The sequence below is a fragment of the Malaclemys terrapin genome, chromosome 8 (genome assembly GCF_027887155.1).
Source record: "Malaclemys terrapin pileata isolate rMalTer1 chromosome 8, rMalTer1.hap1, whole genome shotgun sequence".
Classification (NCBI taxonomy): Eukaryota; Metazoa; Chordata; order Testudines; family Emydidae; genus Malaclemys; species Malaclemys terrapin.
The window spans coordinates 37,944,667-38,067,584 of NC_071512.1; the positions used below are offsets into that span (position 1 = coordinate 37,944,667).

The 122,918-nt window shown below is 43.6% G+C and overlaps 3 protein-coding genes and 3 pseudogenes across 8 annotated transcripts; all 6 read left to right on the forward strand.

Annotated features, from left to right (window-relative positions):
• The first annotated feature begins 12,929 nt into the window (after positions 1 to 12,929).
• LOC128841903 (protocadherin beta-16-like) lies at positions 12,930 to 19,638 on the forward strand (annotated as a pseudogene).
• Positions 19,639 to 28,943: 9,305 nt separating this feature from the next.
• LOC128841803 (protocadherin beta-16-like) lies at positions 28,944 to 83,777 on the forward strand. 6 transcript variants are annotated; one of them, XR_008445920.1, is made up of 3 exons: positions 28,944 to 31,658; positions 33,100 to 33,206; positions 33,482 to 33,783. XR_008445920.1 is itself a non-coding variant. In XM_054037236.1 (2 exons), the coding sequence occupies exons 1-2, from the start codon at positions 29,181 to 29,183 to the stop codon at positions 82,845 to 82,847; spliced, it is 2,598 nt and encodes an 865-aa protein (XP_053893211.1). In that variant the 5' UTR covers positions 28,954 to 29,180; the 3' UTR covers positions 82,848 to 83,777. The 6 variants fall into 6 exon arrangements, 5 of the variants coding, with proteins under 5 accessions (XP_053893211.1, XP_053893213.1, XP_053893214.1 ...); XM_054037236.1 differs by lacking the exons at positions 33,100 to 33,206; positions 33,482 to 33,783 and adding an exon at positions 82,728 to 83,777 and having other exon boundaries at positions 28,954 to 31,658; XM_054037238.1 differs by lacking the exons at positions 28,944 to 31,658; positions 33,100 to 33,206; positions 33,482 to 33,783 and adding exons at positions 34,557 to 37,120; positions 82,728 to 83,777.
• Positions 60,327 to 82,800, forward strand: LOC128841813 (protocadherin beta-1-like; annotated as a pseudogene).
• Positions 83,778 to 89,966: 6,189 nt separating the features above from the next.
• Positions 89,967 to 92,345, forward strand: LOC128841904 (protocadherin beta-1-like; annotated as a pseudogene).
• Positions 92,346 to 94,572: 2,227 nt separating this feature from the next.
• LOC128841804 (protocadherin beta-1-like) lies at positions 94,573 to 98,595 on the forward strand. The gene is given in 2 exon segments (XM_054037242.1): positions 94,573 to 96,078; positions 96,080 to 98,595. Coding segments are annotated over 2 exon segments (2,445 nt in total). The 5' UTR covers positions 94,573 to 94,759; the 3' UTR covers positions 97,206 to 98,595.
• Positions 98,596 to 102,487: 3,892 nt separating this feature from the next.
• Positions 102,488 to 104,947, forward strand: LOC128841905 (protocadherin beta-1-like). The gene has a single exon (XM_054037418.1). It carries the CDS (start codon positions 102,488 to 102,490, stop codon positions 104,945 to 104,947), a length of 2,460 nt encoding a protein of 819 aa, XP_053893393.1.
• Positions 104,948 to 122,918: the final 17,971 nt, after the last annotated feature.

Consider the following 122,918-nt stretch of genomic DNA (forward strand, 5'->3'; position numbering starts at 1 on the left):
TTTCTATCCATAGAGATTCTATAGTACAGTTTGGTTCATTTAAGACTTACTATATTTTACTCTATGCTTTCTTTCACATATAGTGCCACTCTCCCACCAGCATGCACTACTGTCACTTCTATATATTTTGTACTCTGGTATTACTGTGTCCCATTGATTATCCTCATTCCACCAAGTTTCTGTGGTGATGTCATTTTTTGCTAGTGACATTGTATTGAACTGAACAGGATATTTATTCATTTAAGCAAAGACCCACCTTTTGGCAGACACAGCAAAACAAGTTGGTTTGCTCATCAACAAGACAAAATATATGGCTATCCATATCCCAAGAGTAATCATTAGAGTATTTGAAGAAATACTGGAAGAAATAAGTAATCTTATATATTTAGGGAGTGAGATGTGACATCATGCTAAATGTCAACCAATGAATATCAAAAGCAGCAAATAACTTGCATAAACTTGAAAAGATTTGGAAAGGTAGTATGACTGAACTGACAAAAATATGAATTTTTAGCACTGGCATCATGTCTGTCCTCCTTTATGGAGGTCTACAACATAAATTGATTAGAAAATCAATTCATTCCAAAGTAAATGCCTGCAGAAGATCTTCAGCATCCATTAGAAAGAGCTTTGTGCAACAAAAGAAATTCTATGTTGACCACACCAACCTAACTCATCAAATATTTAAGACAACAAGTGACATATCTGTGACATGCTTTGGGTGTCACCAACATGACTTCCATGTCAAGTGATAACATGGACACTGCCTGAAAAAGGAAAAAGAAGGTGATCTTAAGAACACTACACAGAACAACAGAGAAAGAAGCCAAATCCATCAACATGACACTCGGAAGCTGTCAAGGTTCCTTCCCCACTCTGAACTTTAGGGTACAAAGGTGGGGGACCTGCATGAGAAGCTCTAAGCTCAATTAACAGCTTAGATCTGGTCTGGCTGCCACCACTCCCAAGCACTAATTCCCTTCCCTGGGTAGCCTTGAGAGACTCTTCACCAATTCCCTGGTGAACACTGATCCAAAACCCCTTGGATCTTAAAACAAGGAGAAATTAACCATCCCCCCTCCTTTCTCCCACCAACTCCTGGTGGATCCAGATCCAACCCCCTTGGATCTAAAAAAACAAGGAAAAATCAATCAGGTATTAAGAAAAAGGCTTTTAATTAAAGAAAAGAAAACCCTCTGGGAGAGATTAGCATATCAGCTACTCTCACAGACAACAGATTCCAAACACAGAGGATGTTCCCCTGGGCAAAAACTTAGTTACACAGAAAAAATACCCAAATACCCAATTTGACTATTCCTCTAATTGCACAAGACAGGTTACAAAGAAATAAACATAAACCTATTTATTTCCTTCACTAATACTCACTACTTGATAAGGGGCTGAATTCTGGAGTTTTCCCACTCCTGTCAAAAGTGAAACTCCACAGACAAAGGGAACTTCCCTTTGAACCATCTTGTCCTCCCATTGGTTCCTCTGGTCAGGTGTCAGCTAGGCTAGGTGAACTTCTTACCTCTTTACAGGTAAAAAAGGCATTAACCCTTAACTATCTCTTCATGACAGAAGCCAATACAGACCAGCAAATGACTGAAATAAATGGTGGATGCCCTAGGCACCTGAGGGTGTGGGAGGATAAATAAAGAAGAAATGCCTGTGAGTAGGCCTCAATCAGTGCAGCCACAGCTTCATATACTGCAAATGCACAACACGCAGTCAACCTGTGGAACTTTTTCCAAGAGGATGTTGTGAAGATCAAGACTATAACAGGGTTCAAAAAAGAACTAGATAAGTTCATGGAGGATAGGTCCATCAATGGCTATTAGCCAAGATGGGCAGGGATAGTGTCCCTAGCCTCTGTTTGCCAGAAGCTGTGTGAGGCAGATGAAATTCAATGTTCATAAATGCACGTGGCAAAATATAATCCCAACTATACGTACAAAATGATGGGGTCTAAATTAGCTGTTACCTGTCAAAAAAGTGATCTTGGCTAATTAGTATTAGCATTGTGGCTAATACTCTGAAAATATCATTCAGTGTGCAGCAGCAGTTAAAAAAAGTGTATATAACGTTGGGAATCATTAAGGATAGATAAGACAGAAAATATATTATTGCCTCTATATAAATCCATGGTACGCCCACATCTTGAATACTGCGTGCAGATATGGTCACCCATCTCAAAAAAAGATATATTGGAAAAGGTACAGAGAAGGACAACAAAACCAATTAGGGATATGGAGCAGCTTCCGTATGAGGAGAGATTAATAAGACTGGGCCTATGTAGCTTGGAAAAGAGACAACTAAGGGGGATATGATTGAGGTCTATAAAATCATGACTGGTGTGGAGAAAGTAAATAAGTATTCTTTACTCCTTCTCATAACACAAGAACTAGGGGTCACCAAATGAAATTAATAGGCAACAGGTTTAAAACAAACAAAAGGAAGTCTTTCTTTACACAACACACAGTCAACCTGTGGAACTCCTTGCCAGTGGATGTTGTGAAGGCTAATACTATAACAGGGTTTAAAAAAAAAAAAAACTAGAGAAGCTAATGGAGGATAGGTCCATCAATGGCTACTATCTAGGATGGGCAGGGATAGTGTCCCTAGCCTCTGCTTGCCAGAAACTGGGAATGGGCGACAGAGGATGGATCACTTGATGATTACCTATTCTGTTCATTCCGTCTGGGGCATCTGGCATTGGCCACTCTTGGGAGACAGGATACAGGGCTAGATGGACCTAGATGCTTATCTGACCCAGTATGGCGGTTCTTATGTCGTGGTGTATGATGGCTTCAGGGCTGAGTACCTCTGTGAGGTCAAAGAAGGTCCTGCAGGGCTCAAGTACATGTTAGCAACGTAGTATCATTTTCTCTTCTAGTCTAATGCCAGCCTGGTCCTCTGCCTTGTCTACCTCACTTGTTTCAGCATACAGAGGAATCATGGCTGGAGGCAGTGCAACAGGTATCTTTCTTTTCCACCTACACTGTATGTGTGTGGTGGTATCTTAATTGGTGTGTGATAAGGATGGGATCTGGGGGTGTAATTCATCTATATGAGCCACTAGGTGCATGTGTGCTATGAGTGGCTTAACGGGTGCCTGCTGAGTTAATCACGGTTGATTAACTGAAGCGGCAGCATCTGTTTGGGTGTGTGAAGAGCCTCAGGGTGCTTCTGAAAATGTGAGGTGAATGGCCATGATCTCAACCACACCCAGTTCTCTTCCCTTTGTTTCTGCTCCCACCTAGGCACTCAGGGCTGTTGTGGCCACCTGCCCTCTCCGCTTTTAGAAAATGCCTTAGGTGGCCTGAGGAGCTGAAAATCCTTTCTAGGTACCACCAATTTTTCTCACCCAACCTTCTGAAAATTCTAGACCAGGTGTATAATGGAGAATTGGGTAAGGTTGCCCCAGGCACACATTTACTTATGACGTGCATGTGATACTCTTCACTGGCAGAAATATTGTATATCTGCATAATTCTGACTAAGAGCACAAATCCTGTTTTCTCTCCTTTTAACATGCCACAGAATAGTTTGCAGAATTTAGCTTATTATACTCCTGCTTAAAAGTTGTGATAATTATTTAAACTGGAGAATTGAAATTATATATTCTTTAAAAAATTGGGATGGCATTATTGTGCCTGCTCTTGTGTAAAAACATCATTGTAAAATTTTTTGCATGTATTTTTGCACAAAATAAAAAATTTTAATAGAGCAAGAAAAGGGAATGAACTTAAATTTTAAAAGGCCTAGGAACTAAGGTCTAAAAGCAACTAGTGATTTTGGCATGCCTCAATTTTTGACTGTCTATCTTGAGACATTGACAAGGAAAATGATTTTCAAGAGTGTTTAGCACTCACCTGCTGAATATCAGCCCCCCCCCCCTTAAGTTGGGCACCCTAATACTGCAGCACTCAAAACCACTAGTCCTCTTTAAAATCTTGGCTAAAACATATTTAGGAATGTTTTCTTTGAAAAGGATATAAATAGGTAGAAAGGCAAAAGTAGGATAATCTAATATAATCAATCTTGAAATTAGGTCTGGCAGGTATTTAGGAAGAGTGCATATTTCAAACTCAGAAAAGTAGCCATTTCTTAAATGAATGGGAGTCTGTATCGTTAACATTTCCTACATATCTAAAATATATGGCAAAATTATGTGCCATTGATTGTGGTGGCCAAGCCCTTGGGATCAGCATAACCTATATTAGATTAGATTAAAATATGGCATTTTCTGTGTTAGACAAACTCCCTCTTCAGGATCCTGACTCTGACTCGACTGGAGGTGATAATCTCTCTATCACCCTCTAAGAGTGAGTCCTGATTCAGATCTCTCCTAGTCCTAGGGTACCCTTTGGTTCCTAGGTGTTAAGATGATTGGTTGGAAACTGTCTCTTTTTGCATTGCCTTCCAAATGTAGGAGAGAGAGGGCACAAATTGCAAAACACTACTGGCTTTATACCTGTGGGTTACAGTTTCAATGAAAGAGACCGAAGCCAGTGCTAAATCCACTGCAGCGCTCCAATCCCCTCCCCACTGGCCTCCAGAGATAAAATGATTAATATGTATGAGCCGCGTGGCCCGCTTTTCCTCCTAAATCCAGCTCAGTTTGGAGCTCTCTGCTCATATTTCGTCTCCACCTACAATCAAAGTGCGTCACGTTGATGACCTCCTAGTCACCATTTATCCACGGTCTCCAGACTCCAGGTTTTTGCGTAAAACTCGGTCGCATCCAGCCTGATTTAGAAACCTCAGAGATTTTATAGTGTTGTGATTTAAGACAGAACAGTTTAGGACTGAGAGTCGGCTCCTGCTGACGCTCAAGTCGATGGCAAAGCTGCCATTTAGTGGGTGCTAGACAGAACCGTCTGCTACCTGAGTCCAGTACAAACAGTCTTCGGTTCTGGGTACGTTCAGCACTCTGCGAGATTCTGCCCTTTTTACTTGTGCGAAACTCCGGCTGAAATCACACAAGGCCGTTCGTATTTTTGAAACGGGTTTGTTTCCGTTGTGTGACTTGCAGAACATAAAGTCAGATTCTCTCTTCTGACAGCGCCAGGCTTCAGATGCCCAGCTGCATCCGCCCTCTGCTGGTTCCCAGCAGGATTTGGAATTTGGCCTATAGGAGAAAGCATTTTCCTCCGAAATAGAATAACCCTGTGAATTAATATGAAATACAGAGGTATAATCCAGCTATTTCTCATTCATTTCCCACCCCAGATCCAGCTAAACACGGTTGGGCCTTTGAGACTCTGCATGCGATTTACAGTATGTTTCAGTCCCTTTAACCCTTTTAAATCCAAGACATCCTCCCTGGTAATTGAAAAGATTAGGAAGAGCTTCTGCCTTCTAGTTAAGCAGTAAGGCAGCTTCACGTTTCAAACCTGTCAGTGAACCCTAAAACAGGGGTTCTCAAACTGGGGGTCGGGAGGTTATTACATGGGGGATCGTGAGCTGTCAGCCTCCACCCCAAACTGCACTTTGCCTCCAGCATTTATAATGGTGTTAAATATGTTAAAAAATGTTTTTAATTTATAAGGGGGGGGGGGTCGTACTCAGAGGCTTGCTATGTGACAGCAGTCACTAGTACAAAAGTTTGAGAACCACTGCCCTAAAAGGAAAATGTATTTAACTATCCTGTTACCTCATGTGTTAATTGTATAGACTTGTTTGTTTGTTTGTTCTCAGGGGGATTAAACAGGGGGGAAAATGCTGTAATTTCAATGGAATATATTATGTCATTCATTTTAAAGCAGAATTTCCCATTCATATGGCCCAGTAGCTTTAACCTTACAAGATAGAACTTCCCAACCTGATAGTAGAGGAATTCTGAAATAAGAGGCAGTCACCATCCACAGGGTGCAGACTCTTTGGGAACTGAATTCTCCTCTACAAAACTTCAAACTGGTTATGTTACTCCTGAGGTCATTCTGCACCAAAAAAATTAAAATTCTGCAAATTTTATTTGTCAAATAAATGTAGAGATTCCAGCATGGCATTGGAGAGCACCACCACCACCTGACACAGACTCAGCGGTGAGGCTGTACCAAGGGCCAGTCAGGAGTGGGGGCAGGAGGGCCATTTGGCCTGGGCCTCAAGCTCAAAGGGGGGCCTAAATTTAGGCACTTGTTAATATTTTGGCATTTGATAAGTTTCACAACTTGTTTTTATGCGCATCCCTATCGGACCAAAATGTAACACACACTCTCAGCTTAAAGCTGCAAATTTAAGCAAAAAAGAGATGTGATAAGACATAATGTTTTTGTTACCTGATATAGATTTTTGTCATATTAAATAATTAAAAATATTTATTAATAAAAATATATTGGTTCTGATGGCACAAGATTAGACCATGTGTCATCATTTTTTATTTTTATTATGGCTAGGGACCTCAAAAGCTGGAAGTGGCCTGGGTGTCTCTGGACCTCTAAGAGGACCTGGTTTCACGCAACCATGACAAAGCACAAGGACCTGGCCTGCCTCAGAAACACCCCAGGTCCTTGCCCCTCTGTGTGGGCAGGCAGGCTCAGCAATGCAGGATCCAAGTGTGGAGGGACTTAATATGGGGGGGATCTAGGTATGGGTTGAGAGGGTTATGTGTGGGGCAATCTGTGTGTGGGCAGCTCAGTGGGGGATTTTGTACAGGGGCTTGTTTGTGGGGAAGGGGTTCTGAGTGCAATGGTAATGGAACTCTTCAGGGGGGTCCAGGTAAAGGTGGTTGGGTCTCAGTTGTGGGGGTCTGAGTGTGGGGAGGATAAAGCTCAGCAGGGGTGTCTGGGTGTGGTGGGCTCTGTGGTGGATCCAGATGCAGGAGAAGTTGGGCTCAGTGGGGTGGGGGTGCAGTTGGTTGGGGTTCAATGGGTTGGGGAGAGCTCATTGGAGTGGTCCAGGTGCAAGGGGAGTGGAACTCATTGGGGGGGTTGAGTACAGGGGGTGAGGCTCTGCAGGAGGGTCTGAGTATGAGGGGGTCTGGATGCACAGGGGTTGGGCAGATGGGGGAGCACTCTCTGTACAAGTATCCCTCCCCCTGCAGCTGAGGAATGGTAGGTGCAAGAAGCGTGTGTGTGTGGGGGGGGGTGAGTTTACAGAGCTTCCTGAAGCTGGGGGAAAAATCTGGGGGTGGGTCTGACCCAGCCCCAGATGCCATGCAGGGGAAGAGGAAGTCCTGTCTTCCCCAGCCCAGCCAGAACTAGCAGCTGAGCCTGGCTCAGGGTAGGAGCCACCAACTGGGTCTTCCCCAGTCCCACCTCCTGCCTGCAGTGATTTACCTCTTTGCTGGCTGCCCTGGGCACTCAAAACATACTGCTGGAAAGGGTCACACGACCGCTCTTGTGGCTTCCCTTTGCTTCTCTGTCAGAAAGTCATTTTTCTGCAGGGAAGCAAAGAAATCTGCAGGGCACATAAATTCTGTGCATGCACAGTGGCACAGAATTCCCCCAGGAGTATTATGTGTAATATGCACTAATAGAAGTACATATTATATATGCACCCATATATGTATGTGTATATTATAAACACATTGGCCAAAACTTGAGGTCCTTATTCAGTTTTCACTCAGTCATTGTTTATGTGAACTCCAATGGGAGTGAAGTTGGTGCTGAAGTCAATGAGAGTTTGCTAGGGTAAGGAATGATTAAAAGGTGAATAAAGATTTGTGTTTTAGGCCCAATAGGGTTAGCTTTTACTATTGTGCTGATCCTCCAACTTTCTCAAAATGGAAATTTCCTACTTCCCGAGTATCTGTGTATACATTAGAGAGATCACAAATGTAGATCATTTTTTCGGGGGTTTTTAAAACAGAATTCTTAATATAACGTAGTTTTCTTGGTATGTCAGGGATACAAACAAAACAAGAAGCAACAAACCACTGTGTCTGAACTTGTTGCTTTGTAGTAAACATAAATGTGTTAAAGTAATACAAGGTCGACGAAAACAGTTAAGAAGCGCTTGGTCTTGCCTTTGCCTTGTCAGCAATAGAAGTGTGAGCTAGGAAGTATTTAACAGGGTGGGACAGTTTCTCGCTTCCTGTCCTTGGTGCTGAAGTGTAACGCGAGATTTCGCTAGTCTGCCTCGATCTGGCTCGCTGTTTACGGCTGTGGCTGGGTTTGCGTCTTCCCTTGGAAGACAGCGAGCATTCACGCCAAGGCGAGGGATGAAACGAGTTCCCTTTTAAAAATAATGCACATGAAAAATAGCCTTTAAGTTAGAGGTAAGGACTCAGATTCACCAACTACTCCCCTCCAGCTTCCTTTTCCCGTTTGTCTCCATAATGCTGTAGGTTGCTGTTTACTCTGACTGCCTTCCCTTCCTCTCCTCCTTTGGTCACTCAGGTCTATTCTACATCCTACCATAACAAACCTCTCCAATGGCATTACTGACCTCCTTCTAGGTAAACCCAAGGTGTACTTCTCTGTCCTCATCCTTCTTGATTCGCGATGTCAAAAACAGTAGGCAGCTCTTGATTTCCTAATTTCTCTTTTTTTTGCTTCACTGGTTTTATAATTTCATGATTCTCCTCCGATGTCACTGACTGCTCCTTTGGCATCTCCTTTATTAGCTCATTTCTTATTTAGTTACACAGGTTTCTGGTCGTGATCCCCTCATTTTTGCACTCAAATACTTTATCTCCTTTCATGTTTTCAACTCAGATTCCGAAATCTACTTATCAACCCAGACTTCTCTCCTCCCTCCCTCCAGTCTCTCGTCTGTAACTGGCAGTCTGACATTTCAAAGTCTTTCGCAAGCGAAACATTGTATTATTCCTTCTAATTCCTTCCCTGTGTTACTTCTCCCTTAATTGAAAACTCAATTTTCCTTCATATCTCCCTGGAATCTCTGAGTCCTTCTACAGTTTCTCACAAAATCCTGTTGTTGCTTTAGCATCATAGACTATCAGGGTTGGAAGGGACCTCAGGAGGTCATCTAGTCCAACCCCCTGCTCAAAGCAGGACCAATTCCCAGATAGATTTTTGCCCCAGATCCCTAAATGGCCCCCTCAAGGATTGAACTCACAAGCCTGGGGTTCTTTTTAATAACGCCAAACCCACCCTTTCCACCTTTATCCCACTCTTGATACTTTTGTTCCTATGTTGGTAATCTCCTGCATTGTTTACTATAATGTTCTGTGTGCTCTCATTGTCTCTCAACTCTCACCACTCAAGTCTGTCCAAAATGTCGATGCTAAAATTGTAAAAGGTAATTACTGCTTTATACCGGCCATCCAGGTGACAATCATTGCTCCACCAAATAAATTCTTTGAGGGCACTAATTTCTCCTATGAATCATGTGCTATTGCTGAGCACCCGTTAATAGGTGAAAAATAAGATGTCAACTAAAATAACATCAGGCTAATTAAGATACTAGTGGGACTCGAGAACAAGAATACAGACCTGTATCATAAGAAAGCAGGGGCAGAAAGACCTCTCTATGCATTATCAACAACATGAAATATTCTGACTTTTTGTGAGAACTTAAAACTTGGATAAAAGTACTAGACCCTTGGTAACAATATTATTTGATCAATCTACTCGATATCATCCATGAAAAAACTGAGAAATTAAAAGCCAAAAAGGCGGTGATACAAAACCAGGGTAGAATTGTTTCACTATCCCAATTAGATAACTCATGCATATTGGTTCTGAGGGTAATGCTGATGGCATTCCCGTCTGTAGTTCGTGTTATGCCATTGAGGTCAATCACAGCAACGACTCGTATTAATTGCTTGAATTGCTAATAAATGTAATGAATTCAAAGAATAAAATGCGGATTCTACCTCAACATAAAATAGATATTGGGTAGATGGAGTTTTCGACGCAGATGTCATGAATTGTTGGAAAAACAAATGTTCTTTTATGGTCTCTCTCTGGACTCTTTAATACCTCAGGAATCCTATTGGAGAGTTGTAGCTGTTCCAGACTCCTGTGACATGTTTGGCATGTGGATTAAACTGAAATACCTTAAAATGAACGTATGTCCATCTGAACACAAATATTAGGAAAATCAGAACATTAATTTGGCTGATTCATATTAATGGCTTTGAAAAATAGACCCTAAAGGCTGAACATTTCTCTGGAGATATGGAGCATGTCACGGATACAAAAGAGAATTAGTGTTATTTCCTTGAAAACGTGGAGACAGGAAAGGGACTGGTTAGAGATCTCATGGAAGGCCAAATCATCCAGCCATTCGCAAACTTTCAGCAGAATGTCACAGACAAGGTAAAGTGGAAATGCAAGTACCAGTAGCTGAAAATGCCGCGAGTAAAAAAAAATAGAGGTAATAATTATCTCACTTGAGGGTAACCTTTGATATGATGTAAAGCATAGAGGTTTCCTTTGTTCTCCAAACCCTGAGACGCTGCTTGGGGGTTTTGGGGGTATGGATTGCCCATAAATTGTGTGATGGCTTCAGTAACAACAGAAGATACCTGGTTTACATTATGAAATTGGCTCTTAGACTCGGATTACTTAAGCAAGCACAAGATATGAAAATGTGGTGGGAGTGCCTCCTTGGAAAAGCAACAAATAACCACGTTTTCAGCCTTCTGTGACCAACGTGTCAGCCGGCATGACTGGTTTCTTGACCTATGTTCTACATAGAGTGTCGTAGCGATGTCTGGTATACTTACTTTTCCTATATGACATTTATTAGCCATATGTGGAAAAATGTTAGTATAAAATGTCTTAGGCTATCGTGAAACAGCTAGATTCTTTGTGCAGTTTTAAGTGTGTTGGACATAACTGAATCCATGTATGCTTGCAAATTATTGAAAATGAGTAACGTATCAATATCTTAATTTGAAAAGAGACAAAACATAGTATAGAAATGTTGTCTGAGCTATTTAAACGCATATTTGCAGTTCTTGGTTTGAACACTCCGTGTCGCTCTTGCTGTATTTTATTGCTGCTGAGACTCAAGGAATTTTCAGGCAGGAAGCAGCCTGCTGAGAAACAGCTACCCTGACGTTATCTGGCTGTTGAATTCCCGGCTGCAATATTGTGCTTATATTTGACTATTACCCTCGCTCAAAACCGTTCAAAGGGATTTAAAAGCGTCGCCGCGTCAAGAAATGAAATGAAACATCTCTTCCGCGGAAGGAGATTATAAATGTGATCACAAACAGTGGTTTTCTTTCTCTTCCTTTTTCTATATGATGTCGCTTATTCGCTGATTCCTGTAGAATGAGGGGGAGGGATTTCTGCCAAAGATCTGGAACGATTCATACACAGACGGTTGAATGGTAAGATCCGAGTTAATTCCGGGAGAAATAAACTGTTACACTTTCCCCTTTTTCACATTGGTAAATATAAGTGAAGATCGAATAGAGTAAACGTAGGTACTCAACACCTTTTTCGTCTGAGTATGGAGGCAGAAACGGAAAATCCACTCTGTGTATTTACAGTGAAGATGGAGATTCTGGAGATAAGGAACAATGATCCGCATTTTCCTGACAATTATTAAGATTTTGAGGTATCGCTGTAGACAGGCAAGGATGAGAGCCCATTCCAGGAACTGATAATAAAAAGGAAATCAACACAATTATACAGACTTCCTGCATTTGATGATGGAAATCCACGAAGATCTGGAAATGGCAGGCAGACAGACGTTTCTAGTTTTGCTCTATACGTAAAGGAAAATGCACGAAACATGAATCAGGCTGCCTGCAGAGTACGGCTGGAAAAGAATGCATCAAAAGTCTTGTTTTCATAATAAATACGACTGATATGAACGAGTGAGGTGGGAAAGGAACAAGTGGCGAAGGGGAGGTACAGGAAGAGAACATATGCTTTCAGCCCTAAGAATTTATCCAAGTAAAATAAGCTTCTTATCTAAATTCCTGAACAAGAGACACCTACATGAAAGAAGTAGATTTTAGAAAGCTGGAAACAATTAACTACTTTTAGGATGCAAAAATTGTGCCGAATCATTGCATTTTACAAAGTTCTCATTGAGGTTCTGAAATTAAAGGATATGGTGTGATAAAAGAAAACTGAACACGAGGTACTGGTGTAGGTCTTTTTAGTGTCAAAGGATTTAGGGAAAAATAGGAGGTTTTCTGTGGAAAATTGAATAATTTTATCACTCTGTGATAAAATTCATAACAAAATAAAAAATACCTCTGATAATCGGAAAGGCCTTCGACTGTGAGAAGCTTGAGTAAATCATCTACAGAGCGAGAAGCTCTGGAAACATTAAAATAGAAAATTACCCGTTTTATCCCGATTCTTGTATATTTACTCAACTCTCATGCACCTTGCACTGGACAAAACAACTCGGCTGTACTGACAATGTAAATTCTACTGCTTTAGATTCGGATCAGAATGCCAATTTGAGATGTTTACTAGTAGGGTAAGTGAAAATTTTTATATTTATATAAACTCTGAAAATGGTGACAACTGTGTTCTAAGAACAATGGATTATATCTATATATATCATTCTATATAAATAAAACAGTGTTGTCCCGTTTTACATACAATAGATATTAAAATGATTGAACTAGGGAAGTTAAGATAATTTGTTATAGTTTCGTTTCCTCTCTATATTCATTTCATATTACCGTCTATTAACATATAACAAACAGCCTTCAGAGCAAATGTATGTATAGCGTATGTGTATATTTGCCCTGAAGATACTTACGGCCCTTGATTTTAACTGTACCTAGATTCCAGTCAGACTGGTTTCTGTAATTGTCAGTTGAACACTTGGTGGCGCTGTTGGCCAAGCTGCTGCAGAAATGGCGACGCAAATATTGTCAGCTCCATTGTTATAAAGGCGTCATTCTGCGAAGAGGAAAAAGGGAGAACTGCTTGGGAAGACATTCAAGGACTAATAAGTAGCCGGGCCTCAATGCACCGGTAAGACCGCCTCCAGCAATGGGAACCACTCCGGGTCCCTGGGATCAGCTGTGCTTTGGAATGGTTCGCAGAGAAGGGAAGCTCGGCAGGAGAAGGCAAGTCCTCTGTGTCTTTCTGCTTGTTTCTGTTTGCGGGGCGGTATCGGACACCCTGCGATACTCGATGCCAGAGGAGAGGGAGAGCAGATCTTTTGTAGACAATATCGCAAATAGGGTGACCAGATGTCCCGATTTTATAGGGACAGTCCCGATTTGGGGGTCTTTTTCTTATATAGGCGCCTATTACCCTCCTCCCCCCACCTCCCGATTTTTCACATTTGCTGTCTGGTCACCCTAATCGCAAAGGATCTGGGGCTGGATGTAAGAAAGCTCTCTATTCGTAAAGCCAGGGTCGTTTCTTCTCAGGGCAACCAAGAGCAGCTGCTGCTCAATGTAAACAGCGGGGATTTATTAGTAGGAGAGCAAATAGACCGAGGATGGCTGTGCGGGCCCCTCGACCCTTGCACTTTATATTTCGAACTAGTGCTGGAAGATCCATTGCAGTTATATCTGGGCGACGTGCAGAAAGAGGCTATCAATGACAATTTACCTACATTCCCCCCAAAAGAGCTGATCTTGAACATTTAACGGAAGTGTCTCAAACCCACACCCGCTTCCCCCTAGGAAGAGCCCAGGATTCAGACGTGGGAACAAACGGTATCCAAAGCTACACGATCAGTTCCAATGAACACTTCCGTCTGGATGTGCAAACCCACCGGGACGGCAGTAAGTATGCGGAGCTGGTGCTAGAGAAACAGCTAGATCGTGAGGAGAAGACAGAATTTAATTTGATCCTCACAGTTGCCGATGGGAGCACTCCGCAGAGGACGGGCACAGCTCAGATAGGCGTCGTTGTTCTAGATATAAATGACAACTCTCCTCAGTTCAGTGAGTCAGTGTATACGGTGAAGTTGGTGGAAAACAGTCTTCGGAGTATTCTGGTCTCTAATGTTGAAGCCAGCGGTTTGGATCATGGTTCAAATGCAGACATCACCTATTAATTCAAGCAGATACCTAACGGTCCTCCGGTTATTCAAGTTAAACCGATTAACAGGCGAAATCGCCGTTTGGAGATTGATTGATTTTGAAGAAGCAGCGATGTATGAACTGAACGTTGAGGCCACCGATTCTGGGGGCCTCTCTGCACACTCTAAGGTCCTTGTGCAGGTTATCGATGTAAATGACAATCCCTCAGAGGTGACAATCACCTCCGTAACCAGCCCAGTATCTGAGGACTCCCCCAACGAGACCGTAGTGGCCCTGTTCAATGTGAGAGACGGGGATTCCGGGGACAATGGGAAAAGAATTTGCTCCATTCAGGATAAACTTCCGTTTGCTCTTAAACCAACATTCCAGAATTATTACGAGCTAGTGACACAAAGTCCCCTGGACAGGGAGGAAGTGCCGGAATATAACATAACCATCACAGCCACAGACCTAGGGCACCCCAGGCTAACCGCTGAGCGGGTCATCAGTGTGCAAATATGGGACATTAAACACCGGCAGGTTATCGTTAATCAGTCATCATACCTCATGTAGTACCTCAAGGAAAACAACAATCCCAACCAGCTGGTTGGAGCCGTACGCGCTGATAACATGGATGCAGAGCAGAATGCCGGAGTGAGGTACTTGCTATTGCCTGGGAAGGTCGGTAACTTCCTGTTGTCTCCTTACATCCCCACAAACTCCGAGAACGGGAACGTGTACGTTCTGCGGTCTTTGGATTATGAGCAAACGAGGGATTTCCAGGTTGCAGTGAGAGTTGCAGATGGCTGGTCCACGCCACTGAGCTCTGAAGTCATTTTCCGAGTTGTGATAATCGATGAAAATGACAACGCCCCCTTCATTTTATACCCTCTGCAGAACAGCAGCTCCCCCGCTAATGACCTGGTTCCCAGATCCGCCAAGGCGGGTTATCTGGTGACGAAGGTGGTGGCTGTGAATGGAGATTCCGGTCAGAATTTTTGGCTTTCCTGACAGCTGCTGAAGGCCACAGACCCAAGTCTCTTCACTGAGGGGCTCCAAAACGGGAAAGTAAAAATCACGAGGCCAGTGACGGAACGAGACAACTTTAAACACAAGCTTGTCATCCTGATTAGGGATAATGGAAAGTCACCTCGCTCCACTACAACGATGGTCCATGTGCTCCTGGTAGACGCGTTCTCAGACGCCTACATGCAGATAGAGGATACTTCAAAGGAAGCAGAAGAAGATGGAACGTTGTTTTTGTATTTAGTAATTTCTTTGGCTTTAATTTCCTTTATTTATCTTGTCTCTGTGGTGATAATTGTCGCCATGAGGAGAAATACAGCAGGAATGTGTAGGGAATTTTTTACGGCGATTCCAACTTTCCCAACAACTTGGTAGACGTAACAGGCACTGGGACTCTCTCTCAATCCTATCGTTATGAGGTCTGTCAGACAAATGGGCCAGGCAATAGTGACTTTAAGTTCTTTCAACCGCTGGGATCGTCTTTGCCTGTGGAAAATGGCAATGTGGAAGTGAATCCCGGGACCAGTTTGGAGACTCAGACTAATTCCAACCTGCTGGATGGAAAGGATCCCGGGAGAGCGGTGAGTGAGCCCTTCCACTTAGCGCTTGCGCTATGGAGACAAGAGTATTATGTTTCCATAATCTATATTTATTTACCTGTGATTGAAACACATTTTGGACTATATACACATATGCCTTTGTATGAATAACTGGCATTTCTCGCTTGAAATAATATAGGCTGCTATTTTCAAAGGATCCTAAAAGATAAAGCACCCAACACTGCACTGATATGGGTGCACAACTCCGGCTTTTGAAAATCCCAGCCTTGGGTTAATTCTTCTTAACGGTCACCTCCTTGATTTCCAAACTCCAAGGCTGTGATATGAGAGTACTGAATACCCTAAAAACCATAACCAAGCGAGAAAGTTACATCCTATTTAGGTTCTGTTAACTGTCCATCAATTATAAGATACAAGTTCGCATACATCAGACCAGGGGTCACTACTTGTGTTGCTATAACTGTTAATTGTAACAAATTTGGAAATCTGTAGGCTTTGTATTGCTGAGATAATGATTGCATTTTTATTTATTTGTTTGTATAGAGTGAGTTGTTTTTGTTTATTTAAGAATTTTTAACAAATTAACCTAGTAATTTAAAAAAGGATTGGGGCAGGTCTTCACTACGGGCGGGGGGGTTGATTTAAGATACGCAAATTCAGCGACGCGAATAGCGTCGCTGAATTCGACCTATCGGAGCCAACTTACCCCGCTGTGAGGACGGTGGCAAAATCGACCTCTGTGGCTCCCCATTGACGGCGCTTACTCCCACCTCTTCGGGGATCGATTGTCGCATCCCAACGAGACGCGATAATTTGATCCCCGAGAGATCGATTTCTACCCGCCGATTCAGGCGGGTAGTGTAGACCTAGCCTTGGAAACTAGGCAACGAAGAGAAGGCTATTGTACTGGCAGAGAAAACTAGTTCTGGAGTACCAGAAGATGAAGGAATGGGCGGGGGGGAAGAGAATCATAGAATATCAGGGTTGGAAGGGACCTCTGGAGGTCATCTAGTTCAATCCCCTGATTAAAGCAGGACCAACACCAACTAAACCATCCCAGCCAGGGCTTTGTCAAGCCGGGCCTTAAAAACGTCTACGAATGAAGATTCCAGTACCTCTCTAGGCAACCCATTCCAGTGCTTCACCGCCCTCCTAGTGAAATAGTGTTTCCTAATATTCAACCTAGACCTCCCCCACTGCAACTTGAGACCATTGCTCCTTGTTCTGTCATCTGCCACCACTGAGAACAGCCAAGCTCCATCCTCTTTGGAACCCCCACTGAAGGCTGCTACCAAATCCCCCCTCACTCTTCTTTTCTCCAGACTAAATAACCCCAGTTCCCTCAGCTTCTCCTCATAAGTTATGTGCCCCAGCTCCCTAATCATTGTTGTTGCTCTCTGCAGGACTCTCTCCAATTTGTCCACATCCTTTCTGTAGTGGGGGGACCAAAACTGGACACAATAGACCAGGTGTGGCCTCACCAGTGCTGAATAGAGGGGAATAATCACTTCCCTTGATCTGCTGGCAATGCTCCTACTCATGCAGCCCAATATGTCGTTGGCCTTCTTGGCAACAAGGGCACACTGCTGACTCATATCCAGCTTCTCATCCACTGTAATCCCCAGGTCCTTTTCTGCAGAACTGCTGCTTAGCCAGTCAGTCTCCAGCCTCTAGCCATGCATGGGATTCTTCCATCCTAAGTGCAGGACTCTGCACTTGTCCTTGTTGAACCTCATCAGATTTCTTTTGGCCCAGTCCTCCAATTTGTATAGTCACTCTGGACCCTATCCCTACCCTCCAGCATATCTACTTCTCCCCCCAGTTTAGTGTCATCTGTGAACTTGCTGAGGGTGCAATTTATCCCATCATCCAGATCATTAATAAAGATGTTGAACAAAACCAGCCCAGGACCATACCCTGGGGCACTCCGCTTGATACTGGCTGCCAACTAGACATCGAGCCATTGATCACTACCCGTTGAGCCAGAGAATATAGCCAGCTTTCTATCCACCTTATAGTCCATTCATCCAATCCATATTTCTTTAACTTACTGGCAAGAATACCATGGGAGACCGTATCAAAAGCTTTGCTACAGTCAAGATATATCACATCCACCACTTTCCCCATATCCACAGAGCCAGTTATCTCATCGTAGAAGACAATCAGGTTGGTCAGGCATGACTTGCCCTTGGTGAATCCATGTTGACTGTTCCTGATCACCTTCCTCGCCTCCAAGTGCTTCAAAATGGATTCCTTGAGTACCTGCTACATGATTTTACCGGGGACTTTTGAAGTGAGGCTGACAGGTTTGTAGTTCCCCAGGTTCTCTTTCTTCCCTTTTTTTAAATCTGGGCACTGTATTTGCCTTTTTCCAATCAACCAGGACCTCCCCTGGTCACCACGAATTTTTACTCTGCAATCACATCAGCCAACTCCCTCAGCACCCTTGGATGCATTGGATGTGGACCCATGGACTTGTGCATGTCCAGCTTTTCTAAATAGTCCTCAACCTGTTCTTTCACCACAGTGGGCTGCTCACCTCCTCTCCATACTGTGTTGCCCAGTGCAGCAGTCTGGGAGCGGACCTTGTCTGTGAAGACTGAGGCAAAAAAAGTATTGAATACTTCAGCTTATTCCACATCATCTGTCACTATGTTGCCTCCCCCATTCAGTAAGGGTCCCACACTTTCCCTGACCTTCTTCTTGTTGCTAACATACCTGTAGAAACCCTTCTTGTTACCTTTCACATCCTTTGCTAGCTACAACTCCAATCGTGCCTTTGCCTTCCTGATTACACCCCTGTATGCTCTAGCAATATTTTTATACGCCTCCCTAGTCATATATGAGCTAGGCAGTGTTAGCCCATGAAGAGTGGGTTTGTTGTTACTGTTATTTAAAAACAGGAATTTAAAAAAAAATTAGTCCTGAAATGAACATGGGACCAGTGGAGTCCTCTAAGGATTGGAATGTCATCCTCATGCTTCTTTCTGTATTTCAGAAAGTGGGCATTAAAATTCTGTGCATCCCATAGTTCAGAAAGTTGGGTCTTGGTAAGGCTCTAGAGAAGAGTCATAGTAGTCAGGGTAGGAGAGATGAAGGCATTAATAGAGATTTTTTTCAAGAAAACTGAGTGAAGCAGCGTGATGTTTGAGGAGGATGGGTGAGGGGAGAATGATGATAGTAAGTTGCCAGCGCCCAGCTCTATGAGATGAAGAAGGAGAAGGAAAGTTCTAAGTCATGGATGGTACCAAAATTTAGGATAGTAAAGGCAAATAATTCTCAGAAGATTGAGTCTGACTGGAGGTTGCTCCTGTGGCCCAGAAAATTGAAAGGAAGCCACTCCCCTGAATTTGTATCTGTATCTATAAAGTATTTCTTTAAATATTTGTAAATTACTATAGGGATCCATTCTTACCATTAATGATTAAATAAAAGGTGAACCATCTTTCTGCTTTAGAGTGATCTCTGTTAGTCTTCTTTGTGCATCCAAGATTAGTGTAAGAAATTAGGTTTATTTTGACTTCCACGAGAGAACGTTATTTTTTTTCCTGATCCTTCTATGCTTTGAGTAGAGATCTGCTCTTTCTACCCACCTCACCAACAATGACCCGGTAGCTTTTCAAAAAGGGGAATGGTCTGGCCAAAAAGGGATGCGCTTACCTCAAAAGTTCTTTAGTCAGAGCTGTTAAAATTCAAACTTGATATTAAGAGTTTGTAAAGTCTAAAGAATAGACATAGTGAGTGAATCACAATGGTCTTGTGAGAAAATACCTTGGAAACTTATGTCTGCGGAAGAGAATATATTTTCAAAGGAAAACCCCAGATCAGGAGCTGAGAGCTATGCTCACAAGATTTGATCGGGTGCAAAGGGAAGAAAATGAGATGGAGTATGACACAGAGGGTGAGAATCTTCCTGTCCCACACCACACAGAGATGACCATGGCAGTGGAACTGGCCTGATTGCAGCCCCTGAGAGTCAAGGAAGAAAGTGATCACCAGAGATGGATGGCAGAATTAGGGATCAGGGAGACTCAAGGAGCCCAGAATGCTGAGGAGAAAGCCCACGAGAGGCACATAGAACAAATAGCAGCAGTCAAGGCCAAAGAAGAAGCCAAGGAAAAAACCACCAAAGATGAAAGGCCAACTAAAAAGATGAGGAAAGGGCACACAGGAGGCTGATGGAAGCTCAAGCAATGCAGCACAGAATACTGAAGCAGCAAAAGGGGCTTTCCCATCCTTTGAGTATGACCCCCTTTCCTCCCCCCCCCCACAACACAAGGGAATGGGAGAAAGTCTGCACAATTTATAAAGAGGATGACTCTTATACAGAATACCTGTCTGCTTTGGAAAGACTATATGGGATGAACAGTATTCCAGAGAGTAAACCAATATATTATCTTAACCAGAATACCTGGGAAGGTGAGCCAAGACTTTAATGATATAGAGGAGAGTGATGCTAAGGTGTACAAGAAATTTAAGGAAAATTACCCCGACACCTATCAATTGAAGAAACTTCAGAATGGCTAAATATCTTGCATGTTTTTGCAAGAACAGGAACCGCTAACAGGGAGTTTCGAGAGGGAGTTCTCCAGGTGAAGGAGGAGCAAATATGGGAACCTTGGGGTAAGTGGCTGTCTGTAGTGTGTGTTTGGGGGTTACTTGCTGTGTGCTGAGCTTGTGTTTATCTGTCTGTCTGTTTGTTTTTGTTTTGTTTGAAGGACCGTGTGCTGTGACTGGCAGTTGGAAGCTGTGAGCTTCTAAACAAGGTTTGAAATCTAGATGCCTCTGTTCATTGGCTGAGCATTAGTCAGGGGATGGGGCTATCAGGAAGGCCAGGGCTTTATAAAGCAGTGAGCAAGCGACCAGGGAGCTTTGCGACCAGGGGCAGCTAACAGGGAGTTTCTAGAGGGAGTTGGGAAGGAGGCAAGGTACACTTGCCATTCTTTAAAACCTTTAAACTAAACTATAATCAAAACTTCTTGATTTAAAGAAAAACCCTATAATTAACCTAGGTAGCTGTAGGAGAGAATGCAGGCAGAAGCCCAGCACCAGAGTGGGGGCTATCCTGTTTATTGCACTCAGTGTAGCATGTATGATTACCTGTCCTGTGGGCAGGTGGCATATGTGTGCATTTGGTGCAAGGAGCTCCTGGCCCTCAGAGACTGCATACGGACTTTGGAGGCCAGAGTGGCAGAATTGGAGGAACTAAGGGAGGCAGAGAGGTCTGTTGATGAGGTTTTCTGGGACACTCTAGATTTGTCCCATCTCTGGTCAGACAGCCCCTGTGCTGTTAAGGAGGATGAAAGGTTCAGGGAAGGAGAGCAGTCAACGGGAGCAGCGGGAAACCTTTCCATAGTTGGGACCCTCCTTCCAGATGATGTTGGGGTATCCTCTCGCACTGAGGTTACCTCTCCAGGGGAGGGAACTCCAGTCATTAGGAAAAGACAGGTGTTAGTAATGGGAGATTCAATCATTAGAAACATAGCTGGATTTGTGATGACCGGGAGAACCGTATGGTGACTTGCCTGCCTGGTGTGAAGGTTGCAGATCTCTCGAGACATCTAGATAGACTTATGTGTAGTGCTGGGGAGGAGCCGGTGCCTGTGGTACATGTAGGTACCAATGACATAGGGAAGGGTAGGAGAGACGTCCTGGAGGCCAAATTTAGGCTGCTAGGAAAGAGACTGAAATCCAGGACCTCTATGGTGGCATTCTCAGAAATGCTTCCAGTTCCGCGTGCAGGGCCAGGTAGGCAGGCAGAGCTTCAGAGTCTCAATGCGTGGATGAGACAATGGTGTAGAGAAGAAGGGTTTAGATTTATTAGGAACTGGGGAAACTTTTGGGATAGGGGGAGCCTATACAGGAAGGATGGGCTCCACCTAGACCAAAGTGAATCCAGACTGCTGGCACTTAACATTAAAAAGGTTGCAGAGCAGTTTTTAAACTAAGAGATGGGGGAAAGCCGATTGCTGCAGAGGAGCACGTGGATCAGACAGAGACTTCTTTTAGAGGAGAGTCTATTGATAGAGATTATCTAGGGGAGGATGGAAGAGGATAAAGTATGGGCCAGATCAGATGATAAACATTCACATAAAAAAGAATCTGGCACATCAGAAAAGGGCAGATAAATAAACAGTGACAAGTTTTTAAAAAGAACAGGAATTTGTTTTTAAAGTGCTTGTACACAAATGCTAGAAATCTAAATAATAAGATGGGTGAACTAGAGTGCCTCATGTTAAAGGAGGGTATTGATATAATAGGCATCACAGAAACCTGATGGAGTGAGGACAATCAATGGGACACAATCATTCCAGGGTACAAAATATATCAGAAGAACAGAACAGGTCCTGTGGGAGTGGGGAGTGGCACTATATGTGAAAGAAAATGTAGAATCAAATGAAGTAAAAATCTTAAATGAATCCACATGGTCTAGAGAATCTCTATGGATAGTAACGCCATGCTCTAATAAGAATATAACAGTAGGGATCTATTATCGACAACCTGACCAGGACAGTGATAGTGATGATGAAATGCTAAGGGAGATTAGAGAGGCTATCAAAATAAAGAACTCAATAATAGTGGGGGATTTCAGTTATCCCCATATTGACTGGGTACATGTCACCTCAGGACGAAATGCAGAGACAAAATTTCTCGATTACTTTAAATGACTGCTTCTTGGAGCAGCTGGTACAGGAACCCACAAGGGGAGAGGCAATTCTTGATTTAGTCCTGAGTGGAACACAGGATCTGGTCCAAGAGGTAACTATAACAGGACCGCTTGGAAATAGTGACCATAATATAACCTTTAACATTCCTGTGGTGGGAAGAACACCTCAACAGCCCAACACTGTGACATTTAATTTCAGAAAGGAGAACTATGCAAAAATGATGAGGTAGTTAAACAGAAATTAAAAGGTACAGTGACTAGAGTGAAATCCCTGCAAGCTGCATGGACACTTTTCAAAGACACCAAATAGAGGCCCAACTTAAATGTATATCCCAAATTAAAAAACACAGTAAAAGAACTAAAAAAGAGCCACCATAGCTTAACCATGTAAAGGAGGCAGTGAGAGATAAAAAGGCATCTTTTAAAAAGTGGAAGTCAAATCCTAGTGAGGCAAATAGAAAGGAGCATAAACACTGCCAAATTAAGTGTAAAAATGTAATAAGAAAAGCCAAAAAGGAGTTTGAAGAACAGCTAGCCAAAAACTCAAAGGTAATAACAAAATGTTTTTTAAGTACATCAGAAGCAGGAAGCCTGTTAAACAGTGGGGCTTCTGGATGATCGAGATACAAAAGGAGCACTTAAAGATAATAAAGTCATTACAAAGAAACTAAATGAATTCTTTGCTTCAGTCTTCACAGCTGAGGATGTTAGGGAGATTCCCAAACCTGAACCATCCTTTGTAGGTGACAAATCTGAGGAATTGTCACAGATTGAAGTGTCACTAGAGGAGGTTTTGGAATTAATTGATAAACTTAACATTAACAAGTCACCGGGATGAGATGGCATTCACCCAAAAGTTCTGAAAGAACTCAAATGTGAAATTGCGGAAATATTAACTATGGTTTGTAACCTGTCCTTTAAATCAGCTTCTGTACCCAATGACTGGAAGATAGCTAATGTAATGCTAATATTTAAAAAGGGCTCTAGAGGTGATCATGGCAATTACAGACCAGTAAGTCTAACGTCCGTACCAGGCAAATTAGGTGAAACAATAGTAAAGAATAAAATTGTCAGACACATAGAAGAACATAAATTGTTGGGCAAAAGGTCAACATGGTTTCTGTAAAGGAAAATCATATCTTACTAATCTATTAGAGTTCTTTGAAGGGGTCAACAAATATGTGGACAAGGGGGATCCAGTGGACATAGTTTACTTAGATTTCCAAAAAGCCTTTGAAAAGGTCCCTCACCAAAGGCTCTTACGTAAATTAAGTTGTCATGGGATAAGAAGGAAGATCCTTTCAGGGAATGAGAACTGGTTAAAAGACAGGGAACAAAGGGTAGGAATAAATGGTAAATTTTCAGAATGGAGAGGGGTAACTAGTGGTGTTACCCAAGGGTCAGTCCTAGGACCAATCCTATTCAACTTATTTATAAATGATCTGGAGAAAGGGGTAAACAGTGAGGTGGCAAAGTTTGCAGATGATTCTAAACTGCTCAAGATAGTTAAGACCAAAGCAGACTGTGAAGAACTTCAAAAAGATCTCTCAAAACTAAGTGATTGGGCAACAAAATGGCAAATGAAATTTAATGTGGATAAATGTAAAGTAATGCACATTGGAAAAAATAACCCCAACTATACATACAATATGATGGGGGCTTATTTAGCAACAACTAATCAGGAAAGAGATCTTGGAGTCATCATGGATAGTTCTCTGAAGACGTCCATGCAGTGTGCAGTGGCAATCAAAAAAGCAAACAGGATGTTAGGAATCATTAAAAAAGTGATAGAGAATAAGATGGAGAATATCTTATTGCCTTTATATAAATCCATGGTACACCCATATCTTGAATACTGCATACAGATATGGTCTCCTCATCTCAAAAAAGATATACTGGCATTAGAAAAGGTTCAGAGAAGGGCAATTAAAATCATTAGGGGTTTGGAATGGGTCCCATATGAGGAGAGATTAAAGAGGCTCGGACTTTTCATCTTGGAAAAGAGGAGCCTAAGGGGGGATATGATAGAGGTATATAAAATCATTAGTGGTGTGGAGAGAGTGAATAAGGAAAAGTTATTTACTTGTTCCCATAATATAAGAACTAGGGGCCACCAAATGAAATTAATGGGCAGCAGGTTTAAAACAAATAAAAGGAAGTTCTTCACACAGCGCACAGTCAACCTGTGGAACTGCTTGCCTGAGGAGGTGGTGAAGGCTAGGACTCTAACAAGATTTAAAAGATAACCTCCATGAATTTATCTAGTTAAGTCCATTAATGGCTATTAGCCAGGATAGGTAAGGAATGGTGTCCCTAGCCTCTGTTTGTCAGAGGGTGGAGATGGATGTCAGGAGAGAGATCACTTGATCATTACCTGTTAGGTTCACTCCCTCTGGGGCACCTAGCATTGGCCACTGTCGGTAGACAGGATACTGGTCTGGATGGATCTTTGGTCTGACCCAGTATGGCCTTTCTTTTATGAGAAAATGGAGAATGGGAGTGCGGGCTGAAGGTGATTATGGAAAACTGATCTGATGGCCCAGGAGCAATTGTTGTGGATAGTTACAGATGAGGTAAAGGCAGCCATCTGTGACAAAAAACAAAATCCTCAACCATTTCTGACGCTGCAGAAATTGCTGATGAATATGTTGAATCGAGGGCCCATCAGAGGCACAAATCCCAGGGGAATTAAAATCCCCATGACATCCTGGTGAAGAGGGGATTGGAAATAAACCTAACCCCAACTTTGATTAAAAAAGCCCTCTAGAGTCAAGGGTTTAAAATCCCCTACCAAAAGGGAAGACAAGTATTCTGTCATCACTAAGGGATTCTGGCCAGATAAAACCAAAATGCCTGAGGCTCAAGGGAACCCCATGATCTGTGCCCAGTGCCCCGGTGAATACCACCCCCATTGCTTCAGAGGTAGTGGTGGAGTAGGAGGAAATCCTAGTGAACTATATTAGGATTGGATCTTGGGAGGGTAGTGAAGAATTTATTAAAAATGCAAAGGTAAATGGCATAGATTGTTAGGGCTGGAGGGACACAGCAGCCCAAGTCATTTTGATCAGGGAAAGTTTGGTGAGGTGGGGTAGACAGAATTCCTGGTAAACACTTAAATGTATTAGCTTTGGCCAAATTCCCCTAGTTTTTCAGCACTTCATTGATTTTAGAAAGGTAAATGCCATCCCCTAACCCTGCTCTTTACCCCACACCCAGGACGGAAGACCTACTGGATCTATTGGGGAGTAAAAAGTACATCAGTAATCTGAAATTAATTTAAGGGTATAGGCCAGAGGTGGGCAAACTACAGCCGGGAGCCTCATCCAGCCCTCCAGACATCTTAATTCAGCCCTCGAGCTCCCAATGGGGATCAGGGTCCAGGGCTTGCCCCGCTCGGGTGCTCCAGCTGGGGATCAGGGTCATGGCCCTGCCCCACTCTGCGCAGCTCCCAGAAGCAGCAGCATGCCCCCCTCCAGCTCCTACATGTAAGAGCAGCTAGGAGGCTCTGCACACTGCCCCTAGTGCTGCCCCCACAGCACCCATTGGCCAGGAACTGCGCCCAATGGGGTGGCGCCTGCAGACAGGGTAGCCCACAGAGCTGCCTGGCCGCGCCTCCATGTAGGAGCCAGAGGAGGGACATGCCACTGCTTCTGGGAGCTGCTTGTGGTAAGCACCACTGCACCCCTGACCCTCTCCTGTGCCCCGACCCCCTGTCCCAGCCCTGATCCCCCCTCCCACCAGCCAAACCCCTCAAACCCTGCCTGGAGCACCCTCCTGCACTCCCAACCCCTTATCCCCAGCCCCATCCCAAAGCCCACACCCCTCTCTGCATCCCAACTCCCTACCTCAGTCTGGAGCCCCTTCCTGCATCCTGAACTCTTCGTTTCTGGCCCCACCCCAGAGCTGGCACCACCAGCCGGAGCCCTCACCCCAACCACCAATTTTGTGAGTATTCATGGACCACCATACAATTTCCATACGCAGATATAGCCCTCGGGCCAAAAAGTTTGCCCACCCCTGGTATAGGCAAATTCCCTTAGATGCTGATGTCCAGGAAAAGTCAGTTTTCATAGTGGAATATGGTCTATATGGATGTGGGGTCTACCTTTCAAAGGCTAATCAAAGAATTGCTGCAAAACAAGGGAAATATTGCTCCCTCCTTTCCCCCACACCATTGCCCCGTATTCAGTACCGAAGCTGACACTTCATGCTCATAATTGAGAAAGTTATTAGAAGCTGTATCTAGAGTAGAATCATATTTTCAAGTATCTGTGCCACATACTCAGAAAGGAAGATATTTTCATAGCATCTCTGTCGCTCTCTCAATCACATTATTGCAAGAAGAACTGAAATAAATGTAGATATAGTTAAGTGGAAAAATCAAAATGATAACGTTATCCAATGAAAACAATTTAATAGAATCAATTATTTTAGTGGCGGCGCTGTTGACATCCTTTAGCCATATGAGTTAGGAAGCGATGTTCACGCTAAGCCGAAGGAAACACCATCTTAGCTGTTCGGGAGGAATAGCTGAAAAATGGTGTAAGGATGTTTTAAATGCATTCAGGGAAAGTAATTAATAGCCGAATTGGACGCCAGGAAAATGGCAGGAAAGCACCGTGATTGCTTTAAAAAGACTGTCTTTTGTTGAAGTAAAATGGCGTGGATCAAGCAGATCCATGAAAAGGCAAGCGGATCCATGAAAAGGCAAGTAGCCTCGTTTATTCTCTAGCTGTGTGTGTGCCGGGCGTAATCCGAAACAATTCCGTGTTCTTTAGCTGTGGACATGGAAAGTGACTCCTTTGTCACCAATATTGCAAAGGACTCAGGGGCTGCTGTTAGCCAGCTGTCCGCTCCTCGGTCTGTCCGCTCTTAAGGTCCGCTTTGTTTCTGAATCTAAACACCCGGGATATGCCAATAAAAGAGAAACTGGACCGAGAGAAAATCTGCCCGGAAAGTGAGATCTGTAAAATATTCTTGGAAACCCCATTGTCTCCACTCCAAGCATAAGTAGTGGAGGTTTCTTACATAAACGATCATTCCCCTCTGTTCCGTTCCCCGAAAATTAAATGGTTGTAGAGATGCCGGAAACCACATCCGTTGGGTCTGGCTTTCCTCTGGACAATGCCCAGGATTTAACTGTGAGAGGCAATAGCCTTCAGATCTACACGCTGAGCTCCGATGAGCTTTTCTCCTTAGCTCTCAGGGTTAACGAGGGTGGCTTTAAATGCTCAGAGCTGGTACTGCAGAAGCACTTAGACCGGGACGAGAAGCAGGAGATTAATTTCACTGCAACCAATGGGGATTCTCCACCCAGGTCTGGCACAGGCCAGGTCTGCGTTATAGTCCTGGATGGCAATGATAACATCCTTGTCTTTACTCGCGCGATTTACTAAACCCGTCTTCCGAAAAACAGCCCCATTGACCAGTAAATCAGAAAGATGTCGTCAGCTATTTCAGCTACACTGTCACCGGAGCAAAACGAATCTGCGGAAGGATGGATTTTGAGAAAGCTAAAAGTTATCTGATGGAGCGTAGCGCCTCAGACGACGAGGGTCTGTCTGCTTACTGCAAAGTCCTCGTGGAGGTTCTGAATGTGAATGAGAACCCGCCGGAGATAGCATTCATATCCTTCACCAGCCCTATCCCCGAGGAGTCCCCCCAAGAACAGTGGTGGCCCTGTCAGTGTCAGAGACGCAGATTCCATGGACAACTTAAAGGAAAGCATCGGCCCAGCTGTACTGATTGGCAATGTAAATGCTGTTGATTTAGGTTCAAAGCAGAAGGCCAAAATGAAATATTCCTTAGTGCAGAGTCAGATAAGTGAGCTGCCTTATATCTCCATACATTTTGAAAATAGCAATATGTATGTTCTCAGAACCCTGGATAAGAGGTAAAAAGGTAAGAGATTGTCAGGTTGCAGGGAGAGTGGCGGGTGGCAGCTCTGAAGTCCATGAGGCGCTGTAGTCGTCATCTGAGTTGTTAAAATTGATAAAAATGACAAATCCCTGTTCATTTTATACCGTCTGCAGAACAGCACCTCCACCCTGGTTCTGAGAGCAACGGAGGCGAGTTACGTTGTGGCTAAGGTGGCGGCATTGATTCTGGTCAGAATTTTTGGTTTTCCTACGGACTGCTGAAGGTCACAGACCCAGATCACTGTCGGACTCCAAAATGGAGAAGTAAAGACCAATTACGGAGAGAGATCACGTTAAGCCAAAATTATTTGTTGTCTAAACAATGGACACCTGCCCTAATCCAGTGCTGCTACGCTAAATATACTGCTAGTGGATGGGTTTTCAAATGTGCATATACATGTGTAAGTACGTAAGAGGAGCAGCATGGCATATTAAATATAAATATATACTTAGATTGAAATTGGCTTCGCCAGAACTACATATCTGATGGTTGATCAACAGTGAGTTCTCGTTTATCAGGCCTCAGTTTCCTAGTTTTCCTATTAAGGACCCAAATAAAGAAGAGCATTATAGGACTTGGGTGGGTACCCAAGATATCTCTAACCTCGCGGAAGAAACAGAAGCAACGGGACACATGAGAGAATTGCAGCGAGGTGGTTTTATGGTATTTACTTGTGGAGAATAAACGTTCTGGGATGTTAGAGAAGAAAGGATGTGGAAATATCAGAATCCATTTTATTTCTCTATTAATTTATATTTCTCTCTCGTATAATGGGAAATAACCTGGGTTAAGACTTTTCTTACTATGAAATATTATAATCACAAATTGTACTTAAAAGAGAAATCTTTGCCATGCAGAGAGTAACTACACGCAATAAGTTTACACTGTAAAACCATGCATGTCTTATTTTAGCTGAGCCACGAGGTGGCGATATTGCCAAAGACGGTGCTGAAAATGCAGCTTTTACAGACTCCATCAGCCTCAGTGGAAGCTGCATTAAGACATCTGAATCCAGACGACAGCGGCTCTGCGCCCGGAACGAGTGACAAAGGATTACAGGGAAGGGGAGGCTGAATAATTACAAATAAAGTCAATATCGGAGGACAAATCGTTTTCCCACTAGAACAACATATGAATGGCTGCAGCAGCTTTGCAGAGAGGCCTGTGTTTCAGATCTGACCCGGGAATGGCTGGCGGAATGGAGAATCGCTTCAGGAAAAGGCAAGTTCTGTCTTTCTTTTTATGTCTGTGTGTGTCCCTGGGGGCGTGTGAGACGATCCGCTATTCTGTGCCTGAAGAGAAGAAAAGCGGGTCTCTACTTGCTAATATTGCAAAGGATTTGAAATTGGATGTAGGGAAATTGTCTAGTCGCAGTGCTCAGCTAGTTTCTAAAAACACCAAAGAGTATTTTGAGCTGAACACAGGATCCGGGGATGTGATGATAAAGGAGAAAATAGACCGTGAAGAACTGTGCGGACAGAGCGACCCGTGTTTGCTCCAATTCGAAATTGTGTTGGAAAATCCACTGCAGCTGTACCGAATAGAGGTGCAGATCGAAGATGTGAATGACAATTCCCCTAAATTCTCTAAAAATGAATTCGTTTTTAAAATGCCGGAACAGATCCCCATAAACACCCGCTTCCCCTTGGAAGGAGCCCAAGATTCAGACATAGGAACAAATGGCATCCAGAGCTACGCAATAAACCCCAATAAGTATTTTCGTCTGGATGTACAAACCCTGGACACAGACGGCAGTAAATACGCGGAACTGATATTAGAGAAACAATTAGATCGTGAGGCGCAGGCGCAGTTGATGCTGATTCTCACAGCTGCCGATGGGGGCCTGCCACAGAGAACCGGCACAGCGCTAATACGCGTTAATGTGCTGGACAACAACGATAACTTCCCACAGTTTAGTCAGTCGGTGTACAAGGTGCAGTTAATGGAAAATAGTCCCAGAGGTACTTTGGTCACTAAGGTGGAAGCCAGTGATTTGGATCAAGGTTCAAATGCAGAAATCACCTATTCATTCAGGCAGGTGCCTGACAGATTCCTCAAGTTATTCAAATTAAATCAATCATCTGGAGAAATCGCTGTTATGGGGTTAATTGACTATGAAGAAAGAAGCAGTTATGAGATGAACATCCAAGCCACAGATGGCGGCGGTTTTTCTTCACACTGCAAAGTCCTAGTGCAGATCGAGGACGTGAATGACAACGCCCCGGAAGTGACGCTGACATCCCTCACCAGTACCATACCCGAGGACTCCTCCCCTGACACAGTGGTGGCCCTGTTCAGTGTGAGAGACCGAGACTCCGGGGACAATGGCAGAACGCTTTGCTCCATTCAGGACAATGTCCCTTTTGCTTTGAAATCGACTGTGAAGAATTATTACGAGCTTGTTACACAAAAGCCCCTGGACCGGGAGAAAGTGCCTGAGTATAACATAACCATCACAGCCACAGACCGGGGGACTCCGAGGCTCACCTCAGTGAAGATCATCCGAGTTCAGCTATCGGATATTAATGACAACCCTCCGGTATTTAATGAAAGTTCATACGTCATGTACCTGAAGGAGAACAACCACCCAGGCCTGCTGATTGGAACTGTGCATGCTGCTGACCTAGACACAGAGCAGAATGCCAAAGTGACGTATTCGGCATTGCCTGGCAACATCGGTGACCTCCCCTTCTCCTTCTCCATCTCCATAAACTCCGAGAACGGGAACGTGTACGCTCTGCAGTCTCTGGATTATGAGCAAACGAGGGATTTCCAGGTTACAGTGAGAGCTGCAGATGGCGGGTCCCCTCCACTGAGCTCTGAAGTCATCGTCCGAGTTGTGATAATTGATGAAAATGACAACGCCCCCTTCATTTTATACCCTCTGCAGAACAGCAGCGCCCCCGCTAATGACCTGGTTCCCAGATCGGCGGAGGCGGGTTATCTGGTGACGAAGGTGGTGGCTGTGGATGGAGATTCCGGTCAGAATTCTTGGCTTTCCTACCAGCTGCTCAAGGCCACAGACCCAAGTCTCTTCACTGTGGGGCTCCAAACCGGGGAAGTAAAAACCAGCAGGCCTATAACGAGCCCAGACTCTGTTAAACAGAAACTTATCGTCCTGGTTAGAGACAACGGAGAGCCGCCCAGATCCAGCACCTCGACGCTTAATGTGCTTCTGGTGGATGGGTTTTCAGACGCCTACATGCAGTTACTGGATGTACCAGAAGAGGAGGAGCAGCAGGACACGTTAACCCTGTATCTAGTCATTTCCTTGTCTTTCATTTCATTCCTTTTTCTGGTTTCTGTGGTAACCATTATCGCCATCCGGCTGTACAAGACAAGGCAGTGCCGAGAGCTGTATGTTCCATCTTCCAGGAACTTTTATAGTGACCGCAACTTCCCCACAAAACCTGCGGAGACGAGCGGCACTGGGACTCTGCCTCAATCTTATCGTTATGAGGTTTGCTTGACAACTGGGTCTGGTACCAGCGAATTTAATTTTCTCAGGCCGCTAGTACCGTCTCTACCCGCTGACCCCAGCGTTGCAGGAGGGTCCATTCTTGACTGTCAGATTAATTCTCAGCTAAAGGAGGAGAAAGAATCGGTGAGAGAGGTGAGTGCTTATTTCACTCCATTTGCATCAATACCTTGCCTGAATATGTTTGTTTCTACTGCTCTGAAAATTACTTAGATTACTTCCATAAATGTCTAGAGATTTTTTTTCGTATGGAGCTTTTTCTGTAGTTTATTGTTCATATTCTACACTTGCATCATGTTCAAGTTAATATAATTCCACTGAAGTAGTATTCTATGCTGTACCCCTCCCCCCATAAAAAAAGATAATTTATCAAAGTCTTATATTGGTCTCTGTGCAGAGTCTCTGATCTCTGCAAAGGAAGGTTGAAGCTTGTCTAAGGCAATTTTTAAAAGTAATTATTTATGGTAGCACCGGAATTATGTGATCTAGATAGTGTTCTGCCCGGGGCTCTCGGGAATCTGAAATGTTACAGAGAATCTGAGTCTGCCCTTGCTTCTTCACTTGTGTTTTCGGACGGTGAATCTATATGAGGTGCGAGTTGCCGGGCTACTGCGTGAATATGAAATGGCGGAGATCAGGGAAACGTTAAAGTAAAATAGCTCTATCTAAAGAAATGTATATTGCGCTTTCTTTGTCCATCAAACCCTTTGCAATGGGAGTAGCCAGCAGTGTCTGCGGTTTCACAGTGGGAGGAAGAGGCAATGTTTACTTAAATCCTATGAAATCACCATCATTTACAGCTTCTGGAGTTTATGAACCCATAGCAATCAATACTGATATGAAAGACCCCTATTACATGCATACCAGTGATATAGTGGCAGCTGATGGCATCAATATATTTGCAGACAGCAAGTCATTGTCCAAGTTATTATTTGATTACAATGACGACGGCCCCTTCATTTTACACCGTCTTCAGAACAGCCGCTCTCCTTAAAGACCTGGTTCGCACAGCAACGGGGGCAACTTACTTTGTCACTAAGGTACATGGAAATTCTGGTCAGAATTCTTGGCTTTCCTAGGAACTGCTTAAAGCCACATACCTAGGTCTCTTGACTGTCGGACTCCAAAATGGAGAAGGAAAGACAGAGAGATCAATTAGGGAGCGAGACCACATTAAGCCAAAATTAGTTACCATTGTTAAAGACAAGGGACACAGACCCCGCTCCACTGCTGCAACGCCAAATATACTCCTACTGGATGTGTCTTCATATGTGCCTATGTGAGTCAGTGACGTAACTACGGAAGAGGAGCAGGATGGCATGTTAAATATATATTTAGTGATGTGTTTCGCTTCAAATTCATTTCCTTTTCTTGTTTCCGCTGTGGTTTGTATTGCCATAAAATACATAAGACAAGAAAACCAATAGAAAGATACATGTCTGCTTCTTCCAGTTGCCACGGGAGACCCATTTTGTTGTATAACTGTGTAGAAGCCAGAACTGGATCCCTTCACCAGAGCTACATATATGATATTTGCTTAGCCACCGGTCGATTACCCATTAGTTCGTTTCTTAAGTCGCAGGTTCCTTGTTTTCCTGATTAGCACCATATTAGGCGAGAGAATCATGAGACTTCGGTGGGTTTCCAGGTAACCTCGTGGACAAAAGAGAAGCGATGACACAGGTGAGCGAATTGCATTGACTTGTTTTACATATTTAGCTATGGAAAATAAAAGTGCTGGGATATGAGAGAGGGAAACGAATTGTGGAAGTATCACAAGTCGGATTATTTTTCTAATATTTTATAACTATTTCTCGTTTAATGGGAAATAACCTCGGTTAACTACGTCCTTACTTTGAAATATTTGAAACACAACGTGTACGTAACAAAGAGAAATCTTTACTATGCAGGTAATAATTGGACACAGTAAATTAACAATTTGAGATGTATTGTTCTAGCCTCTCCCATTTAATGACCGATTCCCAGATCGGCGAAGGCGGGTTACCTTGTGACCAAGGTGGTGGCTGTAGATGAAGATTCTGGTCAGAATTCTTGTCCTTCCCACCAGCTACTGAAGGCCACGGACCCAGGTCTCTTCACTGTCGGACTCCAAAACGGAGAAGGAAAAACCACGATGCCAATTACGGAGCGAGACTTCTTTAAGCAAAAACTAGATATCATTGTTAAAGACAATATACACCTGCTCCAATTTGCTGCTGCGACGCTAAATATACTGCTAGTGGATGGGGTTTCAGATGTGTATCTGCAATTCAGTGACATAACTACGAAAGAGGAACACGATGAGATATTAAAGATATACTTAATAATCTCTTTGGCGTCAGTTTCTTTCTTTTTTTTTTTTTTTTGGTTTCTGCTATGGCCTGTATTGCCATAAAAAAACATAAGACAAGAAAGTCCGGAAAAAGATACATGTCTGCTTCTAGATGACAAGACCCGATCGCTGACCCAGAATTATATATATCATGCTTGCTTAACCACTAGTTAGTTCTAGATTATTAGGCCTCAGTTTCATAGATTTCCTGTTGAGCGCCATACTAAGCACAGGAATCATAGGATTTAGGGATTCCCAAGATATCGCTAAACTAGTGGACCGAAAGAGAAGCGATGGCACAAGTGAGCGAATTGTAGTAACTTCTTTACTTAGCTAACTGTGAAGAATAGAAGTATTGGGATGTGAGAGAAGAAAATGTGTTGTGGAAAGATAATTCAATAACTATTATATAATTTTGCAACTCTCTACCTCCTTCAATCGGTAACAATCTACCTTAACATCTCACCGTTCTTACAGTGAAATATTATCAGCAGAATTTGTACATTAAAGAGAAATCTTTGCTATGCAGATAATAACTGCACATAAGTTTACAATCTAAATATCATGGAATGTCTTATTTTAGCTGAGCCACGAGGTGGCGGTATTGGCAAAGATGGTGCTGAAAACCAGCAACACTCAGTGAAAGCTGCACTCAGACATCTGAATCCAAACGGCAACGGGTCTGCGCCGGGAACGGAAGACAAAGGATTACAGGGAAGGGGCGGCTGAATAATTACAAATAAAGTCAATATCGGAGGACAAATCGTTTCCCCTCTAGCACAACATATGAATGGCTGCAGCAGCTTTGCAGAGAGGCCTCTGTTTCAGATCTGACCCGGGAATGGCTGGCGGAATGGAGAATCGCTCCAGGAAAAGGCAAGTTCTGTCTTTCTTTCTATGTCTGTGTGTGTCCCTGGGGGCGTGTGAGACGATCCGCTATTCTGTGCCCGAAGAGAAGAAAAGCGGGTCACTAGTTACTAATATTGCAAAGGATTTGAAACTGGATGTAGGGAAATTATCTGGTCGCAATGCTCGGCTAGTTTCAAAAAACACCAAAGAGTATTTTGAGCTGAACACAGGATCCGGGGATGTGATAATAAAGGAGAAAATAGACCGTGAAGATCTGTGCGGACAGAGCGACCCGTGTTTGCTGCAATTCGAAATTGTGTTGGAAAATCCACTGCAGCTGTACCGAATAGAGGTGCAGATCGAAGATGTGAATGACAATTCTCCTAAATTCTCTAAAAATGAATTCCCTTTGGAGCTGCCTGAACAGCTCCCCGTAAATAGCCGCTTCCCCTTGGAAAGGGCCCAAGATTCAGACATAGAAACAAACGGCGTCCAGAGTTACGCAATCAGCTCCAATGAGCACTTCAGTCTGGATGTGCATTCCCGGGGGGACGGCAGTAAATACGCGGAGCTGGTATTAGAGAAACAATTAGATCGGGAGAAGCAGGCGCAGTTGATGCTGATTCTCACAGCTGCCGATGGGGGCCTGCCACAGAGAACCGGCACAGCGCAAATACGCGTTAATGTGCTGGACAACAACGATAACTTCCCGCAGTTTAGTCAGTCGGTGTACAAGGTGCAGTTAATGGAAAATAGTCCGAGGGACACTTTGGTCATTAAGGTTGAAGCCAGTGATTTGGATCAAGGTTCAAATGCAGAAATCACCTATTCATTCAGGCAGGTGCCTGACAGATTCCTCAAGTTATTCAAATTAAATCAATCATCTGGAGAAATCGCTGTTATGGGGTTAATTGACTATGAAGAAAGAAGCAGTTATGAGATGAACATCCAGGCCACAGATGGCGGGGGTCTATATGCGCACTGCAAAGTCCTAGTGCAGATCGAGGACATGAATGACAACGCCCCAGAAGTGAAGCTAACATCCCTCACCGGCACCATACCCGAGGACTCCGCCCCTGAGACAGTGGTGGCCCTGTTCAGTGTGAGAGACCGAGACTCCGGGGACAATGGCAGAACGCTTTGCTCCATTCAGGACAATGTCCCTTTTGCTTTGAAGTCGACTCTGAAGGATTATTACGAGCTTGTTACACAAAAGCCCCTGGACCGAGAGAAAGTGCCTGAGTATAACATAACCATCACAGCCACAGACCGGGGGACTCCGAGGCTCACCTCAGTGAGGATCGTCCGTGTTCAGCTATCGGATATTAATGACAACCCTCCGGTATTTAATGAAAGTTCGTACGTCATGTACCTGAAGGAGAACAACCACCCGGGCCTGTTGATTGGAACTGTCCATGCTGCTGACCTAGACACAGAGCAGAATGCCAAAGTGACGTATTCGGCATTGCCTGGCAACATCGGTGACCTCCCCTTCTCCTCCTCCATCTCCATAAACTCCGAAAACGGGAACGTGTATGCTCTGCAGTCTCTGGATTATGAGCAAACGAGGGATTTCCAGGTTACAGTGAGAGCTGCAGATGGCGGGTCCCCTCCACTGAGCTCTGACGTCATCGTCCGAGTTGTGATAATTGATGAAAATGACAACGCCCCCTTCATTTTATACCCTCTGCAAAACAGCAGCTCCCCAGCTAATGACCTGGTTCCCAGATCGGCGGAGGCGGGTTACCTGGTGACGAAGGTGGTGGCTGTGGATGGAGATTCCGGTCAGAATTCTTGGCTTTCCTACCAGCTGCTCAAGGCCACAGACCCAAGTCTCTTCACTGTGGGGCTCCAAACCGGGGAAGTAAAAACCAGCAGGCCTATAACGAGCCCAGACTCTGTTAAACAGAAACTTATCGTCCTGGTTAGAGACAACGGAGAGCCGCCCAGATCCAGCACCTCGACGCTTAATGTGCTTCTGGTGGATGGGTTTTCGGACGCCTATATGCAGTTACTGGATGTACCAGAAGAGGAGGAGCAGCAGGACACGTTAACCCTGTATCTAGTCATTTCCTTGTCTTTCATTTCATTCCTTTTTCTGGTTTCTGTGGTAACGATTGTCGCCATCCGGCTGTACAAGACAAGGCAGTCCCGAGAGCAATATGTTGCATCCTCCAGGAACTTTTATTGTGACCCCAACTTCCCCACAAAACCTGCGGAGACGAGCGGCACTGGGACTCTGCCTCAATCTTATTGTTATGAGGTTTGCTTGACAACTGGGTCTGGGACCAGCGAATTTAAATTTCTCAGGCCGCTGGTACCGTCTTTACCCGTTGACCACATCGCTGCAGGAGGCGCCCTACTTGACTCTCAGATTAACTCTCAGCTAAAAGGGGAGAAAGAATCGGTCAGACAGGTGAGTGCTTATTTTACTCCATTTGAATTGATACCTTTTTTGAATATGTGTGTTTCTACATCTCTGAAAATTACTTAGAAGGCCATCACAGAACCATTAATGTCGAATCCTGCTCTCTCTGGTAGTAGGAACAGAGCGGCACTCGGGGGAGAGCCGGCTGTTGCTGCCGGGGAAAGAGGGTGAGAAACTGCTGTGCTGTGCAGGGCAGGTGGCTGATGTGGGTGGGGGTTCTCTCTCTCTCCTCTTTCTTCACGGGGTTTGCTCAGGCTGCTGTCTGAACTTTAAGAGACAATATGCCCACACACACTCCCTGTCACACACTCTCCTCCTGCTCCCGCCTCCCATGTACACTTCAGTTGAAAAGAGCTGGCAATCTAATAAAGGATGCCTATAGAAGGATGGGGTTAAAACCTGCATCCTGTAACGCTGTACCTGCTCCATGGGGCAATGCAAACCCTTCACAAAGCACCCTGAGGCCAATTGCACAGTGGGATAGTTGCTACCCACAGTGCACAGCTCCCTGTGTCCATGCAAGAGCTGCTACTGTAGATGTGCTCTGCTAACACAAGGAACATAGTGTGGACATGCAACAACTGTTTAATTAAAGTGGCATAACTTTTTGCACAAAACTCTGTCCTGTAGACAAGATCTAAGATTACTTCCATAAATGTCTAGAGATAGTTTTCAAGGGATCTTTTTCTGTAGTTTATTCATCTTTTCCACTTGTATGATGTTCAAGCTAAGATATTTGTATTTAAGTACTTTCCTTTATGTACTCCTATGCTGTTTTCCTCTCTAAAAACATGTATCTAACTGTGATACTGGTCTCTGTGCAGAGTCTATGATGTTTGCAAAGCAAGGCTGAAGCTTCTCAACGGAAATTTAAAAAGTAATTGTTTATGTATTTGTCAAGAACTCAATAGCAGCGGAACTATGTGACCTAGATAGAGCCCCCTGCAGAACACTATGGAATCTGAAATGTTACAAAGAATGTGCGTCTGCCCTTGCTTCTTCAGTGGTGTTTTCAGACGGTGAATCTCAGAGGTGTGAGTTGCCAGGCTCCTGCGCGAATGTGAAATGACGGAGATCAGGGAAACGTTAAAGTAAAATAGAACTATTTAAGGAAATGTAAACTGCGCTTTATTTTTCCATCACACCCTTTGCAACAAGAGTAGCCAGGAGTGGCTGCAGTTTCACGGTGGAACGTACTTGTAGACGGAAGAAGCAATGTTTACTTAAATCCTATGAAATCGCCATCATTTACATCTTCTGGAGTTTATGAACCCATCAACAGTGATGTGAAAGACCCCTATTACCTGCATAACGGTGATATAGTGGCAGCTGATGGCATCAATAGGATTTTTGCTGGCAGCAAGTCATTATCCAGGTTGTTAGTATTTAATTAAAATGTGAACGGCCCCTTTATTTTATGCCGTCTTCAGAACAGCACTTCTCCATTTAATCACCTGGTTCGCAGTGCAACGAAAGCTGGTTACCTTGTGACCAAGGTGGTGACTGTGAATGGAGATTCTGGTCAGAATTCTTGTCTTTCCTACCAATTGCTAAAGGCCACTGATATAGGTCTCTTCACTATCGGACTGAAAACGCTGAAGAAAAATCACAATACCAATTATGGAGCGAGACTCCTTTAAGCAAAAACTAGATGTCATTCTTAAAGACAATGGACCCTTGCCCCAATCCACTTCTGCGATGCTAAATTTACTGCTGTTGGATGGGTTTTCAGATGCGCATATGCAATTCAGTGACATAACTACGGAAGAGGAATATGATGGGATATTGAGTATATACTTAAGTTATCTCTTTGGCTTCAATTTCGTTGTTCTACTTTCAGAGTAACAGCCGTGTTAGTCTGTATGCATCCGAAGAAGTGGGCTGTAGTCCACGAAAGCTTATGCTCTAATAAATTTGTTAGTCTCTAAGGTGCCACAAGTACTCCTGTTCTTCTTTTTGTTGTTCTACTTGTTTCTGTTGTGGCCTGTAATGCCATAAAATATATAAGACAAGAGAATCAGGAGAAATACACTGATCTGCTTCTTCCAATTGCAATGGGAGACACTTTTTTTTCGAATGATTGTGTAGAAGCCATCCCTTCCCCACACTTACCTATATGATGTTTGCTTAACAAGTAGGTCCATCACTAGTTAGTTAGTTCTAGTTTATTAGGCTGTAGTTTCCTAGTTTTCCTCTTGGCCACCCTAATAAGCCAAGGATTTAGAGATTTCCAGATATCGCTAACCTCGTGACGAAAGAGAAGCGATGGGAAAGGAGATCCACTTGTAGTAACTTCTTTACTTACAACCTATCCTTGTAACAAACCCCGATGCCAACTCTGTCCACATATCTATTCAAGTGACATCATCATAGGACCTAATCACATCAGCCATACCATCAGGGGCTCATTCACCTGCACATCTACCAATGTGATATATGCCATCATGTGCCAGCAATGCCCCTCTGCCATGTACATTGGCCAAACCGGACAGTCTCTACGCAAAAGAATTAATGGACACAAATCTGACATCAGGAATCAAAATACTCAAAAACCAGTGGGAGAACACTTTAACCTGTCTGGTCATTCAGTGACAGACCTGCAGGTGGCTATATTACAACAGAAAAACTTCAAAAACAGACTCCAAAGAGAGACTGCAGAGCTAGAATTGATATGCAAACTAGACACAATCAGCTCCGGTTTGAATAAGGACTGGGAATGGCTGAGCCATTACAAACATTGACTCTATCTCCCCTTGTAAGTACTCTCACACCTATTATCAAACTGTCTGTACTGGCCTAGCTTGATTATCACTTCAAAAGTTTTTTTTTTCTCTTAATTAATTGGCCTCTCAGAGTTGGTAAGACAACTCCCACCTGTTTATGCTCTCTGTATGTGTGTATATATATCTCCTCAATATATGTTCCATTCTATATGCATCCGAAGAAGTGGGCTGTAGTCCACGAAAGCTTATGCTCTAATAAATTTGTTAGTCTCTAAGGTGCCACAAGTACTCCTGTTCTTCTTTACTTAGCTAGCTGTGAAAAATAAAAGTATTGGGGTGTGAGAGAAGAAACTGTGGTGTGAAAGGATCACAATTCAATTGGCTATTAGAGAGTTGCGAAATTATATATCTCCTCCAATCGGTAATAATCTACCTTAATATTGCACACTGTTTACTGTGAAATGTTATAACCACATTTTGTACTTAATAGAGAAAACTTTGCTGTGCAGTTAATAGCTGCACATAGTAAGTTTAAAATGTAAACATCATAGCATGTCCTATTTTAGCTGAGCCACAAGGTGGCGATATTAGCAAAGACCGTGCTGAAAATGCAGCCTTTCGGACTCCGTCAGCACTCAGTGGATGCGAGTACTCGGACATCTGGATCCTGACGGCAACGGCTCTGTGCCCTTGACAAAGGATTACAGGGAAGGGGCGTCTGAATAATTACAAAAAAAGTCAATATTGGAGGACAAATCGTTTCCCCTCTAGCACAACATATGAATGGCTGCAGCAGCTTTGCAGAGAGGCTCGTGTTTCAGATCTGACCCGGGAATGGCTGGCGGAATGGAGAATCGCTTCAGGAAAAGGCAAGTTCTGCCTTTCTTTCTATGTCTGTGTGTGTCACTGGGGGCCTGTGAGACGATCCGCTATTCTGTGCCTGAAGAGAAGAAAAGCGGGTCCCTACTTGCTAATATTGCAAAGGATTTGAAATTGGATATAGGGAAATTGTCTGGTCGCAGTGCCCGGCTGATTTCTAAAAGCACCAAGCAATATTTTGAGCTGAACACAGGCTCCGGGGATGTGATAATAAAGGAGAAAATAGACCGTGAGGATCTGTGCGGACAAAGAGATCCGTGTTTGCTGCAATTCGAAATTGTGTTGGAAAATCCACTACTGCTGTACAGAATGGAGGTGCAGATAGATGATGTGAATGACAATAACCCTAAATTCTCTAAAAATGAATTTCTTTTAAAAATGCCGGAACAGATCCCCATAAACACCCGCTTCCCCTTGGAAAGGGCCCAAGATTCAGACATAGGAACAAACGGCGTCCAGAGTTATGCAATCAGCTCCAATGAGCACTTCAGTCTGGATGTGCATTCCCGGGGGGACGGCAGTAAATACGCGGAGCTGGTATTAGAGAAACAATTAGATCGGGAGAAGCAGGCGCAGTTGATGCTGATTCTCACAGCTGCCGATGGGGGTCTGCCACAGAGAACCGGCACAGCGCAAATACGCGTTAACGTGCTGGACAACAACGATAACTTCCCGCAGTTTAGTCAGTCGGTGTACAAGGTGCAGTTAATGGAAAATAGTCCGAGGGACACTTTGGTCATTAAGGTTGAAGCCAGTGATTTGGATCAAGGTTCAAATGCAGAAATCACCTATTCATTCGGGCAGGTGCCTGACAAAGTCCTCGAGTTATTTCAGCTAAATCAGTTCACTGGCGAAATCACTGTTTTGGGAATAATTGATTTTGAAGACGCAGCAATGTATGAAATAGAAATTCAGACCACCGATGGCGGCGGTTTATCTGCGCACTGCAAAGTCCTGGTGCAGATCGAGGACATGAATGATAACACCCCGGAAGTGACGGTGACATCCCTCACCGGCACCATACCCGAGGACTCCTCCGCTGAGACAGTGGTGGCCCTGTTCAGTGTGAGAGACCGAGACTCCGGGGACAATGGCAGAACGCTTTGCTCCATTCAGGCCAATGTCCCTTTTGCTTTGAAATCGACTCTGAAGGATTATTACGAGCTTGTTACACAAAAGCCCCTGGACCGAGAGAAAGTGCCTGAGTATAACATAACCATCACAGCCACAGACCGGGGGACTCCGAGGCTCACCTCAGTGAGGATCATCCGAGTTCAGCTATCGGATATTAATGACAACCCTCCGGTATTTAATGAAAGTTCGTACGTCATGTACCTGAAGGAGAACAACCACCCGGGCCTGTTGATTGGAACTGTCCATGCTGCTGACCTAGACACACAGCAGAATGCCAAAGTGACGTATTCGGCATTGCCTGGCAACATCGGTGACCTCCCCTTCTCCTCCTCCATCTCCATAAACTCCGAGAACGGGAACGTGTATGCTCTGCAGTCTCTGGATCATGAGCAAACGAGGGATTTCCAGGTTACAGTGAGAGCTGCAGATGGCGGGTCCCCTCCACTGAGCTCTGAAGTCATTGTCCGAGTTGTGATAATTGATGAAAATGACAACGCCCCTTTCATTTTATACCCTCTGCAGAACAGCAGCTCCCCAGCTAATGACCTGGTTCCCAGGTCGGCGGAGGCGGGTTACCTGGTGACGAAGGTGGTGGCTGTGGATGGAGATTCCGGTCAGAATTCTTGGCTTTCCTACCAGCTGCTCAAGGCCACAGACCCTAGTCTCTTCACTGTGGGGCTCCAAACCGGGGAAGTAAAAACCAGCAGGCCTATAACGAGCCCAGACTCTGTTAAACAGAAACTTATCGTCCTGGTTAGAGACAACGGAGAGCCGCCCAGATCCAGCACCTCGACGCTTAATGTGCTTCTGGTGGATGGGTTTTCAGACGCCTATATGCAGTTACTGGATGTACCAGAAGAGGAGGAGCAGCAGGACACGTTAACCCTGTATCTAGTCATTTCCTTGTCTTTCATTTCATTCCTTTTTCTGGTTTCTGTAGTAACGATTGTCGCCATCCGGCTGTACAAGACAAGGCAGTCCCGAGAGCAATATGTTGCATCCTCCAGGAACTTTTATTGTGACCCCAACTTCCCCACAAATCCTGCGGAGACGAGCGGCACTGGGACTCTGCCTCAATCTTATCGTTATGAGGTTTGCTTGACAACTGGGTCTGGGACCAGCGAATTTAAATTTCTCAGGCCGCTGGTACCGTCCCTACTCGCTGACCCCAGTGATGCAGGAGGGTCCATTTTTGAATCTCAGATTAACTCTCAGCTAAAGGAGGAGAAAGAATCGGTGAGAGAGGTGAGTGCTTATTTCACTCCATTTGCATCAATTCTTTGCTTGAATATATTTTTTTCTACTGCTATGAAAATTACTTATATTATTTCCATAAATGTCTAGAGATGTTTTTTCTTAGGGAGCTTTTTCTGTAGTTGATTCATTTATTTACACTTGTATGATGTTCAGGTTAATATATTTGTACTTAATTCCTTTTTATATGTTATATTCTTTTCCTCTGTAAAAGGCCATTCATGAAAATGTGATATTTGTCTCTGTGCAGACTCTCTGAGCTCTGCAAAGAAAGATTGAAGGTTAACAAAGGAAAATTACAAAAAAGTAATTGTCTATGTATTTATCAAGAACTCAATAATAGCAGAATTATGTGACCTAGGTAGTGGGTTCTGTGAGGGGCTCTATGGAATCTCAAATTTTACAAAGAATCTGAGCTTGACCTTGCTTCTTCAGTAGTATTTTCGGAGGTAATCTATATGAGGTGCGAGTTGTAGGGTTACTGCATGAAGGAGAAATGACAGAGATCAGGGAAACGTTAAAGTAAAATAGAAGTATCTAAGGGAGGGATTTCCCAACCCCTCCCCTGAATTTCCCCATCATGCCCCTCCACAGTGGTCATTATTTACATGTGGTGTTGCCAATTTAGTCCTTGGTTGGAAATTTGAATTGAAACATTAATACACACTTTAAAAGCAGATAAAGCAGATGATAAAATACTTGTACATGAAAAAGCATAAAAGGTTTGAAAAGTATGAATAAAGACCAACTTCCTCACACAGATATTGTTTTTTATGACAGTTTTGGTACCTTTGTTTCAGTTATGTTGACCAACCTAATAATTTGAAATTATGATTTGTAAGCAAGGTCTGAATGAGGTCTCCTCTGACAGCTAGTGATGAGCCAGGCTGTGGAGGGGGGAAGGCAGCAGGGCCAGACCATATTTACATGAACACACCTAATCTGCCTCGGTATCCAGGAGACAAGCTGTGTTGCCAAAGTGATCAGATTTGGCTGGTGTTGGGTTAGACATCACTTTTAATGAATGTGGGGGTAATGAAATGTTACCTTTATTGAATGAGTAAAGGGCAGCACAAGTGTACTTGACCTGTCCTGAGGAGGGTGACCTAAGTGCTTAATTTGTGCCAGGGCTGAGCCCTGGCACATGTAGTCTTGGCAGTTCATAGCTCTGGGACCTATGGACTTGCCACATCAGTTATGGAAGTAAAAAACTTGCTTGAGCCCTGACACATCTTTCATTACAAATTAAGCACTGGTCATACCCTCAACTGAACTGCACTCGCTAAGAGAGAGTGTGGATGCAAGATCTCGATGGAGAGAGAAAGGGATGGGGTCAGGCATTTTGCCTGATGGTGTGGGATCTGCCTAAGAGTCATAGCACTATTTGACCCGCCCCTTCCCCTGTTTAAAGATAGAGCTTTTTAGGCTACATGGAGAGTCTTTGGTGTGTGTGTGTGTGTGTGTGTGTGTGTGTGTTTTAAGTGACCACTAGAGCTGAAATCACTGATAATCTGGTCTAAGTGCTCAAACCTCCTGTGGGAGAGCGTTTCCGTGGAAGAGATAGCTCAGCCTGTACTAGCAGTGAGGTTCCCTTACTGAGAGATGAAATCACTGAGAGCTGGGTGGAATCTCAGGAGACTGATTTGCAGAGGTCACAGTGCCAGGTGGCAGCAGAAGGTGACAGCACAGGGCCATCAGCGATAGAGCAGTGGACTGAATGGTGGCACGATGCACAACAGTTGCCATACTGAGTGACCTGAGTGAGTGGTGAGTGGCTGAAGGAATGAGTAGGGTGACCAGATGTCCCGAGTTTATAGGGACAGCCTGATATTTGGGGCTTTGTCTTATATAGGCTCCTATTAGCCCCCACCCCCTGTCCTGATTTTTCATACTTGCTGTCTGGCAACCCTAGGAATGAGCAAGGTGCCTTCTCTCCCCTACCACCCAGAGTGGGAGGTGAACTCATGCAAAAGCACCTCTGAATTCTGGGTCTCCACTGACCAAGGACAACAACTATGAGTGGGGTTCAGTGGAGGGAGAAAGGAGGGGCACATTAAAGGAACATTTGTTTGTTTTAGTAACTTTGCTCCAGAATGCTAGGCTTGTGACTGGGAAACTTACACATTTCATACTAGGCCAAGATTTTTAAAATGTATTATTTTCCAAAGTTGTTATCTTACATTGTTGTTATTTCGAGAGGTCCTTATCTTGGGGAGTTTCTGTACTAAACATTTTTATAATTATACATTATTTTTTACATAAGAACATACTGTGTTGGACCAATGGTCCATCTAGCCCAGTATCCTGTCTTCCAACTGTGGTCAATGCCAGGTGCTTCAGAGCGAATGAACAAAACAGGAAATCATCGAGTGATTCGTCCCCTGTCGTCCACTCCCAGCTTCTGGCAAACAGAGGCTAGGGACACTTAGAACATTGCATCCCTGCCCATCCTGGCTAATAGCTATTGGTGGACCTATCCTCCATGAACTTATCTAGTTTTTTTTTTTTAACCCTGTTCTAATTTTGGCCTTCACAACATCCCCTGGTAAAAGTTCCACAGGTTGACACCGCATTGTGTGAAGTACTTCCTTTTGTTTTAAACCTGCTGCCTATTCATTTCATTGCATGACCCCTAGTTCTTGTATTATGTGAAAGAGTAAATAACATTTCCTTATTCGCTTTCTCCACACCAGTCAAGATTGTATAGACCTCTATCATATCCCCTCTTAGTCATCTCTTTTCCAACATTAAAAATCCCAGTCTTTTTAATCTCTCCTCATATAGAATCTGTTCCTTACCCCTAATCATTTTGGTTGCCCTTCTCTGTACCTTTTCCAATTCCTATATCTCTTTTTTGAGATGGGGGCAGTTTTCAAGATGTGGATGTACCATGGATTTATGTAGTAAAATTGTAGCAGCTTGGTTTGCGAGACCAATCAGTAAAGCCAATGCTGACAAAACTATGTGAAAAGGCTGCAAAACACCAAGCCTCTTGTCAAGGTTCCTTCCCCACTCTGAACTTTAGGGTACAAATGTGGGGACCCCATGAAAACTTCTAAGCTTAACTACCAGCTTAGATCTGGTTTTGCTGCCACCACTCCCAAGTGCTAACTCCCTTCTCTGGGTAGCCTTGAGAAACTTCTTCACCAATTGCCCGGTGAACACCAATCCAAACCCTTGGATCTTAAAACAAGGAGAAATTAACTATTCCTCCTCTTTCCCCCCCCCACCAATTCCTGGTGAGTCCAGATCCAACCCCCTTGGATCTTAAAACGAGTAAAAATCAATCAGGTTCTTTAAAAGAAGGTTTTTTATTAAAGAAAGAAAGGTAAAAATCATCTCTGTAAAATCAGGATGGAAAATAACTTTACAGGGTAATCAGATTCAAAGAGCCCAGAGGAACGCCCTCTAGCCTTAGGTTCAAAGTTACAGCAAACAGAGGTAAACCCTGTAGCAAAAGGTACATTTACAAGTTGAGAAAACAAAGATAAACCTAACACGCCTTGCCTGGCTGTTACTTACAAGTTTGAAATATGAGAGACTTGTTCAGAAGATTTGGAGAGCATGGATTGATGTCTGGTCCCTCTTAGTCCCAAGAGCGAACAACCCCTAAAACAAAGAGCACAAACAAAAGCCTTCCCCCCCACCAAGATTTGAAAGTATCTTGTCGCCTTATTGGTCCTTTGGGTCAGGTTTCAGCCAGGTTACCTGAGCTTCTTAACCCTTTATGGGTAAAAGGATTTTGGAGTCTCTGGCCAGGAGGGATTTTATAGTATTGTACACAGGAGGGCTGTTACCTTTCCCTTTATAGTTATGACACCTCTGGACTGCATCGACATGCAGAAAGTCTTATAAGCCAGTCACTGTCAAAGCCAATTTTAGAAGTACTTAATGAGGCTGTTAAGTATGCTGGAGACACAACACAGTTTATATGAACAAACAGAGCTGTCACATCATGCTTTCTATTTAAACAAGAGATACCACACGCTACAAACTGGAGGCCAATGTTAAGTGCATTGTCATTTATTAATCCTGAAGCGGACACTGGATCCAAACAAGACCGGCAAATGCTCACTATCTTTCGCAAGGAACTCAACTGACTAGAAGCATGTGGTGCAACAGCAAAAGACTCAGTCATTGAAAAAGTGAAGAACTCTCACCACATTCAAAAACAGAAAATTAACAGAGCTGCGCAAGATTACAAGAAACCAGGAAGGATGTAGATATGTAGGGCTTCACAGTTGGCTTGAGGAGCCAACTTTAATTTGTATGGTTTTAAAACATGAGTAAAATCTAATAAAATGGTCATGGAACATTTTTCAGTTTTTACTGTGGGTCCATACAGCACACCTTTGCCCTCCTGGTAGGCCTTAACCCCCCTGTAAATTTGATTTCCCCCTCCCGCCCTTCAGTTCCTGGGGAAAACAGGCGTTTTAAAGGAAAATGATCTAAGGAAAATGTAAACTTCATCTTATTTGTCCATCAAACCCTTTGCAATATGAGCAGCCAGCAGTGGCCGCGGTTTTGATGGAAGAGGCAATGTTTACTGATATTCTATAAAATGAACATCATTTACAGCTTCTGGAGTTTACGAATCAATCAATACCTATATGAAAGACCCCTATTATATGCATACATAAGAACGGCCATACTTTGTCAGACCAGAGGTCCATCTAGCTCAGTATCCTGTCTTCCGACAGTGGCCAATGCCTGTGCTCCAGAGGGAATGAACAGAACAGGTAATCATCCAGTGATCCATCCCCTGTCACTCATTCCCAGCTTCTGGCAAACAGAGGTTGGGGACACCATCCATGCTCATCCTAACTAATAGCCATTGATGGACCTATCCTCCATGAACTTATCTAGTTCTTTTTTTTTTTTTTTACACTGTTCTGGTCTTGGCCTTCACAACATCCTCTGGCAAAGAGTTCCACAGGTTGACTGTGTGTTGTGTGAAGAATTTGAAATACTTTTCCTTGTTTTAAACCTGCTGCCTATTAATTTCATTTGGTGCCTGCATTTATTGTGTTATGAAGGGGGAGGGATAGCTCAGTGCTTTGAGCATTGGCCTACTAAACCCAGGGTTGTGAGTTCAACCCTTGAGGGGACCACTTAAACATGGGGCAAAAATCAGTACTTGATCCTGCTAGTGAAGGCAGGGGACTGGACCCAATGACCTTTTGGGGTCCCTTCCAGTTCTATGAGATAGGTATATCTCCATTTATTGTATTATTATGAGAAGTAGTAAATAACACCTCCTTATTTGGTTTCTCCACACCAGTCATGATATATTATAGACCTCAGGCATATCTCCCCCCTTTATTAGTCTCTTTTCCTAGTTGAAAAGTCCCAGTCTTACTATCTCTCCTCTGATATAGTGATATAGTGCCAGCTGATGGCATCAATGGGATTTTTACAGGCAGCAAGCAATTGTCCAAGTTACTTGATTAAAATGACAATGCCCCTTTCATTTTATGCCTTCTTCAGAACAGCACCTCCCCCATTTAATGACATGGTTCGCAGAGCAAGGAAGGCAAATTCGTGGCTGTAGATTGAGATTCTGGTCAGAATTCTTTTCTCTCCTACCAACTGCTGAAGGCCGCTGATGCAGATTTATTCACTGTCGGACTCCAAAATGCAGAAGAGAAACCACGATCCCATTTACGGAGCGTGACTCCTTTACGCAAAAGCTAAATATTATTAAAGACAATGGACATCTCCCCAATCCGCTGCTGCGATACTAAATATACTGCTAGTGGAGGATTTTCAGATGCACATATGCAATCCAGTGACATAACTACGCAAGAGGAATGTGATGATACATTAAATATATACATAGTTGCGCCTTACGAAGTGGGTATTATGCTCCAATACATCTGTTAGTCTTAAAGGTGCCACAGGACTCTCTGTTGCTTTTTACAGATCCAGACTAACACGGCTACCCCTCTGATACTAAATATATAGGGTACTTCTCTATGGCTTCAAGTTCATTTTTTTTTGTTTCTCTTATGGCCTGTATTGCCATAAAATATATAAGATAAAAAAATCAAGAGAAAGATACGTTGCTTCTTCCAATTGTAATGGGAGACCCATTTTGTCAAATAATTGTGTAGCTGCCAAGACCAGATCCCGTCCCCACAATTACCTATTGATGCGTGCTTAATCACTGGGTCGATCCTAGAAAAGAGAATCATAGATTTAGGGATTCCCAAAATGTTGTAACTTAGTAGACGAAAGAGAAGCGATGGAACGTGTGATAGACTTGCAGTAACTTGTTTACTTAGCTGTGAAGAATAAAAGTAGTGTCATGTGAGAGAAGAAACTGTGGTGAGGAAGGATCACAATTCAATATACTATTATATTATTTTGCAACTCTCCATCTTCTCTAATCGGTAATAATCTGCCTTAATATTTCACAGTTTTCACTGTGAAATGTTATAACCACAATTTACACTTAATAGAGAAAACTTTGCTATGCAACTGCACATAGTAAGTTTAAAATGTAAACATCATGGGATGTCTTATTTTAGCTGAGCCACAAGGTGGTGATATTAGCAAAGACGGTGCTGAAAACGCAGTCTTTCGGACTCCGTCGGCATTCAGTGGAAGGTGTACGCAGACATCTGGATCCAGACGGCAACGGCTCTGCGCCGGGAACGGGTGGCAAAGGATTACAGGGAAAGGGCGACTGAATAATTATAAATAAAATCAATATTGGAGGACAAATCATTTCCCCTCTAGCACAACATATGAATGGCTGCAGCAACTTTGCAGAGAGGCCTGTGTTTCAGATCTGACCTGGGAATGGCTGGCGGAATGGAGAATCGCTTCAGGAAAAGGCAAGTTCTGTCTTTCTTTCTATGTTTGTGTGTGTCCCTGGGGGCGTGTGAGACGATCCGCTATTCTGTGCCTGAAGAGAAGAAAAGCGGGTCCCTACTTGCTAATATTGCAAAGGATTTGAAATTGGATATAGGGAAATTGTCTGGTCGCAGTGCCCGGCTGATTTCTAAAAGCACCAAGCAATATTTTGAGTTGAACACACGCTCCGGGGATGTGATAATAAAGGAGAAAATAGACCGTGAGGATCTGTGCGGACAGAGAGATCCGTGTTTGCTGCAATTCGAAATTGTGTTGGAAAATCCACTACAGCTGTACGGAATGGAGGTGCAGATAGATGATGTGAATGACAATAACCCTAAATTCTCTAAAAATGAATTCGTTTTAAAAATACCTGAACTACTCCCCGTAAATAGCCGCTTCCCCTTGGAAAGGGCCCAAGATTCAGACATAGGAACAAACGGCGTCCAGAGTTATGCAATCAGCTCCAATGAGCACTTCAGTCTGGATGTGCATTCCCGAGGGGACGGCAGTAAATACGCGGAGCTGGTATTAGAGAAACAATTAGATCGGGAGAAGCAGGCGCAGTTGATGCTGATTCTCACAGCTGCCGATGGGGGCCTGCCACAGAGAACCGGCACAGCACAAATACGCGTTAACGTGCTGGACAACAACGATAACTTCCCGCAGTTTAGTCAGTCGGTGTACAAGGTGCAGTTAATGGAAAATAGTCCGAGGGACACTTTGGTCATTAAGGTTGAAGCCAGTGATTTGGATCAAGGTTCAAATGCAGAAATCACCTATTCATTCGGGCAGGTGTCTGACAAAGTCCTCGAGTTATTTCAGCTAAATCAGTTCACTGGCGAAATCACTGTTTTGGGAATAATTGATTTTGAAGACGCAGCAATGTATGAAATAGAAGTTCTGGCGACCGATGGCGGGGGTTTATCTGCGCACTGCAAAGTCTTGGTGCAAATTGAGGACATGAATGATAACACCCCGGAAGTGACGGTGACATCCCTCACCGGCACCATACCCGAGGACTCCTCCCCTGAGACAGTGGTGGCCCTGTTCAGTGTGAGAGACCGAGACTCCGGGGACAATGGCAGAACGCTCTGCTCCATTCAGGACAATGTCCCTTTTGCTTTGAAATCGACTCTGAAGAATTATTACGAGCTTGTTACACAAAAGCCCCTGGACCGGGAGAAAGTGCCTGAGTATAACATAACCATCACAGCCACAGACCGGGGGACTCCGAGGCTCACCTCAGTGAGGATCATCCGAGTTCAGCTATCGGATATTAATGACAACCCTCCGGTATTTATTGAAAGTTCGTACGTCATGTACCTAAAGGAGAACAACCATCCGGGCCTGTTGATTGGAACTGTCCATGCTGCTGACCTAGACACAGAGCAGGATGCCAAAGTGACGTATTCGGCATTGCCTGGCAACATCGGTGACCTCTCCTTCTCCTCCTCCATCTCCATAAACTCCGAGAACGGGAACGTGTACGCTCTGCAGTCTCTGGATTATGAGCAAACGAGGGATTTCCAGGTTACAGTGAGAGCTGCAGATGGCGGGTCCCCTCCACTGAGCTCTGAAGTCATAGTCCGGGTTGTGATAATTGATGAAAATGACAACGCCCCCTTCATTTTATACCCTCTGCAGAACAGCAGCTCCCCAGCTAATGACCTGGTTCCCAGATCCGCCAAGGCGGGTTATCTGGTGACGAAGGTGGTGGCTGTGGATGGAGATTCCGGTCAGAATTCTTGGCTTTCCTACCAGCTGCTCAAGGCCACAGACCCAAGTCTCTTCACTGTGGGGCTCCAAACCGGGGAAGTAAAAACCAGCAGGCCTATAATGAGCCCAGACTCTGTTAAACAGAAACTTATCGTCCTGGTTAGAGACAACGGAGAGCCGCCCAGATCCAGCACCTCGACGCTTAATGTGCTTCTGGTGGATGGGTTTTCAGACGCCTATATGCAGTTACTGGATGTACCAGAAGAGGAGGAGCAGCAGGACACGTTAACCCTGTATCTAGTCATTTCCTTGTCTTTCATTTCATTCCTTTTTCTGGTTTCTGTGGTAGCGATTGTCGCCATCCGGCTGTACAAGACAAGGCAGTGCCGAGAGCAGTATATTTCATCGTCCAGGAACTTTTATTGTGACCCCAACTTCCCCACAAATCCTGCGGAGACGAGTGGCTCTGGGTCTCTGCCTCAATCTTATTGTTATGAGGTTTGCTTGACAACTGGGTCTGGTACCAGCGAATTTAAATTTCTCAGGCCGCTGGTACCGTCTTTACCCGTTGACCACATCGCTGCAGGAGGCGCCCTACTTGAATCGCAGATTAACTCTCAGCTAAAAGGGGAGAAAGAATCGGTGAGAGAGGTGAGTGCTTATTTTACTCCATTTGCATTGATACCTTTTTTGAATATGTGTGTTTCTACATCTCTGAAAATTTCTTAGAAGGCCATCACAGAACCATTAATGTCGAATCCTGCTCTCTCTGGTAGTAGGAACAGAGCGGCACTCGGGGGAGAGCCGGCTGTTGCTGCCGGGGAAAGAGGGTGAGAAACTGCTGTGCTGTGCAGGGCAGGTGGCTGATGTGGGTGGGGGTTCTCTCTCTCTCCTCTTTCTTCACGGGGTTTGCTCAGGCTGCTGTCTGAACTTTAAGAGACAATATGCCCACACACACTCCCTGTCACACACTCTCCTCCTGCTCCCGCCTCCCATGTACACTTCAGTTGAAAAGAGCTGGCAATCTAATAAAGGATGCCTATAGAAGGATGGGGTTAAAACCTGCATCCTGTAACGCTGTACCTGCTCCATGGGGCAATGCAAACCCTTCACAAAGCACCCTGAGACCAATTGCACAGTGGGATAGTTGCTACCCACAGTGCACAGCTCCCTGTGTCCATGCAAGAGCTGCTACTGTGGATGTGCTCTGCTAACACAAGGAACATAGTGTGGACATGCAACAACTGTTTAATTAAAGTGGCATAACTTTTTGCACAAAACTCTGTCCTGTAGACAAGATCTAAGATTACTTCCATAAATGTCTAGAGATAGTTTTTAAGGGATCTTTTTCTGTAGTTTATTCATCTTTTCCATTTGTATGATGTTCAAGCTAAGATATTTGTATTTAAGTACTTTCCTTTATGTACTCCTATGCTATTTTCCTCTCTAAAAACATGTGTCTAACTGTGATACTGGTCTCTGTGCAGAGTCTGTGATGTTTGCAAAGCAAGGCTGAAGCTTCTCAACGGAAATTTAAAAAGTAATTGTTTATGTATTTGTCCAGAACTCAATAGCAGCGGAACTATGTGACCTAGATAGAGCCCCCTGCAGAACACTATGGAATCTGAAATGTTACAAAGAATGTGCGTCTGCCCTTGCTTCTTCAGTAGTGTTTTCAGACGGTGAATCTCTGAGGTGTGAGTTGCCAGTATTCTGCGCGAATGTGAAATGACGGAGATCAGGGAAACGTTAAAGTAAAATAGAACTATTTAAGGAAATGTAAACTGCGCTTTATTTTTCCATCAAACCCTTTGCAATGAGAGTAGCCAGCAGTGGCTGCGGTTTCACAATGGGAGGTACTTGTAGAAGGAAGAAGCAATGTTTACTTAAATCCTATGAAATCACCATCATTTACAGCTTCTGGAGTTTATGAACACAAAGCAATCAACGCTGATGTGAAAGGCCCCTATTATATGCTGTAACACATGCGGGGTGGACTGACCTGGGAATGTCCCCTAGTTTTGCTGGGACTGCCTGCATGGGGGATGGGAGAGCAGGGGATGACTTTATTTGTGGAAGGATACGTGAGCCACGAGGGGGATTGGGTCAGGTGATACCTTTGCCCAGGAAAAGGACAAAGGCTGGAGGAGGAGCCGGGGAAGGCTGGGTGAGACTACTGGAGGGGGTTTCAGTTTGGAGTGGACTGGAGAAGAGGAGGGAACCCCCAGGTTTGGGGTTTAATCTCCCTGCCCCCCCGAAGGACCTGGCTGTGGGATCCTGTTTGTGCCGACAAGCTCTGGTTTGGACTGTGTTCCTGTCATCTCTAATAAACCTTCTGGTCTACTGGCTGGCTGAGAGTCACAGTGAATCGCAGGAAGTGGGGGTGCAGGGCCCTGATTCCCCCGCACTCGGCGACACATGCATACCAGTGATATAGAGGCAGCTGATGGCATCAATGGGATTTTTGCTGGCAGCAAGTCATTGTCCAGGTTGTTAGTATTTGATCAAAATGTGAACGGCCCCTTTATTTTATACTGTCTTCAGAACAGCACTTCTCCATTTAATCACCTGGTTTGCAGTGCAATTAAAGCTGGTTACCTTGTGACCAAGGTGGTGACTGTAAAGGGAGACTCTGGTCAGAATTATTCTTTCCTACCAATTGCTAAAGGCCACTGATATAGGTCTCTTCACTGTCAGACTGTAAATGGTGAAGAAAAATCACAATACCAATTATGGAGTGAGACTCTTTTAAAGCAAAAACTAGATGTCATTCTTAAAGACAATGGACACTTGTCCCAATCCATTTCTGGGATGCTAAATGTACTGCTGTTGGATGGGTTTTCAGATGCGCATATGCAATTTAGTGACATAACTAGGAAGAGGAATGTGATGGGATATTGAGTATATAATTAGTTATCTCTTTGGCTTCAATTTCGTTGTTCTACTTGTTCCTGTTGTGGCCTGTATTGCCATAAAATATATAAGATAAGAGAATCAGGAGAAATATACTGATCTGCTTCTTCCAATTGGCATGGGAGACACATTTCTTTCGAATGATTGTGTAGAAGCCAGGACTGGATCCCTTCCCCACACTTACCTTATGTTTGCTTAACAAGTAGGCCCATCACTAGTTAGTTCTAGTTTTATTAGGCCGCAGTTTCCTAGTTTTCATCTTGGGCACCCTAATAAGCAAGGGAACCATAGGACTTATAGAGATTTCCAGGATATCGCTAACCTCGTGGACGAAAGAGAAGCGATGGGACAGGGGATCCACTTGTAGTAACTTCGTTACTTAGTTAGCGGTGAAAAATAAAAGTATTGGGGTGTGAGAGAAGAAACTGTGGTGTGGAAGGATCACTATTCAATTGATTATTATATAATTTTGCAACTCTCTATCTCCTCTCATCGGTAATAATATACCTTAATATTCAACACTGTTTACTGTGAAATTTTAATACCACAATTTGTACTTAATAGAGAAAACCTTGCTATGCAGTTAATAACTGCACATAGTAATGTGAAAGTTACTAGTGACCACCCTTAATAGAGCAGTCGTTATGTCAGCCAGCGGCCATTATGGGGAAGCAGACTCCTTAAGGACACAGTAGCCTGAACTTTTCAACTGTCTTCCCTTCAAGGCCTGAAGGTAGTTGGAGCTGGTCCCAAGCCAGTTTTCACTGACCAGATAGCAAAAGCACAGGTCTGACAACCAAAGTGTTAACACTGCAAGGACCTTTGTCTGAATGTGTATAAAGGATCTGTAAAATGTGTGGAAGACAGAGTTTTTGTACTAAGGTGCAAAGCTCTCCTTTCTTCTTCAGAATAAAGCAACTCTTCCTTATCCCTGTCTGGCTGTTATTGGCTCTCAGCTAGGTGGACCCGATATTTCGGTGACAGTTTCTGGCGACTCCGCCGGGACTCTCCTAGCTCGGACATTGGACTCCGGACAGCTGCGGCAAACTGGGAACGGTGCCAATGGGGTGTTTCGCCCCTTTTCTCTGCTTCACCGCAGCCCCTGGGGTTCGTGCTCCGATAAGGTGAGTCCTAATAGGATAAGGAGACACTATCTATTTCTGGTTCTGGTCTGGTTAACTGGTTAATGAATTTCTGTCTTATACATTTGGGCGTTAGATGTGTGAATGGAACTGAGCCTCCCATTCATAATTCCTCAGAGTGGAAGCCATCACGTGCGATGAAGCTCTGAGGTCGAAATGGGATCCTTCTGTCCCATCCCCTGTAGCGGTCAGTATTAGTAGAAATTCCTGTAATAGGATCCTATTAGGCCATAATTCCCTCTGTTCTCTGTGTAATTCTTTGTTAGAGTGTCAGCAGGCAGATGGGTGGGTCTCTGGTAAAACCCTCAAAGGATAGTCCTTTGGATTATATGTTAAGCAAATGGCCCTTACCTGGTTTTCAAAAAGGGATGTCAAGGAAGTGTTTTTTACAACTTTGTACCCAGGATTGGCCAGCCCTGAGGACTGCATGGCCCGAGTATGGCTCCTTTGATATTCCTACCAATTTAACTCCCTTACGCCTGACATTGGAAAACCAGATGCCGGGGCGAATGGACTATTGGTTTTTGTGGGATAATGAGGCTCATCGTCACATGAAGAAGGTACAGATTCAGGCCCCTCTATTCCCGAAAGCTTCTGCCCCTCACGAGGCTGATTATTTGGAGGATACCCCCCCCCCTGTATTGCTTTAGACCACGCCCACCCCCGGCAGCAGCATTACCAATTGCGGTGGACCCGGTACCCTCCTCAACGGAGCCCAGGACAGCAGGTCTACTGAGACAGATCCTGCCAACAAAGATTGAGGATGCCACAATGCAGATCCCAAGGCCACGGACACAGTCCACGGTCAGGCTTATTTTTATTTCCCAGTCAGCCCCAGACATCAAGAAGCGGTTGCAGCAGCTCGAGGGTGCTGAAGGAAAATCCCTGGAGGAACTGGTAAGCATGGCCACCCGGGTATATCATATAAGGGAAAAAGTTCAAGAGACTGAACAGGTGAGGATGCTAGCAGCCCTTGTAAACATTGGAAATGAAAAACAGGGAGGGCGGCAGGGACCCCCCAAGTGGCAACCAAAATCGGATTATGGGGGGACTCCAAGACATGCCAATGACATATGTAACTACTGTAAGCAGCTTGGCCACTGGAAGAGAGAGTGTCCAAACCAACCTACCGGATGACAACCCCGTCACCCAGACTGACCTCAACAACAGATGGCTGTGACAAGAACAGACGCTGTTGCTAATGAGGAATGATGGCAACCAGGGGGTCCTCTTGTCACCTATTCAAATGATTTTACCACTTATGTTTGTTCCTCCACAGACCCCCAGGTTTGCCTAACATTGGGAGGAACTGCCTATTCTTGTCTTTTGGATTCAGGGGCTGCACTTTCTACTATTACTGCCAAGCTGGAGAGAGGAAGCCTTACAGATAGGAGCATTCCGGTAATGGGTATAGGCAGGAAGCCATTTGACTGTTCTGTATTACAGGAGGCTGCTGTAGAAATCTCTGGTGTCTCCGCCTCCCATGCCCTTCTGCTAGCTCTGGATTCCCCAGTTAACCTCTTAGGCAGAAATCTGTTGTGTAAACTACGTGCTCAGATTTTCTTTTCAGATGACAAAATCATTCTTTGGTTGCCTCAAACCCAACTTCCCCACCTGTGTGCTGTTCTGACTCAAGTTTCAAAGAACCCAATCCTGCCTGCGGACCCGATCCTATCCGAGCGACTCAGACAGGAGGTAAACATCTCCCTGTGGGGCACTTCAAGGGCAGACTTGGGTACTCTCCAGACAGAGCCAGTGCGTATAACCCTGAAGCCAGGCATTGAAATTCCTCGGATTCGTCAGTATCCCATCCCCTGAGAAGCTCTGTTTGGCCTCCAGAGTCTTATCACCACATTCCTGCGGTTGGGAGTGCTGGTTCACACCAAGTCTCCTTTCAATACTCTCATTCTGCCAGTCAAAAAACCTGACATGGACTCAGAGGGAAAACTGGTATACCGATTTGTCCAGGACTTACGTGCAGTAAATAAGGTTGTTCAAGCTAGACACAATGTGGTGCCAAACCCTCACACAATCCTGACTGCCATTCCAGCAGGTACTGCTTGTTATTCAGTAATAGACTTGTGTAATGCTTTTTTTAGTATTCCTCTAGATAAGGACAGCTGGGGCCACGCTTACAAATTCAATTTCAGTCCCTACTCGCTGATGTTCCTGCCCACCGGATTGCTCCAGGAGACTGGGTCTATGTGAAAGAGTGGAAACACGAGCCTCTCCAACCCCAGTGGGCAGGCCCTTTCCAAGTCCTTCTTACCTTTCACACTGCTATTCGAGTGAAAGAGCAAGACACTTGGATACACCACACCCGAGTCAAGCTAGCCCCGAGGATGGGGCCAGAAGCAGATGACTTCAGATCTCGAGGGAGCATCGCCAGCTCTTCCCACCGCGACCCGGAAGAGCCAGAAGCAGATGATACCTGGAAACCTCTTGAGGGACTAACGCTTCTGTTCTGGCAAACAAAATCCTAAGACTTTATAACTATGGGTTCTCAGATGGTGCTGCAGTGACTATTGCTTTTGGGTCTGCCCCTTGTACAAGCTAACCCACACCCAGCCACTAAACCTCTTCAGCGAATAGCCACGTTGGGACACTTATCTGATTGTTGGCTGTGTCACAAAACCTGCTCTGAGGAAGGAATAGGATTATAGGCTGTACCTGCAAATCTCTCTGAAGTACTCTCCTTACAGGTAGTACGGAAAACTGAATGGGCATGGGTTGGGGAATATCAATATGACAAATATGGGAGAAGGTTTGAAGTTTGGCATTATTACTGGGCAGCTAAGGGGGTCCCTCTTTTTGAAGTTCTTGGGATCTGGTATAACCTGCCCCTTTGTTTGGAAAATGCTGAAGGAAGTGGGAGGGAAGTGGGCTACCTTCCCCTGGAGGCCTGTGATCAAACCCTTCGGTTTGAGGTCAGAAATGGAACCCTTTACCCTTTAAATACCCCTGAGAACGCCCAACCCACCCCCCTTGTCTCCTGCACATGGCCTTTTCTGTGAAACCAACAGGCATTCATTATCAAGGGCAGTGGTTTCCCTCATTCCTCCCATTAGGCCCCATAAATAAGACACATATGTATTATATGGATATTTACTCTGGCATTCTGTTGCCCCACACATCCCTTGAAAGGATGTCTGGATGCCCGGAGTCCATGGGATCACTTGCAAGTTTCACAGCTAACATATTTGAGGTTACGTATTGTGGGACCATTTTAAACAATACCCCAAAACGCAAAACGCGCCAACAATCCCCTAGTAGTCAGGCAAACGTGGTTTCACTCCTTTGTTCGTGCGCTCATTCCTGGGTTGCGGGTAGCCGAGCTAGAAAAAGCAGTGGTAAATATTTCTGCAGAACTAAAAAAAAATAGCCAATGCATCAATAGACGCTTTCCAAAAGTTTTTCAAAAGTTGATACAGGAGATTGATAAGGTGGCAGAAATAGCTTTGCAAAATAGACGTGTGTTAGATGCTATGAATGCTGAATTGGGGTGAGGCTTGTGCTCGCATGGGGAAAAATTTTGTTTATATGTTAATCATTCTGGCTTAATTGAGCAGGATTTACAAGCCATTAAGAATGCTGCTGTTGTTTTCCATGCTGCATCTCTTGATCACACCTTTAGTTTTGAGAACCTCCTTCCAGACCTTGGGTCATGGTTTATGGGGCTCTTTTGAAAAATTGTTAAATGGATTCTTTTCTTTCTTTTCTTTCTATGTGTTATTTGGACAATGATACAATGTGCCAAATGCCTATGTAATGCTATGATCAAAAGCTCTGCTGTCCATAAGAAAACCCAGTATCTGTCCCTCCAGCTTGATCGCAAATTGCGGAACGGGCCTGACAATTTCTGAATTTGTCTGGCCCGAAGGGGGGACTGTGAAAGTTATTAGTGACCCCCCTTAATAGAGCAGTCGTTATGTCAGCCAGCGGCCATTATGGGGAAGCAGACACCTTAAGGACACAGTAGCCTGAACTTTTCAACTGTCTTCCCTTCAAGGCCTTAAGGTAGTTGGAGCTGGTCCCAAGCCGGTTTTCACTGACCAGATAGCAAAAGCACGGGTCTGACAACCACCAATCAAGTGTTAAAACTGCAAGGACCTTTGTCTGAATGTGTATAAAGGATCTGTAAAATGTGTGGAAGACAGAGTTTTTGTACTAAGGTGCAAAGCTGTCCTTTCTTCTGCAGAATAAAGCAACTCCTCCTTATCCCTGTCTGGCTGTTGTTGGCTCTCAGCTAGGTGGACCCGATATTTCGGTGACAGTAAGTTTAAAATGTAAACATCATAGCATGTCTTATTTTAGATGAGTGACGAGGTGGCGATATTGGCAAAGATGGTGCTGAAAACCAGCAACGCTCAGTGAAAGCTGCACTCAGACATCTGAATCCAAATGGCAACGGGTCTGCGCCGGGAACAGGTGACAAAGGATTACAGGGAAAGAGCGGCTGAATAATTAGAAATAAAATCAATATTGGAGGACAAATCGTTTCCCCTCTAGCACAACATATGAATGGCTGCAGCAGCAGCTTTGCAGAGAGGCCCGTGTTTCAGATCTGACCCGGGAATGGCTGGCGGAATGGAAAATTGCTCCAGGAAAAGGCAAGTTCTGTCTTTCTTTCTATGTTTGTGTGTATCCCTAGGGGCATGTGAGACGATCCGCTATTCTGTGCCCGAAGAGAAGAAAAGTGGGTCCTTCGTTGCTAATATTGCAAAGGATTTGAAACTGGATGTAGGGAAATTGTCTGGTCACAGTGCTCGGCTGATTTCTAAAAGCACCAAGCAATATTTTGAGTTGAACACACGCTCCGGGGATGTGATAATAAAGGAGAAAATAGACCACGAGGATCTGTGCGAACAGAGAGATCCGTGTTTGCTGCAATTCGATATTGTGTTAGAAAATCCACTGCAGCTGTACAGAATGGAGGTGCAGATAGATGATGTGAATGACAATAACCCTAAATTCTCTAAAAATGAATTTCTTTTAAAAATGCCGGAACAGATCCCCATAAACACCCGCTTCCCCTTGGAAAGGGCCCAAGATTCAGACATAGGAACAAACGGCGTCCAGAGTTACGCAATCAGCTCTAATGAGCACTTCAGTTTGGATATACATTCGCCGGGGCCCAGTAGTAAATACGCGGAGCTGGTATTAGAGAAACAATTAGATCGGGAGGAGCAGGCGCAATTGATGCTGATTCTCAGAGCTGCCGATGGGGGTCTGCCACAGAGAACCGGCACAGCTCAAATACGCGTTAATGTGCTGGACAACAACGATAATTTCCTGCAGTTTAGTCATTCGGTGTACAAGGTGCAGGTAATGTAAAATAGTCCGCGAGACACTTTGGTCACTAAGGTTGAAGCCAGTGATTTGGATCAAGGTTCAAATGCAGAAATCACCTATTCATTCAGGCAGGTGCCTGACAAAGTCCTCAAGTTATTTCAGCTAAATCCGTCCACTGGAGAAATCACTGTTTTGAGGATAATTGATTTTGAAGACGCAGCAATATATGAAATAGAAGTTCAGGCCACGGATGGCGGGGGGTTTTCTTCGCACTGCAAAGTCCTGGTGCAAATCGAGGACATGAATGACAACTCCCCGGAAGTGACGCTGACATCCCTCATCGGCACCATACCCGAGGACTCCTCCCCTGAGACAGTGGTGACCGAGACTCCGGGGACAATGGCAGAACGCTCTGCTCCATTCAGGACAATGTCCCTTTTGCTTTAAAATCGACTCTGAAGGATTATTACGAGCTTGTTACACAAAAGCCCCTGGACCGAGAGAAAGTGCCTGAGTATAACATAACTATCACAGTCACAGACCGGGGGACTCCGAGGCTCACCTCAGTGAGGATGATCCGAGTTCAGCTATCGGATAATAATGTCAACCCCCCTGTATTTAATGAAAGTTCGTACGTCATGTACCTGAATGAGAGCAACCACCCGAGCCTGCTGATTGGAACTGTCCATGCTGCTGACCTAGACACAGAGCAGAATGCCAAAGTGACGTATTCGGCATTGCCTGGCAACATCGGTGACCTCCCCTTCTCCTTCTCCATCTCCATAAACTCCGAAAACGGGAACGTGTACACTCTGCAGTCTCTGGATTATGAGCAAACGAGGGATTTTCAGGTTACAGTGAGAGCTGCAGATGGCGGATCCCCTCCACTGAGCTCTGAAGTCATTGTCCAAGTTGTGATAATTGATGAAAATGACAACGCCCCCTTCATTTTATATCCTCTGCAGAACAGCAGCGCCCCAGCTAATGACCTGGTTCCTAGATCGGCGGGGGCGGGTTACCTGGTGACGAAGGTGGTGGCTGTGGATGGAGATTCCGGTCAGAATTCTTGGCTTTCCTACCAGCTGCTCAAGGCCACAGACCCTAATCTCTTCACTGTGGGGCTCCAAACCAGGGAAGTAAAAACCAGCAGGCCTATAAAGAGCCCAGACTCTGTTAAACAGAAACTTATCGTCCTGGTTAGAGACAACGGAGAGCCGCCCAGATCCAGCACCTCGACGCTTAATGTGCTTCTGGTGGATGGGTTTTCAGACGCCTACATACAGTTACTGGATGTACCAGAAGAGGAGCAGCAGGACACATTAACTCTGTATCTAGTAATTTCTTTGTCTTTCATTTCATTCCTTTTTCTGGTTTCTGTGGTAACGATTGTCGCCATCCGGCTGTACAAGACAAGGCAGTACTGAGAGCAGTATGTTTCATCGTCCAAGAACTTTTATTGTGACCCCAACTTCTCCAAAAATCCTGCGGAGACGAGCGGCACTGGGACTCTGCCTCAATCTTATTGTTCTGAGGTTTCCTTGACAACTGGCACCAGCGAATTTAAATTTCTCATGCCACTGGTACCATCTCTACCCGCTGACCCCAGCATTGCAGGAGGGTCCATACTTGACTCTCAGATTAACTCTCAGCTAAGGAGGAGAAAGAATCGGTGAGAGAGGTGAGTGCTTATTTCACTCCATTTGCATCAATTCCTTGCTTGAATATGTTTGTTTCTACTGCTATGAAAATTACTTATATTATTTCCATAAATGTCTAGAGATGTTTTTTCCTAGGTAGCCTTTTCAGTAGTTGATTAATTTCCCCCCGCTTGTATGATGTTCAGGTTAAAATATTTGTTCTATATTCCTTTTTATATGTTATGTTCTTTTCCTCTCTAAAAGGCCATTCATCAAAATGTGATATTTGTCTCTGTGCAGACTCTCTGAGCTCTGCAAAGAAAGACTGAAGGTTGTCAAAGGAAAATTAAAAAGTAATTCTTTATGTATTTATCAAGAAATCAATAATAGCAGAATTATGTAACCTAGAATTATGTTCTGCAGGGGGCTCTGTGGAAACTGAAATTTTACAGAGAATCTGAGCTTGACCTTGCTTCTTCAGTAGTATTTTCGGAGGTAATCTATATGAGGTGCGAGTTGCAGGGTTACTGCATGGAGGTGAAATGACAGAGATCAGGGAAACGTTAAAGTAAAATAGAAGTATCTAAGGGAGGGATTTCCCAACCCCTCCCCTGAATTTCCCCATCATCCCCCTCCACAGTGGTCATTATTTACATGTGGTGTTGCCAATTTAGTCCTTGGTTGGAAATTTGAATTGAAACATTAATACACACTTTAAAAGCATATAAAGCATATGATAAAATACTTGTACCTGAAAAAGCATCAGAGGTTTGAAAAGTGTGAAGAAAGACCAACTTCCTCATACAGATATTGTTTTTTTTATTGTTTTTTTTGGTGCCTTCGTTTCAGTCATGTTGACCAACCTAATAATTTGAAATTATAATTTGTAAGTAAGGTCTGAATGAGTTCTCCTCTGACAGCTAGTGATGAGCCGGGCTATGGAGGGGGGAAGGCATCAGGGCCAGACTGTATTTACATGAACACACCTATTCTGCCGGTATCCAGCAGACAAGCTGTGTTGCCAAAGTGATCAGATTTGACTGGTGTTGGGTTAGACATCACTTTTAATGAATGTGGGGGGAATGAAATGTTACCTTTATTGAATGAGTAAAGGGCAGCACAAGTGTATTTGACCTGTCCTGAGGAGGGTGACATAAGTGCTTAATTTGTGCGAGGGCTGAGCCCCGGCACATGTAGTCTTGGCAGGTCATAGCTCTGGGACCTATGGATTTGCTACATAAGTTATGAAAGTAAAAAACTTGCTTGAGCCCTGACACATCTTTCATTACAAATTAAGCACTGGTCATACCCTCAACTGAACTGCACTCGCTAAGAGAGAGTGTGGATGCAAGATCTCGGTGGAGAGAGAAAGGGATGGGCACAGGCATTTTGCCTGATGGTGTGGGCTCTGCCTAAAAGTCACAGCACTATTTGACCTGCCCCTTCCCCTGTTTAAAGATAGAGCTTTTTAGGCTACATGGAGAGTCTTTGGTGTCAGAAGTCCAGTCTTTGGTGTGTTTTTTTTAAGTGACCACTAGAGCTGAAATCACTAATAGTCTGGTCTAAGTGCTCAAAACCCCTGTGGGAGAGCGTTTCCGTGGAAGAGATAGCTCAGCCTGTACTAGCAGTGAGGTTCCCTTACTGAGAGATGAAATCACTGAGAGCTGGGTGGAATCTCAGACTGATTTGCAGAGGTCACAGTGCCAGGTGGCAGCAGAAGATGACAGCACAGGGCCATCAGCGACAGAGCAGTTGACTGAATGGTGGCATGAAGCACAACAGTTGCCATACTGAGTGACCTGAGTGAGTGGTGAGTGGCTGAAGGAATGAGTAGGGGGACCAGATATCCCGATTTTATAGGGACAGTCCTGATATTTGGGGCTTTGTCTTATATAGGCCCCTATTACCCCCCACCCCCTGTCCCGATTTTTCACACTTGCTGTCTGGCAACCCTAGGAATGAGCAAGGTGCCTTCTCTCCCCTACCACCCAGAGTGGGAGGTGAACTCATGCAAAAGCACCTCTGAACTCTGGGTCTCCACTGACCAAGGACAACAACTATGAGTGGGGTTCAATGGAGGGAAAAAGGAGGGGCACGTTAAAAGAACATTTGTTTGTTTTAGTAACTTTGCTCCAAAATGCTAGATTTGTGACTGGGAAATTTACACATTTCATACTAGGCCAAGCTTTTTAAAATGTATTATTTTCTAAGGTTGTTATCTCACATTGTTGCTACCTCGAGAGGTCCTTATCCTGGGGAGTTTCTGTACTAAACATTTTATTATTATACATTATTTTTTACATAAGAACATAAAAACAGCCATTCTGTGTTGGACCAATGGTCCATCTAGCCCAGTATCCTCTCTTTCAACTGTGGCCAATGCTAGGTGCTTCAGAGGGAATGAACAGAACAGGAAATCGAGTGATTCTTCCCCTGTCACCCACTCCCAGCTTCTGGCAAACAGAGGGTAGGGACACTCAGAACATGGTATTGCATCCCTGCCCATCCTGGCTAATAGCTATTGGTGGACCTATCCTCCATTAACTTATCTAGTTTTTTTTAACCCTGTTCTAATTTTGGCCTTCACAACATCCCCTGGCAAAAAGTTCCACAGGTTATCACTGTGTTGTGTGAAGTACTTCCTTTTGTTTTAAACCTGCTGCCTATTAATTTCATTGCATGACCCCTAGTTCTTGTATTATGCGAAAGAGTAAATAACATTTCCTTATTCGCTTTCTCCACACCAGTCAAGATTTTATAGACCTCTATTACACTGGTCTACAATTTTTGAGAAGTCGTCTGCTTCAGAGATAAAATGTGCTATTTATTATGTATTTTGATGTGCTGAATTCAAATATGACAATTAAAACAACTGATTGGCTACTGTTTCTAAGATATTTAAGTTTTTACATTTTATGTCTATGTATATTGTGTAGATAGTAGAGTTTTAGTCATAAATTGTAAACCTAGGTCTTTTCATGTGTTTATGGTTGCTTTACATGATAATATTTCACCTGTCCTGTTTATGTAACACTTTAAAAATCAGCAAAAGGGTTATATAAATAAAATTTATTATGAAACAAAAGGCAAAAAACTATTATGTACATAGTTTAGTCCTATTCAGTGTCTACTCGGCGCTTCTTGGCTTGTCTCTTGTATTCATTAAATGGAGCATCTCTTGTCACTGTCCAGCAATAGTCTGCAAGCATTGATGGGCTCCATTTGCCCTGATAGCGTTTCTCCATTGTTGCAATGTCCTGGTGAAATCGCTCGCCGTGCTCGTCGCTCACTGCTCCGCAGTTTGGTGGAAAAAAATCTAGATGAGAGTGCAAAAAATGTATCTTTAGTGACATGTTGCAACCAAGGCTTTTGTCTGCCTTGAGGAGGTTTTCCACCAACAACCTGTAGTTGTCTGCCTTGTTGTTTCCGAGAAAATTTATTGCCACTAACTGGAAGGCTTTCCATGCCGTCTTTTCCTTGCCACGCAGTGCATGGTCAAATGCATCATCTCAAAGAAGTTCACGAATCTGAGGACCAACAAAGACACCTTCCTTTATCTTAGCTTCACTTAACCTTGGAAATTTTCCATGGAGGTACTTGAAAGCTGCTTGTGTTTTGTCAATGGCCTTGACAAAATTCTTCATCAGACCCAGCTTGATGTGTAAGGGTGGTAACAAAATCTTCCTTGATTCAACAAGTGGTGGATGCTGAACACTTTTCCTCCCAAGCTCCAATGACTGTCGGAGTGGCCAATCTTTCTTGATGTAGTGGGAATCTCTTGCACGACTATCCCATTCGCAGAGAAAACAGCAGTACTTTGTGTATCCAGTCTGCAGACCAAGCAAGACAGCAACAACCTTCAAATTGCCACAAAGCTGCCACTGATGTTGGTCATAGTTTATGCACCTCAAAAGTTGTTTCATGTTGTCATAGGTTTCCTTCATATGGACTGCATGACCAACTGGAATTGATGACAAAACATTGCCCTTATGCAGTAAAACAGCTTTAAGACTCGTCTTCGATGAATCAATGAACAGTCTCCACTCATCTGGATCGTGAACGATGTTGAGGGCTGCCATCACACCATCGATGTTGTTGCAGGCTACAAGATCACCTTCCATGAAGAATAATGGGACAAGATCCTTTTGATGGTCAGGGAACATGGAAACCCTAACATCACCTGCCAGGAGATTCCACTGCTGTAGTGTGGAGCCCAAAAGCTCTGCCTTACTCTTAGGTAGTTCCAAATCCCTGACAAGGTCATTCAGTTCACCTTGTGTTATGAGGTGTGGTTCAGAGGAGGAGGATGGGAGAAAATGTGGGTCCTGTGACATTGATGGTTGAGGACCAGAAGTTTCATCCTCTTCCTCTTCCTCGTCTGACTCAAGTGAGAATGATTCTGGTGCATCAGGAACCGGCAGTCCTTCTCTGTGGGGTACTGGGCGTATAGCTGATGGAATGTTTGGATAATGCACAGTCCACTTTTTCTTCTTTGACACACCTTTCCCAATTGGAGGCACCATGCAGAAGTAACAATTGCTGGTATGATCTGTTGGCTCTCTCCAAATCATTGGCACTGCAAAAGGCATAGATTTCCTTTTCCTGTTCAACCACTGGCGAAGATTTGTTGCACAAGTGTTACAGTATATGTGTGGGGCCCACCTCTTGTCCTGATCTCCAATTTTGCAGCCAAAATAAAGGTGATAGGCTTTCTTAACCATAGTGGTTATACTGCGCTTTTGTGATGCAAAAGTCACTTCACCACAAACATAGCAGAAGTTATCTGCACTGTTCACACAAGTACGAGGCATCTCTGCTCACTTTGGCTAAACAGAAATGTGTCCCTTTGCAAAATCAAACACTGACAAATAAGAGAGCACGACACTGTATGATTTCTAGAGCTGATATAGGGCAATTTGTTCAGCAGAGTGATGTAAGCTTCGTTATGATTGCATCATCCATGACTTCTAGGAATAACATGATGCAATTCATATCATGTATGACTCAATACCAGCTTCAGATTGCATCATTCATTGTTTTGCCTAAAAAGCAAGTACTGTCCAAACCCAGTCATAGATTTATTCATAGATCCAGTCAAAGATGTATTTTAGTCATTTCTGGTTTAAATTGAGATACCTTCCCTTTATAACTCACTTATCCTCCGCCATTCCCAAGTCAAGGGTTGTATATACTGACCCAATAGCATATCTTGAAAACTAGAGCCAATCAACAATTTTAAGCATCATTTTCATTCTCAGTGACCCAGAATTAGTAAAGTTTGACTACATTTATTTCAGTAGCATTTTGGCTGTAGAGCAGTGTAATTACAGTTGTAATAATACAAAAGTAAAGGAAAAAATATATCTAGTTTAAGATCATCCATAAGAAGTAAAAGCAAGGCCTATACATGTCTGATATATAGGTAACTGGCACAACCAGTATGTTTCTGTTAGTGTATCCTGTCACAAAGGATTATGACTTTGGGAATAAAACGATGAATATAATACTATAATTACAGGATTTTGATGCTTACATTATATCCCCTCTTAGTCATCTCTTTTCCAACCTTAAAAATCCCAGTCTTTTTAATCTCTCCTCAAATAGAATCTGTTCCTTATCTCTAATCATTTTGGTTGCCCTTCTCTGTACCTTTTCCAATTCCAATATATCTTTTTTGAGATGGGGGCAGCCAGAACTGCATGTAGTATTCAAGATGTGGATGTACTATGGATTTATGTAGTGAAAGTATAGCAGCTTCGTTTGCGAGACCAATCAGCAAAGCCAATGCTGACAAAAATATATGAAAAGGCTGCAAAACACCAAGCCTATGGACTGCATCGACGTGCAGAAAGTCTTATAAGCCAGTCACTGTCAAAGCCAATTTTAGAAGTACTTAATGAGGCTGTTAAGTATGCTGGAGACACAACACGGTTTATATGAACAAACAGAGCTGTCGCATCATGCTTTCTATTTAAACAAGAGATACCACACGCTACAAACTGGAGGCCAATGTTAAGTGCATTGTCATTTATTAATCTTGAAGTGGACACTAGATCCAAACAAGACCGGCAAATGCTCACTATCTTTCACAAGGAACTCAACTGACTGACTAGAAGCATGTGGTGCAACAGCAAAAGACTCAGTCATTGAAAAAGTGAAGAACTCTCACCACATTCAAAAACAGAAAATTAACAGAGCTGCGCAAGATTACAAGAAACCAGGAAGGATGTATGTATGTAGGGCTTCACAGTAGGCTTGAGAAGCCAACTTTAATTTGTATGATTTTAAAACATGAGTAAAATCTAATAAAATGGTCATGAAACATTTTTCAGTTTTTACTGTGGGTCCATACAGCACACCTTTGCCCTCCTGGTAGGCCTTTACCTCCCTGTAAATTTGATTTTCCCCTCCCGCCCTTCAGTTCCTGGGGAAAACACTGATCTAAGGAAAATGTAAACTTCACCTTATTTGTCTATCAAACCCTTTGCAATATGAGCAGCCAGCAGTGGCCGCAGTTTTGATGAGGGGGATACTTATAGAAGGAAGAGGCAATGTTTACTGATATTCTATAAAATGAACATCATTTACAGCTTCTGGAGTCTATGAATCCATAGCAATCAATACAGATATGAAAGACTCCTATTATATGCATACATAACAACGGCCATACTGCATCAGATCAAAGATCCATCTAGCCCAGTATCCTGTCTTCCAACAGTGGCCAATGCCAGTGCTCCAGAGGGAATGAACAGAACAGGTAATCATCCAGTGATCTGTCCCCTGTCACTCATTCCCAGCTTCTGGCAAACAGAGGTTGGGGACACCATCCATGCTCATCCTAGCTAATAGCTATTGATGGACCTATTCTCCATGAACTTATCTAGTTCTTTTTTTTTAATGCTGTTCTGGTATTGGCCTTCACAACATCCTCTGGCAAAGAGTTCCACAGGTTGACTGTGCGTTGTGTTAAGAATTTGAAGAAATACTTCCTTTTGCTTGTTAAAACCGGCTGCCTATTCATTTCATTTGGTGCCCGCATTTCTTGTGTTATGAGCAGTAGTAAATAACACCTCCTTATTGGTTTTTTCACACCATTCATGATATTAAAGACCTCAGTCATATCCCTCCCCCGTTTATTAGTCTCCTTTCCAAGCTGAAAAGTCCCAGTCTTACTATCTCTCCTCTGATCTAGTGATATAGTGCCAGCTGATGGCATCAATAGGATTTTTACAGGCAGCAAGTAATTGTCCAAGTTATTTGATTAAAATGACAATGCCCCTTTCATTTTATGCCTTCTTCAGAACAGCACCTTCCCCATTTAATGACACGGTTCGCAGAGCAAGGAAGGCAAATTGGTGGCTCTTGATTGAGATTCTGGTCAGAATTCTTGTCTTTTCTGCCAACTGCTGAATGCCGCTGATGCAGATTTATTCACTGTCGGACTCCAAAATGCAGAAGAGAAACCACGATCCCATTTACGGAGCGTGACTCCTTTACGCAAAAGCTAAATATTATTAAAGACAATGGACATTTCCCCAATCCGCTGCTGCGATACTAAATATACTGCTAGTGGAGGATTTTCACATGCACATGTGCAATCCAGTGACATAACTACGCAAGAGGAATGTGATGGGACATTAAATATATACATTACTTCTCTATGGCTTAAAGTTCATTTTTCTTGTTTCTCTCATGGCCTGCATTTCCATAAAATATATAAGATAAAAATATAGGTTTGCGTCTTCCAATTGCAATGGGGGACCCATTTTGTCGAATAACTGTGTAGCTGCGAAGACGAGATCCTTTCCCCACAATTACCTATATGATGCGTTTTTAATCACTGGGTGGATCCTAGATTTACTCTAGGACACCGTAATAGAAAAGGGAATAATAGATTTAGGAATTCCCAAAATATTGTAACTTTGTAGACGAAAGAGAAGCGATTGGACGTGTGACAGACTTGCAGTAACTTGTTTACTTAGTTAGCTGTGAAGAATAAAAGTAGTGTCATGTGAGAGAAGAAACTGTGGTGTGGAAGGATCACAATTCAATTTACTAGTATATTATTTTGCAAGCCTCTATCTCCTCTAATCGGTAATAATCTGCCTTAATATTTCAGTTTTCACCGTGAAATGTTATAACCACAATTCGTACTTAATAGAGAAATCTTTGCTATGCAGTTAATAACTGCACAGAGGAAGTTTAAAATGTAAACATCATTGGATGTCTTATTTTAGCTGAGCCACAAGGTGGCGATATTAGCAAAGACGGTGCTGAAAAAGCAGCCTTTCAGACTCAGGGTATGTCTACACTACGAAATTAGTTCGAATTTATAGAAGCCGGTTTTATTGAAATCGGTTGTATACAGCCGATTGTGTATGTCCACACAATAAAATGCTCTAGGTGCTCTAGTCGGCAGACCGCGTCCACAGTACGAGGCTAGCGTCGACTTCCGGAGCATTGCACTATGGGTAGCTATCCCACAGCTATCCCACAGTTCCCGCAGTCTCCGCCGCCCCTTGGAATTCTGGGTTGAGATCCCAATGCCCGGATGATGCAAAACAGTGTCGCGGGCGGTTCTGGGTACATGTCGTCAGGCCCCTCCCTCCCCCGTCACAGCAACGGCAGACAATAGATTCGCGCCCTTTTATCTGGGTTAGTTACCTGGGTTACCTGTGCAGACAACATGGAGCCCGCTCAGCACAGCTGAGCTCACCGTCACCATATATCCTCTTGGTGCCGGCAGACGTGGGACTGCATTGCTACACAGCAGCAGCTGCTAACTGCCTTTTGGCGGTAGACGGTGCAGTAGACTGGTAGCCTTCATCGGCGATCTGGGTGCTGGCAGCCGTGGGGCTTGCCTTTTGGCAGTAAATGGTGTATTATGACTGTTAGCCGGCCTATTACAAGTCGGGTCATCGCACATTAGCAGAGTCTTCCCTGAGCAGCAGCTCGTGCAATAGGCCTGAAGACCATCGTCATACACCGCCCCGTATTTGCTGCCAAGCACCCAGAAAGATGCCGAGGGCTATCAGTCACGCTGCACCGTCGTCTTAAGATGTAAAAAATAGATTTTCTCTGTATTCATTTGCTTCCCCCTCCCTCCGTCAAATCAACGGCCTGCTAAACCCAGGGTTTTCAGTTTAATCTTTGGGGGGGACCAGTCTGTGACAGTTGTTTGTGTCTCTCCCTGATGCACAGCCACCGTTCTTTATTTTAATTCCCTGTGCCTGTACGCCATGTCGTCACTCGGCCCCCCTCCCTCCTTCCCCTAGGCCGTCAGATACTACGTTTGCGCCACAGCTCGAGCCGCGAAGCGGTTCACGCCTTTTCTTTGAATTCTGGGTTGAGATCCCAATGCCCGGATGATGCAAAACAGTGTCGCGGGCGGTTCTGGGTACATGTCGTCAGGCCCCTCCCTCCCCCGTCACAGCAACGGCAGACAATAGATTCGCGCCTTTTTACCTGGGTTACCTGGGTTACCTGTGCAGACAACATGGAGCCCGCTCAGCACAGCTGAGCTCACCGTCACCATATGTCCTCTGGGTGCCGGCAGACGTGGGACTGCATTGCTACACAGCAGCAGCTGCTAACTGCCTTTTGGCAGTAGACGGTGTAGCATGAGTGATAGCCGTGGGGCTGGCAGCCGTAGGGCTGCATTGCACCAGCCCCTTCCAGGCGATGGTATATTATGACTGGTACCCGTCGTCGTCGTACTGGAGTGGCTGTCAATCATGGCCACCTGGGCAGACATGCTACTGTCTCGATGATGACGGTTACCAGTCATAATGTACTATTTTCTGCCAATTGCCCAATATTGTCTGCTAAGCACCCAGAAGAGGCCGAGGGCGATGCTGGGTGCTGGCGGACGTGGGGCTGGCAGACATGGGGCTGCATTGCTACACAGCAGCAGCCCCTTGCCTTTTGGCAGATGATGGTATATTATGATTGGTACCCATCATCATCATACTGGTATGGCTGTCACTCATGCTGCAGCGTCGGCTGCCACCTTAAGATGTAAAAAATAGATTTATTCTGTGTTCATTTGCTTCCCCTTCCTCCGTGAAATCAACGGCCTGCTAAGCCCAGGGTTTCCAGTTTAATCTTTGGGGGGACCATTCTGTGTGACAGTTGTTTGTGTTTCTCCCTGTTCCTGTACCTGTACGCCATGTCGTCACTTGGCCCTCCCTCCCTCCCTCCCTCCCTCCCGCCCTCCTTCTCCTGGTCCATCAGATACTACTTTCGCGCCTTTTTTCTGACCAGGCGCCATAGCTAGCACTGGGATCATGGAGCCCGCTCAGATCACCGCGGCAATTATGAGCACTATGAACACCACGCGCATTGTCCTGGAGTATATGCAGAGCCAGAACATGCCAAGGCGAAACCCGGACCAGGCGAGGAGGCGATTGCAGCACGGCGACGAGAGTGATGAGGAAATTGACATGGCCATAGACCTCTCACAAGGCACAGGCCCCAGCAATGTGGAAATCATGGTGTCACTGGGGCAGGTTGATACCGTGGAACGCCGATTCTGGGCCCGGGAAACAAGCACAGACTGGTGGGATCGCATCGTGCTGCAGGTATGGGACGATTCCCAGTGGCTGCGAAACTTTCGCATGCGTAAGGCCACTTTCATGGAACTTTGTGACTTGCTTTCCCCTGCCCTGAAGCGCCAGAATACCAAGATCAGAGCAGCCCTCACAGTTGAGAAGCGAGTGGCGATAGCCCTGTGGAAGCTTGCAACGCCAGACAGCTACCGGTCAGTCGGGAATCAATTTGGAGTGGGCAAATCTACGGTGGGGGCTGCTGTGATCCAATTTGCCAGGGCAATGAAAGACCTGGTGATAGCAAGGGTAGTGACTCTGGGCAACGTGCAGTCAATAGTGGATGGTTTTGCTGAAATGGGATTCCCAAACTGTGGCGGGGCCATAGACGGAACCCATATCCCTATCTTGTCACCGGAGCACCAAGCCACCGACTACGTAAACCGCAAGGGGTACTTTTCAATGCTGCTGCAAGCCCTGGTGGATCACAAGGGACGTTTCACCAACATCAACGTGGGATGGCCGGGAAAGGTACATGATGCTCGCGTCTTCAGGAACTCTGCTCTGTTTCGAAAGCTGGAGGAAGGGACTTTCTTCCCGGACCAGAAAGTGACCATTGGGGATGTTGAAATGCCTATCGTGATCCTTGGGGACCCAGCCTACCCCTTAATGCCATGGCTCATGAAGCCGTACACAGGCAGCCTGGACAGGAGTCAGGACCTGTTCAACTACAGGCTGAGCAAGTGCCGAATGGTGGTGGAATGTGCATTTGGACGTTTAAAAGCGCGCTGGCGCAGCTTACTGACTCGCTCAGACCTCAGCGAAAAGAATATCCCTATTGTTATTGCTGCTTGCTGTGCGCTCCACAATATCTGTGAGAGTAAGGGGGAGACCTTTATGGCGGGGTGGGAGGTTGAGGCAACTCGCCTGGCCGCTGATTACGCGCAGCCAGACACCAGGGCGGTTAGAGGAGCACAGCAGGGCGCGGTGCGCATCAGAGAAGCTTTGAAAACGAGTTTTGTGACTGGCCAGGCTACTGTGTGAAACTTCTGTTTGTTTCTCCTTGATGAACCCTCCAACCCCCCCCCCCCGACCCGGTTCACTCTACTTCCCTGTAAACCAACCACCCCACCCCACCCTCCCCTCCCCCTTGCAGAGGCAATAAAGTCATTGTTTTTTCACATTCATGCATTCTTTATTAGTTCCTTACAGAGGTAGGGGGATAATTGCCAAGGTAGCCTGGGATGGGTGGGGGAGGAGGGATGGAAAAGGACACACTGCATTTTAAAACTTTAACTCTTATTGAAGGCCAGCCTTCTGATGCTTTGGCGATCATCTGGGGTGGAGTGACTGGGTGGACGGAGGCCCCCCCACCGTGTTCTTGGGCGTCTGGGTGAGGAGGCTATGGAACTTGGGGAGGAGGGCTGTTGGTTACACAGGGGCTGTAGCGGCGGTCTCTGCTCCTGCTGCCTTTCCTGCAACTCAACCATACGCTCGAGCATATCACTTTGATGCTCCAGCAGACGGAGCATTGCCTCTTGCCGTCTGTCTGCAAGCTGACGCCACCTATCGTCTTCAGCCCGCCACTTGCTCTGTTCTTCCCGCGATTCAGCCCGCCACCTCTCCTCTCGTTCATATTGGGCTTTTCTCATCTCCGTCATTGACTGCCTCCACGCATTCTGCTGTGCTCTATCAGCCTGGGCGGACATCTGCAGCTCCGTGAACATCTCGTCCCTCGTCTTACGTTTTCTCTTTCTAATGTTCACGAGCCTCTGCGAAGGAGAAACATTTGCAGCTGGTGGAGGAGAAGGGAGAGGTGGTTAAAAAGGACACATTTTAGGGAACAATGGGTACACTCTTTCATTACAAGGTCGCATATTTCGGCTTGCAGGCAGCCATCGTAGGCCACAGTGTTTTGGCTTTTTTAACCTTCTTAACATGCGGGAAAGGTTGCAAACAGCAGCGCATTTCCCATATCAAGGATGAATTGGGTTGTCCATTTAAAATGGGGTTTCAATGTAAAAGGAGGGGGCTGCGGTTTCCCGGTTAACATGCGGCACAAACACAAGTAAACCACCCCCCCACACACACACACACACGATTCTCTGGGATGATCACTTCACCCCTCCCCCCCACCGCGTGGTTAACAGCGGGGAACATTTCTGGTCAGAAGAGCAGGAACGGGCGCCTCTGAATGTCCCCCTTAATAAAATCACCCCATTTCAACCAGGAGAGCTTTCTGGAGATGTCCCTGGAGGATTTCCGCCCCATCCCCATACACGTTAACAGACTTGCTTGCTTTTTTTTTGTAATGTTTACAAATATTTACAAAGTTACACTCACCAGAGGTCTCCTGTGTGCCCTGAGGGTCTTGGGTGAGTTCGGGGGTTACTGGTTCCAGGTCCAGGGTCACAAACATATCCTGGCTGTTGGGGAAACCGGTTTCTCCGCTTCCTTGCTGCTGTGAGCTACCTACAGTACCTCCATCGTCATCTTCCTCGTTCCCCGAACCGTCTTCCCTGTGTGTTTCTCCAGTGAGAGAGTCATAGCACACGGTTGGGGTAGTGGTGGCTGCACCCCCTAGGATCGCATGCAGCTCCGCGTAGTAGCGGCAAGTTTGCGGCTCTGCCCCGGACCTTCCGTTTGCTTCTCTGGCTTTGTGGTAGGCTTGCCTTAGCTCCTTAATTTTCACGCGGCACTGCTGTGTGTCCCTGTTATGGCCTCGGTCCTTCATGGCCTTGGAGATCTTTTCTAATACTTTTCCATTTCTTTTACTGCTACGGAGTTCAGCTATCACTGCTTCATCTCCCCATATGGCGAGCAGATCTCGTACCTCCCGTTCGGTCCATGCTGGAGCTCTTTTGCGATCCTGGGAGGACTCCATGACGGTTACCTGTGCTGATGAGCTCTGCGTGGTCACCTGTGCTCTCCACGCTGGGCAAACAGGAAATGAAATTCAAACCTTCGCGGGTCTTTTCCTGTCTACCTGGTCAGTGCATCTGAGTTGAGAGCGCTGTCCAGAGCGGTCACAATGAAGCACTGTGGGATAGCTCCCGGAGGCCAATAACATCGAATTCCGTCCACACTACCCCAATTCCGACCCGCAAAGGCCGGTTTTATCGCTAATCCCCTCGTCGGAGGTGGTGTAAAGAAACCGGTTTAAAGGGCCCTTTAATTCGAAAGAAAGGGCCTCGTTGTGTGGACGTGTCCAGGCTTAATTCGGTTTAACGCTGCTAAAGTCGACCTAAACCCGTAGTGTAGACCAGGCCTCAGTCGGCATTCAGTGGAAGCTGTACTCGGACATCTGGATCCAGACGGCAACGGCTCTGCGCCGGGAACGGGTGGCAAAGGATTACAGGGAAGGGGCGACTGAATAATTATAAATAAAGTCAATATTGGAGGACAAATCGTTTCCCCTCTAGCACAACATATGAATGGCTGCAGCAGCTTTGCAGAGAGGCCTGTGTTTCAGATCTGACCCGGGAATGGCTGGCGGAATGGAGAATCGCTCCAGGAAAAGGCAAGTTCTGTCTTTCTTTCTGTGTTTGTGTGTGTCCCTGGGGGCGTGTGAGACGATCCGCTATTCTGTGCCCGAAGAGAAGAAAAGTGGGTCTCTACTTGCTAATATTGCAAAGGATTTGAAACTGGATGTAGGGAAATTGTCTGGTCGCAGTGCCCGGCTGATTTCTAAAAGCACCAAGCAATATTTTGATCTGAACACACGCTCCGGGGATGTGATAATAAAGGAGAAAATAGACCGTGAAGATCTGTGCGGACAGAGAGATCCGTGTTTGCTGCAATTCGAAATTGTGTTGGAAAATCCACTGCAGCTATACAGAATGGAGGTGCAGATATTTGATGTGAATGACAATGACCCTAAATTCTCCAAAAATGAATTCGTTTTAAAAATACCTGAACAGATCCCCATAAACACCCGCTTCCCCCTGGAGAGAGCCCAAGATTCAGACATAGGAACAAACGGCGTCCAGAGTTATGCAATCAGCTCCAATGAGCACTTCAGTCTGGATGTGCATTCCCGGGGGGACGGCAGTAAATACGCGGAGCTGGTATTAGAGAAACAATTAGATCGGGAGAAGCAGGCGCAGCTGATGCTGATTCTCACAGCTGCCGATGGGGGTCTGCCACAGAGAACCGGCACAGCTCAAATACGCGTTAATGTGCTGGACAACAACGATAATTTCCCCCAGTTTAGTCATTCGGTGTACAAGGTGCAGTTAATGGAAAATAGTCCGCGAGACACTTTGGTTACTAAGGTTGAAGCCAGTGATTTGGATCAAGGTTCAAATGCAGAAATCACCTATTCATTCGGGCAGGTACCTGACAGAGTTCTCCAGTTATTTCAGCTAAATCCGTCCACTGGCGAAATCACTGTTTTGAGGATAATTGATTTTGAAGACGCAGCAATGTATGAAATAGAAGTTCAGGCCACGGATGGCGGGGGGTTTTCTTCGAACTGCAAAGTCCTGGTGCAAATCGAGGACATGAATGACAACGCTCCGGAAGTGACGCTGACATCCCTCACCGGCACCATACCCGAGGATTCCTCCCCTGAGACAGTGGTGGCCTTGTTCAGTGTGAGAGACCGAGACTCCGGGGACAATGGCAGAACGCTTTGCTCCATTCAGGACAATGTCCCTTTTGCTTTGAAATCGACTCTGAAGGATTATTACGAGCTTGTTACACAAAAGCCCCTGGACCGGGAGAAAGTGCCTGAATATAACATAACCATCACAGCCACAGACCGGGGGACTCCGAGGCTCACCTCAATGAGGATCATCCGAGTTCAGCTATCGGATATTAATGACAACCCCCCTCTATTTAATGAAAGTTCATACGTCATGTACCTGAAGGAGAACAACCACCCGGGCCTGTTGATTGGAACTGTCCATGCTGCTGACCTAGACACAGAGCAGAATGCCAAAGTGACGTATTCGGCATTGCCTGGCAACATCGGTGACCTCCCCTTCTCCTCCTCCATCTCCATAAACTCCGAAAACGGGAACGTGTATGCTCTGCAGTCTCTGGATTATGAGCAAACGAGGGATTTCCAGGTTACAGTGAGAGCTGCAGATGGCGGATCCCCTCCACTGAGCTCTGAAGTCATTGTCCGAGTTGTGATAATTGATGAAAATGACAACGCCCCCTTCATTTTATACCCTCTGCAGAACAGCAGCTCACCAGCTAATGACCTGGTTCCCAGATCGGCGAAGGCGGGTTACCTGGTGACGAAGGTGGTGGCTGTGGATGGAGATTCCGGTCAGAATTCTTGGCTTTCCTACCAGCTGCTCAAGGCCACAGACCCTAGTCTCTTCACTGTGGGGCTTCAAACCGGGCAAGTAAAAACCAGCAGGCCTATAACGAGCCCAGATGCTGTTAAACAGAAACTTATCGTCCTGGTTAGAGACAACGGAGAGCCGCCCAGATCCAGCACCTCGACGCTTAATGTGCTTCTGGTGGATGGGTTTTCAGACGCCTACATGCAGTTACTGGATGTACCAGAAGAGGAGCAGCAGGACACATTAACTCTGTATCTAGTAATTTCCTTGTCTTTCATTTCATTCCTTTTTCTGGTTTCTGTGGTAACAATTGTCGCCATCCGGCTATACAAGAGAAGGCAGTGCCGAGAGCAGTATATTGCATCGTCCAGGAACTTTTATTGTGACCCCAACTTCCCCACAAATCCTGCGGAGACGAGCAGCACTGGGACTCTGTCTCAACCTTATTGTTATGAGGTTTGCTTGACAACTGGGTCTGGCACCAGTGAATTTAAATTTCTCAGGCCGCTGGTACCGTCTCTACCCGCTGACCCCAGAGTTGCAGGAGGGTCCATTTTTGACTCTCAGATTAACTCTCAGCTAAAGGAGGAGAAAGAATCGGTGAGAGAGGTGAGTGCTTATTTCACTCCATTTGCATCAATTCCTTGCTTGAATATCCTGTGGCACCTTTAAGACTAACAGAAGTATTGGGAACGTAAGCTTTCGTGGATAAGAACCTCACTTCTTCAAATGCAAGGCATCTGAAGAAGTGAGGTTCTTACCCACGAAAGGTTATGCTCCCAATACTTCTGTTAGTCTTAAAGGTGCCACAGGACCCTCTGTTGCTTTTTACAGATTCAGACTAACACGGCTACCCCTCTGATACTTGCTTGAATATGTTTGTTTCTACTGGTATGAAAATTAGTTGGATGGAACATTTAGAAATGTTCAGAAATATTTCATTGTCTAGGGAGCTTTTCTCTTTATTGTCCAACGTATTGTTCAAATTTTATTATTTGCGGGCTAATATAATTGCACAGTAACGCTCTAAAAGAGAGTTTGCCAAACTGATTCTGATCTTCTTATGTTATGTGTGTTCTCTACCAAGAAAGGTTGAAACTTGTAAGAGTAATCATCTGGATGTTATTTATCAAGGGCTCATTAACATCAGAATTATCTGTCCTTTGTACAATATTCCTAAGGAGTCTCGATGAAGTCTAAAATTTTAGAAGGAAAATGAGGCTGAACTTTCTTCTTCAGCAGTGTTTTTGCTGAGATGCAGATTTTAGGACTAATGCATCAATATGTAATGAAGGAGATCGGGGAAACAAAGTAAAACAGAAGTATTGAAGGAAAATGTATTCCCCCTTCCCATACGTAAGCTACATCTTAGTTGTCCAACAATCCCTTTTCTATGTGAGCAGCAAGCAATGGCAGAGGTTTCAGTGAGGGGGATATTTATTGAAATAATGGGCAATGATTGCTTAAATCCTGTAAAATCACCATCAGTTCGAGCTTCACGAGCTTTTGTACCCATGACAATCAACGTGGATGTTATAGGCCAGTATTATATGCACACTGCTGATATAGTGGTATTAACAGGATTTTTATAGGCAGGCAGCAAGTGTGGGAAATGGGTGAAGAATGGAATAGAGTCCAGAGTCCAAGGAGAGGCAATAATCTAGAGCAACTAAGGAAACTCACTGTGTACAAGTAATTTCCGATTGTTATGGATGTTTATGTGTAGAAACACCGGTGGCTAGTACCTTGTCCAACAGTGCTGAAAATACAGGGTCAGGTCCTCAGCTGTGGAAAAACTCCGATAGGCGCAACTGATGGCAGGGGAGGCGTAATTCAATATAAAGCAGTCGGGCTTGGTACCACTCAGCTCTCTGTTTTTGTTTTGAATGGACGGAAGTTTATAGCCCGTGGGAAGTAATAATAGTGACTGTTTTGCATTATAAGATTGAATGTGTTTAATGATTGTAGGATAACACACAGGAGGCCGTATCCAAACGCATTCTCCTGACGTTACACTTGGTGGTGGATAATATTTATGTCCTCTCTGCGGGGAACTATGGCATTGACTCATATTGTACTGTCCCTGAAGCAAACCCCGCAGGAAGAGAGGGCCCAGGAGATTCCACTTCATGGAGTTTGCTACCGATCTTATCCTCAGGTGGAGGGATGTATTAAGGGAGAAAAGGAAGGTGCACAAAGAATACAAGGAGTTTGGATCGATGGGAGAAATAAATCTGACTCCTCAGAGGGGATGTTCCCCGTGTTCTTCTCTGGCTTCCCACACTCTGTAGCAGCCCCCTCCTCCCCTTTCTCTGTTTTCTCCACGGACAGAGGAAATCCAGAAGCCAAATATGATGGAATCGTCACCTCCCACTGGTCTTGCTTGAAGAATTTCTGCTGGTTTGGGAGGGGAGCAGGCATTAGAATTAACTGTAAAACTGGGGGGAACGTGATGCGAAACTTAATACCCCCTATTCTACACACAGTGGCCAAATTCCATCATTTTCTGCTCCCTTCCACCAGAACAAAGGTGAAGGAGCATCTAGCCTTTAGTAAATACAGAGAAAGCAGCTCAAGAATAAATGCTACCTTAATTCTGGCTCTTCGTTTTCTAGATAATGGATACAACTAAAATGAGGTTTTATGGGCCCGGTGTTTGCAAAGAGTTTACAGATTTTTTCCCCTCCAAAGAGAGAGAGAGAGTTACAATAATCAAGCAGTATTTCAGATAGAGTTGGTCATTCAAGAATAATTTTGTGACACCAGTCCTAACAAATACCTTGAATCTAGGAACTTGAGGTTGTTGTGACTATTAGTAATGGCTAACTGGTGAATTATTCTTACTATACATGAATATGTGTATAGCTTTTTTTTTAAACCTATAGATTACAGTCTTTTTTTCTCTGTAAAAATGAAATGAAGGTTTTAGATATCTTAATCTACTGCCAAGAATCCTGGATTAATTAAAACAGAGATCTCTATTTGTGAAAGTAAAATGTACTCCCAAAGACATTTTAATATAAATGGTCATTTCTAATTATTACCTAAAGATAACCTGGAATTCAACATAATTAATGAATTCTTTGGTTATAGTAATTTCTTTGGGGAGAACAGTCTGGATTTGGATACCTAAGATAGAATGGCAAAATGCTCCAAAAGAAAACCCGCACTTCCCCTTCAGAAGTAAACAGCAAATAGAAAACTGATATTAAAGACATCAGTATGCCAGCTGGTGTAAATCGACATAGTGCCGCTGAAGTAAATGGTGGTTGGGGTGGGAGCCAGTTTACAGCATAAGAGCATCTGAGCATTTGGCACTTTGACAGCCCTGATCATGAAAAAAATCAGAGTTTATGCTGGCACTTTATAGGGGTTACACAGCATTCCTACAGAAAGTATTAACCAACAGTTAATCAGTTGCTATCAAAAGAAGTTATTCTTAACTCTTACAAATCTATTTTTAAAAAATTAAGACCGATCCAGTTGGTTATTGTTACTGCTAATGATCCTGGCCACACATTTTTAAATTGGCTCATGATTTTTGAAGCTTACCTTTTTGATGCCCAGTATTAGACACTCAAGCCCTGATTTTTCAGAGTCATTGAGTACCCATCACTCCCATTGAGTTCTGTGGGAGTTCTGGGTACTGAACAGTTCTGAAAACTAGGCCCAAGATGTCTGGACTTGGACACACACAACCAATGACCACATTTGAACATTTTGGCTTAAACAAACAGCAAGATAATGATCTTTTTGAATCAGCCACCTAAATTACCATAAAGCTTTTCCAGATTTCTAATTGTAAACACCTCACAGGGGATGTAAGATGTTCCAGACAGTTTTTGAAAGTCAGAAATACAAATAGAAATACAACAAAGTGGATATGGCTGTATTTGGCTTATCAAATTACATTTACTTCTGAATTTTCACATTGTAAAATTTCCCTTCGAATTATATAGATACACAGTGCCATCTTTTAGGATATAATTAAACATGAGCATTTATATTATACAATGTAGGTACAGGCCAGATCCTGCTCCCGTTGAAATCAATGACAAAACTTCTGTTGACTTCAAATAGAACGGTATCCCAGCCACAGTTCTGTAAGATGAAGCCCTGATTGCATGTCCCCCAGTGCATACTAATGCCTGCATTCTTCATAACAGCCGATAATGACACCACATCATTCTATATTGTTTGCAGGGCAGAGCTTCTGTCTCTGAAGACTCCATACCCAGATCTTCAGGGACAGGCTGTATTGTTAACAAGGTGATAGGGATAAATGAGAACTGTGGTCAAAACGGTTGGCTTTCCTACCAATAGATGAGAACAACCAACTCTGCTCTGTTCAACTGTCAGACACCATAAAGGAGAAATGAGAATCAAGAGGCTTATCGCCCTTCAAGAAACTTTCAAGAAGGTACAGGCCCTTTCTGTAAGAGAGCAAGGATATGTATTTCTACATTGTGTAATTCTTTATTCCTGGTTTTTCACTTAGACCTTTGCATTTGTGGTATGGCTATTGAAGAAGAGCAGGAGCTCCTATAGCATGCTTTCTTTGTAGATTCCACCTAGCCCTTAGTGTATTATTATTAGAGCTTAACAACTTCTACTTTATCTAGATATAAAGGAAACATAATAAGTCAAACCTAAGCTTTAACAGTAAGTTATCATAAACCATCTTCCCTATGATTCTCCCTTACAGAGATGATTATGTAATAGTGTGTTGATTTTCTGAAATCTCTTTTCAATGTACAAGTTTAATGTCCAATGAAAATTAAGAATAAATTTCACTTGCAAAGTAATTATGTATTAACAAATAGAAGCTGGTTAAATTAAAGCTGCTTAGCCGCAATGTACATTGCGTATTTGGTTGGGAGGTTGAGCTTTGTATATATTGTAAAATGTGTATTTTCAAAATTGTAGTCTTTTTTTCTAACCATATGAAACTGAAACTAATAGTTATAAAGCATTTTGAGATCCTTGCTTAAAAGATACCATAGAAGTGAAGAGTAATATTGCATTAGTAGAATGTTAGTAAAATAGGTTAAAAGTGATACAATCAACTTTAAACACTTTGTAGTGAGTAATGAGTTAAGATAAATCTCTTTCCTTCTGTCTTCATTTAATTTCATTACCAAATATAATATTTAAGATAAAGGGAACATGGTGTAATTTTCCATGTTGTTTACGAGGTTTTAAAAATCGTGTTATGGTTACCAGAAACGCTAATAAAAACAATTTTTAAAAGGGCGTTAGATTGACTTTTTTATCCGTTGATTCTGAGGATTGGTAGCTGTGCTGCCAGATCAGGTTCTGTGAAAGTCATCAGGGGACATGTTCTTAAAGCACTGATTTCTAATGACCTGTTCTGGGGTCTGGTGGATGGGCTGTCCCTCCAGAATGTGAGGACTTGTGGCCTGTGTATGCAGGAAGGATGGCTATGAAATCTGATTCCATTGCTGGCAGGTGGAGAGGAAGAGAGTGTGGGAAACTACAGACCTGTAAATATGTCCTCTTTTACATTAATGAGTCACTCCCAGGCAGCAAAGGAAATGCAGCTCCCATTGAAGTCAGGCAAACATTGGTTCCGTCTACAAATCTTCATTAGATGGGAGAAGTCGGGGAAATTTCTTCTAACATTTAACTAAAACATAAAAGGAATGAAAAATGTATCAGACAAAAGTATACCTGGAACAATGTTTTTAAAAACTAGAGTTAAAGGTAGGTTCTTAAATCCCCAAACTGACAACCTAATTTTCCAAAGTGCTGAGCATCCAGCACCTTCCATCGAAGCCAGTGTAATTGCGCCTGTTCAGCACTTTCAAACACTAGACCAATCCTTTGTAGGTGCATAAATATGGTTTAAGAACCTAACTTCAGGCCATCACATCTGAAAAGCTTGAACCCCTGTACAAAACTGGACTGCAGGAGCCCCTCCCCTTTTCCAATGCCGACCTTCAAATGTGAGGGGAGGAGAATTTTTTTTTTTTTTTTTTTTTGCGTCTGCACTCAATAGATCTGTCATATTTTAGGGGGAATTCAGTACCTATAAACTATTAGCTGGGTATTCCCAGGGTCCAAGGGCATTTAACCTATTTGGCACTATTTTTACTATTGTGGGGGGCCTCTGGTGCTGTTTTAGTGCAGAATTCCTTTTTGGGCATATAGCAGAAGTTTGTCATCTTAAAATTATTAATTATTATAACAACCGCTTCTAACTGTTAGAGCAGTCAGCAACTTCTCCCAATAACTTGCCAAAGCTCTAGACATAGGATTCCTTCCTTATTGTGCTCCTCCATTCAAACCTAGATGTAATTTTCACCTTGACATCATCTACGGTGTTTGCACTCTTTCTGCTTTCCCATTTCTTTCTTGGAACTTGTGCTGCTCAGATGGTTTTAGATTCCTGGTGCCCCTAGTAGTAAATTTCCCAACCTTGTATCTTCGCTGAGCTTAGGTTCTACCTGTCTCATTCAGGGATCCCACTTCTAACTGACATTCTTCCATATTTTTCTGGATTCTTATTATACTTTCCTGTCCTTTATTTAGGAACGTTCAGTCTTTGGGAAATAGTCATAGCAATTTCCCCATACTTCCTGCTATGACTACGGAATTAGGGTCCGATGTCCCTCCATCGAAGTGAAAGAAATTTCTGACTTCAGTGGGAACAGGAATGTATTTACTCAGAACGCTGGAAAATGCTATCAGGTTAGGGTTTAACATGAGATACACACATGTAAATAACCGTGTATTTTCAACATGCTATCACTGATTAAATAGAGCCTAGAAACACAGGAAATGATCCATCCGAAGACGGTGAAGTCATTGTTAGAGTCTGTCATGACAGAAATATTCTGAAAAGCTGAGCAACTGCAATTGTGACTATCCCAGTATTGAATCATTCTCTGCCTGAGTTCATGGCTGCTTTTTTCCACCATCAGACACTACATATTGGAAGATGGGAGAGAGGATTTTCTCCATTCATTAGCACTTTCCTTTTAAGACAGTTGTTAAATGATTGACATCTGATGGAACAGAAAAAACTATCAAAATATTACGTTTCCAACATATTTCGAAATTCTGTTAATTTTCCTAAAGGTAATGGAAGCTCCTTACTCAGGGGCGCCATTTCAGATTTTGGTTGGCGGGGGAGGGAACTTTAACCGCAATTTTGGCAGATAGGAGCACTGTATCTAATTCCTATATAAAAGAAAGACAATTAAATAAATATTAGACCCATTCAGCTCTAATACGAACATGTTCTTACATCTTGTGGCAAGTCACTTAAGGGACCTGGTTAGGTTTAAAATGTTAATGTATATTTTTATTTTGTTACTAACTTTGTGGAGAGAGAGAGAGGCCTGGTCTACATTATGGGGCTAGGTCGAATTTAGCCATGTTAGGTCAATTTAAAAATGACTGCGTCCACACAGCCAACCCCATTCCATCGACCTAAAGGGCTCTGAAAATCAATTTCCGTACTCCTTCCCGACGAGGGGAGTAGTGCTAAAATTGACCTTGCTGGGTCGAATTTGGGGTAGTGTGGACACAAATTGACGGTATTGGCCTCTGGGTGCTATCCCAGAGTGCTCCATTGTGACCACTCCAGACAGCACTTTGAACTCTGATGCACTAGCCAGGTATACAGGAAAAGCCCCGGGAACTTTTGAATTTCATTTCCTGTTTGGTCAGCATGGTGAACTCAGCAGCACAGGTGACCACACGGTCCTCCCTGAATCATAGAGCGTAGAATGTTTCTACGATCCCCCTATCATATCTGTCCCTGAGGTTATCGCAGATTAGAAGGCAAAAAAAAAAAAAAACCTGCACTCGCGATGACATGTTTTCCTCCTGCACTGAGAGGGCACAACTTAATGCATGGAGAAATTCAGTGGCAAAGGCCAGGAACTAATTAAGTGAGTGCAAAAAGCGGAGGCAGGATGCAATGCTGAGGCTAATGGGGGAGCAAATGGACATGAAGAAGTGTCTGTTGGAGCTGCAGGAAAGTCAACAAGAGCACAGACCCCCACTGCTTCCACTGTATAACTGCCTCCCCTCCTCCCCATGTTCCATAGCCTCCTCACCCAGATGCCCAGGTTGAGATAGAAGTAAGAGACAGACTTGTTGAAAGTCTCTGGATAAGGATAAAAGGGGTAAAAAAAACAAGGGTGATGTCATGGTAGGGATCTACTACAGACCACCAAACCAGAAAGAAGAGGTGGATGAGGCTTTTTTTAAACAACTAACAAAATCATCCAAATCACAGGACTTGGTGGAGATGGGAGACTTTAACTACCCGGATATCTGCTGTGAAAATAACACAGCAGGGCACAGATAATCCAGCAAGTTTTTGGAATGTATTGGAGACAATTTTTTTTTATTTCAGAAGGTGGAGAAAGCTACTGGGGGGAGGCTGTTCTAGGTTTGATTTTGACAAATAGGGAGGAACTGGTTGAGAATTTGCAAGTGGAAGGCAACTTGGGTGAAAGTGATCATGAAATGATAGAATTCATGAGTCTAAGGAAAGGTAGGAGGGAGAACAGCACAATAAAGACAATGGATTTAAAGAAGGCAGACTTTAGCAAACTCAGGGAATTGGTAGGTAAAATACTATGGGAAGCAAGTCTAAGGGGAAAAACAATTTAAGACAGTTGGCAGTTTTTCAGAGACATTATTAAGGGCACAAGAGCAAACTATCCTACTGCATAGGAAAGATAGGAAGTATGGCAAGAGACCACCCTGGCTTAACCAGGAGATCTTTAATGATCTAAAACACAAAAAAAGAGTCCTACAAAAAGTGGAAACTCAGTCAAATTACAAAGGATGAATATAAACAAATAACACAAGTATGTAGGGACAAAATTAGAAGACCCGAGGCACAAAATGAGAACAAACTAGCTAGGGACATAAAAGGAAACAATACAACATCCTACAAATAAATTAGAAGCAAGAGGAAGACCAAGGACAGAGTAGGCCCGTTACTCAATGAAGAGGGAAAGACAATAACAGAAAATGTGGAAATGACAGAGGTGCTTAATGACTTCTTTGTTTCGGTTTTCACTAAGAAGGTTTGTGGTGATTGGACATCTAACATAGTGAATGCCAGTGAAAATGAGATAGGATCAGAGTCTAAAATAGGGAAAGAACAAGTCAAAAATTACTTAGACAAGATAGATGTCTTCAAATCACCAGGGTCTGATTAAATGCATCCTAGATTACTCAAGGAGCTGACTGAGGAGATGTCTGAGCCATTATCAATTATCTTTGAAAAGTCGTGGAAGATGTGAGGCATTCCAGAAGACTGGAAAAGGGCAAATATAGTGCCCATCTATAAAAAGGGAAATAAGGACAACCCGGGGAATTACAAACCAGTCAGCTTAACTTCTGTACCTGGAAAGATCATGGAGCAAATAATTAAGCAATCAATTTAAGATCAAAATAAGGTGATAAATAACAGTCAGCATCGATTTGTCAAGAACAAATCATGTCAAACCAACCTGATAGCTTTCTTTGACAGGGTAACAAGCCTTGTAGATAGGGGCAGGACTAGCTCTAGGCACCAGCAAAGCAAGCACGTGCTTGGGGTGGCACAATTCCAGGGGCAGCCATTCTTTTTTTTGCTTGGGCAGTTGCGCTCTCGGAGCTTGGGGCAGCACATTTTTTGCTTGAGGTGGCAAAAAACCTAGAGCCAGCCCTGGATAGGGGGAAGCAATAGACATGGTATATCTTGACTTTAGTAAGGCTTTTGATACTGTCTTGCATGACCTTTTCATAAACAAACTAGGGAAATACAGCCTAGATGGAGCTACTATAAGGTGGGTGCATAACTGGTTGGAAAATCATTCCCAGAGAATAGTTATCAGTGGTTCACAGTCATGCTGGAAGGGCATAACGAGTGGGGCCCCTCAGGGATCAGTTCTGGGTCGGGTTCTGTTCAATATCTTCATCAGTGATTTAGACAATGGCACAGAGAGTACACTTACAAAGTTTAACAAATTTATTAGAGCATAAGCTTTCGTGGGCTACAGCCCACTTCTTCGGATGCACATAGAATGGCCATTCTATATGCATCCGAAGAAGTGGGCTGTAGCCCATGAAAGCTTATGCGCTAATAAATTTGTTAGTCTCTAAGGTGCCACAAGTACTCCTGTTCTTTTTGCCGATACAGACTAACACGGCTGCTACTCTGAAACTTATAAAGTTTGTGGATGATACCAAGCTGGGAGGGGTTGCAAGTGCTTTGGAGGATAGGATTAAAATTCAAAATGATCTGGACAAACTGGAGAAATGGTCTAGAGAAACCAGAGAAATGGTAAATATGATTAAATTAAATAAGGACAAATGCAAAGTATTCCACTTAGGAAGGAACAATCAATTGCACACATACAAAATCGGAAATGACGCCTTAGGAAGGAGTACTGGAGAAAGGGATCTGGGTGTCCTAGTGGAACTAAATATGAGTCAACAGTGTAATGCTGTTGTAAAAAAAGCAAACATAATTCTGGGATCTATTAGCAGGAGTATTGTAGGCAAGACACAAGAAGTAATTCTTTCGCTCTACTCCGCAATGATTAGGCCTCAACTGCAGTATTGTATCCAGTTCTGGACACCACATTTCAGGAAAGATTTGGACAAATTGGAGAAAGTCCAGAGAAGAGCAACAAAAATTATTAAAGATCTAGAAAACATGACCTATGAGAGAAAATTGAAAAGACTGGGTTTGTTTAATTTGGAGAAGAGAAGACTGAGAGGGCACATGATAACACTTTTCAAGTACATAAAAGGTTGTTACAAGGAGGAGGGAGAAAAAATGTTTTTCTTAACCTCTGAGGATAGGACAAGAAGCAATGGGCTTAAATTGCAGCAAGGGAGGTTTAGGTTGGGCATTAGGAAAAACTTCCTAACTGTCAGAGTGATTAAGCACTGGAATAAATTGCCTAGGGAGGTTGTGGAATCTCCATCACTGAGGATTTTTAAGACCAGGTTGGACAAACACCTGTCAGGGATGGTCTAGATAATACTTGGTCCTGCCTCGAGTGCAGAGGACTGGACTAGATGACCTCCTCGAGGTCCCTTCCGGTTCTATGATTCTATGATGATAATCTTTAAAATTAGCTTGGATCTGAAAGCAAAGGTGCTGTTTGAGACGCTAGGAGGCGCTGTTATCAAAGGTGGCGCTGAAATAGAGCTACGGAGTAATAGGTTTCATCACGGCGGTGTTAGAAGAATCGCCATGACAGGAGCATCCCCGAGATAAAAGACGAACAGTCCTTCTCTGAAGAAAGACAATTAGGTTTCTATCTAAAACCGAATTGTTTTACCCTGCACATATGCTGTTAATCAAACTATTGCTCTGGTACCACAGGAACTATTTTTAGGCATCAGAGCTGCTGTATGGAAATCGTTGTGTTTTAGATCAGACCGGGAATGGCTGGCGGAATGGGGAACCACATCAGAAAAAGGCAAGTTCTGTCTTTCTTTCTGTATCTTTGCTTGTCCCGAGCGCTGTGTGAGGTGATCCTCTATTCCGTGCCTGAAGAACAGGACATCAGGTCTGTAGTTGCTAACGTTGCAAAGGATTTGGAATTGGATGTAGGGAAACTGCTCGCAGGGCCCGGCTGATTTCACAAAGTAGCAAAAAGTATTTTCAGCTCATCACCGGCTCGGGGGATGTGATAATAAAGAAGAAAATAGACCGTGAGCATCTGTGCGGACAGACTGATTCGTGTTTGCTGTAGTTCGAAATTGTATTGGAAAATCCATTGCAGCTGCATCGCTTTGGGGTGAAGGTAGAGGATGTGATTGATAGTTCTCTTAGTTTCCGAAAGAAAGAATTTATGTTCGAAATTCCAGAACTGACACAGAAAAACACCCGTTTTCCCCTGGAAAACAAATGCCATCCAGAACTACACGATCAGCCCCAATGAACATTTCCGGGTGGATGTGCAAGCTAGGGGAGATAGAAGTAAATATGCTGAACTGGTATTAGAAAAAAACATTAGATCGGGAGGAGTAGCCAGAATTTAATTTGATTCTCACAGCTTCTGACTGGGGGTAGCGGGGAGAGAGGGCTTCCCCAGAGGACCGGCAGAGCTCACATACGAGTTATTGTTCTGGATATCAATGATAACACCCCATGGCTTTAGTCAGTTCCTGTACAAAGTGAATGTATTTGAAAATGTTCCTAAATATCAAGTAATTTGCAAACTATCTGCTACAGACATGGACGAAGAAACGAACAGCCAGATAACATATTCTTTTAAAGAGATCACAGAAAGAAGTCAACACATTTTTGCAATAGATTCCGTGACAGGAGAAATAAAAGTGATAGGAGAGGTGGATTTCGAAGAGGACTAGACCCGTGAGATGAAAATCAGAACTCAGGCTAGAGGGGGTCTGTCTGCACACTGCAGAGTCCTCGTGGAGGTTGTGGATGTGAATGACAATCACTCCGAAATGACAATAATGTAATGTCTCTGAACAGCTCGATACCCGAAGACTCCCCGCCTGAGACGGTGGTGGCGCTTTTCAGTGTGAGAGACCGAGACTCGGGAGATAATGGAGAACTGCTTGCTCCATCCAAGATAATCTTCCGTTTGCTGTGAAACCTATCATCCAAAATTATTACGCTCTGGTGAGCGATAAGGCTCCGGACAGAGAGAAGTTATCAGAGTATAAGGTAACCATTACTGCTATGGACGCTGGGTCTCCCAGCCTATTCACTCAGGAGACCATCAAGATGCAAATTTCAGATATCAATGACAACGCACCGGTGTTCAATCAAACATCCTATCTCATGTCTATAAGGGAAAATAACAATCCATCCATAATGATTAGAAATGATAACAGGCCACTGATTTAGATTCAGAGCAAAATAAGAAGTGATCTATTCAATATTACCTGACCAGAAAGGAATCTTCCCTTTATCCTCTTACTTTTCTGCCAATTCTGAAAATGGCAACGTCTACATTCTGGGTGGATTATGAACAGATAAGAGGTTTCCGGGTTGCAGTGAGATGGCGGATCCCCTCCACGAAGCTCTGAAGTCAATGTCCGAGTTGTGATATTTGATGAAAATGACAGTGCCCCCTTCATTTTATACCTTCTGCAGAACAGCAGCTCCCCCGCCAATGACCTGGTTCCCAGTTCGGCGGAGGCGGGTTACCTGGTGTCGAAGGTGGTGGCTGTGGTTGGGGATTCTGGTCAGAATTCTTGGCTTTCCTACCAGCTGCTAAAGGCCACAGACCCAGGCCTGTTCAGTGTGGGATCTCAAAATGGAGAGGTAAAAACCACAAGGATAATAACCGCCCAAAATACGATGAAGCAAAAACTTATTGTGCTTGTCAGAGACAACGGAGAATCGCCACTTTCCTCATCAGTAACACTAAATATACTTCTAGTGGATGGATTTTCAGATGGTTATATGCAATTTGTTGATGCGCAAAGGAAGCGGAAGATGAGCAGGAAAACACGTTGACTATGTATTTAGTAATTTCATTGTCTTTAGTTTCATTTCTTTTTCTAGTTTCAGTAATCATTTTTATAATTATTAAGATATACAAGAGAAGAAATTGTAGAGACAAATATCTCTCTGCTTCTGGTCATTTTTATGGAGATGGAAATTTCCAGAATAATTTGGTAGATGTAACAGGTAATGGAACTTTGTCCCGAGGTTATGGCTATGAAGTTTGTTTAGCATCTGGATCGGAAACCAGTGGATTCAAATTCCTCAGATCCATTATCCCCAGTCTTCCAGAACAGCAATTTAATGGAGAAACGAATTCGGATTTTCCTATGAACTCTACCAAGGGAAACTAAATGAAGTCATCTAGTCAGGTAAGAATATTATATTCATTTTGAAAGCAAAAATATTGACTTTTCCCCATCAGCTACTTACCTCTTTAATACAGGAAGTGAATTTGAAAATGCTTAAATCTTTTACATAGATATTCTTAATTTTCTATAGCTATGTTATTTATTGATCATTTACAATAAAAAAATCTTCTTTTCCCTGTGTTAATTAACATAGGTGCCTATAAAGAAAATTCCTTGATGTTTTAATTTTTGTAATTTTGAAGAATATTGGTAAATAATAATGCCTGTATATGATTGTCTTAGAATTTATAAACTTTTATATTTAAATATGTTAATATTGTTAATTATGGACTGTTTGTGTCATCAGCTAGTAAAGCACAAAGCATGATCCCTAAAAAGGGAGAAAGGACTAGAACATATGTAATGTATGGACAGTTTGCGAAAAATTGAAATAGTTTCATCTGTAAATATGGGTACAGCAAAATGTGTGGAAACAAATTCATTCCGACCTGATGTCCATGTAATCATACAAGGTATGAACTTGATCTGTAAGTGATCATCCAGTTACATAATATCTGTCCAGATGTTGCTAAAGGTTCTATGTCTACTTTATGAATAATAGAATTGTATTTAGAAAGAGAAAAGTTTCGGAAGCCAAGTAGATACCCTTCAAAATACATGTTAGCACAAGAAACTGCTAGTACAGGTTTGATTCATAGCCAGCAGGGGTCCAGTTGGCAGAAAAGGTAATGGTATTCCTCCGAGCTTCACCTATAAAATAAACTGCAAGCATGTGGGTCACCAAAATGTGACACGGTAGATTGTGCAGTTGTTCGAAATATGGTCGTGCGTGGCCTCTCACCTCCACTGGGCGTTCGGAATTTGGATCCTCCTCAGTTGACATGAATGTGCCCATGGACTGCCACTATGCTATGGTTCTTGCACTTGGCTCCTAGTGACTGCGGGACAAGGAGGAAGGCACTTGTGGCACCAAACTGAGATGTCACTCACAGTAAATTGTGTAGATCTATGATCTTCTCCTTTATTCTCCGAAGAAGGAAATATTTTAAAAGGCCGACATTTGAGTTATCATTGAGTATCTGTGCGCTAACTCTTCACTGAGAGGAATGGAGCAGTTCACAACACTCTCAGATCTATTATTTCAGCTTCTCTGCAGACTCGCATAGGCATCTCTGTATCGGTTATGCTGAGTTCATATATTTTAGGTTTTCTTTGAAACTATAACTGCTAGAGATTTGCTTATTCTTAAAGGAAATCTGAGATCCTGAAGAAGAAGATAGCAGCCTGAGAAAAATACCGCTATGCTTTGAAGCTATGTATGGGTCCCATCTCAATTTTGCAATGAATCAGGAAGTGATTATTTGTTCTAGATCCATTTCAAGGGATCTCCCTGATGCATAGGCTGCTTCTGCCGTATCAGTCGAGGTATTACAAAACAGACACAAATACTAACCCCCGCAGGTGCAGAGCCGTGGGCCTGGTTTAAGAAGTGTATAACTATCTACCCCCGAATTGAATTTAGATTCCGGGAAAATATAGAAAATATTTAGATAAAGGAAAACTGTCCACAGGATGAAATAGCGATTTCAGATAAAATCCATAACTAATATTAGGAGTTTAGATCTAAGCATGTATTATTATTATTATTATTATTTGGAAATGAGTCGTTCAAATACATTCGGGAACGCATTTGGCATCGTACAGGTCAATATCTGGGAATGGCTAAGGGAAGTTTCTTAGGCGTATTGGACCAAATTTATTCTGGCTGTAATCTCATTGAGGTCAATGGAGTTACACAAGGGATACATTTATAACGAAAACAAAAAGTCTATATTTTATTTCCTTCATTTATCCCTCCCACTTGAAATCAATGTGGCGGAGAAAGTACCTCAGAGAAACGATAAAATTAATCGTTTTTTACAATAAACCATGTTGAAATCAAGAGTCTGTTTAATCTTTTTAATATAATAAGGCTACTCGTATTTATTTGTTTCGAATTGCACATTATTCTATTTCCGTTTTCATTAAATATTTTATTGCGGTTATGTTTGCAAAAGATTTTGACGATATGAAATGTATAAACCATTTTTACATTGAAAAATATCTCAGTAATTTTTAATACAGACGCTTGGTGGTGCTGCTCACCACAAAGGCGAAGAAAGAGAACTGCGGCTGCAGGTGACTCCATTAGTCGCCGAGACAGCGTCTCTCCGCCAGGCAAAGAAGCAGACTATAACAGTGCGTTGTCCAGAATGTGAACTGCACTGTTCCTGAAAGAGCTTCAGGTGGAGACGGGTTTTGACAAAGATTCTTGTCCGTAAGCATTACTAAGGGACGCTGAAATATATGTAAAGAGAGAACAGGTATCTGTAGAAGAGGTTCGGTTACAAGGAAACATGGGGATAAGAAATAGTGAGAAAGGCCTGACAAGGCAGGTTCTGTCTCTGATCCTTTTTCTCTGTGTGCCGGAGGTGAGAACTGAAACGCTTCGGTATGCTGTGACTGAAGAAACAGGAAGCGGGTCTTTCGTGACGAATATTGCAAAGGATTTGGGGCTGAAAGCCGAGAAACTGTCCGCTCGGCAGGCCCGGATTATTTCTGAAGGGAAAAAACAGTATTTTCAGCTCGACCGCAGCACCGGGGATTTGTTTATACAAGAAAAAATAGACCGAGAGGAGCTCTGCGGGCAGATCGACCCCTGCCTGGTGCATTTTGAGATATTGCTGCACAGTCCGCTACAGTCCTACCGAGCTGAGGTAAGCGTTTATGATATAAATGATCATTCTCCGGTGTTCTTGAATAATGAATTTATCCTAAAGATCTCGGAAAGTACTATACCTGGAAACCGGTTTTTACTGGAGAGTGCCCAGGATTTAGATGTTAGCAACCACAGTCTCCAGAATTACAGCATTAGCTCTAATGACTATTTTCAGATTTATACTCGGGATCGCAGTGACGGCAGAAAGTACGCAGAGCTGGTGCTGGATAAACCCCTGGACCGTGAGGAGAAGCCGGAGATCAGTTTCACACTCATAACTATCGATGGTGGTTCCCCACCGCGGTCGGGTACAGCCCGAATTCGAGTTATGGTTCTGGATATAAACGACAATAATCCGGTATTTTCTCGTCTTCTTTATAAAGTCCAGATTTTGGAAAATACACTTGAAGATTATTTGTTAGCTACAGTCTCTGCTACCGATTTAGACGAAGGAATTAATGGGGAAATATCCTATTCCATTATTCAAAATTCAGAGGAAAATCGCCAAACTTTTAAGATAAATCCTATCACCGGGGAAATTCGACTCAAGCGGCCATTGGATTTTGAAGACAGAGAAAACTATGAGATAGACATACAGGGCATGGACGGCGGGGGTCTGTCTGCACACTGCAAAGTCCTGGTGGAATTGCTGGATATGAATGACAATGCTCCGGAGGTGACCATAACATCCCTCACCAGTCCTATCCCCGAAAACTCCCAGCAGGGGAGAGTGATGGCTCTATTCAGTGTCAGAGACCGGGACTCCGGCGATAATGGGAAAACTGTCTGCTCCATAGAGGACGAGCTGCCTTTTACTGTCAGAAAAGTATCAAAAAATTCCTACTCTCTGGTGACCGAAAGCGCACTGGATCGTGAGAGACTATCGGAGTACAACATAACAATCACTGCTCAGGATTTGGGATCTCCCAGACTCGCTACTGCAGTGACAATCACCGAAAATATCAGATATTAATGACAATTCTCCCGTGTTTAATGAAGCGTCATACACTATGTATATAAGAGAAAACAACGGGCCAGGGATAAAAATTGGCAAAGTCAGTGCTATTGATTCGGACTCAGAGCAGAATGCCAAAGTGACATATTCTCTATTGCCTGCTGAGGTAGGTGGCCTTCTGCTTCTCTCTTATATCTCCATAAACTCGGAAAATGGGAATGTGTACGCTCTGCGATCCATGGATTATGAACAGATAAGAGAGTTCCAGGTCACAGTGAGAGCTGCAGATGGCGGGTCCCCTCCACTAAGTTCTGAAGTCGTTGTCCGAGTTGTGATAATTGATGACAATGACAACTCCCCCTTCATTTTATACCCTCTGCAGAACAGCAGCTCTCCCGCTAATGACCTAGTTCCCAAGTCGGCGGAGGCGGGTTACCTGGTGACGAAGGTGGTAACTGTGGATGGAGATTCCGGTCAGAATTCTTGGCTTTCCTATCGGCTGCTGAAGGCCACAGACCCAAGTCTCTTCACTGTGGGTTCCCAAAATGGTGAAATAAGGACCACTAGGCCATTAAATGAACGAGACAGCTTCAAGCAGAAACTTCTTATCCTTATTAAAGATAACGGAGAACCATCCCTATCAACCACAGCGACGCTAAATTTTCTTGTGGTGGATGGATTTTCAGACGCGTATATGCAGATTTTTGAGGTACCCGGCGAAGAAGAGAAGGACAGCACACTGACTACGTATTTAGTGATAGCGCTAGCTATGATTTCATTCATTTTTTTATTTTCGATAGTAGTATTTGTAATTATTAAGGGATGTAAAAGGCGAAATTTTAGTGAAAAATATAACTCGGCTTGTAGCAATTTTTATGGCGCTAACGGCTTCCCCGGTGATTTAGTAGGTGCCAGTGGACCCGGAATCCTATCCGAGCCTTGTCATTATGAAGTCTGTTTGACAAACGGATCGAGTAACAGCGAGTTTAAATTTCTCAGACCAATAAGTTTTCTTGCTCAGAATTCTGAAATAGACAAGGTCAGAGACAATGATTTTCTTAATAGTTCCCATGCGGGTAGTCAGATAGAATCAGTGAGTCAGGACAGAATATCTGCTTGTGTTGATTAATATTTAATTTTCCAAACTTGCTTTGATGCTTTTTAGTAAGAGTTTAACATAATTTTAAACAATTTGAGTGTGCATAGTAATAATTTAGCTATATACATCCCTACTATTCAATCTTCACGCCCTTGCCTTGTACTTTAATTATGAATATTCCTCTTCTCATAGAAATCCATTGATGATGATGATGATGATGATGATAGCGATGTCCCTGTGTGTACAGATATTATTTTAGATTAGTGATTTTTGGTTAAATTTTCGAGAGCGACAGAAATTCCTAAATCACTTTTGAAAATGGGACTTCGTTCTAAATCACTTAGTCACTTTTGAAAATTTTAGCCTTTGTTGCGAAACTGTAGTATTGTGTGGGATGAAGAACATGTAACTCTCTCAGCTCCACTGAAGTCTCGATAAAATTATCCCACTTTGAACTCTGCTTGATAAGGTTCATGAGGCCACTTAGGTCCATGAATTAACATGTAATGCAACATACGTATAAAATCTTTTCATGTAGAAAAAGTTGAGGCAAATTCCCGACTGATTTCCTTTAGGACTGGAATGTAGGGATCGCTATTAGCTGGACAGACTTGAAGTGCCATTGCTTAGTTTATCCACCGGCATTGTGGAAGTCATGGAACAACACTGTTCCTAAAGTACCCCAGATATAGAATGTATCATATATGTCTGGATCAAAATTTTCCAGCTGGGGGCCTAAACACAGGCAAGCAAACGCATATTCAGGCCCCCCCCAATAAAAGTGGGCTTTTTTTTTTCTGGGCTTCCATTTTCTTCAATGGGAGTTGAAAGAACGCTGTAGTTTGGAAAGTTAGACCACGCCCCTAAGGTGTCTAACTTTAGGCACTGACTTTGCAGACCGTTACCCTCGCCTTTAATTTCTCCATTGACGGTTGAGCTCACAACCACCTTTGGAAACTCTTTCAAATTTCTTCATATTATTTCGTTTAAAAAAAATCTGACCTTTAACATATGTTCTTCGATATGGGTCATACCCCTAACGTGTCTATATTCACACCAGAAGTATGACCCTTTCCAGGTTTAGCTGTGGCCCTCACAATTATTCACTTTTAACATGGTTCACCAAACCCTGAGGGAGACTTACCCGCCAGATATCTCTGGCTAATATCATGGTCACTGACCACTAGAACTTTTAGCACTGAAATGATGGCATATAATCCCAACAGTCATATCTTGTGTGTGTGTTCATCTCTTGTTAAACTTTGTAGTTGTTTACATCATTATTCACTCAAATTAAACGTCTCTGTATTAAATTAGCACATATCAGGAATAAGATTAATCGATTTGAAGTGAAATAACTGGAGTGTATTGTGACTGCATGTTCTGTTCCCTAAACTCAATAAAATCTATATTTCCTTTGCTTCAAGTTAATAATACCACTACTTCTCGCTCGCTGTTTGCTGCTTAATTATGCGGATGCTTCTATATTATATTTTTAGGGAATTACACATAGTTACCACTACTTCCCTGTCTTTTATTTTCTCTGGACCTCTCTTGTTGGGGCTGATTTTCCAACCTGTGTTCATTTTCTGTTCTCTCTTGAACGCTCCAATTGATGTTTTAAAAAAAACAAAATAAAATAAAAAAAACCCCACAATGACCAAAAATGGATATCTGAAGTCTAAGCAGGGCTGAAAACCCTTACAGATGTAAAGCTAACAGTATGGCACTTGCTCTATGTGTGTTGACATTATAAAGATGTGGACTGAGACTCACGTTAATTCCTATTCTAACCAGATAGTTTTAGCTACGATGGCTAAGCTCATCCCATTTAATACTCTAATTAGATTGTTTTCCAGTTTATGAAGTTGTACTATGTGCTCCAAAGTAGATAAGATTATACTTAGTTATATATTATTCACACATTTTTATTTAATTTTTATTTATTCTTCACTTGTTCCTCCATCTCTTTCTTGAATATTATCTGAACCAGAATGCACTATGTGCAGCTCACTCAAGACCTACTCCTAGCCGGATAGTGAGCTATAAATAATTCTCTTGTGTATTTGATTATTTAAAGCGAGTCTGACTCTCGATGGCCCACATATCTTTAGTTTATCTATAGGAATATGGAGTGGAACTCTATTAGGCATCAGATTCAATAGAATGACCATAGTGCATTGACCTGATCCTGCTACCCTGACTTCACTCAACCATTCCTTCCGTGGGCTTTAAAGGGCCTGGTGAAGGCTTTGTTGTGGACCCACAGCACATGTGGATGCCATTGCTCAGGAGCACTGCGTCAGTCACACAAGTAAGTGGACAATGCTTCTTCAGTGGTGACAGAGTATCACATTGTTTTCACTGAATATATTAGACGTTCTAATAATAATGCTGTAATCTGATAAATGTATGACAGGAAAAAATTTTAGGCAACAAAAACAAAGGTCCTTTTAATTAAAGCATTTGTTCTGGTCTTTATAGTAGCCCATGGTGACACATTTAGGAATTGGGGGACAATAAAATGATTACTATAACTTCAGAAACTCATTTATTAAAATCATGTCAAGTGATGCTACTCAGAAAGGTTCAAAGTGTTAATAATAATTGTGAGCCTCCCTTTGTGAAATTTCATACTAGAATCATAGACATATAGGGCTAGAAGGGACCTTGAGAAATCATGAAGTCCAACTCCCTGCACTGTGGCAGGACCAAGTAAACCTGATGAGTGTTTGTCCAACCCAGGGGTCGGCAACCTTTCAGAAGTGGTGTGCCGAGTCATCATTTATTCACTCTAATGTAAGGTTTTGCGTGCCAGTAATACATTTTAATGTTTTTAGAAGGTCTCTTTCTATAAGTCTATAATATATAACTAAACTATTGTTGTATGTAAAATAAATAAGGTTTTTAAAATGTTTAAGAAGCTTCATTTAAAATTAAATTAAAATGCAGAGCCCCCCGGACTGGTGGCCAGGACCCGGGCAGTGTGAGTGCCATTGAAAATCAGCTTGTTTGCCGCTTTCGGCACATGTGCCATAGGGTGCCTACCCCTGGTCCAACCTGTTCTTAAAAATCTCCAGTGTCAGCATTCTACAACCTCCCTTGGAAGCCTATTCAAGAGCATAACTACCCTTGTAGTTAGAAAGTTTTTCCTAATGTCTAAACTTAATCTCCCTTGCTACAAATTAAGTCCATTACCTCTTGTCCGCTCTTCAATGGATATGGAGAACAATAGATCACAGTCCTCTTTATAAGAGCCAATAACATATTTGAAGACTGTTATCAGGTCCCACCTCAGTCTTCTTTTCTCAATGAGCCCAATTTCTTTAATCTTTCCTCATAGGTCAGGTTTGCTAAACTTTTGTTTCTCTCCTCTGGACTCTCTCCGACTTGTCCACATCTCCCTTAAAGTGTGAGGCACAGAATTGGATGCAATACTCCAGCTGAGATCTCACCAGTACCAAGCAGAGCAGGACAGTTACCTCCCATGCCTTAGATACAACACTTCCGCTAACACACCCCATAATGATATTAGTTTTTTTTTCAGAAAGGCATCACATTGTTGACTCATATTCAATTTGTGATCCACTATAACCCCCAAATCCTTTTCAGCAGTATTACCATCTAGCTAGTTATTCCCATTTTGCAGTTGGGCCAGGGATGGAGCCCCAGTCCAGGGAAGTGAGCTGCAGCCTAACCAAGAATTGACAAAAGCTTCAAAATACATTTTATATAATTTGTATTGATAAATATATACAGATTTAAGGATCATTTGTAATTTTATTTAAATGTAACAACTCACTCTCTCCAGAAGAAAAGTGCAGTGCCAGCAAGTTTGAAGAATGTAATGCAGAACGAGGCTTTTGGTATAGCTAATAGTGCCTCAAGAAGTTGCCTTGTTAACGTGGCATTTTACATCCCTACTTATGTAAGGGCCTTGATGTGGTAACCACTGCTTGGTGAGGCCATGGCAGGATTGTAGCAATTAAACCCAAGCTTCACGGAGGTTGCAGGGGGTGGAAATGGGGCAGGCAGCCTGTGCCTCCCCAGCCTTCTCCCTCGTGAGACAGGCCCCATGCTTGTTGTGCATGAGCAGCTGCCCAGCCCCAAGCCTGCCTGATGCGAGGCCACCAGCCCCGACGCAGGTAGCAGTGGCAGCGGTAGTGGCTCCAGCTCCAAGGTCTGACTGCTGCTTCTTCTTTACTAAAAATAAGGTAATTTTTTAACAGCTATTAAATTATACATTGTGCAGGAGTAGAAATAACTGTTTTGTGATTTGTTCCTCACCTGTCCAAAAAGTCGCCCTGAGTGGTGCATTTGATTTTTCCTTCTTAAAGGGAGGTACTTTGCATTTGTCTTTATTGAATTTAATTTTGTTGATTTCAGACCAATTCTCCAATTTTTCAAGGTCCTTTAGAATTCTAACCCTGTCCTTCAAAGTGCTTGCAATCCCTCGCAGCTTGGTGTCATCCATATTTTTAAGGAAGTTAAGTTTTAGCTGACATCAGAACTCCAAAAACAGCAACACTGACAGCAGCAACAATACTCCACAGCACTAACAACACTGGGTAGGACAAATTGGCTCAGAAAGCAATTTGCCAGGCATACTATAGAGACTATTTTATTTTACTGTTTGTTTAATGCCGACAACTGTGCTATATGGAGTACAAGATAACCTCTCCCCCACAGATTTTACAGTCGAAGAAACAGTGACCAGATCGTTAGATATTCTGGACAGCCTCAACTCACATTAATATCGAGGTGAACTTTGGCTACTTTGCACCGCTGAGTTTTCGGATTAGGTACTATTTGAAAAAAAAATAGACTAAAATGCACATTAAATATTCAGTATGTCTGTTCTTGCTTTCCGTATTAGTATGTTACCTAAATAGATTTACGTTCTATAAAAAAAGTTTATTAATTCAGGATATCTAAAAAGAAAGCAATATAATAGCCATTCTGTAAAGGAGATAGAACAGCCATAGAACAGATTTTCCAACCGGTTTTACGGCGAGGAAGACCGCGTTTAGACGCATAGTGGCGCTGTTGGCTAAGAAGGGGAAAGATTACAACAGGCGATTCTGGCGTCACAGGGCTAGACCGTATCAGGACCAGATACATGTATCTGAGATACGGGTGATTTGTCTGGTATCGCAGAGAAAAACAAAATTATAAAGGCGTTGGATTAACTGAATCCGTAGAAAGGAAATATACAGACTAAAGTAAATCTTTCGGAAATCAGAATTCTGCAATGAATTTCCACTAGTGTCATTATTTCTCGATCGATGTCTGTGTGTTCTTTCCTATTAAGGATGGCGGATAAGAAGAGGAGAACAACAATCAAAAGGCAAGTCGCTTGTCTCGTTCTATTTCTTTGCATGTGGGCCCTCAGATGCGAGACGGTTCGCTATTCTGTGCCTGAGGAAATGGAAAGTGGGTCCTTTGTGGCTAATGTAGCAAAGGATCTAGGGCTAGACCCGAAGAGACTGTCTGCTCGCAGGGCCCGTGTGGTTTCCGAAGGCAGCCGCCAGCATTTCCAGCTAAACAGCAACACTGGGGACTTGTTTATTAAAGAGAAAATGGACAGAGAGGAATTATGCGGGGAAACGGACCCCTGTATGGTGCAATTTGAAATAATCCTGCAAAATCCCTTACAAGCCTATCCCGCTGAGATAAGAGTTTATGATATAAATGATTATTCTCCAGTGTTCTCAGAAAAGGAATTTATTTTAAAAATCCTGGAAACGTCTGACCCTGGGTCTCGGTTTCCCTTGGAAAATGCCCAGGATCTAGATGTGGGAAACAACAGCCTCCAGAACTACAGCATTAGCAATAATGACTACTTCCATATTTATACGCGGGTTCGGAGTGACGGCAGGAAATTCGCAGAGCTAGTGCTGGATAAACCACTGGACCGCGAGGAGCAGCCAGAGGTGAGTCTAGTGCTCACGGCCGTGGATGGCGGCTCTCCCCCGAGGTCCGGCACAGCACAAATCCATGTCATTGTCCTCGATGCCAATGACAATCCTCCTGTGTTCTCTCAGACCATTTACAAAAGTCGAGTTCTGGAAAACAGCCCCAAAGATTACCTGGTTGTCACTGTTTCTGCAACTGATTTAGATGAGGGAAATTATGGGGAAATATCCTATTCTTTCAGCCAGAAATCCAAAGAAAACAGTAAAACTTTTAATATAAACCCAGTGACAGGGGAACTTCGACTCACAGGCCAATTGGATTTTGAAACTATTGAAACATATGAGCTAGATGTTCGGGCCACAGATGACGGGGGGCTGTTTTCCCACTCTAAAGTGCTTGTGGAGGTGCTGGATGTGAATGACAATCCCCCGGAAGTTAAAGTAACGTCCCTCACCAGCCCCATACCTGAGGACTCCTCGCCTGTGACAGTGGTGGCGCTTTTCAGTGTCAGAGACCGGGACTCTGGGAACAATGGGAAAACAGTCTGCTCCATAGAAGATGATCTTCCATTTTCTTTGAAAACAACTTTCAAAAATTCCTACTCTCTAGTGACTGAATATGTGCTTGACAGAGAGAAAGTATCTGAGTATAACATCACCATCACAGCCATGGATTTGGGAACTCCCAGTCTCTCCACTGAGGAGAGAATCGTCGTGAAAATATCCGACATCAATGACAATTCCCCAGAGTTCAGTCAAACATCATACACTATGTATGTCCGAGAAAACAACGGCCCAGCCGTCTTGATAGGGAAGGTCAATGCTTTTGATTCTGACTCAGAACAGAATGCCAAAGTGACATACTCTCTATTGCCTTCTGAGGTAGGTGGCTTTTCGCTTCTCTCTTATATCTCCATAAACTCGGAAAATGGGAATGTGTACGCTCTGCGATCTATGGATTATGAACAGAGAAAAGAGTTCCAGGTTGCAGTGAGAGCTGCAGATGGCGGGTCCCCTCCACTGAGCTCTGAAGTCATTGTCCGAGTTGTGATAATTGATGAAAATGACAACGCCCCCTTCATTTTATACCCTCTGCAGAACAGCAGCTCCCTCGCTAATGACCTGGTTCCCAGATCGGCGAAGGCGGGTTACCTGGTGACGAAGGTGGTGGCTGTGGATGGAGATTCCGGTCAGAATTCTTGGCTTTCCTATCATTTGTTGAAGGCCACTGACCCAGGTCTATTTACTATCGCTTCCCAAAATGGTGAAATAAGAACCACGAGGCTAATAACAGACCGAGATACGGTGAAGCAAAAACTTATTGTGCTAGTTAGGGACAGCGGAGAATCACCTCTTTCTTCATCTGCAACTCTAAACATAGCTCTAGTGGATGGGTTTTCGGATGCATACATGCAGTTTACAGATGTAGCTGTGGAAGAGGAAGAGAATGACACATTAACGATGTACTTAATAATTTCCTTGTGTTTAGTATCGTTTGTCTTTTTTATTTCAGTGATAATATTTATAATTATCAAGCTTTATAGAAGAAGGAATTATGGAGAAAAATACATGTCTGCTTCTGGCAATTGTTGTGGTAATAGCAACTTCCAAAATAATTTGGTAGATGTAACGGGTAACGGAACTCTGTCTCACAGTTATCGTTATGAAGTCTGTTTAACAACTGGATCAGGAAACAGTGAATTCAGATTCCTCAGACCAATTATCCCCTCTCTCCCACCTCAGCATGGCAATGCTGGAACGGACTCTGGAAAAGAACAGGATCTTCTTACTAACTTTGATCTGACCACGGACATGAAATCAGCGAACCAGGTAAAATTAACTTCTCATTCTCTATAGTTTTTTATTTCTTATTTTCTTATTATTGATTTAACATATGCCTATATGTAACTATATTTAAAGAAAACATCATAAATATTTCACAATTATTCAGAATGCTACTTTTTTGTTCTATTGGTTCTTGCAAATGAGTTTAGTATTGATCTGTATATATTTAATGTTTCGTAGTTTGTGTTTTGGTTTAGAAATATTTGGAAGATTAGATAGCTTCGGTAGACAAGTATTCGAGAGTATTAATATACTATTGGTCCATTGAATATGCACGTTATAAGGAAATGATTGGCCTACTGTTTTGGGGAAATATTCTTGAATATTTTAGTCGGGATAACTGATTTTTGTCTTTGACCAAAGTATGCTGGTGTCATTAAAGAAACAAACTTTGCCACAAGCGCGGTTTAACAGGGAATTGTAAATGATAAATTAATGCATCCAGCTATTTCCCCATTGTTATTGTTACAGTCACCTAGGACCGAATTAAGGCAAAGGAGGCCTTAGGTATACTCTATGGGGCCCCATAACACCACTCCCACACTGTGACCCCACCCACATGGGAAGGCCCTATCCTGCTTCTGCTGGGATGATCTAATCTTTCAGGCTAGCTGCTGTGGCAGGGATCAGTTGCACTGGATTTATCTTTATAGAGTTTTCCTTGCATCCATGAGAGCTAGACATATCTTTAAATGAAAGCCTAGAGACTCTGATCTAATCACGTGACTCTGGGAGCTGGGGCCTTAGGAGTCTCTGGTGTTACTCGAATTATGTCATATAGCCAACCTTAACTTTGTCACGTTGCTTTATTCTGTAATGGAAATATCTCGATGCATACAGTTGACTTTATATATTGTATAGTTCATTTGTAGAAAACATATTGAAAGCTGTATAGTCTCAGGGCATATTGAATCATATCAGAATTCTATCTGTTTTTTTCATGACGTCATGTGTTAGTACAGCAGAAGACTATTTTAATGAATAGAAACTGAGCGACTGATCTACTTGGTGTTGTGAAATTCCTTGATGGTGTTGTGTCCTGTGGTATAGAACTTGCAAATTTGTATTTAAACTATATTTTACAGTGGTTTTTATATTTTTGTAATAAATAATGTAACTTAAGTTAGTATTCAGGATTATTAGAAATAGATTCCTAGAATCAGAAATGGAATTTTAAAATCGTTCATTATGTTGTTATCTTGGCCTTTGCAGGTAGTTTTGCAATTTATTTCTGGTGTAATAACACTAGGTGATGAAAGATTATATGGTAGATGTTTCTAAAATGTGTGTGTGTGTGTGTGTGAGAGAGAGAGAGAGATGGATTCAATTGACATTCACTTACAACCTTCCTTAACTCTTGCTTTAACATATTTTTTATTTTGGAATTTTCTGCTCTAAAAAGATTTAAAATCAGGTTAGCATATAAAAGTCACAAGAGGGGGCCCTGCTCTGACACATCTTTAGAAATCCACCGAAGTAGGGCTGCTGTCCTAAATATGTTATCAAGTTGATAGGAAGTTTATGTTGTGGGGGGATTTATACATGACACAGAGTAGAGGATGAATGAGTGTGAGGATGAATGGAGAGGGAGACTTTATTCAAAGGGAAATCATTAAACATTTCAGATTATATATCTAGAAAATGCTAAGTGTTTACAGTTTTTAAAACATTGAAAAGACCATTTTTGCCAGTCCCCCGCTATGCTTTCTATGACCCATGGGTGTTTCCCATGACCCAATCCCATATCTGTCCCAACTCACTGCACTCCCATTTCTTTCATGGTCCCTGTGGCGGGCTAGCACCACAGTGCCCCTTTGTGGCAGGGGCAGGAAAGGTGTCAGCGTCTCGCCTCTCTCTAGTCTCGGTGTTTGCCTCTTTAAGGGCTGTCTGTTACTTGGTCGTACGCTCTTCTCTCCCCCGGTAGGCGCAGTAGCGCGACCTGGCAGGCAGAGTCTATATAACCCCTCTTACGAGTGGGTGGCTCGACCTAGTGGCTGGAGTCCATATAATCCCCCTTTGCAGGTGGGGTAGCACGGCCTAGTGGCCAGAGTCCATATAATCCCCCTTTGCAGGTGGGGAAGCACGGCCTAGTGGCCAGAGTCCATATAATCCCCCTTTGCAGGTGGGGTAGCACGGCCTAGTGGCCAGAGTCCATGTAATCCCCCTTTGCAGGTGGGGAAGCACGGCCTAGCGGCCAGAGTCCATATAATCCTCCTTTGCAGGTGGGGAAGCACGGCCTAGCGGCCAGAGTCCATATAATCCTCCTTTGCAGGTGGGGTAGCACAGCCTAGCGGCCAGAGTCCATATAATTCCCCTTTGCAGGTGGGGTAGCACGGCCTAGCGGCCAGAGTCCATCTAATCCCTCACGGTTCAGGGTGAGGGGGTAGGGGAACTCAGGCCTGCCTTTCCACCGAGCCCCGACCCAGGACCCTGGTAGCGGCAAGCTCTACTTGCCACTAGCTCAGCGGGGATCTGCCCGCAACACGCCAAGCAGTAATACAGCTTTAATGCCATTTATCTGTACTTTTCCCCTGGGTCACTTCCTACCAGGAATGACAGTGCATCTGCGGCAAGGGGTCCTCCGGTCTGTTCCTCCCCTGGGTCGTCCTCCGTCAGGGTCTCAGGTAGTGCCTCGGCAGGGCTGACTCCTGGATCCTGGCTCACAGGCCCTCTCTCTGCAGGAGCTAGCAGCGTGCGTCCTTCCCCTCCGGCGGTCAGCCCAGACTGAGCTGAGCTGCAGGCTTTTATATCTGACCTCCAGTTGGAGCATGCCCAGCAGAACTTCCGGGGCAGGGCTTCCTCTGTGAGGAGGAAGGATTAACCCCTGCTATACCAATGCAGGGCCGCTCTGCCCCGTCACAGTCCCCTACATTCTTTTTCTGTGATTAGAGGAGTTTGAGGCGCAAGTGGTGTTCTTGTCCATCCTCCCTGTGCAAGGAGAAGGCCTGGGTAGAGACCGTCGAATCGTGGAAATCAACAAATGGCTACGCAGGTGGTGTCGGAGAGAAGGCTTTGGATTCTTCGACCATGGGATGGTGTTCCAAGAAGGAGTGCTAGGCAGAGACGGGCTCCACCTAACGAAGAGAGGGAAGAGCATCTTTGCCAGCAGGCTGGCTAACCTAGTGAGGAGGGCTTTAAACTAGGTTCACGAGGGGAAGGAGACCAAAGCCCTGAGATAAGTGGGGAAATGGAATCCTGGGAGGAAGCACAAGCAGGAGAGCGCAAGAGGGGAGGACTCCTGTCTCATATTGAGAAAGAGGGACAATCGATGAGTTATCTTAAGTGCCTATACACAAATGCAAGAAGCCTGGGAAACAAACAGGGAGAACTGGAAGTCCTGGCACAGTCAGGGAACTAGGATGCGATTGGAATAACAGAGACTTGGTGGGATAACTCACATGACTGGAGTACTGTCATGGATGGATATAAACTGTTCAGGAAGGACAGGCAGGGCAGAAAAGGTGGGGGAGTTGCGTTGTATGTAAGAGAGGAGTGTGACTGCTCAGAGCTCTGGTATGAAACTGCAGAAAAACCTGAGAGTCTCTGGATAAAGTTGAGAAGTGTGAGCAACAAGGGTGATGTCATGGTTGGAGTCTGCTATAGACCACCAGACCAGGGGGATGAGGTGGACGAGGCTTTCTTCTGGCAACTAGCAGAAGTTGCTAGATCGCAGGCCCTGGTTCTCATGGGAGACTTTAATCACCCTGATATCTGCTGGGAGAGCAATACAGCAGTGCATAGACAATCCAGGAAGTTTTTGGAAAGTGTAGGGGACAATTTCCTGGTGCAAGTGCTGGAGGAACCAACTAGGGGCAGAGCTTTTCTTGACCTGCTGCTCACAAACAGGGAAGAATTAGTAGGGGAAGCAAAAGTGGATGGGAACCTGGGAGGCAGTGACTATGAGATGGTCGAGTTCAGGATCCTGACACAAGGAAGAAAGGAGAGCAGCAGAATACGGACCCTGGACTTCAGAAAAGCAGACTTTGACTCCCTCAGGGAACAGATGGGCAGGATCCCGTGGGAGAATAACATGAAGGGCAAAGGGGTCCAGGAGAGCTGGCTGTATTTTAAAGAATCCTTATTGCGGTTTCAGGAACAAACCATCCCGATGTGTAGAAAGAATAGTAAATATAGCAGGCGACCAGCTTGGCTAAACAATGAAATCCTTGCTGATCTTAAATGCAAAAAAGAAGCTTACAAGAAGTGGAGGATTGGACAAATGACCAGGGAGCAGTATAAAAATATTGCTCAGGCATGCAGGAGTGAAATCAGGAAGGCCAAATCACACTTGGAGTTGCAGCTAGCAAGAGATGTTAAGAGTAACAAGAAGGGTTTCTTCAGGTATGTTAGCAACAAGAAGAAAGTCAAGGAAAGTGTGGGCCCCTTACTGAATGAGGGAGGCAACCTAGTGACTGAGGATGTGGAAAAAGCTAATGTACTCAATGTTTTTTTTGCCTCTGTCTTCACGAACAAGGTCAGCTCCCAGACTGCTGCACTGGGCAGCACAATATGGGGAGAAGGTGACCAGCCCTCTGTGGAGAAAGAAGTGGTTCGGGACTATTTAGAAAAACTGGACGTGCATAAGTCCATGGGGCCAGATGCGCTGCATCCGAGGGTGCTAAAGAAGTTGGCGGATGAGATTGCAGAGCCATTAGCCATTATTTTTGAAAACTCATGGCGATCGGGGGAGGTCCCGGATGACTGGAAAAAGGCTAATGTAGTGCTCATCTTTAAAAAAGGGAAGAAGGAGGATCCGGGGAACTACAGGCCAGTCAGCCTCACCTCAGTCCCTGGAAAAATCATGGGGCACGTCCTCAAGGAATCAATTATGAAACATTTAGAGGAGAGGAAAGTGATCAGGAACAGTCAGCATGGATTCACCAACGGGAAGTCGTGCCTGACTAACCTAATTGCCTTCTATGATGAGATAACTGGCTCTGTGGATGAGGGGAAAGCAGTGGATGTGTTATTCCTTGACTTTAGCAAAGCTTTTGATACGGTCTCCCACAGTATTCTTGCTGCCACGTTAAAGAAGTATGGGCTGGATGAGTGGACTGTAAGGTGGATAGAAAGCTGGCTAGATCATCGGGCTCAACGGGTAGTGATCAATGGCTCCATGTCCAGTTGGCAGCCGGTTTCAAGCAGAGTGCTCCAAGGGTCGGTCCTTGGGCCGGTTTTGTTTAATATCTTTATTAATGATCTGGAGGATGGTGTGAACTGCACTCTCAGCAAGTTTGCAGATGACACTAAACTAGGAGGCATGGTAGATACACTAGAGGGTAGGGATTGGATACAGAGGGACCTAGACAAATTAGAGGATTGGGCCAAAAGAAATCTGATGACGTTCAACAAGGACAAGTGCAGAGTCCTGCACTTAGGATGAAAGAATCCCATGCACTGCTACAAACTAGGGTCCGAATGGCTAGGTAGCAGTTCTGCAGAGAAGGACCTAGGGGTCACAGTGGACGAGAAGCTGGATATGAGTCAACAGTGTGCTCTTGTTGCCAAGAAGGCTAATGGCATTTTGGGCTGTATAAGTAGGGGCATTGCCAGCAGATCGAGGAACGTGATCGTTCCCCTTTATTCAACATTGGTGAGACCTCATCTGGAGTACTGTGTCCAGTTTTGGGCCCCACATTACAAGAAGGATGTGGAAAAATTGGAAAGAGTCCAGTGGAGGGCAACAAAAATGATTAGGGGTCTGGAGCACATGACTTATGAGGAGAGGCTGAGGGAACTGGGATTGTTTAGTCTCCAGAAGAGAAGAATAAGCGGGGATTTGATAGCAGCCTTCAACTACCTGAAGGGGGGTTCCAAAGAGGATGGAGCTCGGCTGTTCTCAGTGGTGGCAGATGACAGAACAAGGAGCAATGGTCTCAAGTTGCAGTGGGGGAGGTCCAGGTTGGATATTAGGAAACACTATTTCACTAGGAGGGTGGTGAAGCACTGGAATGCGTTACCTAGGGAGATGGTGGAGTCTCCTTCCTTGGAGGTTTTTAAGGCCCGGCTTGACAAAGCCCTGGCTGGGTTGATTTAGTTGGGAATTGGTCCTGTTTTGAGCAGGGGGTTGGACTAGATGACCTCCTGAGGTCCCTTCCAACCCTGATATTCTATGATTCTATGATTATCTTCCTGACCCTACCTCCTATCCCTTGTCCACTTTCCATTCCCTCTACAATGTTTGGGGAAGGTTATGATTTGCTGATTCTGATTATGCTATCTGTATGCACATGTATCATGTATCGTTTTCATATTTAAAGTTATAAGTATTGGCTCTATACCTGGATTTCAAATGTTTGCTCCTGGGGTAACACCCAGGAAGTAATTGGAAAGCTCCTGAACCACACAAGTGCATGGATTCTGGCTGAAACACCTAACAACTCTCCATGGCTGTTTACTTGAACAATTTAACAAATGTTTGAAGAATGGATGTCAAAAATGGATAGTGACAGTGATACACATCCCCCTATCAAAAAAAAAAAAAAAGAAAAAGACTGTAGTGATTCTATGAATTATATATAATATAATAATTATATTACTATCATGTGCTTACCAACTATGCTGAAACTTCTAAAAGCAATTCTGGCAAAGAAAGAACAGGAGTACTTGTGGCACCTTAGAGACTAACAAATTTATTAGAGCATAAGCTTTCGTGCATATGCATCAGAAGAAGTGGGCTGTAGTCCACGAAAGCTTATGCTCTAATAAATTTGTTAGTCTCTAAGGTGCCACAAGTACTCCTGTTCTTTTTGCGGATACAGACTAACACGGCTGCTACAATGAAATCTGGCAAAGAAGATATAGATAGTGCTAGCTCACAATGGAATGCTGCCTCCTAAGCTGAGCAAGCACGCTGCACAGTAAACAAGAAAGGGACAAAACAGGCTGAACAGGAGGATCACAGAATATGTAAAACAGGAAAAAAAATTTAGAGATGGTGTGGCTAGATTACCCAAAAGCACATGACAACATCTCATATTAATGGATCATTGAGAGACTTAAAATTCACAGGGTTCATCCAAAGGTCATTTCCTTTCTGGAGCAATCTATGGTTAACTGGCACACTAGACTGTACCTTGAAGAGATTGTCATTGATGAGGTCCAAATTAGAAGAATCTTTCAAGGGAATTCCTTATCACCGGTGCTGTTTATGGTAGTGATGCTACTGCTTACATGGATACTTGGTGAGATAAATTGTGGTTATTATAACAACAAAGAGCAACAAACAGTAAAGCATTTGTTTCACATGGATAATCTGAAACTATATGAACAGTCACAAAAGGAGATTGTGATGAAGTGTACAAACCCCACAATGAGCAACAAAGGGTTAAGGAAGTACTCTGGGCTCAGCCAGTGCCACCCTGCCCTGCCTGTAGGAAATGTGCCAATTGGAGGAGGGGTTAAAAGGCAGGGGAGCTGCTCATCTTGTGGCAGACCAGGGAGGAGAGCAGACATGCTACTTGCAGCTCCAGGGAGCTGAGGGAAGGCAGAAGAATCTCTCCCTAAACAACTGCCCAAAGATCCCTCCCTGAGGAAAGGGAAGGCCTGCTGCAGGGAAACCCTGAGTGGAAAGCATTCCCCTCTCCCTCTCATATGAACACTGGACTTGATTGATCCCCTTTATTTTTTGTTTGGACTACCCCAGCAGGGGAAAACCCTTGGACTGAGCTGGCCCTGGGAGGCTGGGTCATGCCACAGGAGGAAAGGAGAACAACCTCACAACATGCAGCCTCCAGAAGTGGGGTGAGCAGACAATCCTCACGCTGCCTTAGCTCAGATGGCTACCTTGGGACAATCTCAGGGAGGTGGTAGTAAGTGGCCCAGGGAGGGCTGCCTTAAGCATCTCTGTCTCTCAGAGCACTGATAGCTCCCAAAGGGCCCTGGTCGGATTCCAGTGGAGTGGGAGGGCCTGTGCTCCCCTACCAACAACCCCCTGCATGTCACAGGTCTAAGTCATGACAGCTAGGTGGCACTCCCCTACCAACAAACCCAACCAAGGGCTGTCACAGATACACAAAGACAGATGATATGTAGAAAAGATTGATGAAGATATAAAGCTAGAGGTTGGTGTGACTAAATACAGTGTACATATCTGTAAAGGGGGCAAACTGATACAATCAGATGGCATACAAATTAAGAAAGGCTTACTGTGGTGCCAGCAGGCCAGGTGACAGCTCATGCCAAGCTCCCCATGTCTCAACTGGACACTGACAAATACATAGATGGAATCTGTCTGTCTCACTTGTGCGTTAATATTGATAAAATAGGAATTAGAATTATAAGAAAGTGTTTAATGTTTAGACTTTGTTGAATTCTTGTGAGTTGCTGCATGCATTAATCTTACTTGTAATATCTGTGTTCCATACTGTAATGTAATATTTGAGTGGTTGTATAATGAGCCTCTGTGACTGTATGAATTCCCATACAGGAGAGGGACATTAATTAGTGGGAAGAGCTGCTCTTCTACAGAAATTGTTATGCCCCTCCTAAAAGAGGAGACCCTTTCCCTAACTTACACATCTTCATATAGTTCACTATAGGAATGGCTACAAGCTTCATCTTTGGTGTGAGACCTAAAGTGCAATTGACTTGGGGTAAGTGACTGGTCCTTTGGGATGGGGAGAAACCTGAATATTGCTGTGATTCTTCATGTAAGGGACCATCTATCACAGAAATGCACTCAACTGGGTGGCAAGACAGACTGGATTACTCAAGAGGACTGTCTGAGACTCAGTGTTAAGGCTATTAAATTGCCTGAGGTGTTTGTAGTTGGTGTGGTTGGTTGATGAACTCTAGGTTTGGAACTTGCAACAAAATTGGGGGTTTGTGCCCAGGTTTTTAACAGACTTCCAGGAGGTTGGTACTCAGGTTCTTGTGTCACTGTTGGGAACTTCACAGGTACTATCTAAAGTATTTCTCATCATAGGCCCTACAAATACCTTGGAATCAGGGGACTGTTGGAGTTGCAACATAAGGAAAACAAAGAAGACGGCAGAAAAGATTATTACAGATTAAGAAGAACTACTCTAAGGACAAAACTCAACTCAAATAATTTGATCCAACACATTCATATATGGGTGATACCAGTAGTAAAGTATACTGCTGGAGTGATCCACTGGAATCAAGAGGAGAAAAAAATTGACATCCAAACAAGAAAGCTCCTGGCTATGCATACAGCAATGAAAGGAAAAGGTCTGCTAGCTATGGAGGAAGCAATTGAGAAGGAAGAATATACATCAAAATATAAGAAGAGTCAACTGAATAGAAGATCATATGGCTGGGATAACAAGTGATGGCCAAGCTTGCATCCCAACCCAAAAAAGCATAAAGGAAAGGAGAAAGCAAATCACCAAAGAAAGATTCAAAAGATTTTGAATCACAAAAATCACAAAAATCAATGCATGGACAATGATGGAGAGAGATTGAACTCACTTGTGATTGAAGATTAACTGTAGGGACGCATAGCTCCCGAATCGCCAGCCCACAGGCGCGGCAAACTGCTCCCATGGCTACGAGGCAGGAGTGACCTTCAATCCAGCGTTTGTGTTTGGGAAACTTATTTGGCTGATTTGATTGTACCCTCGCAGCTGGTGTTCACGCGCTCAAGAGATGGGTTCGTTATCTTATGTGCATGTACACTGCCTGGCTTTTCTATGCGCAAGATTTGTACCAATGAGAAGCGTTGTAAGCAGGGAAGTGTAAAGAATAAAAGCCCCAGGAAAAGTTCCTGGAGGTAGAGGGGCTTTTCGGCTACCACAGACCTGGCGTTCTGTTTCCTTTCCTGCGTCGTCACCACAATTAACAAACTCATGGTTTGTAGAAGGATATATCAAAAGAGAGAGAGAGTCTCATTAGGAGTGCACAAGAGCAGTCCTTAAAGTTTAATTATGTTTGAAACAAAATTGACTGACAGAACTGCTCCCCAAATGGAAGAATCTGTTCTGAAAAGGAAAAGATGGTGGACCATGTGTTGAGCATCTTCAAGTGTCTGGCTGGAAGAGAATATATGAACAGATGGTCATCAAGTGTCTGCATTGGTGTCTCTATGGCAAGTATGGATTGAAACCCACCATGTGGTATTATGACCACCAAATTGAAAGTGCTCTAGAAAATGAATAGGTAAAAAATTATGGAATATGACAATTGTCACAGACTGAATGGTGAAGGTAAATAGTGTGGCTATAGCTGTTGTAGAGAAGAAGGAAAACAAGACATGTTAATTGATCTGACCTTACCAGCAGACAGAAAAATAAAAAAAGAAACAAGAAGAGAAAATGGCAAAGGATGAAGAACTCTGCCACAAAGTGGAATGATTATGGAAAACTGGAACAAAGACAATCCCAGTGATTATTGGGGCACTTGGGTTCACTAAGGATAATAATGAGCAGCTCAAGAACATGTTGGGTGTGGACATCACTACAATGATGCCTGCACTGCCTCAGGAGTGTGAATCCCAACCTCTGGATAGACTGTCTGTCTTGCCACCCAGATGAGTGTGCATTTGTGATAGATGGTCCCTTGCACCAAAAATCACAGCAATATTCCAGTTTCTCCCAGTTCTCCAGGTTGATTGCACCTTAGATCTCACACCTAAGACTATGCTTGTAGCCAATCATGTAATATCTATAAAGATTTATTAAAAGAAAGTGAGCGAGTTACTTACAAGGGTAAAGCAGGTAAACCTAGATACACTAATGAGTTACAATCTTAAATTTCAAAAGGTGTAAAAAGGTTCTATGACCAACAAGTTCTATATGTCCTTCATTACTAAACCCTGCTAAACAGGTGGGGATTTCTCACTTATGCCTAGAAACACTTTGTCCCCCTAGAGTCCAAGCAGCATAGAGATACCAACTTTCTTTTGTTTGGGGTTTTCATCACCCTCCTGCCATGTGCTTTGAACTGCAAACTGAGCTGATGGGAGGAATCCACATACATGCCTCATACTCATGGGCAGAAAAGCAGAACAAGAAAAGTCTTTTGTCCTCTTATTGATGCTATGTAGGGAAATTCCAAATGCAATGCCCATAATAGTCCCTCTATGGATGGACCTTTCCTTTTGGGAAAGGCATAACAGTTTCTTTTGGGAAAGGCATAACAGTTTCTATTGAAGATCAGCCCTTCACACTAATGTCTCTCTTCTGGCTGGTGATTTACACAGTCATAGAGGCTCACAAATACAACTGCTTAAATATTACCTTACTATATGGGATACAGATGTTATAAGTGAGATTCATGCATGTAGCAACTCACAAGCATTCAATAAAGACTAAACAGTAAACACATTCTTAGAATTATAATACCTGTTTTAACAATGCTAATACACAGGTGAGCCAGACTGATTCCAGCTATGCATTTGTCAGTGGTCACTTGAAACCTGGGGACCCTGGCATGAGCTGGCACCTGGTCTGTCAACGTCACAATCACAATCAATAATCTCCAGAAGACAGCTCTCTTACGCACTGCAAGAATTTTAAGGAAAGTCAAAGGAGAACAAGTGGCTTTGAGGACCTGAAATGCAGGAATACTGTGAAAAGTCTAAAAAACTCCTGAATACGCAAACCTATGGAGCTGATTAATGGTCAGGATTTATTGGCGACTCATAGGGATAAATTTTAGACAGTAGCTTTCCTCTTTTTATGCTTAAAACTATTGTATATTGTGAAGGCTATAGTTTTTAAAAAATCCCCATAATGTAATACTGAGGGATAATACTACTATTATTAAAAATAATAATTTTCTGCTTTTTACAATAGTTAAATAATACTAAACCTCAGAAATTAGTCCTAGGGGAACATAAATAAAGTTTATAATATGTAATCATATTCATAATGACCTGCAAAATATTAACATACAGAAGGGAATGGTGAAAATAACTGATCATATAGGCTGAAATGTAATTGAACAAAAACACCCCTATGGGTTGAAATTACTAGTCTCATTATTTCATGTAGACTTTCACTATTGCATATTGCATATTTATAAAATAATGGGGTCTAAATTAGCTGTTACCACTCAAGAAAGAGATCTTGGATTTATTGTGGATAGTTCTCTGAAAACAGCCACTCAATGTGCAGCAGCAGTCAAAAAAGTGAACAGAATGTTGGGAATCATTAAGAAGGGATAGATAATAAGACAGAAAATATCATATTGCCTCTATACAAATCCATGGTATACCCACATCTTGAATACTGCATGCAGATGTGGTTGCTCCATCTTAAAAAAGATATATTGAAATTGGAAAAGGTTCAGAAAAAGGGCAACAAAAATGATTAGCGGTATGGAGCATCTGCCATTTGAGGAGAGATTAAAAAGACTGGGACTTTTCAGCTTGGAAAAAAGACGACTACAGGGAGATATGATAGAGATCTATGAAATCATGACTAGTGTGGAGAAAGTAAATAAGGAAGTGTTATTTACTCCTTCTCATAACACAACCTCTGGTCCCCAAACTCAGCCTGACTCTGACCCCGACTCTTGCTTACTGAACCTGGCTGTTGTGATTCCTCTGACTTCTGCTCAGTGACTATTGTCCCTGATATGCAGACTCAGCCCAGCTGTAACCGTTAGGCAAGACTACCTAGGCCCTGGTTCCTTACCCCCAGGTAATTATAGGCTTGTCAGTCTGACATGGCTCCCTGGCAAGATAATGGAGCATGGGCTAAATATTATATAGAAATAAAGGAGGAAATAATTATTGTTAATCAACATGGGTTTATGGACAAAAATCCTGTCAAACTAATTTGATATTTTTTGTCGATGAGTTCACAAGTTTGGTTGATAAAGGTAATAGTGTGTATAATATACTTGGACATTTATAAGGCCTTTGATTTGTCACCACATGACATTTTGATTAAAAACCTGGACTGATAAAATTATCATGGCACACGTTAAATGGATTAAAAGCTGGCTAACTGATAGGTCTCAAAATGTAATTGTAAATTGGGAATCATTATCCAAAGAGTGTGTTTCTAGTGCCGTCCCACACTGACCCTATGCTATTTAACATATTTATTAATGGCCTGGAAGAAAACATATTTGCAGATGAAACAAAAATCTGTGGGGGGTGGGAAGGACACAGGTCACTGATACAGAGTGATCTGGATCATTTGGTAAGCTGGACACGAGCAAACAATATGCTTTTTTACTGGGGCTAAATGTAAAGGTAGGTATTTAGAAAGAAAGAGCATAGGCTGTATTTACAGGATGGGGGACTGTGTCCACGGAAACAGTGACTCTGAAAAAGCTTTGGAGGTGGTCGGTTATCTGCAGGACAAGAGCTCCCAGTACAATGCTGTGGCCAAAAGGGCTAATATGATTATTGGATGCATAAACAGGGGAATCTTGAGTAGAGTAGAGAGACTATTTTACCTCTGTATTTGGACCTGGTGTGATGGCTACTGGAATATTGGAATACAGTTCTGGTTTTCAGAATTTAAGAGGATGTTGATAAATAAGAGTGGGTACAGAGGAGAGAGGCTAGAATGATTAGAAGATTAGAAAAAATGCCTTAGAGTGATAGATGCAAGGAACTAATTCTATTGATCTTAACAAAGTGAAGGTTAAGGGATGATTTGATTATAGTTTATAAGTACTTACAAGGGGAAGATATTTGATAATGTGCTCTTCAATGTAACGGAGAAAGATATAACAGGATCCCATGGCTGGAAGTAGAAGCTAAACAAATTCAGAAGGGAAATAATATGTAAACTTTTAACAGTGTGAATAATTCACCATTGGAACAATTTATCAAGGGTTATGGTGGATTCTTCATCATCTGCAATTTTAAGATCAAGATTGGATGTTTTTCTAAAAGATATTCTCTAGGAATTATATGGGGGAAGTTCTCTGGCCTGTGTCAGACAGGAGATCAGACTAGATGAGTACAAAGCTCCATTCAGCCTTGGAATCTGTGACTCTAGTAATTAAATACAACTTTATGGTTAGCTATGTAAAGAAGTAACTGTTGTGAAACAAATAAGTACAAATTATAGTAACAAGCATACAAAAATAAATAAATCCAGACCAAAAGAAATGAGGGTAAAACAAGAAGACCAGTTATAAATTTTAAAATTACTGTGGTTTGGGGAAGCATCTGCTTCAGTTTAAGATATACTATTTTAATGTGTTTTACTAGCTAAAGCAGAATATTAGGAATTCAAGATTTCACACATCTCCTCATTTCAGATGTCTCTGATAGACATGCCAACTCTAAAAGGAACGTGAATTTTTAGAACTGAAATAATTTGGATAACAGATTAATAAAATACCATAGATATGACAGTTTAATCCTTTCATTTTTCAATCACTATTCATATGTACTTACAAAATATATTAAAATGCTATGAAAAGAATCTCAATTCATGTTATTTTTGTTGATTCTATATAAATTTCGATCAAAACTCACACAATAAATATTTTATGTGTTTAAGTATGGGTAGGACACTACGCAACATACTATTTTCTACATTTGAAAAAAACAGGAAAAAAAAGCAACGAACATAAAGTTCAGACATCTGGTGGTACTGTTGGCTAAGAAGGGCTTACAATTGCAGATTGTAATGCACTCCTGAGCAGGGCCGGCTCTAGGATTTTTGCCGCCCAAAGCAAAAACAATTTTGGCCGCCCCCCTCCCTTATTTAATTACCCCACCCCCGGCCCCGCCTCAACTCCGCCCCTTCCCCAAATCCCCAGCCCTGCCTCCTCCCCCCAGGCTCTCAAGCCTAGGAGGGAGGGAGGGGGAGAAGCAGTGCCGCGCCGCGGCCACTCGGAGTCTCCCCCTCCCTCCCAGGTTTGAGAGCCTGGGAGGGAGGGGGAGACTCCGAGTGGCCGCGGCGCGGGCGCCGCTTCTCCCCCTCCCTCCCAGGCTCTCAAGTCTGGGAGGGAAGGGGAGCAGCGGCGCGCGAAACGGCCGCTCGGGATCTCCCCCTCCCTCCCAGGTTTGAGAGCCTGGGAGGGAGGGGGAGTAGCGGCGCGCGAATCAGCTGTTTTGCACGCCGTGGCAGCAGCAGCTAGGGCGGCTGGGGTGCATTTTTAGGGGTGGCATTCTGGCACCGGCCATGCCGCCCCTAAAAATGTGCCGCCCCAAGCACCAGCTTGTTTTGCTGGTGCCTAGAGCCGTCCCTGGTCTTTCCGTCTGCCTGCCTCTCTGTCTCTCTCTAATGCTTCCATTTCGGTATGTTATCTGAATACCAATTGTGTGTTCCGGGGGGGGGGCGCACACACACACATGCAGCGAGAACGATTGTATGTGCTATAATTACTCGTCCGGTTCAATGAAGGACTTGATTTCAAATACAGGAAGTAGCATAAACTGAATGGGTGAAATGCTAGCTAACTAATGTTAATGGTAAAACACCCACTAACTTAAATGGGCCAGGATTTCACCCAATCTCTCTTGTCTGGATAAAACAGAGGATTGAGAGGAGGGAATCCATAGACTGAAGAGTCGGTCCAGAAGTTCAGCCATGTTTTCTATTTGCTGCTCAGTGCAGGAGGTAGATGTAGTTACAACTTCATAGAATAATAGAATCATAGACTATCAGGGTTGGAAGGGACCTCAGGAGGTCATCTAGTCCAACCCCCTGCTCAAAGCAGGACCAAGCCCAATTAAATCATCCCAGCCAAGGCTTTGTCAAGCCTGACCTTAAAAACCTCTAAGGAAGGAGCAACAAAGAGTCCTGTGGAACCTTATAGACTAACAGACGTATTGGAGCATAAGGAAAGAGATTCTACCACCTCCCTAGGTAACCCATTCCAGTGCTTCACCACCCTCCTAGTGAAAAAGTTTTTCCTAATATCCAACCTAAACCTCCCCCACTGCAACTTGAGACCATTACTCCTTGTTCTGTCATCTGCTACCACTGAGAACAGTCTAGATCCATCCTCTTTGGAACCCCCTTTCAGGTAGTTGAAAGCAGCTATCAACCCCCGCCCCCCTCCACCCAATCTTCTCTTCTGCAGACTAAACAATCCCAGTTTCCTCAGCCTTTCCTCGTAAGTCATGTGCTCCAGCCCCTAATAATTTTTGTTGCCCTCCACTGGACTCTTTCCAATTTTTCCGCATCCCTCTTGTAGTGTGGGACCCAAAACTGGACACTGTACTCCAGATGAGGCCTCCCCAATGATCACATCCCTCGATCTGCTGACAATGCCCCTACTTATACAGCCCAAAATGCTGTTAGACTTCTTGGCAACAAGAGCACACTGCTGACTCATATCCAGCTTCTGATCCACTGTAACCTCTAGGTCCTTTTCTGCAGAACTGCTGCCTAGCCATTCGGTCCTAGTCTGTAGCAGTGCATGGGATTCTTCCATCCTAAGTGCAGGACTCTGCACTTGTCCTTGTTGAACCTCATCAGATTTCTTTTGGCCCAATCCTCTAATTTGTCTAGGTCCCTCTGTATCCCATTCCTACCCTCCAGTGTATCTACCACTCCTCCCAGTTTAGTGTCATCTGCAAACTTGCTGAGGTTGCAGTCCACGCCATCCTCCAGATCATTAATGAAGATATTGAACAAAACTGGCCCCAGGACCGACCCATGGGGCACTCCACTTGATACCGGCTGCCAACTAGATATGAAGCTGTTGATCACTACCCGTTGAGCCCGACGATTTAGCCAGCTTTCTATCCACCTTATAGTCCATTCATTCAGCCCATACTTCTTTAACTTGGCAAGAATACTGTGGGAGACTGTATCAAAAGCTTTGCTAAAGTCAAGGAATAACTTAAGTACATTTCATGTTGATTTTTATACTGTTCTTTACCCTCCTGCAATTTACACATTTAAATAGGGACTAATAAACAAAAAATGAAATTGTGTAGATGTTCTGATAAAGCAAGTGGATAATGCCAGGTATTCTAAATAAAGCATAATGGAAAAATTAACTATTTCTGTTGTAACTGTGAACTTCTGGGAGATAGAGCATAATGGCTGGTTTCCATCATATGGCTGTATTTAACAGGTGTCCCATATATTACTCAACCAAGTCTCTTGCGACCCATACAAAAAGACTGAAGTTCACTTGCTGTTGGCTGAACCATTTTCAGTTGTAAAGATTGTTTCACTTTCTCACTGTAGCTCTGGAAAATGTGGAGGTCTACTATTGACTTTAGTGAGAATTAAATCTGGGTCTCTGTGGACAAAAAATGTCCTCCTTATTCACCATCTACACTGGGAGCCGGTCACCTAGTCATGCACTGTAGTGTCCACACAAGGGTGTCGAGGATAAGAGAAAATATTGCCAATTAGCTTGGACTGGCTATGAAGTTGCATCCTAGCTGTTGCATTCACCACAGCTGAATTTGTCTCCCACTATACCTATAGTGGACCTGAGATTGAGGCACAGATCCTTGTGATCCCTTAGCAGCACCTCTTCATGATGGACCATAATAGCCTCCATAATAGACCATAATAGTCTGGGGGGCATTCTGTGCCAAAAAGTTAAAAATTATGCACACAATATTTTAAATTCTGCAAAATTCTGCAAATTTTATTTATCAAAATAACACTACATAATTACATCAGTTTCAATTATTTTGGTAATTTATTTCAAAATACCTGTCAGCAAATATGTAACAATACAGACACACACAAAAATTACCTGAGGAGTAGAGTGTTTAAGAAACCCATATGACAACCCAGTTCCTGTTTCTCTGCTCCCTCCACACACACCCCTGAGCCCAGCTGTGACCCCCCTTCCCCCAGAGCCCAGACATCTGCCCCATTCCTTCCCCAGAGCCCAGGGATCCAGAGGGAGAAACAGCCTGATGCTCGGTCCTAGGCTTGTATGGAGTTTCCTGCACACAGCCCTCGCCTTCTCCCAGGGCATACTGGGAACTGCATCTGCCAGGAACCCTCTGGCTCTCTCTCCCTCTCCCCAGCAGTGTCTTCTATGTACGAGCTGGGCTATGCCAGGTCCAGTAGCCCTAGTGGGGGCTAGCAACACTGCAACCCATTTCTGTGGGGGAAAGGAAATTCTG

Excerpts from the sequence above, each read along its gene's own strand:
- LOC128841905 (XM_054037418.1), top strand. The coding sequence starts at position 102,488 with ATGGCGGATAAGAAGAGGAGAACAACAATCAAAAGGCAAGTCGCTTGT.
- LOC128841803 (XM_054037236.1), top strand. The coding sequence starts at position 29,181 with ATGGCTGCAGCAGCTTTGCAGAGAGGCCTGTGTTTCAGATCTGACCCG. Across the intron at positions 31,659-82,727 it reads AGAAAGAATCGGTGAGAGAG|GGCAGAGCTTCTGTCTCTGA; the intron begins GTGAGTGCTTAT and ends TATTGTTTGCAG.